This window comes from Aotus nancymaae, unplaced genomic scaffold (assembly GCF_030222135.1).
Source record: "Aotus nancymaae isolate 86718 unplaced genomic scaffold, 86718_ANA_hifiasm-v0.15.2.pri h1tg000008l, whole genome shotgun sequence".
NCBI classification, from domain to species: Eukaryota; Metazoa; Chordata; class Mammalia; order Primates; family Aotidae; genus Aotus; species Aotus nancymaae.
Genome location: NW_026988419.1, coordinates 23192096 through 23310675, shown reverse-complemented (window position 1 = coordinate 23310675; position 118580 = coordinate 23192096). Strand labels below are relative to the sequence as shown.

At 38.0% G+C, this 118580-nt stretch overlaps 1 protein-coding gene across 1 annotated transcript; it reads right to left on the bottom strand.

Annotated features, from left to right (window-relative positions):
- Nucleotides 1–1779: 1779 nt before the first annotated feature.
- Nucleotides 1780–88436, bottom strand: ACADL (acyl-CoA dehydrogenase long chain). The gene is given in 15 exon segments (XM_064372758.1): nucleotides 1780–1873; nucleotides 5805–5891; nucleotides 8476–8603; nucleotides 16683–16787; nucleotides 17909–17918; nucleotides 17920–18008; nucleotides 18637–18804; nucleotides 23171–23237; nucleotides 30628–30792; nucleotides 32246–32270; nucleotides 32273–32382; nucleotides 34920–35075; nucleotides 81605–81679; nucleotides 85998–86064; nucleotides 88259–88436. Coding segments are annotated over 15 exon segments (1524 nt in total).
- Nucleotides 88437–118580: the final 30144 nt, after the last annotated feature.

Genomic DNA, 118580 nt, shown 5'->3' with positions numbered 1-118580 from the left:
GAGGATGTGGAGAAATTAGAACACTTTTACACTGTTGGTGGGAGTGTAAATTAGTTCAGTCATTGTGGAAGACAGTGTGGCAATTCCTCAAGGATCTAGAACCAGAAATACCATTTGACCTAGTAATCCCATGATTATAAATCATTCTCCTATAAAGACACATGCACACATATGTTTATTGCAGCACGATTCACAGTAGCAAAGACTTGGAACCAACCCAAATGCCCATCAATGGTAGACTGGATAAAGAAAATGTGACACACACCATGGAATACTATGCAGCCATAAAAAAGGATGAGTTCATGTCTTTTGCAGGGACATGGATGTAGCTGGAAACCATCGTTTTCAGCAAACAAACACAGGAACAGAAAACCAAACACTGAATGTTCTCACTCATAAGTGGGAGTTGAACAATGAGAACACATGGACACAGGGAGGGAAACATCACACACTGGGGCCTGTGGTGGGGTGGTGACTAGGGGAGGGATAGCTTTAGGAGAAATACCTAATGTAGATGACAGGTTGATTGGTGCAGCAAACCACCATGGCACATGTATACCTAGGTAACAAACTTGCATGTTCTGCACATGTATCCCAGAACTTAAAGTACAATAATAATTAAAAAAAGAATGGTATTAAAATATTTTTTCTTCCTTCTGCTCTCTCCAGTTGTAATGGTTGTATTAAAAAATAATGTTTAATATCAACAATACCAAATAAAATGTTTGTTTCCGAAGTTGAATAAGAATACATTTATTTTCTTTTAAAATCTACTTTAAATTAATTGTTTATTTTTTATAATTACTTTTGTCTCAAATCAAGTGTCATTTCTTCACTTTTCAATTTTAAATGCTTTATTATTTAAATTGCACTTATGCTTGAATTTATCTCTTTTACTTATTTACTTCTTTATTACTGCTTATTTGTTTATTCACTTATTTTTTAGTTATCTTGCCAGTTTTGTTTGTCATCATTGCATTAAGAGCCTGGTTTATAGAAGACATAAAATAATCGTTAATAAATACACTAACTGTTGCAAAATAAAAGCCACTGCTTTGATATCTATAAAATGTACCAGTATCTTGAAATTAAAGAATGATGGACTATTCTGTGTTCTTGGGTGTCAGCAATTGACAGAACCAAGGCATTCCCAGGTCAGGATTAGGCAAATGCTTAGCTGAGTCCTAGGGGTTTCAAGTTAGTAAGGCATGATGGCTTCCTGCTTCAATCAAAGCAATTCTCACTCAGCAGTGTTTCACAGAGGTGTTCTGCATAAGCTTTTGTTTGAAGAAAGAGTTCCATTGCTTAAAAATAGGAGGTTGCAGTACAGTGATAAAGAAACCACTGTTTTGGGGAATTTGGAGCAACAGGTAGCTAAAATGAGATTACATTCTAAGTTATATCTTTCCTTTTAAAAGTTAATGTGCTGTCTTAATAATGATTTTATACTATAATGACATAAAATTATTTCTGCCTTTGTTTGAAGATTTGAACAATTTATGCTTTTTAGAATTTTGGAGATAAATCAAACTGAAAATCTTTTACCTTTGGCTATATAAAAAAACTGTAAGCTAAACCTTATATTGGAAAATGAGAATTCTGGCTTCAAAGATTTCTCCTTCTACTGTGTTAATCTTACATTTATATTTTATTTCCTTCACTATAGAGAGAGCATATAAAAACATATTCAGTGTTTCTTTGCTTTCCAAGTTACATTTTATCTTGAGTAGATTTAAAACCAGATTAGCTGTAATAGGATTCCAAGATGTGGGCAGATGTCTACTTGTCACAGACAATATCTCTTGCAATCAGCTCCTTCATTATTTCATTTGAACCACCATAGATTGGCTGAACTCAGGCATTCACATATGCTCTGGATAAATCGGAAGATGATTTAATAAATAAATAAAAGATACTAGAAACTGTAAATTTTGTCTCACCAGGTAACTATTAATTATACCATCAATTTAATGAAATACAAACAATAAAAGTCCTTCGTAAATTACTTGTTTTTTCAATATAGCATTGATTCTGAATTGGAATAATAGTAAAAAAAATTATTAAGATGTTAATAATCTGTATAGCTTTATTTTAATTTGATTAAAGAGATTATAAATTAGAAATAACAATAAGTATGTTTCATCTGATTTAATTTTGCAAAATTCAGCACATATAACACTCTTAAAAAGTCTGTTTTAGATGAGGAAATGCACAAACTGTCTTAGTTTCTTATATGTTTTCTAAAAAAGTTGAAATCCATTTGTTTTGTAGAAAACAAAAGAAAAAAAAATATATCTTCTAGCACTCCCACCACCACTATCAGGAATATAAACTGATGTTTTAGCAAATATTATTTCCCAGAAAGTTAGCAAGTAACTTGTTTTATGGAAATGGTTAATAGTTAACTTCAGCGATGTGTGGAGTTAAAATACTAAGTGGTTGAGTCCATTGCCATACCCACACCAAAGAAAAGCCCCAATATAATCAAAAGTTCATTTTTGATAGTCATGATAACAACCATGCCATTGTACAGTTGTTTTTATCTTTTCTCATCTCATTTTATCCTCTTAGCTCTGGGATTGGGGAGGGATAAATGTTAATACTGTTTTCCTGGTAAAGGAACTGAAGTACAGAGAAGTTAATACATTTCCTAATTAATGGTTGCTATTTAATTGTCACTAACACATCATTGGCAAACTGGAATGAGGATGTAGGTATCCTGCCTCTTTTTCAATTATCTTTTTTGTATATCACAACACTTTCATTGGCCAAAAGCACTAGTTATTGAACTTTGGACTTTCTTAGTAGACACATTCAAAGGGTTTTTTTTTTTTTTCCTCAAGTATAATCATGGTGTTTTGTTTTGTTTAAATTTGATTTTTTTTTTTTTGAGACAGTGTCTCGATCTGTTGCCGGTGCCAGGCTGGAATGCAGTGGCACGATCTCAGCTCACTGTAACCTTCGCCTCCCAGGTTCAAGCAATTCTCCTGCCTCAGCCTCCTGAGTAGATGGGACTACAGTTGCATGCCACCAAGCCCAGCTAATTTTTGTATTTTTAGTAGAGACAGGGGTTCACCATGTTGGCCAGGATAGTCTCAATCTCTTGACCTTGTGATCTGCCTGCCTCAGCCTCCCAAAGTGCTGGGATTACAGGCTCTCTAAGAACATACCAGATTTGAACTTCTTATTCTCCATATTCATCAGAGTTCCTTACAAAGAAATGGGCACTCAGTAAATGTTTATTGATATGATTTACTGTATTACAAAGGAAATTTAGAATCTCGGTACTTTCTGCTGAAAGCTTTAAAAGTTTGAGACATTTATGTTTTCAAACATTTTTTTCTAAACAGATTTTGCTCTGCTCTACAAAATCTAGCACCTGCATTTTGAGTACTTACCTAGTGTAAGCCTATTTCAGCAATCCCAAGGCGTTTAGGTTTTTTTTTAATGGACTAGACTACTTTTCACATTAAAGAAGTGCCAATGGAGTAGACAAAGACAGAGATTAGTAGACCTTTTATATGTTACTAATTAAATTTAGTCATCAACTAAAATTAACAGTGAAAGGCAGCAGCAGAAATGTTTAACCACACTGCAATGAAGTTCTGCATCTAAGGCTGCTCTTCCTAGCATGGTAGATAAAATCCTCAAATGGCAAAGCTTCAACCTCTCTCCTCAGGCTCGAACCTAATGAGTAAGACTGAAATAAACCCACATGCTAAAGACCAATTATTTAAAAAGACAAAAACAAAAAAAGCAAAATAAAAAAGCAGAGAAAGCACCTCTTTTATCTATGAAACCAAGACTCAGCAATATATATATAAACTAATGTAGTTTAGTCTGCGGGATATAAGAAACACAATTAGAATGATTTTTTTTCTATCAAATCAAAGTCTATACATTACATCCACATATTGCCTAATGTGTCTATGTGACATTTTGTTTTTTGAGACAGAGTCTCACTCTGTCGACCAGGCTGGAGTGCAGTGGGGTGATCTCAGCTTACTGCAACCTCTGCCTCCCGGGTTCAAGAAGTTCTTGTGCCCCCCGAGTCACTGTGCAACCACGCCTGGCTAAATTTTTTGTATTTTTAGTAGAGACAGTGTTTCGCCATGTTGTCCAGGCTGGTCTCGAACTCCTGAGCTCAGGCAATTCACCCGCCTCAGGCTCCCAAAGTGCTGGGATTACAGGCATGAGCCAATGCGCCCGGCCTAAGTGGCTTTTTTGATATTAAGTGATATATAGAAAGAGAAATAGTAGGCTACTTTAAAAATTGATACAATCTTTGAACTAACAAACTGGCCAAGAAAGGTAATTATTGTTTCTTAAAGGGAATATAAGTCTCTTAAACTGAAACCAAATATTTCAAATAAGCCATCAAGCTACAATGTTTGCTTGGTATCAGCTTGAAGGAGTTGACTCTGAGAAAACAGACACCAAGGCTTACGCCACATTCTAATCTTAAACCATTTAGATGGTTGCCTTCTCCCCACCTAATAGGCCTTTTTTAGAATGTGAACTAAACCACACAAACATTGAGCCACTACATAGCTTCTGCTCTTAATGTAATTTTAGTAAAATATTTCTTTTTTTCACTAAGGACTATAAATATATTAAATGTTTTCAATTATACTTACCAAAAAGGTAAATTTGAAATCATTAGGCTGCCAGTTTGAATATGGGTTTCATAATTTTTCCCTTTAGATACTTTACATTAAGATAAAAACCTTAAAACATTTTTAGAAGCCTATAGCATTCTTACTCTCAGATTCAGATCAAATTGAAGTTTTCTGTATAAATAAAAAATGTCCTTGAGAAAATTTTCTAAACCAAAAACATTGCTAAGTAATGAGAAAGATATATTTTCTAGGGTGATGAGGAAAAATGCTATGGGGAGGCTTCTAAGGCAAAAGACTATGCTAAGAGAAAAGGAAATTCTGGAGATTAAGGAGGAAATGTGAGTGAGGACACTGCCTATTTACAAATTAGTACTGCTTCAAACTGATAAGAATATTCATATATAATATGATAAATAAAAAAGATATATTTGATTTCTTTCCATTTGAAGGAAATAAAAAATGTATTTAGAAAAATAAAGATTTTTGATTTATTTTTTAGAGCAAAACAAATAATCAGATATTTAAGATATGTGACAACTTAGATCCTTTGCATATGCCAGTTAATTTTTCTGTACTGCTTTTTTTTTTCTAAAGTAGTATTTGGCCAGACACGGTGGCTCACGCTTGTGATCCCAGCACTTTGGGAGGCCAAGGCAGGCTGAACACTTGAGGCCAGGAGTTGGAGACCAGCCTGGCCAACATGGTGAAACCACACCTCTACTAAAAATACAAAAAAATTAGCATGCACCTGTTAATTCCAGCTACTCTGGAGACTGAGGCACAAGAATTATTTGCACCTGCAAGGCAGAACGTGCAGTGAGCCCAGATCATGCCAGTACACTCCAACCTGGGTGACAGACCGAGGCTGTCTCAGAGTAAAATAAAGAATAAAAAATTTTAAAAGTAGTACTTGTCCTTCTACATTAACGATTCAAATAAAGCCGAGCATCAAGCTTTTGTATACTGGTCTTTTTACTTTCTTTAAGAAAGATAAAATCCCAGTAGTAAGTTGATAAAAAAAAAAAAAAGCTGTTTCCATTTGCTTGAACACATTCTGTCTGTATTCAGCTGAAAAATTCAAAAGATTGCACACCTCCTTTCCCTCTACATTTCATGTACAAAGTAAATAAATTTTCCTTTTTCTTCATATCATAAAGAAGAGTGTGTCAGAACAACCACACTTACTTTGCAATTGGGTACTCCCACATGCATCCCCAACCTCCATGGAGCTGTACACAGTCATAAGCTACACTATTTTGTAAATCAGATGTTCTAAATGACCAAAAAAAAGGCAGAAAGAAATTTCTGAAATGAATTTTAATGAGGTGCTTCAAAACCAGAAAACTAATTATTTACAATTGTTTAAATGTGCACATTTATTAAGCAATTAAAATGGCATATTAGCTAAGCAAAGAAGATGATAAAAATCACATATGAAATAAATTTCAAGAGAATTTTCATATAAGAATACCTTCTTCATCAATTACATTTCTTGCTAGGCTTTTGTTAGGCTAGAAACAAAAGGTAGAAAACATGATTAGGTTTCAAAAGGCTACAAAAAGATACAGTAAAGACTTGAATATGTTCTAATTTATTTGGATTCTCTATATGATCTAAATTACTCAGCCACCTAGTTCTTTTTGCCCTTGTAATATGCCTTTTTTCTCCAATGATGTCACTTTCTACTTGAAGATCACGATTCTGAATTTCAGTATAAAAAAGCAATTTTTTAGGGTTCTGACTTTTCAGAAATAAATTAAAGGCAAAAGTGAAAACCAAGAGGGCAGACTAACAAACTATATGCTATCATATAGAAAACATTAGAAAATTATATAGAGATTAATATTTCTGAAGTGTATGTATGAGTATTACCTATAATGTATGTATACATATATATACATGCAGTGCTTGAGAAAAATTATCTTCTGATTATATCACAATTCTATTATTAAAATTCATGATAGAGATTTTATTCACCTTAACATAAAAATATGTTAGCTCAAAATTCTTTTCTACTTATTTTTCTTTTCTTTATTTCTTTGTTTGTTTGTGTATTTATTATTGTGCCAGGCTGGGTAGCGTGGCACAATCAAAGGTCATTACAGTCTTGAACTTCTTGAGGGCTCAAAGGATCCTCTCACCTCAGCCTCTGGAGTAGGAGTGATTACAGTTGCAAGCTACAGCACCCTGCTACTTATTTTGCAATAGTAGGAAACATAAAGCAAAGATAAGGATAGATATTTTTTTAAATTTAAAATAATTTTAAACTCAAGCTATATGACAGCTGAGGATGTTTCTAAGTCATATATTAACAATAATTTTTTTTTTTTCCGAGATGGAGTCTCACTCTGTCGCTCAGGCTAAAGTGCAGTGGGGCAATCTCAGTTCACTGCAACCTCTGCCTCCTGGGTTCAAGCAATTCTCCTGCCTCAGCCTCCCGAGTAGCTGGGATTACAGGCATGTGCCACCATGCTTCGCTAATTTTTTTGTATTTTTAGTAGGGACGGGGTTTCACTGTATTGGCCAGGCTGGTGTTGAACTCCTGATCTTGTGATCTGCCAGCTTCAGCCTCCCAAAGCGCTAGGATTACAGGCGTGAGCCACCATGCCTGGCCAACAATATAATCATCAATAGACAAGGCTTTGTAGACAATAATATTTGAAATTTGATATTTTTTATTTTTGGCAAGTATTTTAGTGAAATATTTACTGGGCTGTAACTAGTTCCCTCCTGTGCTTCAATGTGAAATACCAGCATGTCTATAAACCTGGGGTTTTCAAATAACAAGGTCAATGGCTATCCAAACCTCTCTTTTTCCAAAAATATGTAAAATTTTTTATACTTTTTTCCACTAGTCAAAGAACTTGTTGTAAATGTAAATATAAAAAGTCTCCCCAAAAGTACAAGTTCCTTGTAATTCCACATTACTTTTCAACCTAGCAATTTTATTATTATGAGATCATTACATAAAGCACAAAATATTCTCCTGTCTTACTTGTAACTGAACTGAACACAAGTTAATGAGTAATGACAGGAATTTTTTTCTAGGTTACTCTTGGGCTAATGATATGTGAGAATTTTGTTTTTGAAAAGAGGAAACCAAATCTACCTCCAAAATCTGATTTAGACTATATATTCTTAAGTCTTAAAATACATAAAAGTATTACATACCAGGGATCTTTTTTCGATCAACTCATCTTTAACACCATTGCTAATAATCTTTAATTCAAATCAAAGTCTTTCTAAACTTAATAGGATTTTTAGTTTCCTTTCACTTATTAGAGCCTGTGAAACTTTGGACAGCCAGTTCTTTGTGAATTTTTTCTTACATCTGGAAAGCACCTTAAATAGAAGAATCCTGTCCAACTTAGTCATTTCACAGATAACAAAAACATTTTCCTGGATGTTTAATTATAGTTATTTAATAAAAGAATTGGGACTCTATCTTAAAGTTCCTAAATTTTACTGTTCTCTTTCAACCTGACTATACTGCCACTCTTCAGATGATTTGAAATTAAACTATGACTTGAATGAATTAATGTTAATATAGATGACTATCCTATCAATACTAGTCTTCATTATCCTACTCTTAATATTTTATTTTCAATAGCAAGTTAAGAATTAGATACTAACTTTGCTTGCCTATTAGGATAAAAAAATTCAACTTGAATATTTTTTAGTAAGTTATACATATGTTTAATGGGGCTTTTCAGCATTTTTTAAAAAGTCGAATTTTACTTTTATTTTTCATTTCACAGGCTTCTTCCTTTAAGACCCTCAAGGCTGAGCTTAAAATTGGCAGAATTCCATATCAGTCTGAGCATACACCACACTCTAATTACTGTAGCATGCATACCAATATTTTGCCATGCAAGCAGTGGAAGAGTCTAAACTTTTCCTTTCATGCAGCTGGAGACAGCTGTCCACAAATGCTCTGGTTACACATATATGTGTGTTTAATTCTGCTAATTTATGTTGCACTGTCTTGAATTTAAAGGAAATAAAAGAAAATTGTGAGCATGGTAGATATATAAACTTTAACCAACTTAGCATATCAGAAATTATACAATAAAAGATCTTTAGGGCAAACAAAAGTGAAATTGTTGTTTTTTTTCCTCCATAAAGAGGGCGTATGTTACCAAATAAGCTTATTTTAAAACCCACTGTATTTAATTGCTAAGGACATTTGTACTAAAAGATGCCAAAATAGTTAAAAATATAAATAATGTCTTGTTTCATATTCTAAAATTTAGACAAGGCAAACTACTTGAAAACAGCATGACTTTAATGTGTGAGCGCCATCTGGTGGTATACTTATTTAGGTACAGCTGTTGAAAACACCTATTATATTTTCCTCCAGAGACTAAATCCTTGAAGATTTTTTTCTCTATTAATTAAATTAAGTATATAGATTTTGCTACTCTGCTTCTAACATTTGGAGGGACAAGGGGGTTCTATATGTGTTCATAAACACATCAAAATATCTATAAGATATTATTTAATATTGCACAGTATTTAATATAGATCTGTAGAATGCAATAGAATAAAATCAGAGTACTAAAGAGATCAAAGTCCAGTACCCTGATCCTCTTTCATCCCTTCACATTATCCCTCCTGATATGGTTTGGCTGTGTCCCCACCCAAATCTCATCTTGAATTGTAGCTCCCACAATCCCCATATGTTGTGGGAGGGACCTGCTGAGAGATAATTGAATCATAGGGACGGGTTTGTCCCACGCTGTTCTTGTGATAGTTGGGATCATGAGATCTGATGGTTTTATAAAGAGCAGTTTCCCTGCACATGCTCTTTTGCCTGCCACCACGTAAGATGTGCTGTTGTTCTTCCTTCACTTTCCATCATGATTATGAGGTCTCCCTAGCCATGTGGAACTGTGAGTCTATGAAAACTCTTTTTCTTTATAAATTACCCAGTCTCAGATATTTCTTCATAGCAGTATGAAAATGGATAAATACACCTCCAATACCTCTCAATAGCTTGTTTAGCAGTCTCTAGCTTGCACTGAATGGTCTGGGATTATCATTGTTAATATAGCTATATACCTGCCTCCTCCTGCTGTCCATGGACAACCCATTAGTACTTTTGGAAATCATTCTATTTAGACCATTCTCAATTGTTCCTGACTGCTCTTGCTTCAGTCAAGCTTTATTTCATTCCCGGCTCTAGCTCTCACACTCTGAACTTGGAGTTTATATCTGTTCTCTTTTTCACTGACTCTTGAGCCTCCCTCAGGAAATTGGCTTGAACTTGAAATACTGGCTTCCCACTTTGGGTAGCCTTCAAGAGTACACCCCATTCTAGTTGATTTCTTAGGTTCAAGGCCCAGATATGGTCAGCTGGCCCTATCTTCTTTGTGAAAATTCAGATAGAAACAGAGTTCTGATCATTCTGCTGTGAAATGAGTGAGAACTAATAGAGAGCATACACATGGAAAGTTACTGACAAAGGTTGTGCAGTGAAACTCAAACTAGAAATTAAATACATCCTACCTACGTACTGTCAAGTCCAAAGCCACAGCTGTGTTCTCAAAGGAGGGTGGTGGCCAGATTCTCAGAAGATGCAGGACCTGCTTTTAATGCTGGCTACAACAATTCTCAGGTTATAAAACTGATTCTTTCAGTGTCATTGTTGTGTTTATCAGCACTAAGCTTCCCACTCCCACCCCACACATTCAAGTTTACTCATAGACAATCTAAAGATGGAACAACAACAACAAAAGAAAATAAATGGGGAAATAATCTATATATCGAAAACAGATGAGTATTCCATGAAAATCCCTGAAGATGGTTTCTAAGTTTAGTCCTAGTTTAGTTCAATGATACTATGTATGACACTTTATTTGGAAAATAAGGGTGGATCTAACAAGTCTCAAGGTATGTTTTTGCCTACAGGATGCCATATTTGAGAATTTGTGCACTGTTTTTACAATATGAAAGAATAAATGTCTCTAAGCCTGATTCTCTCATACAAGAGCTGTTCCTTAGTAAATGCTGGAAACTTCTAGAAGTTGAAGTAAAACTTCAGACCAGAATGGAATGATTTAGAATTCTTGCATCAGTGCATTCAGTGAAGTCCAGAGGTCTGAGAGAATAATGTCTCCAAGAGTACATAATTTACTCTCTGGGGATAAAAAGATTTAAAATGTACATATTCTTGCCATTGGGTTGAGCATTACTAAACAGATTTGGTCTTTGCTTCTCACTGCAGACACTGTATTGTTTTCTGAAATCATCCTCTAATCAATGGCAACTAAAAATTGCAACACACATTATTAGCCAAGTACTCCTTATATTTGTTAATAAATAATACTACAGCTAGCATTAAAAAAATTCTTCTGAAGTTACTAAGTGGGCTGGATGGAGTCTTTTTCAGAGTTGTGAATGACAGAATTCTTAGAATCATAGAATGATGGAACTGGAAAACACCTTGGAGAGATTATCTAGCCCAGTATTCATTTAAACAACAGCATCAGTTATTCTCATATATCATGGTTTAAATAAAAAAAAAATGAGGTTTGCTATTTGACAGTTAGTTAATCCCATGCTCAAGGTCTTAAGAACTGGATATTCCTGTTTTAGACACATGCCAAGAAGAAGTATTATTATTATTTTTCCTCTCTAGTCCTTTCCCGAATACTTTGTGCCCTTAGAATTAAGAACATACCACACAGGAAATGACTAACCAAGAGCTCTCATTAGATTAGAAAAATAAACATTCCATTTTCATTTCATTGCCCACTGAGTGAAGGAAATAGGAAAAGAAAAAATGTCCATCTGCTTTGCACTTCTGGACAGTAATAACAGTATACAGGTGAAGAGTATAGGTTCTGGAATTAGAATATGGGTGTAATTTGGGGCAAGTTAACCTTTCTACACCTCAATTTCCTTAACTGTAAAATAAAAATAATGAAAGTATTATATAGATTTATGAAGAAAAAGAATGAGACAATTCACTTAGCAGTGTCTGGCAGATAGAGAGCAGTCAAGCAATGATAGTCATTATTATTATTTAACATCTGGATTTTACTATTTTATTGTCTATTCCATGGAAAATCATAAGATTGACATAAACTATGGATAGTATAGATTTTAAAAACCCAATAACTATTGCTACATCCATATGGTAGGCTTCTTTCTATTCTAAAAAGAAAATAAATTTTGTGAAATGCATTTCAAATGATCAGAAAGCCCCAATATGTTCAAAATTCAAGGATAACAAAGAGAATGGAAACTGAATAGTTATATAGTTATAAAATTACATGTGGCCAAGTATATTGTAACATTGTAAATAGCTCTTCTATTTCAATTGAATAACTAGAACCAGAGTGTAACCAGTTCTGTAATACAAGGTATAGGTATGTATAGTATATACTCTGAATATACTCCTAGCTTGAAATATGAAAATATTATTCAAATGTGTTTATTTAGATAAAGTAGGAAGATCAGAAGACATATCTCAGAAATCTCAAAACATACACACTTACTTGGAAAACAATATACTACTAGCTACCAATAATGTGACCCGTGGAAGTAGAATGCTACTGCCACCTATGGAAATTTTAGGGAACTACCTTTGAAAGGAGGCAACAATAAAACGACACTTCTTTAAAAAGGAATGATTAAAAATTATTTATTTTTTTGCAATTAAAATACAATAAATACATACTTTAAAAGAATCCTTTTCCCCTATGGGAAAACAATATGGACCACTTTTCTATTTCCTTAATGGTTAAATGTCAAATTACATGGTTTCTGAGCCATTCAGGCAATCTGGGTAAAATTATAGTCATCTTTGTTGTAATCTAGTATGAAGTCCATAAACACAGGAAATGTAAATTTCCAAAGGAATGGAAATATGTCTGTTGGTTCAACTGTTATACCTTCAGCCAAAATAAGGCTAAAGGTATATTTTTGTTTTTGTTTTTGTTTTTGTGGGGAGTGGGGAGTCAGGGTCTTGCTCTGTCACTCATGCTAGAGTGCAATGGTGCAATTGCAGTTCACTGCAACCTCTGCCTCCAGGGCTCAAGCGATCCTCCCACCTCAGCCTTCTGAGTAGCTGGGACTACAGGTGCACACCACCATACTCGGCTAATTTTTGTATTTTTTGTAGAGATGAGGTTTTGCCATGTTGCCCAGTCTGGTCTCAAAATCCTGGGCTCAAGCAATCTGTCTGCCTCAGCCTCCCAAAGTGCTGGGATTATATGTGTGAGCCACCATGCCTGGCCTTGGTATAATTGTTTTAGTGAACATTTTTGATGTGAAAGTGATGGTGGTTGGATTTCAGAAGCACATGATGCTGATTCCATTTTTTGTACAGTTGAGAAAATCAGAGAGATATCAAGTGGTATTACTTCTTTCATGTTACCAGGAGTCTAGTGTGTGTTTCCAGAGTCACACCCATAAAATTACAGTTGAACACATTAACCTTAGGAGGCAATCAATATATATTTGCTCAGTGAAGCAGAAAGGAATAAATCATATATGTTAGTATTTCTCAATGGGAAATTATTGATTTTTTGAGTGAGACAATTAGTTGTAATCCAAATGTGAATTACAGGACATTTAACAACACTGTCCTCAAGGGCACTACACAAGTTATACCTCCAGTCAACTGTGCACACCCAACCCCACCCCATTCCTGACATTTCTAAATGCCTGGGGGAAAGAGCATTCATTGAGAACCACTGATAGGTGTAAATCAGTGATCCATAAATAAAAGGGAATATAAAGTATAACATCTCTGCTCTTAAGGAAATCACAATTTAGGCAAGCCAAGTTATACTGTTTTGTTAAAGGTTTTCTTGATTGAGTGTGTGCCTCATTTTTATAGATTCAGAACATAATCTATAAAATTAGATTGACATAAGAACATAAGATTGACAAATTATAGAGTATAGATTTTTAAAAAACCCAATAACTATTGCTACATCCATATGGTAGGTTTCTATTCTAAAAAGAAAATAAATTTTGTGACATGCATTTCAAATGGTCAGAAAGCCTCAAAATGTTCAAAATCCAAGGATAACAAAGAAAATGGAAACTGAATAGTTACATAGTTATAAAATTACATGTAGTCAAATATACTGTAACATTTAAAGCACTTCTATTTCAATTGAATAGTTTTAGGTTTGTTATGTCAATAAGAAAAGTTAGGATGTAAAGAATTTTTTTCAGGATGGAGAAACTTAATTTGATAACCATACAGGTAGCAAACAGTTTCTAAAATGACACAGAGAAGGTCTAGATCAAGAGCAAGATTAAGAAGATGATGAAAAGGTCTCCCACATTGAAACAAAATGGAGCAAGGCATTATGTAAGGAACATGCAAAATAAGGATAACAGCTAATTTTATTGAGGGCTTACTTTGCCAGGCAATATTTGAAGCGTTTTATGTATATTACCCCATCTAATTGATAGAGATAGGAGACAGCTAAAGGTCCCTGGTGAAAGCCCACCTTCAAGCCTAAACAGCCTAAAGGCTGAAAAACCTGACTACTGGTCCCAGATGAAGCCTGCCCTTTCCTGACTGATTCTTTCTGAATAATGCCCACCTGTGTACTGAGAAGATGGAGTGGAGCCTCAGGAAGTTCACATCTTTGCAGAAGAGAGGAGCCTGGACTCTCCTGTTCCTGTGTGGTGACCTAGGATTCAATCTGTAAGGCGGAATGAAGACCTGCTAGCAGGATTTTCTCTGGCTTTGCTAAGAGTTCCTTTTCCCTTTTCATTCAATAAGCCCTGCCCTACTCACCCTACAATGTGTCTGTGTGCCTAATTCATCCTGGTCATGTGACAAGAACTCAGTTTTTTCTACAACATAATCCTCACAGTAACCCGATGAGGCAGTCTCTGATAATTTGCAAATAGGAAAATATTTTATAAATATGTACAAATGTTACAAATCCTAAAGATTTACAATCGTAAGATTTTATAATTTTGCAAATCAAACACATTTTATAAATTTACAAATAGGAAACTATTTTTGAGAGAGAGAACATAACTTGCCTAGACTACAGAGATCCAAGTAGCTGTGTTAGGACATAAACCACAGTTGAATATAATTTCTATAATGTTGGTCCTGAGAAGCCACCAACCAAGCTGTTTCATTTTGACATTTCCCTTCACAAAACCTTTCAGCCAGTCATTCTACTTAAAATTTTTAAAGTCAAATCCCCACTCCAGGTTTTTTGTTGGTGAGATGTTTTGCCAATTTGATGACTGCATTAAGGAATTATAAACTATTCCTTCATTTAAAAAGAAACTATAGGGTCTACAATTTAATTAGCATATTGAATGACTGTGGTCACCATATACTGAGTTCTTTTGCAAATACCCTTAAGTTCCTGGGAAAACTCCACGCTAGATAAACACAATCATCTGTCTTTTCTGTATGTTTGTACCTGGGAAGCTAAACTCTTATCATAAGACTGATTAATATACAAAAAACAGAAGGTAGTTTAGTTTCTCCTTTTGAAGAAGGTATTTTGTACTTCTCTCACCCTCTCCAACACCTCCATGCCTCTTTCACTCAGCTGTCTTTCAAGGACGAACTTTCCCTATTGTTATTATTTATTTATTTGAGACAGAGTCTCGATCTGTCACCAGGCTGAAGTGCAGTGGCGCAATCTCAGCTCACTGCAATCTCCACCTCCCGTCTTCAAGCGATTCTCCTGCCTCAGCTGGGATTATAGGTGCGCACCACCACACCCAGCTAATCTTTTGTATTTTTAGTAGAGACAGGGTTTCACCAGTGTTGGCCAGGATGGTCTTGATCTACTGACCTCGTGATCCGCCCACCTCTGCCTCCCAAAGTGCTGGAGTTACAGGCGTGAGCCACCACTCCCGGCCTATTTATTTTTAAGTTGGAATCTCGCTACATAGCCCAGGCTGTGGTGCAGGCATGATCTTGGTTCACTGCAACCTTTGCCTCCCGGGTTCAAGTGATTCTCCTGCCTCAGCCTCCTGAGGAGCTGGGAATACAGGCACCCACCATTGTGCCTGGCTAATTTTTATATTTTTAGTAGAGACAGGGTTTTGCTGTGTTGGCCAGGCTGGTCTCAAACTCCTGACCTCAAATGATCTGCTTGCCTTGGCCTCCCAAAGTGCTGAGATTACAGGCATGAGTCACTGTACCTGGTCATGTTATTTAAAGAAATAGAAGTCTTCTATAAATATTTTTTTGTAGTTTTCTACCAACAGAGTGATGTATACATTCTTTGGTCCTTTCTTCCTGTGCAAATGGAGGAATCCCTTTCCTGTATCTTTCCATGGGTCAGCACCCACAGGCTCACCCTTTCTCAAAGACCTTATGCAGTTGATTATCCCCTTCCTATCTACAACCTTTCCCTCTTTATTAAATCCTTTCTCTAGGTATTAAAATATGCACCCACATCCCCATCCTAACAATAACAACAAAAAATTAGTAACTCCCAAATATCTCCCTTGACTCTCAAATCTCCTTACCCTCCCCTCTTCCCTTACTACCCATTCTCTCAACTACCATTCATAGCCAAACTCAGGAAAGAGTTGCCTACCATCAGTATTGTTTTACTTCCTCATTTCTGTCTACTCATTGGGGTCTGTCACCCTCCACCTCTATTAATGGCTCTTACTAAATAATCTCCGTATCATTGTGTTCAATGAGCACTCTTTGCCCTTCATCTTATCTTTCCTTTAAGCAGCATTTGGTCCCACTCTCTACTCCATGAAAACCTCTTTCCTTCCAGCTTCTGTGACAAAGCTCTCCTGATTTGCTTTCTCCTTTCTAACTGTTGATTCATTCTCAGTTATCTTACAGGCTCCTCCTTTTCAGACAATATAAATTCCAAATACAAATTCTACCTTTAAATCTTGTAGTTTTCCTCGAGGACTGTGTCCTAAGACCTCTTTCTGTCTTACTCTCTACTCACTCTCCCTTAGTGATCTCATCCACTTCCACGGTTTCTAATATCACCTTACATGAAAACAACCCAAACTTCTGTTTACCCTAGGCCATTTCAGATGAGTAAATTGATATCATCTAATATTAAACCATAGCGACAAGCTTACCTGTAGGTGGGCAATTGTTTTCCCAAAAGCTTTTCTTTGTTTAACATAGTTCCTGGTTTCTTCAACATGAATTCACTAGCTGAAATTGCATATCAGTAGCCTTTCCTATAACATGAAAATTAGGTTTTAAATATTACTCTAATTATGTAAGTGATTTTCACACAATTTCAATTTTGATAAATCCTATAACTTTTCTTTATAAGAAATTCATAAAGATTAATTTATGCCTTAACTCTTTATAAAAAAGCAGAGATTTATGAGATTCTTTTGACATACCTCTAATCACTCTCTAAAGCAAATCCTTTATTTTTATGAATGACTGCCTTTCTTAACTCTTTTAAAGTTTTTAAGAGATGAGGTCTCACTCTGTTGCCAAAAATGGAGTACAGTTGCACAATCATAGTTCATTACATCCTGGAATTCGTGGGCTCAAGCTATCTTCCCACCTTGGCTTCCCGCGTAGCTGAGACAACAGGCACATAACACCATGCCCATGAATGACTATCTTCATTATATATATGTAATTTATTTAATTTTTTCTTCTCTTTATTCACATATGAGTTAAAAAAATCCCTAGTTGTTGATTTTAATTTATTGATCTCTGCACACTGCATGACTCAATATATGTGTGGAAAAACACATCTTAAAGTACATAAGTTAAAATCTACATATTAATGTAAAAGTAGCCTTAGTCACTTTAATTCCGTTATGCTGGTGATTCTCTGGCAGTCACTAGGTAGGGGTATCCCCTTATGCTGGCATCTGAGGCTCAATAATCACTTGTCAACCATACTCCAAACCATAGCTGTTTAGGGACTGACCCTATGTGGCTAAAACTTTTAGGTCTGAACTTTATACTTTTCCCTTTGAGTCACAGTTATTATTTAAAAACTGGTAAACTGTCAAATATTTTGCATGACATTTCCTTACAAAGAGCTAAAAGTTTTGAACTGTAATTAAAAAGCTAAAATCATTCTAAGAAAGAATCACAGAACTGAAATACCTGTTTTTCCTACCCACTTTATAAACTTCAATTGGATATCACTGGGTTCAGTTATTTACTTATCCAGCCTATAAAACACATACTTTTATTGCAACTTTAATACTCAAAGGATTAGCTATTTCACAAGTTTTACATGTATAAATTTGCATGAATAATATCTAAATAGCATGTTTCTATATTATTCTATTCCAATTCATTATTCAATCAAAAGATGGAATCTTACCTGTGGAAGCGTTCATGAGATAATAGAAGCCTCTGTTCTCTTCTCCAAGTAGGGCACTAGCTGGCAACCATACATCTTCAAAGAATAGTTCTGCAGTATCCTAAAAGACCATACAAAAAATGTAGAGAATTATCTCATTTAAATCTTCCAATAACCCAGTGAATATTGAAGTGAATATTATTTTTCCCAAAAAAGCAAAAAACAATTGGAAGCCAAGCTGGAGTGGTTAATGGACACAACTAGTATGTGGTAAACCAGGAATTTGAACCCACATCCATCTGATTCTAAACCTAGTGGCTTTCCTACTGCAATACACTATCATCCCAGCTCTAATATTGTCCAGTTCTCAATATACTCGGAACTAAAGATTTCTAATACATATTAAGCAAAACATGTATTTTTGGTAATGTATAGAAAAAACATTTTCTGTTTTTAATTCATATTTTTCTTTAATACGTTTTACAAATAGATGGCTTATTACCATGCAGTTGATTTTGTCATTTCTAAAGCAGAGAGTCAAAATACCTTGATTAATTTCTATTGCTGACCATCAGAAAGAGATAAAGTAGCATAAATGGGAATAAATCTCCATTACCACATCAGAAAAGCGTATTTTAGAAATTCAGCATAGGAAGTAAAATTGTGCCACATGTAATCCTCTATATGTCTCCTATCTGATTAACAGTAAACTTAATTAGTATCTGAATATGATTTACATTATCACTCACCTGGGCTTTTAATCCCGTTTTATGTAGCTTTTGTCCCTTAATAAATCCTTTCGTTCCATTTTCCACCAGAAAAAGGCTAATACCATGGGCAGGGGAGTGAGCTTCACGATGATTTGTGATCACAACTACAATCACAAGGTCACTTAACCACCCATTACTGATGAACACCTGCAAAACCCCAAGCACCAATTAATGCATCACGATAATACAAGCCTATGTGCAAGTTATGATTGGGAGAAAGCATATTCAAGAAAACGAAACAGATGACATGCTTGATACCTCTCTCTGTACCCTACCAAATATCTGCAGAGTTGACTGTTCACACATGATGTTATCAAGGATCAGGAAAAAATTACTTAATGCTTCAAAGAATGAAGCCTACAGATTTTATTTTCACTATTAATATTACACATAATAATAACAGAGATTGTTATGTTCTTTAAAAATGAAACTAAATTATTTATTGTGATAATAAATTGTATTTTAGAAGAAAGCGACTGATAAGAAAAGAAAATCTGGCTGGGCCCGGTGGCTCACACTTATAAACCCAGCACTTTAGGAGGCAGAGGCAAGGGGATCATTTGAGTTCAGGAGTTCAAGACCAGCCTCACCAAAATAGCAGAGACAAAAAATGAAAAACTAGCTGGTGTGGTAGTGTGCACCTATAGTCCAAGCTACTCAGAAGGCTGATGCAGGAGGATTGCTTGAGCCCAGGAGTTTGAGGTTGCAGTGAATTATGATTGTGCCACTGCACTCTAACCTGGGTGACAGAGTGAGACCCTGTCTCTAGAAAAGAAAAGAAAAGAAAAACAAAAAGAGAAAATCTGCTATAAATGGCACTATACTATTTATTCTCAGATTTATCAGTTTTTGAAAAGGACTATTTTTTATTTTTATAATTGATATCCTGCTTCCTTCAAAATGGCCTAAATAAGATAATATGATTAAGGAGGGAAATACAACAAGCCAAATGAGAGGGATTCTTAGATGATATTGATTCAGAAAACAAAATATACCCATCTTTCCAGGTTCATCTCAATCACTTTCATGGCTTGAGTCATCCTCTACATGCTGATGACTCCAAATATTTATCTAAGCCACATTTCTTTCTTTCTTTTTTTTTTTTTTAGAGACAGGATTTCTTTCACCCAGGCGGGAGTGCAGTGGTGTGATCATAGCTCACTGCAGCTTCAAACTCCTGGTAAGCCACATTTCTTGATAGGACCTGGACATTTATACCTACTTGCTTCTGGATAATTCCACCTGATGACTCATGGGAAGGACATATTCCTTCCCACCCTTACTCCTATCCAATCCTGATTATCAACCAACTTCCCTATCTCGATGAATGCTTCAATAGATCATGCTATCATCTTGCTTTATATTCAATTCAGCATCTAGTTCTTTCTAATCCATCTTCATACTTTTGAAATCTATTCACTTCCTTTCAAGTCTATTGTAATTACCTTATTTCCAGCCCTCATCCTTTCTTAAGTTCCTACAACTGATCTCTCTATAGCTGTATCATTCATTATGATGTCAGAGAGATCTTTCTAAATGTCATCTGATCATATCACCTTCACACTTAAAAAATTTTGAATAGCTCCTAATAAGCTTCAGGATAAATTCAAAACTCTTAGCAGGAAACAGAAAACTTATCACAAACTGCAACTAGCTTACCCTTCCTTACCTACCTTATTATTTGTCCCACTTCTTCCAATTCCCTGTTCTTCAGTCAGTGCTACTAAATTACTTGCTGTCCGTCACATTTTGTGGTTTTCCTGACCTGTGAGTCTGAAAATCTTGTTTCCGCTGCTTGGGAAAGGACCTTTCCCAACTCTGCTACAATGAATCCTACTCATCCTGGGCAGATTAGACATCAGATTGTCCAAAAAGTCTCAAGTTCTCCAGACTGGGTTAAGTGCTCCTACGACACCTCAAATTTACCATGATTTTAAGATTTATCAAACTGTATTCAAATGATCTGTTTTTATCTCTCTCCCTTTGAAATAGTAGGGGTATAAAATGATGTTAGTTACTCCTATCACCTAAAATGCACAGCACTGACACATACAAATAATGAAAAATGGGCAAATAATGTTAGTGTTGTCTACACAACAGCAAATGAAGATAGTGGTAGCAGCATGGTTATAGGTGACACATTAAAAGATCATCAACATCCCTCCTTACTAGGAACTCCTAGCCATTTCCTACTCATCTATCTATCCTCAGTGCTTAGAATTCTGTTTGGCACAGAGAAGGCCAAAGGATGTTTAAAAAATACATTTTGAAAAAGATGTTCTTCAAAGAAATTCTATACATCTTGGCAAAAATATTTTTTCAACAGTATGGCTCCATTACACCACTTCCTTGCCCAAAAACCTTATAAGTCTACCAAGTTCCTACCTTTCTGTGTAGTTCCTAACATCTAGGTAGCTGCCACAGTTGAAATGCTGTAAGGGTGAATTTTTGTTTGTTTTGAATCACACAGCATCCAGGAATTAGCATCTACTGAATGCTTTTAAAATGGTCTCATACATGGTTTAACCATAGATAGTAAATAAACAATGGAATAGAAAGGAGGCAGTTCATTGGGCAAAAACTATTCACTTTAATATTCTGATCTCAATTTGGTAAAATCAAGTAGGGTTCTCCTGAAGTTCTTCTTGGAAGTAATTAAAGCAAAGAATTAATAAATTCTGAACCATTTCTACAATAGTATGACCCAATGTGAGTGTTAACACCATGGTGGATCCCCCTTTCTAATAGAGTTTTATGAGAATTCTCCTTGCAAGTGGATTTTCTCATCTTATTTCCTAATTATGATATTCAAAAGCTTAAATAGGGCTGAAATTATCCCTAATGAGAGCCAGCATTTTTTGGGGGTGGGAGGATATTAAATGCTCATAAAATAACAGAACCTCATTGCAGACATTATAAAGATAGAATGTAAAGTTCTAAAGAAAAAGGAAAAGATAATTCTCCATAATTACATAATACAAATATCATTGATAGTTTCCTTTCTCAGTTTTTAATTTTAGTGTAGTAAAAAATGTTCTATACTTTCATTCTATAACCTGTTTTTTCACTTAATGTATAATTATTTTCTGTACTGTTAAAAACTTCATGTTGCTAATGTTAATCACTGCACATTCATTCAGATGTACTGTATTTTCTTACCCATTCCTTAACCTTTACTTGTTTTCATTTTTTTGTTATTTCTGAGTTTTTGAAACAGAGTCAGTAGTAGTTTTCCTGGGTGGTTCCCACAGAACACGATAGCTGAGCAGACGAGGCCTGCTTAGAGAGCTAGAGGCATAAGAGAATGTGGCTCCCATTTCACTTCTGACCAAATATCCCACTATCCTTTCAAAAGAAGCCTTCTGTATGCCAGGAGTTAACTGATTATATGTTGGAGCTATCATCTGTTTAAGTATAATTCTTAGGATAAATTATTTAAACAAGTATTTATTAAAGTATATTTGAAGAACACCAGTGATTCAATTTTGTAAATACAGAGATATTAGCCCAAACAAACATATAAAAACTAATTCTTCAACAGACCTTGGCACATATTTTCAGAAAGATTATTTTAGAACTGTAAAGAAAATGAACATCTTTCCTTCACATAACACTCAGTCGACAACAAATATTTACTGAGTATATACCAGATACGATTTTAGGTGGGCAATATCACTTACCCTTGATGATATCAAATGCATTTCCCCTCAGTGATATCAGGGCTCCTGAGCCTATCTGTAACCTTACTAGGAAGGGTTCTCCAATTCTATCAGTGAGTTGGGTGAGTTAGAAGAACTGAATGGTTCTCAAATGGCTCTCAAATTCTATCACTGTATCACTGATAGCTTTCTGTCCTAGAATTTTTTTTATTTTTTTGAGAGGAGGTCTTACTCTGTCTCAACCTCCTTGGCTCAAGCAATTCTCCTACTTCAGCCTCCTAAGTGAGTGGCTGGAACCAAAGGGCACACCACCACGTCCAGCTAATTGTTAAAATTTTAATTTTTGTAGAGACAGGGTCTCACTTTGTTGCCCAGGCTGGTCTCAAACTTCTGGGCTCAAGCAATCCTCTTGCTTCAGCTTTCCAAAGTGCTGGGACTACAGGTGTGAGCCACTGTGCCTGGCCTTCTCCTAGAATCTTTTGAAATTCTTCTTGATCTATATGAGAAAGCTTTTCCCCCAACTTTCATCAAAATAAAGTTTAAGTATTATTAATATTTGTCCCATATTTGAGCAATATGAGCCTCACCTTCTCTTTTTCTGGTTTGATAAGAGCTGCTTGGAAGCGAAAACAACCTTTGCCATATTAGTGAGGGGGTATGCAAAATGAAACATAGAAGCTACCACAGATATTAAGTAATATATGTTGTAAATTTATCATCTCCAAAGCAACTTAGGTAAATTCAATTCCTTCATGAGTCTCTAGATTTAACAGAATCAAGGAGTTGTCTCTGAGACGTTGTTACCCAGGGGATGACTCTAAAAAGAAGGACTATAGAAGTCCCTCTTTACACACCTTGCTTCCATTGAGAATCCAGTCACTTCCTTCCTTTTTAGCATTTGTTTTTACTCCTTGTAAGTCACTGCAATTGAGAGAAAGCATAAAAAATTCATCAAATGATAAAAATTAAATTATGCAAATTCTATAAGTATGTATGTAAACGAGATTATTCAAACTGGCTACACCACTATAAAATTGCTAAATATTAAGAATGTTCACACAATTGCACTGAAAAACCATGCTGATCTATTATATTCTAAAGCAGTTATACAAATGAATATATGATTAAGATTATATAAACTAGCCAGATTTTATAGAGTAGTATAACAAAGCCCAGCTAACATTCAAGACCCAAAATGGGACTCACATAACATTTCAAGGCTCGCTGTATCCCTGAGATTACGTGTCACCGTGTACTTTGCTGCCTTTAAACACATTGGCTCCTTCTCCTGTCTCTACTGATCAAAAATTTAGCTATTAGGCAGGGCACGGTGGCTCATGCCTGTAATCCGGCACTTTGGGAGACTGAGACAGGAGGACTGCTTAAGCGCAGGAGTTTGAGACTAGCCTGGGCAACAAAGCTAGACTCTATCTCCACAAAAAGTTAAAAAATTAGTTGGGTGTGGTGGCACACGCCTGTGGTCTCAGCTACTTGAGAGGCTGAAGTGAGAGGATCACTTGGGCCTGGGAGGTTGAAGCTGCAGTGAGCTGTGATCATGCCACTGCACTCTAGTCTAGGTAACACAGTGAGACCTTGTCTCAAAAAAAAAGGGTATATCTCAAATGCCATTTTTCTAACAAATCTGCTCTAAACGTAGAATAGATTATTTTTCCAAATATAAAAGAAATAAATATTAGTAAATAAAATATTAAGAATACAAACAGCATTCCAAAGGAGAAAAATAATTTAAAAAATAATTTTATCTCCTAGAATGAACATTTTAAAGGTGTATCTTTCCAATATTTTTCTATGCACTTAACCATACATATACAAGCAGTTTTATAAAATTGAAACCATATGATTTTGATCTATTAACAATATCTAATATTTTTCTGTAAGATACTTATTAGCTGCACAGAGCATCATCATGGATTTACCATAATTTAAAAAAAAATCCCCTATTGTTAAAACACTTAAGTCCCAATTTTTATTAACATCCTATAATAAACAGCGCTGTGTATAAATAGTCCACATTACTTGCAAAATTTTTCCAATTCTTCTTCTTTATGTGGTTGATATGGTTTGGCTCTGTGTTCCCACCCAAATCTCATGTTCAATGATAACTTTCAGTGTTGGAGAAGGGGGCCTGCTGGGTAATTGGATCATGAGGATGGACTTACCCAAATCTCATGTTCAGTGATAACTTTCAGTGTTGGAGAAGGGGGCCTGCTGGGTAATTGGATCACGGGGATGGACTTTCTCCCTTGCTGTTCTTGTGATAGTGAGTTACTTACCATGAGATCTGGTTGATCTGGTTGTGTAAAAGTGTGTAGCACATCCCCGTTCTCTCTCTTCCTTCTTCTCCGGCCATGTAGGACATGCCTGCTTCCCATTTGCCTTCTGCCATGATTGTAAGTTTCCTGAGGCCTCCCCAGCCATGCTTCCTATATAGCCTGTGGAACTGTGAGTCACTTAAACCTTTTTCTTTATAAATTACCCAGTTTCAGGTATTTTTAAAATAGCAATGCAAAAACAGATTAAGACAGTGGTGTTTATATTTCATGCTCCTAGACATTTTTTTTTGAGACCTAGTTTCACTCTTATTGCTCAGGCTGGAGTGCAATGGCACAATCTCATTTCACTGCAACTTTTGCCTCCCCAATTCAAGCAATTCTCTTGCCTCAGTCTCTCCGGTAGCTGGGATTACAGGTGTATGCCACCATGCCTGGCTATTTTTTTTTTTTGTATTATTAGTAGAGATGAAGTTTCACCATGTTGGCTAGGCTGGTATTGAACTCCTGACCTCAGGTGATCTGCCCACCTTGGCCTCCCAAAGTGCTGGGATTACAGGCATGAGCCACTGCACCTGGCTGCATTTTTTATTAAACCACTCTCTGTATTAGGCTGAATAATGACTCCAAAGGTATCAGTTCCTATCCTCTGGAGGCTGTGCTACCTTACATGGAAAAAGGGTCCTGCAAGTGTGATTAATTTAAGGATGTAGTGATAAAGAGATTATTATGAATTATCTGGATAAGCCCTAAATTCGATCATGAATGTCCTCATAGGAGAGAGGTAAAAAGAGATTTCATAGAAGAGAAGGCAATGTGACCACAAAGGCAAAGACTGCAATTATTATGCAACAAGGCAAGGAACGTCAACAGCCAACAAGAGATAGAAGAGGAAAGGAGTGGATCCAGGGAGTGTGGCCCTGCTGATACCTTGATTTGGGCCCAATGATACTGATTTTGGACTTCTAGTCTTCAGAACCGTAAGAGAATAAATTCCTGTTGTGTTAAGCCACCAAGTCTGTGACAATCTGACACAGATGCCATAAGGCAACAAATATACTCTCTTAGAGCATTTACATTGAATTTCAATTAGAGTAAAAAGAAATTATTTTTTCCACCTACCACACTTATCTGACTCAAGCTCTTTGAGAACATGATGTGTATCAAGATCATATTTCTATGCTCTGAGCCTAGCATACTGCTTTGTACATAACAGGTGCTCAATAAACATTTGTTAAATTATGTTACTAAAATACCAAGTATACAGAAAAGAAAGCAGGCCTGACACTGCTATCCTTAGAAAGGCCTGTTATAACATTGTCCGTGGCTAGCATCTGAGAATCTGGATTTCAGGAGACTTCCCACCATTCCCAGTACTCATAAGCATGCCTTACTGTCTAAACCGTTTGTGCAAACAATTTGGGTCATGCTCAATACCTGGTTTCCTTCTGGGGATCTCAACTTTTGGTACATGCCAGGGAGAAGTTGCCTATATGACCAACCTCCAATAAAATCCTTGGGCACCAAGTCTCTAATGAGCTACACCTTGGTGCACAACATTTCACACATGTCACAACTTGCTGAAGGAATTAAGAACGTCCTGTATGACCTCACTGGGAGAGAACTCCTAGAAGCTGCTATTGGTTTTTTGGGATTTCACCCATGAGAGTTTCCCTTGGCTAATTTTGCATTGTGTCCTTTACTATAATAAACTGTAGGCATGGGTACAATATATGCTGAGTCTTGTGAGTCCTCCTAGCAAATCATTTGAACCTGGTGGTAGTCTTGGGGACTTCTGACACATGAATTCAAAGCTTATCCATTACATATCTAATCACTTCAAATATCACAGTAAGTTTCAGAAAGAGATTATATAATACAGAACCACATATCTGAAACACAGGTTAAATGGCACAGGTACGTGAACCAATCTGTAGTCTGATTATCATCAAAAGGCCGAATGCAGATTGGGGACATTTTAAAGCTGAATGCTATTGTATTCTTTTTTGTTGTTGTTTTTGAGATGGAGTTTCACTCTGTGGCTGAGGTTGGAGTGTGGTGGCACGATCTCAGTTCACTGCAACCTCCGCCTCCTAGGTTCAAGAGATTCTCCTGCCTCAGCCTCCCAAGTAACTGGGATTACAGATGCATGTCCTACCCACGCCCAGCTAATTTTTGTATTTTTAGTAGAGATAGAGTTTCACTATATTGGCCAGACTGGTCTCAAACTCCTGACCTCAGGTGAACCACCTGCCTTGGCCTCCCAAAGTGTTGGGATTACAGGCGTGAGCCATGGCACCCGGCCTGAATGCTATTGTATTCTAACATCACATTTTTCATCATAAGTACATATAAAGTATCTATAACTGAAGTCTGTACACAGTTTATTAAAACAATTCTTCTAAGGTTGGGCGCTGTGGCTCATGCCTTTAATCCCAGCACTTTGGGAGGCTGAGACGGGCAGATCACCTGAGGTCAGGAATTCAAGACCAACCTGGTCAACATGGAGAAACCCTGACTCAACATGGAGAAACCTGTCTCTACTACAAATACAAAAAATAGCCGGGCTTGGTGGCAGGTGCCTGTAATCCCAGCTACTTGGGGGGTTGAGGCAGGAGAATAGCCTAAACCTGAGAGAGGTTGCAATGAGCCAAGATTACACCATTGCACTCCAGCCTGGGCGACAAGAGTGAGACTCCATCTCAAAAAAAAAGAAAAAAATGCAAAGGAAATAAAGGTAATCACATAGCTCAGTTTGTAAATTTTTCCTAAATTTTTGAATGATATATATGAAATATTAAAAATGAAAAAGTAGGCCGGGCGCGGTGGCTCAAGCCTGTAATCCCAGCACTTTGGGAGGCCGAGGCGGGTGGATCACGAGGTCAAGAGATCGAGACCATCCTGGTCAACATAGTGAAACCCCGTCTCTACTAATACAAAAAATTAGCTGGGCACGGTGGCGCGTGCCTGTAATCCCAGCTATTCAGGAGGCTGAGGCAGGAGAATTGCCTGAACCCAGGAGGCGGAGGTTGCGGTGAGCCGAGATCGCGCCATTGCACTCCAGCCTGGGTATCAAGAGCGAAACTCCGTCTCAAAAAAAAAAAAAAAAAAAAAAAAAAAAAGAAAAAAAAAGAAAAAGTATATCACTTAGTAAAGCCAACAATTTAGACCCTCACAATAATCTTAAGTATCATTATCTCAATTTCACTGATAGAAACATTGAAGCTCAGAGATTTTTACCCAAGATTACACAGCTGGTGTCAGAACACTCTGGCTCTAAAGCGGTCAACAATTTGCTCTATGTTCTTGGTCAAAATACTTCATTTATTATTTTCTGTTTTCTTCTTACATAGAAATCATATCTCTATATCCCATATATCTTATTATAATAGCCACATAATAAAATCAACATGAGGTCAGGCACAGTGGCTCACACCTGTAATTATAGCACTTTGGAAGGCCGAGGCAGTAGGAGTGCTTGAGTCCAGGAGTTTGAGACCAGCCTGGGCAACATAGCAAGACCTCATTTCTATTCTTTAAAAGCTAATAAAATAAAATCAACATGAAACCATTTATAAAATGCTAAGGTAACACAACATACAAAGATACATAATGATGTATAACGAAACCTCCTATGTACATGGAAAGAGAAAGGGCCGTGAAACTCTGGATGTTTTTCAGCAATTGCAACTTTTTTTTTTTCTGGAGGCCAAATCCAAGTAAAAATACAGACAGTGCTCAATTCATCTCTGAGGGCAAGCAAAATGAACCATATTCCATCTTCTATCTTCTTTTTTTCTCACGTGTTTTTCCCTATTTCATGCCAATTTCATGCCATAATTCCTCAATATTCTATTACTCTTGTTCATCTGTGGCTTTTCTATGTTCTTATATTCTCTTACCCACATGGGCTCTTTGCTCATCTCTCTAAATACCTGACTTATTTACTATCCTCTCATGACTTTCAATGACCTTGCAATAACAAAAAAAGAAAGAAAGAAATCTGTTTATTTTCTCCATCTTCATTTTCAGGTTTCCTTCTTAATGATATAGACCTAACAACAGATAAGGCCAGAGAATTTAAACAAAAATCACATGAACCTTTGTTTGCATGTGTAAGTTTAGAGATAAACCAAGATCTCATTTATTCTATTGCCTCTTTGTGAGAGCTAACATGCAATTGCTGGAAGTGGAACATGCTAACCACAGAGCTAATACAACTCAATGTGAATACTGGCAGTCGGCCAGGTAGTTATCTTAGAGAATGAAATTAAAAGCAATTATAAAGGAAGAAGGTTAAATTTCTACTTGTTTAGATCACACTTGTAGGCAACAGAAGTGAACAGAAACCTTTAATTTTTGACAAAATTAAGTATTATTATTGGCCTATAAAGATTTACATCTTAAAAAGACAAATACAATGTAAACATATTACAAGTCATGCTATAGAATATTAAGAGATTTAAAAATAAATAACATGGTCAAAAAAGAAAATCTTATGATAAAAAGGGAGAGCCTGTCTTCCACAAAAACAATTCCTGGATTTTCACTTACCACTTCTTCCGAATCTCTAAGTTCTTCCTTTGCTCTATTTGTTTTGTTGACCCACAAGTTGCAGCTGTCTTTAACATAAATCATTTCCCTTACCAGTTAGCCTCAAACCACTGCCCACTCTCTACATTTCCTTTCACCACTCAGCTCTGAGAAAGATTACTTTGTGTTCTCTGCCTCTGTTTTCTCAACAACCATCTCATTCCCATAAAAAGTAACTTCTGCCCCTCCACCCTACTGAAATCACAAAGGATTATCAGGCCTGCCAGAACCTCTCCTCCATTCTCAACTTCACTGTGGCCTTCACATTACTAACTTCTTTCTCCTTTCCTATGGCCTTTGCAACTGACTTCTCTAATTACTCACGTCTAGATTTCTCTAAAACTCTCAATCCTTCTGTCTCTGTTGCTCCATCTTCTTTTGTTGAGTTCCAAATGAAACATACTATCCAGATTCTCCTCCTTGGTCCCTTTTTTTCATTTTACCACTTGAGGATCAGTTCTCAGGTGCAAGCTCTTTTCCCCCATTCTTATAAAACTGGTTCCTTCTCATTTGTCAAATCTCAGTTTAAATACAACTTTTTTTTTTTTTTTTTTTGAGTCAGAGCTTCACTCTTGTTACCCAGACTGGAGTGCAATGGCGCGATCTCGGCTCACCGCAACCTCCACCTCTTGGGTTCAAGCAATTCTCCTGCCTCAGCCTCCCAAGTAGCTGGGACTACAGGCATGCACCACCATGCCCAACTAATTTTTGTATTTTTAGTAGAGACGGGGTTTCACCTTGTTGACCAGGATGGTCTCGATCTCTTGACAATACAACTACTTTTTATAGGCCTTTGTTAGCATTCATCTAAATTTGTTTTTCCCTATCCCACCAAACACAAACATACCATTAGTCTATAACACAGCACTTCATTTCCTTCACAGTACTTATCATAATTTATAATTACAAATATATATACTTGCTTATTTCTTGCCCTTCTCAATAAGTATAGAGACCACATCTGTTTTGTTCACTATTGTATACCTGGCACATTGAAGACACATACTAAATAATCAGCAAATAACTGAATACATGATCTTATTCATTCCTATTGTATCAACTCTTAGATATGAAAGACTTTTAAAACCTTACTACTCCACCCTTATTTCTACAATTTCAAATACACCTGTTGAACAAACTGCTTGACATTTTTTACATGTGATTCTCACCCTACATCTAAAATTCATTTTGCTGAAAATTCAACTCATACACTACCATTATCTTTGCATAAAACTATGTTACTATCTCAAACATAGCATACATTACAATCTGCTTTATTGTTGTTTTCCTAATTGAGGTCATGAATTATCCCATGTTCATCGTTGCATTCCTCCTAGCACATAGCTCAGTCTATGTATTAACCAAGTACTAAGAAAATGTTAAGGCACTGCTTCCAAGAATCCAAAGCCAGCTAAATATTAACTTACCTTCTAGCTCCAGGCTCTGTCATTGCTATTGCACCAATACATTTGCCTGCAGTCATCTGAGGAATAAAGTGCTTAATCTGTTCTTCTGAGCCATAGTTTGCAATATAGGGCATGGCAATTGCTGAATGAACACCAAAACCTGGGCCTTAACAATTTGAATAAGCTCTTAGAAAGAAAAAAGAAGAAAAATTAAAGCCTAAAATAGCAATTAAAAATGACTATTGTAACAACAGTGTTGTTACAATAACAACACTGTAATTAAAGGGCCTATGAAACTGCTTGGTAGTAGCCTATCTCATCACAAAGCTGTGGCATTACTGAGTATTTTCTTAGTATTTTATTTTTACTAATTTTAAAAGTTCTGATTCTAACACAATAACAGTGCTCACTAGAGTTCAATGAACACTTATTTAATTGAGAGATAAAGTATTTTAAAATATGAATCACCTGCAATTATATTCTTATAACACAGTGGAATAATAACTGTATTCCTCTAATTATCTTTGTCATAAGAATATATTTTAATAAGATGGAGTCATGGTTAAAACAAGTAAACAAAAGAACAAAAATAAAAAATAAAAAACAACAAACAGAATAAAAGAAAAAAGAACAGAAAACAAAACAAAAGACGGAGTCATGCAGTAAATTTTGTACTTTGCTGTTTTCTTTTAAAATTACGGCACATATGCACACAAATAAAAAATTTAAATTTAAAAATAAATTATACGATACAACAAAATTCTATTTTTACATAGATTTTAATCTTAAATAGCTGCAAAATACTACAAGTTGTTTATTTACCATAATTTTCTTATCCATTCTCCCACTTCTGGACATTTAGATTGCTTCAAAATTTGGAGAATTATGACCTAACATGACAATGATTTCTGAACACAGTATCTATTTTTCCTATAAAATTATTTTAAGATAAATTCCCTAAAGTGGCATTCTAGGTAAAGGAGCAGGAACTTTTTTTTTTTTTTTTAATGTTTTTGCCTTTCTAGTCCCCAAAAGATTTATTGTTCCAATTTATAATGCCACCATTAGTGTATGACACTTTCACTGCAATCTTGTCAGCACTGGGTATTAGGACTTTTCATTTTCACTAGCTTTATAGATACTCAAAATGATACCTCCAGATCAGTTTAATTTGCATTTGATTGGTACTGAGGATGAACTTCTCTCACTTAAGAAACCTATTTGCATTTCTTTTTTGATGAATTATTGCTTCAAATTCTTTACCCATTTTTCAACTGCAATCGTTATTTGTTCTTGTATATTAAAATTCCAGTATATTTGATGGAAATATTTTTCTTCTCCACTGTTCTCTTTCAACTATCTTTTCTAAAGGGGAAAAGTAATCATAAGCGTCGACAGAAAAAAAACTTTCTCTTTAATTTTCAATAGCACCTATTTCAGCAACTTAAAGGGATTTTCTTCTCATCCCACATTCAAAAAATCTGCAGGAGTACATGAATGGTATAATCTTTTACATTTTACACTGAATTTTCAATCTTCCAAGAAGATTAAAAAGCATTTTTTTTTTTTTTTTGTCATCTCAGAAAGGTGAGCAGTGTGTTTACAAAACAAGACTCAACCTAAAGGTCTCCATACTTACTGCTCCTCCCAGACAACAGCTTTGGGTACAAATCCCTTCCAATCCCACCATGACGCTCTGCAATATCAACACCAAGCAGTCCTTGTTTTCCAGCTTTTTCCCAAACCTCCCTACTTACTTCTCCAGCTTTCTCCCATCTGTAAATAACAAATATTTTTAAATCAGAGAATTTTTTTTCATATTAGTTAAATGACCACAATTTTGAACTTATGAATGATTTTGTGCAGAAATGCATTCTTAATTTAAGGTAATTATTTACATTAGCCATATGCTTCTATTTGCCTCTGACTCTTATCACTTCTCCTCCTCCTTTTTTCTGTTTTTGTTTTGTTTTGTGTTTATTTGTTTGCTTTTTGTTTTTTTTAAGAGACAGGGCTGTTACCCAGGCTGGTGTGCAATGGCACAATCATAGCTCACTGCAGCCTCAAAATCCTGGGTTCAAGCAATCCTCTCACCTCAGCCTCTTGAGCAGCTGAGACTTCAGGCATGTGCCACAAGGCCAGGCTAATTAAAAAAAAATTTTTTTTTTGTGGAGACGGGGTCTTATTATGATGCCCAGGCTTATCTTAAACTCTTGGCCTCAAGCCGTCCTCAAACCTTAGCCTCCCAAACCACTAGGATTACAAGTATGAGCCATAGTACCCAGCCTTCTCTTCTTTATGTTCGCCATTTCCTTTCCCCATCTTGACTATTTATTGGACTTGAAAATTATACCCACTGATATTCATTGATGTAGTTTTGCTCAGCTGGTACTCTTACATACAAGCTTAGTTACGCTATGTCGTCATGGGAATTTGCCTAACCTGTTATTGTAAAAGGCAATTCTCCTTGGCATATTTCCTTAAAGTGCTGAACTTACGGGACAAGCATACAAAAGCTGACAAAGTAGAGAACCTCATTACAGTTTAAATAGGAACACCAGGAGAGCAGAAGCACCTTGCACCATAGCTCTATATCAAATGAACTTCTGAAAACATTAGACATTTGTGTAAGATAGGCATCCTCAGCTTTTCTTCTTTAAAAATAAGAGTGGCAGGATGAGGAAATAGATGGCTAGATGGAGATAGTGAAAAAATATCTGAAAATTTTTGTATTTTTAAGTGGATTATAATTAATAAGATATGGGGTATTTGAAAATACTGATTGAAGATAGTTATAGACACTACAAAAAATTTAAGAGTTGGATTATTAGGTGTGGTTTGAATATAGTTGTTGCCTACAGTAGCTTTGGAAATATTTTTATTATTGACTTAAAATTTGTCAGCTCCTATTTTATTTCAAAGCCTTCTCAACATTTTTTTTCTGGAACAAAGTTTAAAAGCAGTGAAGAAATAAACAAAAGAGATTCTATTAGAGCAGAGTGTACTATGTCTCTCTTGTCTTTAAGAAGCTAGTTGAGGCCAGATGCACATTCGCTCCTGTAATCTCAGCACTTTGGGAGGCTGAGACAGGAGGATCGCTTGAGCCCAGAAGTTCAAGGCTACAGTGAGCTATGATCAACGCCCCTACACTCCAGCTTGGGCAACAGAATGATACCGTATCTCAAAACCAAAAAACAAAAAACTAAAAAACAGAAATTAGTTGTTTTTCACCAAAGACTAGTCATGGCTTCTGGCTTCTGAGTTTAGCTAACTTTGGTCATTCTTACCAAGAAGGTATTAGTAAAAACTTAATGGAAGTTACTTTTAATTCTATTTAAAAATCATTCTAAACGTCATAAAGTACAAATGTCTCTGACTTAAGACAGTTCGACTTACAATTTTTTTTTACATATGGTGCAAAAGCAATTCATGATCAGTCAAAAACATACTTACTTCAAGTATCCATATAACCATTTTGTTTTTCATTAGAGTATTTAATACATTACATGAATTATTTAGTACTTTATTGCAAAGTAAACATTGAGTTAGATGACTTTGCCTAACTGTAGGCTTATGTAATTGTTTTGAGCACGTAGGCTGGCCTAAACTATGGCATTTAGCAGGGTAGGTGTATAAAACCTCACAAACTTATGATGTTCCTGAACCATTTCTCTCTTCATTTTTACTAATCTTCTAATTTCTGCTTCTAACATAATAACAGTGGTGCTGAGAATGTTTTTGTTTTTATAATAATGTGTTAAAATAATAACAATGCAATTTTGAGTTATGATATTTTCAACTTGTAACCCCATCCTAAATTGAGGAGTATCTGTACTGACACTGAGTGAATTTTGGAAATGAAGTAAAATCTTATTGTAATAGAAATGATAGGTTTTTGGTCAATAAAGTAATAGTAATTAATCAAGAAGTATCCAGAGGTAACCAATTGCTTACCAAGGTTTGTATTATGCTGACTTTTTGAGCTTTTAGTTTAATTAATCATGAAGGAGAAAAAAAAAAGACTGTGAAATTGACTAGTATTTTTTTGCCACTTACCCACGGTTTAAAAAAATACGACTCTTAGGCTAAGTTGCAAATTTTTAAATTTTCTTTTTTGTGTATAGTACATTTTAAAATTCATTTAAAAATCTCTAAGAATCCCGGGATCTTACAATGTTATGGTGAAGAGCAGTAAACATGTTAATAAAGCCCTGAACATAGTATGTTTTTTGTATAGCAATGCATGATATTCTGGGAAATGGTCCTATCATACCCCTAATATTTACTACATTAGAGGAAAATGTGCTACTTACTCTGAGTGATAAGGAATCATTTCTTCTTGAAAAAACTTCCTTACACTTTCCCGGAAAATGTCATGCTCCGAAGAAAAGATTCTTCTAATTCCTGTATCTGTTAACTTTTTAGCAGAAGAAGTTTCTAGACGTTCTTCCTCTCCGGAATGAGAACATCTTAAAAATATATATATGCAGTAAGAAAATTAAGTGAATTGTTACTCTTCAGATCCAAAGTAATGCCACTGAACAACATGGATTTCTTTCACAGAGAAACTGGAGAGGTGAGTAGAAAGAGTTTGAATTTTGACAAACCTGGGTTCAAATTTGAGCACCACCATTTTTGGTAGGATCTACCTAATGTAGGTGGAATTAAGAAGTACCTTATCATTATTCAACTCAGTCTCCACCTCCAAATCCTTAAAGAAGACAGTGCCTAGAACTAACCACAGGTCTGACATGAGGTGAAATGCAGTATTGTCATGTGACATATGGATTAAATTATGTAAAATTCAAATAGTATGATAGGGTAATACTGATACATTTTCATATCATGTACAATGTTTAAAATAATGCAAAGCCTCCAAAATTAGTATTTTAACCAGAATCACACAATTTCGAATTGCAAGTATATAAGATGCAAACTGTGTTGATGTTATTGCCATGTTACAAAGCCAATCTGGATGGAGATAAAAATACCCACCAATCTCTGTAAAGATTTCTATGGAATTATTTAAGACATACTCCCATCCCTCCCATACCAAGCTTAAAATTAGACTGCTCTGTAGTTCCTTTAGTTCAGTGGTCTTCAACTTTTTTTTTTCCCTTGAAGTACCCCTGAAAGAAATTATGAAAATCTATGCATCATTTTGTACATTTTTAAGTTCACGTCTAAAAGACTTATCATATATTCAAATCTTGCCAAAAGATGTTTTTTCTATTATGCATTAAATTCTGATTTAGTGTATTTCTTCCTTAGTTGGGAACTGCCTTTTCTTTTCTAGTCCTTATCCAAAAAAGACCTATTTTGTGTAATTAATTAAAGTAGACGTAAAGGGTTTTTTGGTTGTTGTTTTGAGACAGAGTCTTGCTCTGTCACCCAGGCTCCTCCTCGGTTCAAGCCATTCTCCTGCCTCAGCCTCTGGAGTAGTTGGGATTGCAGGCACCCACCACCACACCCAGCTAATTTTTGTATTTTTAGTAGAGATGGGTTTCACCATGTTGACCAGGTTGGTCTTGTACTCCTGACCTCAAGTGATACACCCATCTTGGCCTCCCAAAAGCCTGGGATTACAGGAATGAGCTACCATGCTCAGCTGCTATTACAACATATTTCTAAGGTCTCCCTAAGTATCATTTTTAGTGGCTTATTTATTCATTTAGTTGACAAATATTTACTGAGTGCCAATTTTGTGCCAGGCACTATTCTGGTAACTTTGGATATGATAATGAACAAAGGACTGAGACGAGGACAAAGATCTTGGCTTTTAAGCTTACATTCTAACAAAGGGAGACTGAATAAACAACAAACAATAAATAAGCAAATTATATAATACCTTAGGATGGGATAAGGACTATGGAAAAAAGAAGAGAAGAGATCAAGAGTATGTGCCTGGGGGGAGACAGAGACAGAGGTTGCTGTATGAAATAGTGTAGTAGGCTGGGCTCGGTGGCTTACACCTGTAATCCCAGCACTTTGGGAGGCTGAGGCATGAGGATTGCTTGAGCTGAGGAGTTTGAAACCAGTCTGGGCAACATAGCAAGCCCCTATCCCAAAGAGAGAAAGAGAGAAAAAGAAAGAGAAAGAGAGAAAAAGAAAGAGAAAGAGAACAAGAGAGAGACACCTGCCTATAAGTGAGAACATGTGGTGTTTGATTTTCTGTTCTTGTGTCAGTTTGCCGAGAATGATGGTTTCCAGATTCATCCATGTCCCTACAAAGGCCATGAGCTCATTGTTTTTTTATGGCTGCATAGTATTCCATGGTGCATATATGCCACATTTTCCCTGTCCAGTCTATCATCGATGGGCATTTGGGTTGGTTCCAGGACTTTGCTATTGTAAACAGTGCCACAGTGAACATTTGTGTGCATGTGTCCTTATAGTAGAACAATTTATAATCCTTTGGGTATATACCCAGTAATGGGATTGTTGGGTCAGATGGGATTTCTATTTCTGGGACCTTGAGGGATCACCACACTTTCTTCCACAATGGTTGAACTAATTTACACTCACACAAACAGTGTAAAATTGTTCCTATTTCTCCACATCCTCTCCAGCATCTCTTGTCTCCAGATTTTTTAATGGTCACCATTCTCATTGGCATGAAATGGTATCTCAGTGTGGTTTTGATTTGCATTTCTCTCATGACCAGTGATGATGAGCATTTTTTCACGTTTGTTGGCCTCATATATGTCTTCTTTTGAAAAGTGTCTATTCATATCCTTTGCCCACTTTTGAATGGCTTTGTTTGTTTTTTTCTTGTAAATCTGTTTTAGTTCTTTGTACATTCTTGATATTAGCCCTTTGTCAGATGGGTAGATTGTAAAAATTTTTTCCCATTCTGTTGGTTGCCGGTTCACTCTAATGATTGTTTCTTTTGCTGTACAGAAGCTCTGGAGTTTAATTAGGTCCTATTTGTCTATTTTGGCTTTTGTTGCCAATGCTTTTGGTGTTTTAGTCATGAAGTCCTTGCCTATGCCTATGTCCTGAATGGTTTTGCCTAGGTTTTCTTCCAGGGTTTTTATGGTGTTAGGTCTTATGTTTAAGTCTTTAATCCATCTGGAGTTAACTTTAGTGTTAGGTGTCAGGAAGGGGTCCAGTTTCTGCTTTCTGCACATGGCTAGCCGGTTTTCCCAACACCATTTATTAAACAGGGAATCCTTTCCCCATTGCTTGTTTTTGTCAGGTTTGTCAAAGATCAGACGGTTGTAGATGTATGGCATTGCCTCCGAGGCCTCTGTTCTGTTCCATTGGTCTATATCTCTGTTTTGGTACCAGTACCATGCTGTTTTGATGACTGTAGCCTTGTAGTATAGTTTGAAGTCAGGTAGCATGATGCCTTCAGCTTTGTTCTTTTTGCTTAGGATCGTCTCGGCTATGCAGGCTCTCTTTTTGGCTCCATATGAAGCTTAGGGTGTTTTTTTCCAGTTCTGTGAAGAAGGTCATTGGTAGCTTGATGGGGATAGTGTTGAATCTATAAATTGCTTTGAGCAATATGGCCATTTCCATGATATTGATTCTTCCAAACCATGAGCATGGAATGTTTCTCCATCTGTTTTTGTCCTCTCTTATTTCCTTGAGCGGTGGTTTGTAGTTCTCTTTGGAGAGGTCCTTTACACCCTTTGTTAGTTGTATTCCTAGTATTTTACTCTCTTTGTAGCAATTGTGAATGGGAGTTCACTCATGATTTGGCTCTCTGTTAGTCTGTTATTGGTGTATAGGAATGCTTGTGATTTCTGCACATTGATTTTGTATACTGAGACTTTGCTAAAGTTTTTATCAGTTTAAGGAGATTTTGGACTGAGATGATAAGTTCTTCTAAATATATAATCATGTCCTCTGCAAATAGAGACAATTTGACTTCCTCCTTTCCTAATTGAATATGTTTTATTTTTTTTTTCCTTGCCTAATTGCTCTGGCTAGAACTTCCAATACTATATTGAATAGGAGTGGAGAGAGAGGGCATCCTTGTCTAGTGCCAGATTTCAAAGGGAATGCTTCCTGTTTTTGCCCATTCAGTATGATATTAGTTGTAGGTTTGTCATAAATAGCTTTTATTATTTTGAGATACGTTCCTTCAATACCTAGTTTATTGAGAGTTTTTAGCATAAAGGGCTGTTGAATTTTGTCAAAGGCCTTTTCTGCATCTATTGAGATAATCATGTGGTTTTTGTCTTTGGTTCTGTTTATGTGGTGAATTACATTTATAGACTTGCATATGTTGAACCAGCCTTGCATCCCTGGGATGAAGCCTACTTGATCAAGATGGATAACCTTTTTGATGTGCTGTTGCAATTGGTTTGCCAGTATTTTATTGAAGATTTTTGCATCTATGTTCATCATGGACATTGGCCTGAAGTTTTCTTTTCTTGTTGAGTCTCTGCCAGGTTTTGGTATCAGGATGATGTTGGTCTCGTAAAATGATTTGGGAAGGATTCCCTCTTTTTGTATTCTTTGGAATAGTTTCAGAAGAAATAGTAGCGGCTCCTCTTTGTATGTCTGGTAGAATTCAGTTGTGAACCCGTCTGGACCTGGACTTTTTTTTTGGTTGGTAGGCTATTAATTGCTGCCTCAACTTCAGCCCTTGTTATTGGTCTGTTCAAGGTTTCAGCTTCTTCCTGGTTTAGGTTTGGGAGGGCGCAAGTGTCCAGGAATTTATCCATTTCTTCCAGGTTTACTGGTTTATGTGCATAGAGTTATTTGTAGTAATCTCTGTTGGTAGTTTGTATTTCTGTGGAATTGGTGTTGATATCCCCTTTATCTTTTTTATATTGCATCTATTTGATTCTTCTCCCTTTTCTCTTTTATTAATCCGCTAGCAGTCTATTTTGTTGATCTTTTCAAAAAACCAGCACCTGTTGATTTATTGAAGGACTTTTTGTGTCTCTATCTCCTTCAGTTCTGCTCTGATCTTAGTTGTTTCTTGTCTTCTTCTAGCTTTTGTGTTTTTTTGATCTAGCTCTTTCAATTTTGGCAATAGGGTGTCAATTTTAGATCTTTCCTTGCTTCTCATGTGGGTATTTACTGCTATATATTTCCCTCTAGACACTGCTTTAAATGTGTCCCAGAGATTCTGGTACATTGTGTCTTCATTCTCATTGGTTTTGAAGAACATCTTTATCTCTGCCTTCATTTCATTGTTTATCCAGTCAACATTCAGGAGCCAGTTATTCAGTTTCCATGAAGTTGTGCATTTCTGAGTTAGTTTCTTTTTTTTTTTTTCGAGACGGAGTTTCGCTCTTGTTACTCAGGCTGGAGTGCAATGGCGCGATCTCGGCTCACCGCAACCTCTGCCTCCTGGGTTCAGGCAATTCTCCTGCCTCAGCCTCCTGAGTAACTGGGATTACAGGCACGTGCCACCATGCCCAGCTAATTTTTTGTATTTTCAGTAGAGACGGGGTTTCACCATGTTGACCAAGATGGTCTCGATCTCTTGACCTCGTGATCCACCCGCCTTGGCCTCCCAAAGTGCTGGGATTACAGGCTTGAGCCACCGCACCCGGCCCTGAGTTAGTTTCTTAATCCTGAGTTCTAATTTGATTGCCCTGTGGTTTGAGAGACTGTTTGTTATGATTTCCATTCTTTTGCATTTGCTGAGGAGTGATTTACTTCCAATTATGTGGTCAGATTTAGACTGGACATGATGTGGTGCTTAGAAGAATGTATATTCTGTGGATTTGGAGTGGAGAATTCTGTAGATGTCTATTAGGCCCACTTGGTCCAGATCTGAGTTTAAGTCCTGGATTTCCTTGTTAATTTTCTGTGTCGTTGATCTGTCTAATATTGACAGTGGAGTGTTAAAGTCTCCCACTATTATTGTGTGGGAGTCTAAGTCTCTTTGTAGGTCATTAAGAATTTGCTCTGTGTATCTGGGTGCTCCTGTGATGGGTGCGCATATATTTAGGATTGTTAGCTCTTCTTGTTGGATTAATCCTTTTACCATTATGTAATGCCCTTCTTTGTCTCTTTTGATCTTTGTTGGTTTAAAGACCATTTTATCAGAGACTAGGATTGCAACTCATGCTTTTTTTGCTCTCCATTGCTTGGTAAATCTTCCTCCATCCCTTTATTTTTCTCCTATGTGTGTCCTTGCATGTGAGATGGGTTTCCTGAATACAGAACAGTGACGGGTCTTGACTTTTTATCCAATTTGCCAGTCTGTGTCTTTTGATTGGAGCATTTAGCCCATTTATATTTAAGGTTAATACTGTTATGTGTGAATTTGATCCTGCCATTTTGATGCTAGCTGGATGTTTTTCCTGTTAGTTGATATATTTTCTTCATTGTATCAATGGTCTTTACCATTTGATATGTTTTTGGAATTGCTGGCACTGCTTGTTCCTTTCCTTGTTTAGTGCTTCTTTCAGGAGCTCTTGTAAGGCAAGCCTCATGGTGATGAAATCTCTCAGTGATTGCTTGTCTGTAACAGATTTTATTTCTCCTTCACTTATGAAGCTTAGTTTGACTGGATATGAAATTCTAGGTTGCAAGCTCTTTTCTTTAAGGATGTTGAATATTGGCCCCCATTCTCTTCTGGCTTGTAGGGTTTCTGCCGAGAGATCTGCTGTGAGTCTGATGGGCTTCCCTTTGTGGGTAACCCAACCTTTCTGGCTGCCCGTAGCATTTTTTTCCTTCATTTCAACCCTGGTGAATCTGATGATTATGTGCTTTGGGGTTGCTCTTCTTAAGGAATATCTTTGTGGTGTTCTCTGTATTTCCTGGACTTGAATGGTGGCCTGCCTTTCTAGGTTGGGGAAGTTCTCCTGGATAACATCCTGAAGAGTGTCTTCCAGCTTAGATTCATTTGCTCCATCACATTCAGGTACATCTATCAAACATAGATTAGGTCTTTTCGCATAAACCCATATTTCTTGGAGGCTTTGTCCATTTCTTTTCACTCTTCTTTCTCTAATTTTGCCTTCTAATTTTATTTCATTGAGTTGATCTTCAGTCTATGATATCCTTTCTTCTACCTGGTTGATTCAGCCATTGAAAATTGTGTATGTTTTGTGAATTTCTCGTGCTATGTTTTTCAGCTCCATCAAGTCATTTATATTCTTCTCTAAGCTGTTTATTCTAGTTAGCATTTCATCTAATCTTTCTTCAAGGTTCTTAGTTTCTTTGCATTGGGTTAGCACATGTTCCTTTTGCTTAGAGAGGTACATTATTATCCACTTTCTGAAGCGTGTTTCTGTCAATTCATCAGACTCATTCTCCATCCAGCTTTGTTTCCTTGCTGGTGAGGAGTTGTGATCCCTTGGAGGAGGAGAGGCATTCTGGTTTTTGTTGTTTTCATCCTTTTTGTGCTGGTTTCTTCCTATCTTCATGGATTTATCAACCTGTGGTTTTTGTAGTTGGTGACTTTCGGATGGGGTCTCTGAGTGGACATCCTTTTTGTTGATGTTGAAGCTATTTCTTTCTATTTGTTAGCTTTCCTTTCAATAGTTAGGCCCCTTTGCTGCAGGACTGCTGGAGGTCCAATCTAGACCCTGCTTGCCTGGGGATCACCCTCAGGGCTGCAGAACAGTAAGGGTTGCTGCCGGTTTCTTCTCCTGTTATCTTCGTCCCAGAAGGGTACCCACCAGATGTTGGCTTGAGCTCTCCTTTATGAGGTGTCTCTTTGGATATATTGGGGTCAGGGAGCTGCTTGAGGAGACAGTCTGTTTCTTCTGGGAGCTCAAGTGCTGTGCTGGGAGCTCCATTGTTCCATGCAGAGCTGCTGGGCAGGTACATTTAAGTCTGCTGCAGTGGAACTCATAACCGCCTCTTTTTCCAGGTGCTCTGTCCTAGGAAGGTCGGGCTTTATTTATAAGTTCCTGATGTGCTGCTGCCTTTTTTCTTAGATGCCTGGCCCAGCACGGAGATAGTCTAGTCACAGTCTGCCAGCAGAGGTGTTGCTGAGCTGCCATGGGCTCTGCCCAGCTGCTGTGTGAACTTCCTTGCGGTAGTGGCAGATGCCCTTCCCCACACCGAACTGGACTTTCCCAGGTCCAGCTGCACTTGCTGTGACACTCTCAATACAGAGCGTTTCAGATTGCTTGTTTTGTGGTTTTGGGACCCCCCAAGCCAGATTACCTGGCTCCCTGTCTCAGCCCCCTCCCTTTCAGTTGAATGGGCAGCTCTGTCTCCCAGGTGTTCCAGGTGCCAGTTGAAGGAGCTACCCAGATTTATTTGAGTTTCTGTGCGCCAACCCATGGCACTGGCTGAAACAGCCATGCTGGAAACTCGTGGTACTTTTTGGCCTGGGAATCTCCTGGTCTGTGGGCAGTGAAAACTCGTTTGGAAATGCAGTGATCACTCACCCTCTGCGTTGTTCTTGCTGGGAACTGCACTCCAGAGCTGGTCCTATTCTGCCATCTTGGATCCTCCCCAAGAGGAAGTTTTAAAAAGAAAGTTTTGGCTAGGCAGGAGGCTCATGCCTGTAACCCCAGCATTTTAGGAGGCTGAGGAAGGAGAATAGTTTGAGGTTCTAAGTTCAAGACCAGCCTGGGTATCATGGGGAGACCCTGTCTTTATAAAGTAAATAAAAAGAAAGTTTTACTTATATTATAAACAATTAGAAGAATTTGAATTTTTTTTTTTTTTTTTTTTTTTTTTTTGAAACGGAGTTTCGCTCTTGTTACCCAGGCTGGAGTGCAATGGCGCGATCTCGGCTCACCGCAACCTCCGCCTCCTGGGTTCAGGCAATTCTCCTGCCTCAGCCTCCTGAGTAGCTGGGATTACAGGCATGTGCCACCGTGCCCAGCTAATTTTTTGTATTTTTAGTAGACACGGGGTTTCACCATGTTGACCAGGATGGTCTCGATCTCTTGACCTCGTGATCCACCCGCCTCGGCCTCCCAAAGTGCTGGGATTACAGGCGTGAGCCACCGCGCCCGGCCAGAATTTGAATATTTTTAGTTGACAGAGGGAGCACAAGCCTGCATCATTCTCGCTAGAATTCGGGACTTGTGGCCTGCCATCCCTACCTCTACCATCTGTAGTCTGTGACCAAACTGAGGCAGGATAGGTAGGAAAGGAAGTAGCCATGTCTCTGAAAGTAGTAGCTATGACAACCGAACCTTCAACACAATAAGCCCCAACATTTGCACTGTAGTAAACTCATTCAAGCAAAACTATCTCTAGTGGAGAATATCCCCTGCAGAGGGTATGAGCATTTTAATTTACCTGTCCTCAGATTGACCCTTTTGCTCATTATAATGGTAAAGTTCACACCCTGGGATGGAGATTTAAGATGCCAATAAGACATGAGCTGTATGAAATCTACTGCACATGTGCACCCAGAGGACCACCCAGAACATGCGTACTAATAACACCTCTTCCCACCCCTTTATGAAAAATCATGTAAGACTCCCACAAAGGGAGTTTCCCTAGTAACAGTCAACCTTGTCTCATCCTCACCAGCAGCCTCCTCTGAATCTTCTTTCAGGGTGCACTGTCTATTCTGCACCTCTCTCAGAGTATTCTTTCTCCTTTACAATAAATTCCACTCTGTGGCATCTCCTTTGCTGCCTGTCTCTTGTTTAAATTCTTTTAAACTACAAAGACAAGAATGGAGGTTTCACAACAGTTGTTAACAAAACTCTTGGTCTTTCAAGGTGATAATTAGCTGATCAAGTAACCTACCAGTGTGGGGGCAATAAGGAACCTGTAAAGGAGAATACAAAACTGTTTTTCTCTCTACTCGTAATCAACACACTCCATTTCAGTGACCAAAATGTGTGGGATCTTTTTTTCCTCCACATAACAGGAAATTTTCCAGTGAATACCAACTTGATGTCCTACAATTCAATTAAATTCAATCCTGATGCCACCTACCTGCAGTAGTGTCAGATTTCACAAGCTAAGGGCTCCATTACACAAGACTACCCCCACTTAACAAGCCAGTGGCAAGTCCCAGATTATGACTCCAGCTTCTGACCAACTAACTGTAAATTGGAGTTCCCACAACCCTTTCTCAATGTGTTCCATAATTTGCCAGGATGGCTCATAGAACTCAGGGAAACACTTTACTATGTTCGCCAGTTTATTATAAAATGATCTATCTCAGGAACAGCCATACGGGAGAGATGCATAAAGAATGGTACTGGGTGGGGGTGGAAGGAGGGGGTGCTGCAAATCTTCCAAGTTAATCAAATCTTGTTTTTATAGAGCTTCATGTCCACCTTTCCTCCTTTCTGGAGATTGGTGGGTGAGGCTGTAAATTCTAACCCTCTAATCCTCTAAGTTCTTGATTTTTCTGACGACTAGCCTCAGCCTGGGCTAGCTAGGGGCCCACCGTAAATCACCTCATTAGCATAAACTCAAGTGTTAGGACGGGGCTCATTATAAATAACTAAAGACATTCCTATCATTCAGGAAATTTCAAAGGTTTTACAAACTCTGTAACAGGAAGCAGGAACGAAGACCAAATATGTTTCTTTTTTTTTTTGAGACGGAGTCTCACCCTGTTGCCCAGGCTGGAGTGCAATGGCGAAATCTCGGCTCACTGCAATCTCCACCTCCCGGGTTCAAGCGATTTTCCTGCCTCAGCCTCCTGAGTAGCTGGGATGACAGGCACGTGCCACCACGCCTGGCTAATTTTTGTATTTTTTTTAGTAGAGACAAGGTTTCGCCATATTGGCCGGGCTCTTTCAGCTCTGCCATTCAGGACGGCCAAGTGCCGACCAGCCCTCTCGGCACCTGTGTTCTTGCCTGGCATCCAGGAAGAGTCAGGTCAGACGGACTGTTTGAAAGGTGATGAATACGGAAGACTTCACTGAACGGTGGGTGGCTCTCAGTGGAAAGGGAAACTGGAAAGTGGCTGGGAAGGTGATTTTTTCCCTGAAGCCCAGCCGTCTTCAGCCGGGCCCCTCTCTGAAGCCACAGGGTCTGAAGTTAGTTGTGTCTATCTGTAGTCTCTGACATTTGTTTCTCTGTTTGCCTCTCAGCCACTTGTATCATTGACATTCAGCCAGTTGTGTTGCTCTGCCAATTGAAGTCTTTTATGGGCATAAGTCAGAGGCCGGGACAGGCCAAAAAGGCAACATTTGGGCAGAAAAACAGAGTCAGTTGTTTTCACTTAGGGCCGCGGTTTCAGGCTTAAGGGTGCAGTTTACCCAGGAGTCCAGCCCTTCTGTATCATTGAGAGTTAGGATTTCTCAATACATGAATTTTCAGGGGGACTGAAACATTGAGTTCATTGCAATAATCCATGTTTTCTACTGATTTAAAATATGACCTCTATCATTTGTATTACCTTATGTATTTAGGTCTATTTGTAGACTTCTCTATCTCACTCATCTGCTTGTCCATTAATTCATTGAACAAATATTTATTGAAAGCCTTATACATGCCTACATGCCAGGCAATCTTCCAGATACTATAGACAGAAACAAACAAAGCACATTTTTCTTTTTTTGAGACAGTTTCAGTCTTTTGCAAAGGCTGGAGTGAAGTGGCGTGATCTCGGCTCACTGCAACCTTGGTCCCCCGGGTTCAAGAAACTCTCCATTGCCTCAGCTGGGATTATAGGCACCCACCACTACACCTGGATAATTTTTGTATTTTTTTAGTAGAGACGGGGTTTCACTATGTTGGCCTGGCTGGTCTCAAACAAAGCACATTTTTTAACCCAGTGGAACTTGTCTACGGAGACAAAAGCAAATAAATATAAATCAGGTGCTTAGAGTGCAGTGGAGATAAGCCTACATCTATTCATACGCTAATTACCAACTGTTTTTATTATTTTGAACATTGATCTTGAATATGAAAGTTGAAAATGGAGGAAAAGACAAGACGAGAGTGAGGAAAAGAATTTTTGGGTGGGGGTTGAGAAGGGGGAGGGTAAATGGGCTCAATCTACCAGATAATATCAGTAAAATCCTGAGCAAGTTGCTCATCTCAGATCTCAGATTTCTCAACTGAGAAGTGAAGATACCTCACAAGATTGTTGTAAGGATAAATGAAATGTTTGTAAAACACCCCACTCATAGTAAACACTATTATCCTTAAAATTTTTTTTACCTGCTTATATTTTAGGTGGCTAAAACCTCATACCCATCAACTACTTCTTTTTCAAGATGGAATTTTCAGAACGCATGGTCTAGGGTTGGAGCTGGAGCTTGGAAATATTGAATGGGTGAGAAAAATTTCATTGTTCTATGAAAGATTGTTGCGAAAATAGCCCACTTCTGCCTGAAGATCCAAGCCTAGGACCTTCCTGGCCCCATGGATTTTGGGATTTGTAAGAGCAAAAGAAGGAAAGAAAACATGAGAGACTTTGGTTCTGGGTACCAGCATGGAGAGAGAATGGTGAGTAAAAAACCTCTCTCGGGAGCTTCTGCTGTGATGCGAGTGTAAGTCCTGCCATTGCAGGGCAAACTTCATAAAAGAGGGCAATTTCAAAGATGAGAAGCCAAAACAGACACTGTGTCTTTCCTGGTTAGGCATGGTTTTGCCAGCTCCCTGGACTCTGCTGGCTGGTTGCGTCAGTTCATGCCACCAAGTGTACCAGATTGAGGGCAAATCCCTCCTCCTCCCAATCCCCACCATTAGGCCTATCTGCAAGATGGAAAATAGCAGCAAGAAATCTCACAGATTTTCTTTGATTACTCAGAGGGAAATAGGAGCTTTCATACTCAGAATGTGATAGGCAGTCAACATTTGCAATGTGGGTTTTCACCCAGCTGCTTCTGGATGAGATAATCACCTTTGCAGCTAAAGAAAATCTTAGCTCATTATCTTCTTGGGGTGATGGTCTAAGGGTTGATAAATAGGCCAGGCTCAGTGGCTCACACCTGTAATCCCAGCACTTTGGGAGGCTGAGGTGGTGGGGGTTGGGTGGGAGGGATCACCTGAGGTCAGGAGTTTGAGACCAGCCTGACCAACATAATAAAACCCTGTCTCTTCTGAAAATACAAAAACTAGCCAGGCGTGGTGGTGGGCACCTGTAATCCTAGCTACTCAGGAGGCTGAGGCAGGAGAATTGCTTGAACCTGGGAGGTGGAGGCTGCAGTGAGCTGAGATCATGCCACAGCACTCTAGCCTGGAGGACAGAGCAAGACTCCATCTCAGGAAAAAAAAAAAAAAAAAGGAAAAAGAGTTAATAAACAATGTCTCATTTTCTCAATTTACAAGTATTTATCATCTGGCATATTTAACAAAATATCTTTGTGATTCATAAAGCAAGGCATAAATTACATTTAAAAGTGCATTCCATTAAGCAAGACCATTAGAAAGACAGAGAAAAAGACATTTTGGACCTTGATCTGTTCCAGTGAAATATCAACTTGCTTTACAGATTGGCTTTCTACCAGTACACTATTGCAAAATTAGAGCTATACTAGAAACATCTTTAGAGTATGATCATTGAATTACAGTGGGGAAAAATAAGGTTCATGCTTCTTTACTATACCTTTGAACTTTCTTACTACTACAGAGGACAATATTCCTAGTCCCTGAGGATAGTGGTGAAAAACTTGTTGTTTTATTAAGTTCATGCCTCATTCTTGTGACTCTAGATTTTCGAAGTTAAATAAGAATACAGTCAAGGGCTGAATTCTGACATCTTCATTCTTTACTTAGCTCTTAAAAGCCAAGATTATTTATGCTGCTTGTTTATACTACTCTTTGATCACAAATAATATACTTAAATTTCTGGCAAGTAAAGACTTTTAATAAAATAGCAGCAAATATTAGCTCTTCATCCAAAATTATTATTTGAGAGTACTATACATGGTCTTTTATATTAGGATTTATGAAAGTAGGAATTACTTTTATTTAATTTAAACAAATGTTTTTCTCAAAGTAATGAGTGTTGTAAAGAGAGCTTATTTGGCCACATACAACCCTGAGATTCTTATCTTTTTGGCAAATAGCACTAACTGTGGAAAAGCTTGAGATTGGTGGGGTTGTCTATTTCCCCACACATTGAATTGATGATAGGTTACAATAAAAATATCAGACCAAATTCTGCCCACTTACATAGGCATGTATTAAACATGTATTTGTAAGCAAGTATACAGCAGTTCACAGAACAAGATAAAAACCCAGCTCTCTGTCCTCTTTAGTGCTGTAATGACTTGAAGGTGGATCAACAATATTCCAGAGGCAAGATTCTGTTCCTCTTATAGTTAGCATTAGAAATCCAATGGGTAGACACTGGATTGTTTGAGGATCAAGCCTGAGGTGCCAAATATGGGATGCATTTCTAAAATTCTTGAGTTTAATCGTATATCTTGAATACTAATTATCCTAGTGAGATCTGATTAATAATTAAGTTATTGAACAAGTCACTAATTTTACCAATGAAAATGTATTTCTGATATTTACTTTTCGAATTAGCAAGGCATCTGGATTTGATATACACATTTGGTGATGGATGAATGGCAAAAATTGAGGCACAGAAATGATAAGTGGTTTCCCTTAAGGTCAGATAGTTAGTGTCTCAGCTTGTTTGTGCATCCCACAGTGAGAAGCCTGTGTTTTTAAAAATATCTCTGAATTAATTGTACTGGTAGGTTCTTTAGAAGCAACTTGACTCCACTGTTTTGAAAGCATAAATAAAAAGAACAGGCTACATTTGAGGTTGTAGAAGAGATAAAAGACAATCTGTTCTGGTGAACAAAATATCCTAGTTAATAGAGATTCACAGCAGAATCCATACTCTAATTTCTCATTTAAAAGAAATTGGACTCTCATAAAATAAGCATGACATGAACCCAGAATTTAACTTACTATTTTCTTATTGTTATTCCAAAAGCATAACATTATATTGAACACTCTGAGATAATTATGGTACTGGGGAGCATAATTAATTCCTATTAATAGAGAAAAAATACTAAGGATTTTTCTAGAAACTTTCCTTTTGAGAACCATTTACCTGCAATAAAAGTGATGTATATGATAAACAGTTGGCTACACAGAACCAAGATGAAATTCAAAATTTAACTTCTTAAAATTCTGAATTCAAAATTAAGTTTTTGATACTTCAGAATCAGCTAGATGATCATCATCAGTTTGTCTCCTTTTAAATTCAATTTTTTTGTCTTCACCAATCTATGCTATATTCAAGCCAAACTTACCATTTCCCTTATTCCTTTTTGCCTAGTCTTCCCCAAGTCTGTTAGTGTTATTATACTACTATTCTGTATGCCACTTAGGCTTGAATTCTTGACCCAATTGCTCTCACTTCTGCATAAAGCCACCAAATGCCAGTGATTCTGCTTGTAACATATTTCAGACATCATTTCCATCCATTCCCACTACCAGAAAGAAACTCTATACTGGTTTTTCTTTTATCTCTACTGACCTTTTATAATAGCATTTATAGTGTGTTGAATTGTGGTCCCCCAAAAATATATCCATGTCTTAACCCTGGTACTTATGAATGTGACCTTATTTTGGAAAAGAATCTCACAGATGAAATTAAGTTAAAGATCTTACCCTGGGTTAACCAGGTGGATTCTAAATCTAATAACAAGTATCTGTATAGGAAGAGAAGAGAAGAAACGCAGAGAAGAAAGCCATGTGAAGATGGTAGCAGACACTGGAGTCTATAAGCCCAAAAGTAATGTGACAGGTCCTCCACCAGGTTCCTTAAGAATGTATGTCCACTGCTTGAACCCTGAAGACTGGGTTGTGAGCCAAGGTCATGATGCTTAGCCAAGGAGCAAGTGTCCTGAGAACACAAACATTCAGGAGAGTATCTGGGGACATAGCAAGAAGAACACTCATCACACTCAGAGGAGAAGAGCCAAGACATTAGCTTAAAAGCAGCTTGGAGATGGGTGGGGTAAGGGGGTGTATGGGGCAAATCTCCAGAGTTGTCCTGCTGCCACCTAGGAATGCCCTGTATGCAAGTCTTAATAAACTCATCTACTCATCAAGCTGAACTTGCCCAAGTCATTCTTTAGTCTTTAGGCTCCTTCCCAGTTTGGGGGGGTGCATTAGTCCAATTTCACACTGCTATAAATAATACCTGAGACTGGGTAATTTATAAAAGAAAGAGGTTTAGTTGACTTACAGTTCTGCATGGCTGGAGAGGCCTTAGGAAACTTACAATCATTGTGTAAGGTGAAGGGGAAGCAGGGCACATCTTACATGGCGGCAGAAGGGAGAGAAGTGAGAGTGCAGGAAAAACTGCCAGTTTAAAAACAGATCTCACAAGAACTCCATCACTATCGCGAGAACAGAATGGGGTAAACCACACCCATGATCCAATCATCTCCCACCGGCTTCCTCCCTAAACATGTGGGGATTACAATTTGAGTAAGATTTGGGTGGAGACTCAAAGCCAAACCATATTGAGTGGTGGGGGACATTATAATTCCAAGTTTTTCTTTCGACACCCAAGCCAAGGAGTGCCTGGGGCCACCAGAAGCTGGAAGAAGCAAAACGTGAAGGAATCATTGCCCTGTTGACATTTTGATTTCAGATTCCTGGCCTCTTAACCTGTGACAGAATAAATTTCTATTGTTTTAAGCCACCTAGTTTATGGTAATTTGTTATGGCAGCCCTGAGAAACTAATACAGCATCTATTTTCACATACCCTGCTTTTCCCCGAAGTCTGTCAATCATAAGTGGCCATTTGTTGCCTTACTAAACAGAGCCTATTTACACTTTTTCTATTAACTGCACCCACTTTTTCCTTGGAGAAGCATTCTCCTCCTACTCTACCAATGGATGTGGTAGACTGCATCAATAGTTCTAGTTCTTTACCCTTTCTGGGCCATACTCTTTAGTATGTACCTTTGGAGTTCCTCCCATAAAGTTGGAATTTATTTCTCCAACATATTTGATTTTCTTTGGCCAATAGAGTTAGGTGAAAGTGAACCAAGGCTTCAAGAAGCTTTACATGTTACTGATTATTCTTTTGTGTTCCTGCCGTGCCATGAGAAGGCAATGAGAAGAACCAGAGCCTTCCTAGCAAAATCCCAGCAGACTTAGGCATGTGAGCAATAAATGCTTATCATTGTAGGCCATTGAACTTCTATGATTTTTTTGTTATGCAGCATTACTGCAACAAAAAGTAACAGATTAATAAGGTTGCTATATTCTTGCAGCTGAAAGTATCTGATCTGCACGCTGTGGTTATTTTAGAGCTGTGCATGTTAATTGTGTCCTCTGAAAATGAACTCAGTTCTGAGGCTGGAAAGAGAATCTCTTTCCCCTGAACTTGATGCAAAGAAAGCAAGAGTGAGCAGATCTAAAATCTAAATGGAGACTTTAGTGGCCAGACCTGGAAGTGGCCTATGTTCTTTTGACCTATGTGCCGTAGACTAACCCATCATGTGATCACACGTGGACTGCCTTGGCTCTATCTAGACTTGAGGGGTCTAAAAAACAGTGTCTTCCTTTGTGTTCAGGAGAAGAAAGAAATGCTTGGTGACCATGTAGCCTTGACCCTGCCATGTCTGTCACCTGTGTCTGGTAACATCCTCTGAATATAATGTGAATTTTTTCACATTATCATCTTAAAAATTTGATTTATAGAGTGAATTTTTAATATGTTTACTTTATTCCCCATCCAGGTTGATTCAGTCAATCAGGCACACGCAGAAGCACGTATTTATTGAGTTTCATAGAAACAAAGATGAATATGACCTGGTTTTTGCCCTCAAGAGCTTGCCATCTTGGGAGAGAAATAGGCGTAGACATTATAAACTGATGTAAAAGACACAGTTGTAGAGGTATTTACAAACTGCTAAGGAAGCACAGATGAAATAGTTTATTGATGGTGGGGATTATGTCTTATTTGTCTGTGTATCCCCACAAGTACAAAGGATGTGCAAGGGGAGTCTTACATGTGCTAAATACTCAAAAATATTTGATGAGGGGATACAAATAGGTAAGTAAGCCATTACGGAGATGACAGATGATTCCTAAGGATTTAGAGATATACAAAGTTAGAGTGTAGAGGAACCTGTACAGATGGAGGTTTTGTTTTTCTTAATTAAATATCAAACAAAAAAATACCAAAAAGATTTGGTGACAGTTTTAGGCATGTACAGAAGGTAAAATGCTGAAAAGTCTTAAAATATATTGGCTAAGTTTCTTTATCTGTAACCTATGTAGCGGTAAATTTGTGACAAGATAAAAACCTATTCACAAAATTGTACTTTTGACAAGTATGACTTTGTATCCAAACTATTTAGTTGCAATGTTTGAGTTAGTAGGGGGATTTAATAACTTGAGAAAATTATAAATAATTGCCAGGATGTAATGCAATGTAGTTTTTGTTTGGAAGTGACCGCCAGTTTACTGCATTCAGGGATTCTACAATTTTATGTATGTCATGCATTTTCTGAAGCTCTACTTTTATTTCTTGCATGAAATTTTGAGTTCCGATCTCTCGTTTACTTACTAAAAGCTTTCATTCAACTATGAGTGAATATTGGAGTCATCTGAGGAACATTTTTTAAATACCTGCTCCCACATCTGATTTTGTGAATCAGTAACTGGAAGGTAGAGCCCTAGTTGAGAACCGCTGGTTTACTGCATTCACCTCTTAAGAATTCTGTCTTCCTGTATCTACTTCCTATTGCTGCTGTAACAAATTGCCACAAATTTAATGTCTTAAAAGAACACTAATTTATTATCTTACAGTTCTGGAGGTCAGGAGTCTGAAATCAGTTCCACTGGGCTAAAATCAAAGTGTTCCTTTTGGATCCTCTAGGGAAGTGTTCATTTCCTTGTCTTTTTCTTTTCTGGAAGTTGCTTGAATTTCTTTGCTCCTGCCCCTTTCTCGACTCTCTCTAACCTCTGTTCTGCCTTTACAGCTACTACTGACTCTGATCCTTTTTCTTATAAGGGCCTTTATGACTACATTGGGCCCACTTGGGATCCAGGATAATCTCCCCATCTCATAATTCTTACTTTGATTATATCTGTAAAGTCTCATTTTATCATGTAAATTAACATATTCATAGGTTCTGGGGATTAAGACATGGATATATTTGGGAAGCCACTATTCAACCTACCACATTTCCCTTATATGTAATTTTTAAAATATGAGGATTAATTTAGATTTGTGAGAAGTAAATGAGAAATGCATGTGAATAAAAGCATTTAGCATAGGGGTTGACATAATCAGTAGCAAAAAAAAAGTTAACTGTTACCCTTTAAAGAAATATTTTCTAGGCCGGGCGCGGTGGCTCACGCCTGTAATCCCAGCACTTTGGGAGGCCAAGGCGGGTGGATCACGAGGTCAAGAGATCGAGACCATCCTGGTCAACATGGTGAAACCCCGTCTCTACTAAAAATACAAAAAATTAGCTGGGCATGGTGGTGCGTGCCTGTAATCCCAGCTACTCAGGAGGCTGAGGCAGGAGAATTGCCTGAACCCAGGAGGCGGAGGTTGCGGTGAGCCGAGGTCGCGCCATTGCACTCCAGCCTGGGTAATAAGAGTGAAACTCTGTCTCAAAAAAAAAAAAAATTTTCTTTAACAGACTTTTGATGAGTGTAGCATTGTCTTGTCTTAACTGTCATACTCATCTTGCAAATGGTATTTGTTGAATACTTACTGAGTAAGTGAATAAATACTGAATGTCTAACTTTCCTTTATATTTCACAATTTCTGTTTTCAAGTCTTCTCAATTAATAAGCCTGTATAAGTCAGGGATTCTACTATTTTATGTATATTATGCATTTTCTGAAGCTCCACTTTTATTATTTTAGATTCGGGGGTACAGATGCAGGTTTGTTATGTGGGTATACTGTGTAATGCTGGGGTTTGGGTTTCTATTGAACTCATAACTCAAATAGTAAACATAATACTCAATAGGTAGTTTTTTAACCCTTTCATACCTCCCTCCTTTTGCCCTTTTGGAGTCTCCAGTATATATTTTTGCCATCTTAATGTTCATAAGTATTCATTGTTTAGTTCCCACTTATAAGTGAGAACATGCAGTATTTGACTTCCTGTTTCTGCATTAATTCACTGAGGAAAATGACCTCCAGCTTCATCCATGTTGCTGCAAAGGACATGATTTTGTTCTTTTTTTTTTGCCTGCATAGTATTCCATGGTGTATACATACCACATTTGCTTTATCCAATTCATCATTGATGGGCACTTAGGTTGATTCCATGACTTTGCTCTTGTGAATTGTGTGAAGCTCCTCTTTATCTATCAGAATGCTGGAGATGTAGAAGTTCCTCAACATGTATTTAATTTAATATAAATTCTCTTTAAAATATAAGTAAAATATAAGGTAATTTTATAAAAATGTCCCAGCAGATACATTATTAATTTTTTTCCAACATCTCTGGTAATGAGGCAGGGGAATAGCAGAGGGAATTAAAGATTAGATAAAGGGCAGAATGAGTAACAGCTGAGAGCAGAAGCAAGGTGAAGGGCCAGGTGAACAAGAAGCAAAATAAGAGGCAGAAGTTAAGCAACCAAAACAAAATTAAGAAAAAGAAAAAAGGAAGCAAGGACCCCATGGCTGTCAAGATCTGGACCAAATCTATAGGAGACTGGTCATAGTGGTAGGAGAAACTATAGGGAAGGGAGAAAGCCTTCTGAAAGGTCAGAAGGCTGGGCATAGCTTCTGGGGAGAATAGCTGAAGGCACCTGTTCTCTAACCTTGAGGCAGAGGACAAGGAGTAGGTACAAGGGAGTATAGGGGAATTTATCTTAAACAGGCTTGTTTACTTACGTTAACCAGGAACTAACCTTTGAACATCTGTGTGCTTGATGTCCCCTGAAAGGAGAACAATAAATATTAGTCTTCTACAGCTTATGTATTGTTTCAGGCTTTTAGCATTGTGCCTGCACTCAGTAAGAGCAAGCAGCTCCAGCTTCTTGGGGAGGCTGCACTTGGCCACTGGAGCCAGCCAGCCCCCTAGCTGCTCTTACACTGCATACCTGTATCTGAGTACTCCTTTCATCTGTCAGTTGGCCAGGGTCTGTGGGACAGACCTGGCACAAACCAGTAAGGGGCAGCTCCTCAGAGATTGGCATGCATATTAGAGAGAAAATGTATCCTTAAAATAACCCTGTGTGATAATCAGTTTATTAAAGCTCATGCATATGGACTGCATATCATGCATATACTTAAAATTATGGGATGGAGGCAACACACCACAAGGACCAAAGTAACTAAGCAATACACTTATCAATCAAAAGGCAGACACTGTCTAAAGATTAGACAGCCTTGGGAAGAGAAGAAAGAAAAACACATAAAAAGACCCAAAGTACACTAAACTTACGCTGATCTCATTTTGCAGAGGTCAGTCCACTTTCCCCTCTTTGAGAGTAGAATATTGTGCTTAATAAACTTTTGCTGCTTGCTTTGCTATTTGTGTGTGTCATATTCAATTCTTTGTTCAGGATACCAAGAACCTGGAACTACACGGCACAGTCCAGTAACAGTAAGACTTAGAGCTTCATGTAGGAAGGGCACTCAGCACATAGCACACAGATGATTTGCAGATAACCAGTGAGGAAGGAGGCTGGCTCATCTCCTTTGGAGATGAGTCTCCAAAGGACTCATTTTCTTAATGATTTTTTCACAATATAGAAATTGATCCTCTGCCTGTAAGACTCTGAATTCTCATTTTTATCAGTACTGAAAGTGGATCTGCTTGCCAATGATAGAATAATATTAACCAAACTTTGTAGAAATGATCTATAAAGTTAGAATGCCAAATTGTTAATTCACAAAGAGAAATAGAATCGTCACAAAAGTAAAATAATTCAACCAGCATGACATGAACATTCTGATTCAACTTTTTTTTTTGTAGGGTCCACCATGCCTGGCTAATAACTGTTAGAGATGGCATTTCAGCATGTTGCCCTGCCTGATCTCAAACTCCTGGGCTCAAGCAATCTGCCCACCTCAGCCTCCCAAAGTGCTGGGTTACAGGCATAAGCCATTGTACCCAGCCCGTATTCTTTTTTAAGGCAGATATTTTGGGAAGTTAAGTTGTTATTGGAAGGCCACCTAATAAATGTGAATTTTGAAAAAGAGCTGGTATACAACTTGAATGTTGAATGGCATCAGTTTCCAATGTCCTTGGTAGGGCTAACCTTACTAAGGGAACCATTATACTGAAAATCCATTGGTCAGGCTGCCTCTTTTCTTTATCCTGATTTGATGGACACTTTTCTTCTACTCTGTGACTTTCATTTCCTGTGCTTTTATTGCTGGTTGACTTTTTCCTTCAATATTTTAAGTAATAAAAGTGAAATTATAAAACAGTAATTTTATAGCAGAAAATCTTACCCCTATAGTCATCATCAAATTATCCCCAACTCTTACAAATAATAATTATGGCTTATATGCATCTTATATCCAAAGAGGAGAGGACACAGTACAGTTGTTAGCTTGTGGGATTCTCCCAAAGCGGAAGTCATGCATGTTTTATCACCAACTATAAACAGTTTTATGCTGCAGGGATAACTCTGCAGACCAAATACATCTAGAGTCTAACAATACAGATTAGGCAATGTTTATATTGTCTATCAGTTCTTAAAGATATCATATTACTAGGGATATTGACAAGAAGTGAGATAGAAAACCATCTTCAAGGCACTAGTAATGCAGATTTTGTTTCTAATACAAAGCCTATATATAATATATATATATATTATATATATATAATATAAATATTTTTTCTAATACAAAGCCTATATACATATAGATTAGAAACAAAATGCATATATATGTATATATATGCTTTGTATTAGAATCAAAATCTGCATTACTAGTGCCTTGTGTATATATATATATATATATATTAGAGACAAGGCCTCCCTATGTTGCCCAGTCTGGTCATGAAATCCTGGGCTCAAGTGATCATCCAAACTTGACCTCCTAAAGTTCTGAGATTATAGGCATGAGCCACCATGCTTGGCCACTAGTAATGATATTTTAATATACCTTTTATAACCTCTAGTTAATATAGCCCAGAGAAGATTCAAATGTTTACCACTATTCTCAGTCCAGAGTAGTCAGGGATATAAGAGAAACATAGATTGGCTTTTTAAAAGACAGTGTTTCACCCAGTTGCCTAAGCTGGTCTAGAACTCCTGGCCTTGAGAAATTCTGCCTCAGACTCTTAAATCACTGGGATTACAAATGTGAGCCACCACTACCAGCAATGGGTAAGCATTCTTGAATGACTGCCTTTTGAGTCACAATCTTCAGTTTGCTAAAGTCAGTCTATAAATGGCAAACAGTGGCCTTGGGAGATAAAGTGGTCAAGATAATCAGTTGGAAATAAATTCCAAACCATTGCAAATGGAAAGGAGATTAGAATAGGTAAGCAATGCCTATTCAAGAATAATATGAATAATTAAATAATTGGCGTTATAATTGCATTGATTCTGGATGGAGCTTGAAAACTGGATGAGGCATGAATGTGTTTCTTTGTAAAAATCCACACTTCCTAGAAATATGTTTCAGAAACAGATTTACTTGACCTTAGTTATTGGATCTTTATAAGTCTGACAGCTTTCAGAACAGAATTTCTCTGGCTTTGTATTTAGAAACAAAATCTGTATTATTTACTTTTACAACTCTTGACTGAGGTCATAACAAGGACCATACAAGGTGGGAGGATGAAACACGAGGCATTTTAAGCCTATGAATACTTTTTGGCCAGGTTATTATTTAAATTCTGACTGTAAGTGAAGAAATACCAAGAAGATGCTAAAATAATTTTGAATTTTTAGTGCATGTAGGCAGAAAGCATTTGTGTGTGTCTGTTTGAGAAAAGGTCCATAATATACATGGATTTACTGCACACAGACTCAACTTTAAAGCACTTTTGCAAGCAATTATTCATTGAGATGGGGATAATGACTTTTTTTAAAGTGCCAATCCCATTGTATTATCTCACCTCTTCTCAGTAAGAAATGCTTAGGATTGATGTAATTTGTAAAATTCTATACATAGCATTAAGGTACCCTTGCCAGCTTTCCCAATCTCCTCTCACTCTGTACAATTCCACTGTATATGTAAGTGGCACTGTCTCCAGGCAACCCAGAGGAACTGTCGGTGACCTGGAGCCCATATATACTGTCACTGGACAACTTCAGTAAGACCACTGATGGCTTCTTGTAGAAAATAGACTTATAGTAAACGCAAGCAATTGCCATGGCTATGGATATAATATAAAAGGATTTTAATAGTTGCTAAATGTGTCCAAGTACGGTGACTCATACCTGTAATCCCAGCACTTTGGGAGGCCAAGGCAGGTGGATCACCTGAGGTCAGGAGTTTGAGACCAGCCTGACCAATATGGAGAAACCTCGTCTCTACTAAAAATACAAAATTATCTTGGTGTGGTGGCACATGCCTGTAATCCCAGCTACTTGGGAGGCTGAAGCAGGAGAATTGCTTGAACCCAGGAGGCGGAGGTTGTGGTGAGCTGAGATTGCACCATTGTACTCCAGCCTGGAAAACAAGAGCAAAACTCCCATCTCAAAACAAAAAAAGTTACTAAATGTATTTGTCTGTTCTGACATTGCTATAAAAATCTACCTGAGGTTGGATAATTTATAAAGAAAAGATGTTTGATTGGCTTGAGTTTCTGCAGGCTATAAAGGTGGCATGGCTGGGAAGGCCTCAGGAAACTTTCAATCGTGGTGGAGGGCAAAGAGAAGGGAAGCATTTCTTACATAACCAAAGAAGGAGGAAGAGAGAGGAAAGGGGGAGATGTTATATACTTTTAAACAACCAGATTTTGTAAGAGCTCACTCACTATCAGGAGAACAGCAAAAGGGAAACCTGCCCCCATAATTCAAGCACCTCCCATCCCACCAGGCCTCTCCTTCAACATTGGAGATTATAATTTTACATGAGATTCGGGTGAGGACACAATCTGAACCAAAACTGTATCATTCCACCCCTGGCCTTTCCCAAATCTCATGTCTTTCTTACATTTCAAAAATTGTGCCTTCCCAACAATCCTCCAGAGTCTTAACTGATTCCAGAATTAACTCAAAATTCCACAGTCCAAAGTCTCAGCTGAGAAAAAGCAAGTCCCATCTGCCTATGAGAATGTAAAATCAAAATTAGTTAGTTACTTCCAAGATACAATGGAGGTACAGGCATTAGGTAAATACATCTGCTCCAAAATGGAGAAATCAGCCTAAACAAATGGGTTATAGGTGCAAGTTTGAAACCCAGCAGGACAGTCATTAAATCTTAAAGCTCCGAAATGATCTCTTTGACTTCATGTCTCACTTCAGGCCACACTGATACAAGGAGTGGGCTCCCAAGGCCTTGGGCAGCTCCACCCCTGTGGCTCTGCAGAACTCAGCTCCCATGGCTGCTCTCAAAGGCTGGCTTTGGGGGCCTGTGGCTTTTCCAGGCACATGGTGCAAGCTGTCAGTGGATCTACCATTCTGGGGTCTGGAGGATGGTGGCCCTTTTCTCACAGCTCCACTAGGCAGTGCCCCAGTGGGGATTATTTATGGGGGCTCCAACCCCATATTTTCCCTCTGCGCTGCCCTAGAAGAGGTTCTTCATAAGGGCTCTGCCCCTGCAGCAGACTTCTGCTTGGATATCCAGGTGTTTTCATAGGGATCTCTGAAATCTAGGCAGAGGCTCTTGATATGGTTTGGTTGTATCGACACTCAAATCTCATCTTGAATTGTAGTCCCCATAATCCCCATGTGTCAAAGGAGGGACCTGGTAGGAGGTTATTGGATCATTGGGATGGGTTCCCCTATGCTGTTCTCTTGATAGTGAGTGAGTTTTCAAGAGATCGGATGGTTTTATTAATGTCTGGCACTTCCTCTGCTTGCACTTCTCTCTCCTGCCACCAAGTGAGAAGGTCCAAGCTTGCTTCCTCTTCACCTTCCAATATGACTGTAAGTTTTCTGAGGCTTCCCCAGCCATGTGGAACTGTGCATCAATTAAACCTCTTTCCTTTTCATTACCCAGCCTCAGGTATGTCTTTATAGCAGTGTGAGAATGAACTAATACAGCTACCAAGCCTCAACTCTCACAGTCTGCACATCTACAGGCTTAACACCATGTGGAAGCTGCCAAGGCTTATGGCTTGCACCCTCTGAAGCAATGGCCCGAGATATGTCTGGAACCCTTTTACACCCAGCTGAAGCTGGAGTAGCTGGGATGCAGGGAGCAGTGTCCTGAGGTTACACAGGGCAGTGGGGCCCTGGGCTTGGCCCAGGAACCCACTGTTTCCTTCTAGGCCTCTGGGTCTGTGATGCAAGTGGCTGCCACCAAGGTCTCTGAATACCTTCAAGTCATTTTTCTCATTGTCTTGGCTATTAATATTTGGCTCTTTTTTACCTATGCAAATTTCTGCAGCCAGCTTGAATTTCTTCCCAGAAAAATGAGGTTTTCTATTCTACCACATGGTCAGCCTGCAAATTTTCTAAAATTGTATGCTCTGCTTCCCTTTTAAATATAAGTTCCAGTTTCAGACATTCTCTTTGCTCATGCACATGACCATATGCTGTTAGAAGCAGTCAGGCTACATCTTGAATACTTTGCTGCTTAGAAATTTCTTCTGCCAGGTATCCTAAATTATCACTCTCAGATTCAATGTTCCACAGATCTCATGGGCAAGGGAAAAATGCCTCTAACCTCTTTACTAATGCATAACAAAAGTGACTTTTGCTCCAGTTCCCAATAACTTCTTCATCTGAGACTTTATAAGTCTGGCCATCTCTTTCCATATTACTATCAGCATTTTGGTCAAAACCATTTAATAATCTCTAGGAAGTTCCAAACTTTCCCTCATCTTCCTGTGTTATCTGGAGCCCTCAAAACTGTTCCAAACTCCACCAGTTACCCAGTTCCATAGTCACTTCCTCATTTTCAGGTATCTTTATAGCAATGCCCTACTTCTCTGATACCAATTTGCTGCATTAGTCTGTTGTCATGTTGCCATAAATAACTACCCAAGACCGGGTTATATATATATATATAAAACCACCCAAGGGTATCTATCTATCTATTTATCTATCTATCTATCTATCCAAGACTGGGAGATATATATATATATATATATATATATATATATATATATATATGTATGTAAATACAGAGAGAGGTTTCATTGACTTATAAATTCACAGGCTGTATAGGAAGCATGGCCAGGGAGGCCTCAGAACATTTACAACCATGGTGGAAGGTGTAGAGGAAGGAGGCGCATCTTACATGACCAGAGAAGAAGAAAGAGAAAGAGAGAGTGCTGTGCACTTTTGAATAACCAGATCTTTTGAGAACTCATTCCCTATCATGAGAACATGAAGGGGGAAATCTGCCCCCATGATCCAATCATCTCTCACCAGTCCTTTCCACAGCATTGGGGATTAAAATTCTACATGACATTTGGGTGGGGACACAAATTTAAACAATATCACCTATATTAGTTATACTGCTTTTGTCAAAAATGTGTTCACAGTAGATGAATGGATTTATTTCTGGGTGCTCTATTCTGTTTCACTAATCTATGTTTCTGATTTTGTGTCAGCACAATACTATTTTGGTTACTAAAACTTTGTAGTATAATTTGAAGTCAAGTAGTGTGATTCTTTTAGTTTTGTTCTTTTTTTGCTTAGGTTAGCTTGGCTATTCTGGGTCTTTTGTGATTCCATATAGATTTTAGGATTGTATTAGGCTGTTTCCATGCTGCCGAGAAGGACATACCCGAGACTGGGCAATTTACAAAAGAAAGAGGTTTAATGTACTTACGGTTCCACGTGATTGGGGAGGTTGCACAATTATAGTGGAAGGCAAGGAGAAGCAAGTCACATCTTACATGAATTACAGCAGGCAAAGAGAGAGCTTGTGCAGGGAAAATCCTGTTTTTAAAACCATTGTATCTTGTGAGACTTATTCACTATCATGAGAACAGCATGGGAAAAACCTACCCCCATGATTCAATTGCCTCCCACCGAATCCTTCCCACAACACATGGGAATTCAAGATGAGATTTGGGTGGGGACACAGCCAAACCATATCAAGAATTTTTTTTCCCATTTCTGTGAAGAATGTTACTGGTGTTTTGATAGGGATTGCTTTATGTAGTATGGACATTTTAACAATATTGTATCTTCCAATCCATGAACATAAAATATCTTTCCTTTTTCTGTGTCCTCTTCAATTTTTGGCATCAGTGTTTCATAGTTTTAATTGTAGAGCTCTTTCACTTCTTTGGTTAAGATAATTCCTAGATATTTTATTTCATTTGTAGCTATTGCAAATGGGATTACTTTCTAGATTCCTTTTTCAGATTGCTTGCTGTTGGCATATAATAAATAATGAGTTTTGTATGTTAATTTTGTATACTGCAACTTTAGTGAATTTATCATTCTAATAGTGTGTGTGTGTGTGTGTGTGTGTGTGTGTGTGTAGAGTTTTTAGGTTTTTCCAAATATAAGATCATGTCATATGCAAACAAGGATAATTTTGACTTCTTCCTTTCCAATATGGATGTCTTTTATTTCTTTCTTTTGCCTGATTGCTCTAGCTAGGACCTCCAGTACTATGTTGAATAAGAGTGGTGACAGGGACATCATTTCCAGATCTTATGGGAAAGGCTTTCAGTTTTTCCCCATTTAGTATAATACTGCCTGTAGGTCTGTTGTATATGGCTTTTACTATGTTGAGGTATGTTCCTTTTATAACCTAGTTTTTAAAGGATTTTTATCATAAAGGGAGATTGAATTTTATCAAATGCTTTTTCAGCATCATTTGAACTAATTATACAATTTTTGTCCTTCGTTCTATTAATATGATGTGTTACATTGATTGAGTTGTATATATTGAACCATCCTTGTTTCCCTGGGATAAATCCCACTTGGTCATGATGAATGATTTATTTAATGTATTGTTGAATTCCATTTGCTAGCATTTTGTTGAGGATTTCTGCATCAATATTCTTTAGTGATACGGACCTGTAGTTTTCTTATTTCATGTGTCTTTGTTTCACTTTGGTATCACATAACACTGACCTCAAAGAATTAGTTTTTATTTTTTATTTTTTTTTTTATTTTTTTATTTTTTTATTTTTTTTTTGAGACGGAGTTTCGCTCTTGATACCCAGGCTGGAGTGCAATGGCGCGATCTCGGCTCACCGCAACCTCCGCCTCCTGGGTTCAGGCAATTCTCCTGCCTCAGCCTCCTGAGTAGCTGGGATTACAGGCACGCGCCACCGTGCCCAGCTAATTTTTTGTATTAGTAGAGACGGGGTTTCACCATGTTGACCAGGATGGTCTCGATCTCTTGACCTCGTGATCCACCCGCCTCGGCCTCCCAAAGTGCTGGGATTACAGGCGTGAGCCACCGCGCCCGGCCAAAGAATTAGTTTTTAAATATTCTCTCCTCTTCTATTTTTCAGAATAGTAAGTAGTAGTATTGGCATTCTCTCTTTTTAAGTGTTTGGTAAAATTTGGCGGCAAAGCTATTGGGTCTCAGGCTTTTCTCTGCTAGAATCCTTTTTATTATGACTTCAATCTCATTATTTGTTATTGGTCTGTTTGAGTTTTGGATTCTTTATGGTTCAATCTTGGTAGATTGTGGGTGTCTAGGAATTTGTAAATTTCTTCTAGGTTTTCCAATTTATTGGCACATAAGTTGCTTATAGTATGACTTGTAATTTCTCCAATTAATCTCTGATTTTTCTTATTTGAATCTTCTCTCTTTTTTTTTTCTTAGTCTGGAAAAGGTTTGTTAATTTTGTTTAATTTTCCAAAAAATTAACTTTTTGTTTCATTGATCTTTTGCATTGTTTTCTTCATTTCAATTTCATTCATCTCTGTTCTGATCTTTATTATTTCTTTTCTTCTACTAATTTTGGGTTTGGTTTGATCTTGCTTTTCTAGTTCTTTAAGATGCATTGTTAGGTTGTTTATTTGAAATTGTTCTTCTTTTATGTTGTAGGTATGTATAGCTATAAACTTTCCTCTTAGAAGTGCTTTTGCCATATTCTATAGGTTTTGATACGTTGTGTTTCCATTATTATTTGTTAAAGTCTTCATTGACTCACTGGTCATTCAGGATAATATTGTTTAATTTTCATGTATATGTAGAGTTTCCAAAATTCCTCTTTTTATTAATTTCTAGTTTTATTCCATTGTGATCAGAGAAGATGCTTGATATATTTTCTTGTTTTATTTTTTAAATAAATAACCAAGCTACTGTGAGCTTGGTTTTTGTTATAGACTTACAGCAATTAGCTATATAAAACATAAGCATTGTTCAGAAAAATTAAAAATATACATATATATAGATAGATGGATTGATCTTCACAACTTATAATTGGGAGTATTATACACAAGAGGCTTTGTTACAAGTTAATTTTATCCTGCTAGTAAATAATTTTCTTTAATTCTGTAGTAAACAGAAAATTTTTATGGTTGGAGTGGATGCAAAAGTGACACATAATAGTTTAGAAGGCAACTAAACTTGTTTTACCAGCTGTTTAGGCATTTGTTTACCCACTTCTTGATTGGAGAGTTTGTCCTTGACCTAAATTTTATCCCTCAAAACAGGCCCTTACAATCTTATGCATCCATCTCTTCTGTGATAATACCTAGGCCTAGAGGAAGGCAGTTTGTATAGTTTTAGCAGCAGAGCATTAGTAGTGAAACAGATCCAGGCCCAGTGTGATACCTGATGAGGGAGATTCATATTTCTGGTCTTCAGAATACCATGATTTTGGTTTCCTTGGAAGTAAAACAAAAAAAGATAAATAACATTTATAGTTTGACAATTATAAGAGTAAATCATATGTCAGAACAGAAAAAGGAACCTATTCCATTCCATTAGGGCACCCTAAAAATATGAAGAAAAATTGTAGTCTGGTACCTTCTAGAGGATTATTGTAGCCAAAAATTAAGGATTTAATCTAGACTCAAAAAGTTAAAACTGAAATCTAGTATTAAGTACTATACTTTACCCTTGAAACAATTTTTTAACTGTCTTTTTTATTAAAGAGAAAATTATAGCAGGGCCAATTAGTGTGCAAGGTAAGTTTCAGGCTTATTATGCCTGCCTGATTGTCTGCATAAAATGCACCAAGAATTTATTGGCCATATAGACTCCTTTTGAGTTGATTTTGCTGAAACTTTACCTAAAAAGAAGCTATGTTGGTTTCAGTCTTGGTAAAATGAATAGTGTCTACAACTGTTTTAAAAAAACTATTTTTGAATTTATGCAGACACTCTATTGTCATAAAATTGCAATCTGAATTTTGGAGGACTCAGAAAGGAAAATTTGCTTACAAAAACATACTTTACCCAAGTAAGTTAAAAGAAAAAGATTTTCTTGACCCTTCTTTAACCAGAGCAGCAGCTTTTAAAACGAAATGTTTGTTTACGTTAGAGATGCCATTTACATACCAAATGGCTCATGAGAGTTATTAGACATTGTAGAATTTAGCAGCTCCTCACAATTAGTCCTAGAAAAGAGGCTCTCTGCTTATTAGGTAGCAAGATTTTGTGTAAACCATTTTCATTTTATCATGGAACTCTTTTGGGAAACAATGTTTCCATTAGCATAGGGGTTGCTTCAATTAATATTTCATAGCAAGGCAGTAAATGTCCCACTAAGGAGAAATTCTCTAGTTCAGTCATTGTCATTGAAAGGTACCCACAGAAAGACACAAATAAACTTTTGAATAAATTTTTACCCCTATCTCTTTCTCTACCTCCTCTTTAAGGCCAACAACTCTCAGATTTGCCCCTTTGGAGCTATTTTCTAGAGTCTGCAAGCATGCTTCTTTTTTTTTTTTTTAATTAATTTTTCTTTTGTATTCTCTGTGTGTTTTCAAATGGCCTGTCTTAAAGCTCACTAATTCTTTCTTCTGCTTTATTAACTCTACTAAAACATTCCAATGCATTCTTCTGTGTGTAAATTGCATTTTTCTGCTTCAAAATTTCTGCTTGATTTTTAAAAAATTATTTCAATCTCTTTGTTAAATTTATCTGATAGAATTCTGAATTCTCTTTCTGTGTTATCTTGAATTTGAGTTTCTTCAACACAGCTATTTTGAATTCTCTGTCTGAAAGATCACATATCCTTGTTTCTCCAGGATTGGTCCCTCATGCCTTATTTGGTTTATTTAATGAGGTCATGGTTTCCTGGATCATCTTGATACTTTTGGATGTTCACCTGTGTCTGGGCATTGAAGAGTTAGATATTTATTGTAGTCTTCATAGTCTGGACTTGTTTGTACTTGTACTTCAAGCTGTATCTGCATTAGGGGGTATCCTAAGCCCAGTAACACTGCGGCTCTTGCAGACTCATAGAGGTACTACTGCCTTGATGGTCTTGGACAAGGTTTAGAAGAATTCCCTGCATTACAAGGCAGAGACTCTTGTTCTCTTCACTTACTTTCTCCCAAATTAATAGAGTCTCTCTCTCTCTCTGTTCTGAGACGCCTGGAGCTAGAGGTGGAGTAACACAAGCACTCCTGTGATCACCACCACTGGACTGCACTGCATCAGCTCTGAAGCCAGCACAGCACTGGGTCTCACCCACAGCCTGTTACAACCACTCCCTGGATACTGCCTATGTTTTCTCAAGGTCCTGGGGCTCTACAATTAGCAGATGGTGAGGCCAGCCAGGCCTATGTTCTTCCCTTCAGGGTGGTAAGTTCCCCAGGTTCCGATTGGGTCCGAGTCTGTCCAAAAGGCAAGAACTAGAGTGAAAAACCTTAGAAGTCTACGTGGTGTTCTATCATACTGCAGCTGAGCTGGCACTCAAATAACAAGACACAGTTCTTCCCACTCTTTCTTCCCCTTTACAGAGGCAGAGGAGCCTCACCCCAAGGTCATTGCCACTACAGGCCCATGAGGAGCACTGCCAAGCTATTACTGATGTTCTAAGGTCCAGAAGCTCTTCAGTCAGCTTACTCACCAAGCCAGTAAGTCTCAGAGACTCATCCAAGGCCTGTGATGTGTTACCTGGTTATCACTGCTGGTAATTCAGGGCCCAAGGGCTCTTCACTTAACAGGTAATGAATCCTGCCAGGACTGGGTTCTTTCTTTAAAGGCAGAGGGTTCTCTGCTGGCCCAGGGTGTGTCTAGAAATCTTGTCTGGGAGCTAGGATCTGGAGAGGGGCCCCCATGACTGACTGGTGCCCTATTCTGCTGTGACTAAGCTGGCATCCAAGATGCAAGGCAAAGTCAGTCCTACTCTTCCCTCTTCTTTCCTCCAGTGGAAGGAAGGGGTCTTTTTTGGAGCTGCAAGTTTTGTAGCCTGGCACTGGGGGAGAGGTAGATCCAGCATTCTCTTGGCTGTCCCAGCTGCTTTCTGAGAAGGTCACATGTGCCCATGGTCCACTGGCTCTGAGCTCAGTTCAGCACCAGCAATTTCCTAGTAGTTGCAGTCCTTCTGGCCTAGACTGCTTATCAAGTTACTTAGATCCCCAGAGCCCTCCAGCCCGAGGTGGTGAGGCTTACAGGATCTGAAATTCTGATCCATATGGCAATTCCTCTCTAGTTAGAGCTAGTTTAAATACTCTCTCCATTGTGGGCATCAGCTGAGATTGGCCTGGTTTAGCTTTCTGCTATAACAGGGCAGCATTGAGTTCAGTGCAGTGTCTCATAATTGCTGTACTCTCCCTCTCCTAAGTGCACAGATTCTCTCTTCACACTGTTTATCTGCTCCTGAGAGCTGTGGGAGGGATGGTGTCGGCAATTCAAGACTGTTTTTCTTACTTCTTCAGTGCTTCTTTGAGTGATATGAAGTCAAAACCAGGTACTATGAGTGTTCACCTAAAGTTTGGTTCTTATGAAGGTGCCTTTTTTGATGTAGATTATTGATAAATTGGTGTCCTTGCAGGAAGAACAAACAATGGAGCCTTCTATTCTGCCACCTTGCCTTTCCTGCCCTTTCAGTTAGTTACAACTGCGTTTTTCATGTGGCCATAGATACAAGATAAAGGATAGTTGCCAGTATGTGGGAACTGGGTCACCTACTTGTGCAACTGATTTGTGCCCTTTGGCCCTGTTCTTGCCCATGTAGGGAAGGAATATTTTTTTCCTTCTACCCTTCTAAGTTCTTAGCTAGGGGCCCTGTAACAAAAGGTAGATTCACATGAGAAAAGGATACACATTTATTTAATATAAGTTTTACATGACACAGGAGTCTTATAAATAAATGACCCCCGAAAACTGTTACACTTGAGTGTCTTTATACTGGGTTTGACAAAGGGTGAAAAGTCATCAAACAATGTGATGGGACAAAGGAGTATAAGCTAAGAGTAGGGTATTAGTTCATTATTGCATTACTATAAAGAAATACTGGAGGCTGGGCGCTATGGCTCACACCTGTAATCCTAGCACTTTGGGAGGCCAAGGCAGGTGGATCACCTGAGGTTGGGAGTTCGAGACCAGCCTGACCAACATGGAGAAAACCCATCTGTACTAAAAAGACAAAATTAGCTGGGCATGGTGGTGCATGCCTGTAATCCCAGATACTTGGGAGGCTGAGGCAGGAGAATCACTTGAACCTGGGAGGCGGAGGTTGCGGTGAGCCAAGATCATGCCATTGCACTCCAATATGGGCAACAAAAGCAAAACTATGTCTCAAAAAAAAAAAAAAAAAAAAAAAGGAGAAAGAAAGAAAGAAAGAAAGAAATACCTGAGACTGGATAATTTATAAAGAAAAGAGGTTTAATTGGCTCACAGTTCTACAGGCTGTATGAGAAACATAGTGTTATCCACTTGGCTTCTGGGAAGACTTCAGGAAACTCACAATTATGTTAGAAGGCAAAGAGGGAGCAGGCATGTCATAGGGTGAAAGCAGGAGCAAGAGAGTGAGGGGGGACGTGCTACACACTTTGAAAGGACCAGATCTTACGGCAACTCATTCACTATCATGAGAACAATACCAAGTGGAATGGTGCTAAACCATTAATGAGAACTTTGTCCGCATGATCCAATCATGTCCCACCACCACCAACATTGAGGATTACATTTCAATATGAGATTTGGGCAGGGACACACATCCAAACTATATCAAGTAGTAAACTCTCGGCTGGGTGGTACAGTATGTGATATGACCAGTGGGTCCCAGGGGGAATCTTAGCAAGTCCTGTTCATTCAGTTTCCCTTTGGTGTACCTCCATCTTTGGAGACGAGAATGCTCTTTTCCTCTGGGTATAGAGAGGGTACCTCTAACAAGAGGGCCTTACTAACTTCTTCAAGGGAAGGTTAGAAAGTCCTTCTTGTACCTGTAACTTATCAAATTCCTTCATCTTAATATATTCAACATGCCAAGGTGCCATATTTTAGGGTATTGTGTTCTGAACCCCATCATTCACATGTACCACTTCTACATTTTGATAATTGCTGCTGTGTTCACCCCAACTTATGAATTGGTAGTCCTACCAGAATTCAGCTAATGATGGGAATTTCTGGTGGCTTGGTCAATTGGTGCCCCATGTTTAGACACTCCATCTCTACCAGGGTCCATTGGCATGCCATAAGCTATTTTCAACTGGTATATAATTCTCTACTATAGATAGCATGACCTTGCTCCAGAACCCCATTGGGCACCAGTGCAATTTTCCACTGGGGCTTACCATAAACTCCACAGGGTGCCTTCTCCCTCAACTGATATCTCTGACAGTATAGAATCTGCTAAGTCACACAGCCTAAGTGGCAAGGCTGCTTGCACCACAACCAGGACCTGCTACAGAGCCTTGTCCTCAAGCCTCTCCCAAGTCAACACGTGGTATATGGATCAAACCAGTATTCCCAGGTATAGAAAGTACTATGTCCAAGGCCTGAAGAGGCCCACTAGGTGTCATGCTTCCTTTTTGGTGGTGGGAAGTGACAGATCAGGTATTGGCCCTTCAGTTTGGAGGGTGTCCTAACGTGCCTCAGACTACTTGACCCCTAAAATCTTGACTAATGTGGCAGGATCCTAAGTTTTTGGAGTTTATCTCCTCCTTCTAGAACATATTACTTTCTATTTCTTACTCATTTGACTGATTAACACATTCGCTTTTGTTTCGTTTTGAGACAGGGTCTTACTCTGTCACCCAGGCTGGAGTACACCAGCAAGATCTCAGCTTACAACCTCTGCCTCCTGGGTTCAAGCAATTCTCATGCCGCAGCCTCCTTAGTAGCTGGGATCAGACAAGTGCACTATCAGGCCTGGCTAATTTTTGCACTTTTTTAGTAGAGCCAGGGTTTTGCCATGTAGGCCAGGCTGCTTTCAAATTCCTGGCCTCATGTGATCTGCCCACTTCAGACTCTAAAGTGCTGGGATTACAGGTGTGAGCCACCGTGCCCAGCTGCGATATCACTTTTATACGAAAATAAACTAATAGGTAGAAGGATCACAGGTTTCTTCAGAGTCTCTTGTGGCAAAGAAGGGAGTTAACCTAGCCTTGAGGTAAGACTGGTACACTGTTTTATGTTCCAAAAGAATGAAAATTGTTGGTAGTCATCTTTCTTGATAGCAATGGACAGTAATACATTTGCCAGATTGATGGCTATCTACCATGTACCTGAGGCCACTGCAATTAGTGCTACTTATGCTCTGAGTTTGTGGTAGTTCACTATATTCTCTAGCATTCATTTGACTTTTATAGGTGCCAGACTGGTGGGACCACCACTTGTACACCTCTTAGTTCTTTAAAGGCAGCATAAATCACTGCCAAATAATGTGATACTATTTGGATTCACTATCTTGACTGGGCATGGTGGCATGGGGGTGGGATAGTTTCAGAGGCTTCTACTTGGTTTTCTTCACTGTTATGGGTTGAATTATGGCCACTCTGTGCCCCATCACCAAAAAAAAAATCCTATGTTGTTGGAAGGGATACTTGATTAGAGTGAGGAACAAAGAAAAATAAAAGAAAAAGAAATGTTGAGCCAGGTGCAGTGGCTCTCACCTATAATCCCAATACTTTGGAAGTTCAAGGCAGGAGGATTGCTTGAGCCCAGGAGTTCGAGACCAGCCTGGGCAACAAAATGAGACCCCCATCTCTACAAAAATAAAAAAATTAGGTAGGTGTGGTGGTGTCAACCTGTGGTCCTAGCAACATGGGAGGCTGAGGGAGCAGGATCCCTTGGGTCCAAGTGATTGCGGCTGTAGTGAATCATCATCTTGCCACTGCATTCCAGCCTGGGTGGCAGAGTGAGACCTCATCTCAACAAAATAACAAACAAACCCCAAGACTTCTTATTTGAAGTCCTAACCTCCCAGTACTTTTCCACTGCTATTTGGAAAGAGTGTTGTTGCAGATGCAATCAGTTAAGAATAGGGTAGACTCATAATCCACTATGACTGGTGTCCTTATAAGAAGGGAAAATTTGGAGACAGACATATATAGAAGGAAGACGATGTGAAGTGACAGGGAAAAAATGGCCAACTACAAGCCAAGGAGGAAGATTTGGAACAGATTCTTCCCTCATATTCCTTAGAAGGAACCAACCCTGTTGACACTGATTTTGGACTTCTGGGCTCCAGAACTGTGAGACAATAAATTTCTCTTGTTTAGCTACTCAGTTTGTGATACTTTGTTACAGTATCCCTAGAAAATTAATACATCCACTATAACAGCTCTTACATCACAGGCCAAGAGACAAATGTGGGAGGTTCTGAAAAATTCCATGTATGGCTGTTTCCATTTTACATTCAGGGAATGACCAATGGGTGTGTCCATGGACCTAGTGGATCCACTGAAGCAAATCTGGGCTAGGACTCCACTTGGTTTCTGGATTCCACATATTACCACACTGTCATGGGTGCCATGATAATACTTTGGGTCTCTAGTATATATGTTAACAGTTCTCAATCATCTAAGTAAATGGCCATAGGTCCTCTTGGCAAGATGAGGGAACCATCATTGTGTCCTTTTGCTGTGGTTTTTCAGGATTGTTTCTCCAGCTTCTAGGTCTGAAAACTAGCTCATGTCTGAAAAATGAGCAAAGGGTCATTGTGACTTTATTTTATAGTAACTGCCCTCAAGCTCCTGACCATCCTGTCTTGATTTGTTTAGATTTTATAGATTGAGCAATACCTTGCTGGCTACCCATCTGTTTTGTTCATGGTTATGCTATGTTCTATTAATTAATTCCATAGATCTCTCTCTTTGCAGGTCAAGTCAGGTTAATCCCTCACCTTTACTGGTTATTAGAATATTTGTGCTCATCTTGCTTCTCATTGGTAAGTGTCCCCATGTGGCCTCTTTTAATCTAGGAGCCTATGATCTCAACTCCTACGAAGGAGCTCAGCTCTGCAATAGCTGTCAACCTGGTCTCTATCTCATTGGGAGATAGAAACCAATGAATTTAATGATGCTGATGCCTCTCTTAGAACTCATTATTTATTATTTTTTGTAGACAGAGTATCCTTCAACATAGCCTGGTCAACATGGTGAAACCTTGTCTCTACTAATAATATAAAAACTAGCTGGGTGTGGTGGTGCGTGCCTGTAATCTCAGCTACTGGGGAAGTTGAGGCAGGAGAATCACTTGAACGCGGGAGGCAGAGGTTGCAGTGAGCCAAGATGGTACCATTGTGCTCCACCTTGGGCAACAGAGCAAAATTCCATCTCAAAAAATAAAAAATAATAAATAAATAAGACAAAAAATGAGTTGGCAGCTGAACTGTTGGTAGAAGGCTTGCATACAGTGTTTTTTGTTTTTATATTTTTAAAATAGACTTTATTTTTTAGAGCAGCTTTAGGTTCAAAGCAAAATTGAGCAGAAAGTACGGGGAATTCCCATATGTTCCCTGTCCTGCTCAGGTATACCTCCTCACTATCAACATCAACGCACCAGAGTGTTACATTTGTTACGATGATGAACCTATATTGACACATCATTATCACCCAAAGTCCATAGTTTACATTAGAGCCAGCTCTTGATGTTTGTACATTCTATGGGTTTTGAAAAATGTGTAATAATATGTATCTACCATTATGGTATTATACCTAACAAAAACAATTAAATAATAGAATTAAAATCCTCCATGCTTTGCCTATTCATCCACTCCTCCTCACTCAACCCTGGCAACCACCGATCTTTTTACTGTCTCTATGGTTTTGCCTTTTCCAGAATGTCATGTAGTTGGACTTATACAGCATGTAGCCTTTTCAGATTGGCTTATTTCACTTAGCAGTTTGTACTTAAAGTCCCTCCATGTCTTTTTCTGGCTTGATGGTCTATTTCTTTTTAGTGCGGAATACTATTCCAGTATTTGGTTGTATCACTCTTTATTTATCCATTCATCTACTAAAGGATATCTTGGTTGCTTACAAGTTTTAGCAATTATGAATAAAGGCTCTATAAACATTCAGGTATAGGTTTTTGTAGGACATAAGTTTTCTTTCTATTCATAGGGGGTAAATACTGAGGAATGTGAATGCTGATCATATGGTAAGAGTATGTTTAGTTTTGTAAGAACCCAGCAAGCTGTCTTCCAGAGTGACCATATCTTTTTACTTTCCCATTAGAAATGAGAGTTCCTGTTGCTCTGCGTTCTTGCCAGCATTTGGTGTTGTCAGAGTTTTGGAGTTTGTTCATTCAAAAACATTCCAGGTGGGTAGGGGTATCTCATTGTTGTTTTAATTTGCATTTCCCTGATAACAAATGTGAAGCATCTTTTCATATGCTTATTTTTCATCTGCATATCTTCTTTTGTGAGGGGTCTGTTAAAGTCTTTGCCCCATTTTTAAATCAGGTTTTAAAATTTGCTTTCTCTTTACTGAGTTTTAAGAGTTATTTGTATATGTTAGATAACAGTTCCTTATCAGATACATTTTTTGCAAATATTTTTCTCAGTCTGTACCTTTTGCAGAGCAGAAGTTTTAAATTCTAATGAAGTCCAGCTTATCAATTGTTTATTTTATGGTTGTGCCTTTGGCATTATATCTAATAAGTCATTGTCATAATCAAGGTTATCTAGCTTTTCTCTTATGTCATCTTCTACCAGTTTCGTTCCTTTCCATTTTCTATTTCTGTCTATGATCTATTTTGAATTTTTGTGAAGGGTGTAAAGTCTGTTTCTAGATTCATTTTTTAAAATGTGGATATGTAGTTGTTGTAATGCCACTGGTTGAGAATCTGCTTCATTGCATTGCCTTTGTTCCTTTGTCAAATATTAGTTGACTATGTTTTTGTGAGTCTGAGTTCTGTATTCTATTTCATTGATCTGTTTGTCTGTTCTTTCACCAATCTCACAGTGTCTTGATTACTGTAGTTTTATAGTAAGTCTTGAAGTCAGGTAGTGTCAGTCTTCTGACTTTGTTCTTCTCCTTCAATACTATGTTGGCTATTCTGGGTCTTTTGCTTTTCCATGTAGATTTTAGAGTCCAAGTAGTTGATATCTGCAAAATAACTTACTGAGAACTTGATTGGGATTGCACTGAACCTATTGACCAAATTGGAAAAACCTGACATTTTGATAATGTCACACAGTCTTCCTATCAATGAACATGGAATATCTCTCCATTTATTTCGTTCTTTGATTAAAAAAAATCAGAGTTTTGTAGTTTTCCTCATATAGATTTTCCACATTTTTTTTTAGATGTATACATATGTGTTTCATTTCTTGGGTGCTAATATAAATGACATTATGTTTTTAATTCCAAATACCACTTATGTATTGCTTGTATGTTGGGAAATAATTAACTATATAGGAAAATAATTTACTTTTCTATGTTAACCTTGTATCCTATAATCTTGCTATAGTCACTTACTAGTTTCAGGACATTTTGCCAATCCTTTGGCTTTTATACATCAACCACATCATCTGTGAACAAAGGCAGCTTTATTTCTTTCTTCCCATTTACATATATTTTATTTTTTTCTTGTCTTATTGCATTAACTAGGACTTCCAATAAATATTTACAAGGACTGGTGAGAAGGGACATCTTTGCCTTCTTCCTGACTTTAGCAAGAAAACTTTCAGTTTATCACAGTAAGTGTAATGTTAGCTGTAGGCTTTTTTTGTAGGTGTTCTTTTTTTTTTTTTTTTTTTTTTTATTGCATTTTAGGTTTTGGGGTACATGTGAATAACATGCAAGGTTGTTGCACAGGTGCACACCTGGCAGTATGATTTGCTGCCTCCCTCCCCTTCACCTATATCTGGCATTTCTCCCCATGCTATCCCTCCCCAACTCCCCACCCCCCCCACTATCCCCCCTCCCCCCCAACAGACCCCCGTGTATAGTGCTCCCCTCCCTGTGTCCATGTGTTCTCCTTGTTCAACACCCGCCTATGAGTGAGAACATGCGGTGTTTGATTTTGTGTTCTTGTGTCAGTTTGCTGAGAATGATGTTTTCCAGGTTCATCCGTGTCCCTACGAAGGATGTGAACTCCTCCTTTTTAATGGCTGCATAATATTCCATGGTGTATATGTGCCACATTTTTCCTGTCCAGTCTATCATCGATGGGCATTTGGGCTGGTTCCAGGTCTTTGCTATTGTAAACTGTGCTGCAATGAACATTCGTGTGCATGTGTCCTTATAGTAGAACGATTTATAATCCTTTGGATATATGCCCAGTAATGGGATTGCTGGGTCAAATGGAATTTCTATTTCTAGGTCCTTGAGGAATCGCCACACTGTTTTCCACAGTGGTTGAACTAATTTACACTCCCACCAACAGTGTAAAAGTGTTCCTATTTCTCCACATCCTCTCCAGCATCTGTTGTCTCCAGATTTTTTAATGATCGCCATTCTAACTGGCGTGAGATGGTATCTCAATGTAGTTTTGATTTGCATTTCTCTAATGACCAGTGATGATGAGCATTTTTTCATATGTTTGTTGGCCTCATGTATGTCTTCTTTTGTAAAGTATCTGTTCATATCCTTCGCCCATTTTTGAATGGGCTTGTTTGTTTTTTTCTTGTAAATCTTTTTTAGTTCATTGTAAATTCTGGATATCAGCCCTTTGTCAGACGGGTAGGCTGCAAAAATTTTTTCCCATTCTGTTGGTTGCCGATTCACTCTATTGACTGTTTCTTTTGCCGTGCAAAAGCTGTGGAGTTTGATTAGGTCCCATTTGTCTATTTTGGCTTTTGTTGCCAATGCTTTTGGTGTTTTGGTCATAAAGTCCTTGCCTACGCCTATGTCCTGAATGGTTTTGCCTAGGTTTCCTTCTAGTGTTTTTATGGTGTTACGTCTTATGTTTAAGTCTTTAATCCATCTGGAGTCAATTTTAGTGTAAGGTGTCAGGAAGGGGTCCAGTTTCTGCTTTCTGCATATGGCTAGCCAGTTTTCCCAACACCACTTATTGAACATGGAATCCTTTCCCCATTGATTGTTTTTTTCAGGTTTGTCAAAGATCAGGTGGTTGTAGATATGTTGTGTCGCCTCTGACGTCTCTGTTCTGTTCCATTGGTCTATATCTCTGTTTTGGTACCAGTACCATGCTGTTTTGATTACTGTAGCCTTGTAGTATAGTTTGAAGTCCGGTAGTGTGATGCCTCCTGCTTTGTTCTTTTTGCTTAGAATTGACTTGGCTATGCGGGCTCTCTTTTGGTTCCATATGAAGTTTAAGGTGGTTTTTTCCAGTTCTGTGAGGAAGGTCATTGGTAGCTTGATGGGGATAGCGTTGAATCTGTAAATTACTTTGGGCAGTATGGCCATTTTCACGATATTAATTCTTCCTAACCATGAACATGGAATGTTTCTCCATCTGTTTGTGTCCTCTCTTATTTCGTTGAGCAGTGATTTGTAGTTCTCCTTGAAGAGGTCCTTTACGTTCCTTGTTAGTTGTATTCCCAGGTATTTTATTCTCTTTGTAGCAATTGTGAATGGCAGTTCGTTCTTGATTTGGCTCTCTTTAAGTCTGTTATTGGTGTATAGGAATGCCTGTGATTTTTGCACATTGATTTTGTATCCTGAGACTTTGCTGAAGTTGCTTATCAGTTTCAGGAGATTTTGGGCTGAGGTGATAGGGTCTTCTAGATATACAATCATGTCGTCTGCAAATAGAGACAATTTGACTTCCTCCTTTCCTAATTGAATACCCTTTATTTCTTTTTCTTGCCTGATTGCTCTGGCTAGAACTTCCAGTACTATATTGAATAGGAGTGGTGAGAGAGGGCATCCTTGTCTAGTGCCAGATTTCAAAGGGAATGCTTCCAGTTTTTGCCCATTCAGTATGATATTGGCTGTCGGTTTGTCATAAATAGCTTTTATTATTTTGAGATACGTTCCATCGATACCTAGTTTATTGAGGGTTTTTAGCATAAAGGGCTGTTGAATTTTGTCAAAGGCCTTCTCTGCATCAATTGAGATAATCATGTGGTTTTTGTCTTTGGTTCTGTTTATGTGGTGAATTACATTTATAGACTTGCGTATATTGAACCAGCCTTGCATCCCCGGGATGAATCCTACTTGATCATGGTGGATAAGCTTTTTGATGTGCTGTTGTAATCGGCTTGCCAGTATTTTATTGAAGATTTTTGCGTCTATGTTCATCATGGATATTGGCCTGTAGTTTTCTTTTCTTGTTGAGTCTCTGCCGGGTTTTGGTATTAGGATGATGTTGGTCTCATAAAATGATTTGGGAAGGATTCCCTCTTTTTGGATTATTTGGAATAGTTTCAGTAGGAATGGTACCAGTTCCTCTTTGTATGTCTGGTAGAATTCGGCTGTGAGACCATCTGGGCCTGGGCTTTTTTTGGGTGGTAGGCTCTTAATTGCTGCCTCGACTTCAGACCTTGTTATTGGTCTATTCAGGGTTTCGACTTCTTCCTGGTTTAGGCATGGGAGGAGACTACTGTCCAGGAATTTATCCATTTCTTCCAGGTTTTCTAATTTATGTGCATAGAGTTGTTTGTAATAATCTCTGATGATGGTTTGAATTTCTGTGGCATCTGTGGTGATATCCCCTTTATCATTTTTTATTGCATCTATTTGGTTATTCTCTCTTTTCTTTTTTATTAGTTTGGCTAGTGGTCTGTCTATTTTGTTGATCTTTTCAAAAAACCAGCTCCTGGATTTATTGATTTTTTGTAGGGTTTTTCGTGTCTCTATCTCCTTCATTTCTGCTTTGATCTTAGTTATTTCTTGTCTTCTGCTAGGTTTTGAGTTTTTTTGATCTTGCTCCTCTAGCTCTTTCAATTTTGATGATAGGGTGTCAATTTTAGTTCTCTCCTTTCTTCTCATGTGGGCACTTATTGCTATATATTTTCCTCTAGAGACTGCTTTAAATGTGTCCCAGAGATTCTGGTATGTGGTGTCTTCATTCTCGTTGGTTTCGAAGAACATCTTTATTTCTGCCTTCATTTCAGTGTTTATCCAGTCAACATTCAGGAGAAAGTTGTTCAATTTCCATGAGGATGTGCGGTTCTGGGTTGGCTTCTGAATTCTGAGTTCTAACTTGATTGCACTGTGGTCTGAGAGACTGTTTGTTATGGTTTCTGTTCTTTTGCATTTGCTGAGGAGTGATTTACTTCCAATTATGTGGTCAATTTTAGAGTAGGTGTGATGTGGTGCTGAGAAGAATGTATATTCTCTGGATTTGGGCTGGAGAGTTCTGTAAATATCTATTAGGTTTGCTTGTTCCAGGTCTGAGTTCAAGTCCTGGATATCCTTATTAATTTTCTGTCTCGTTGATCTGTCTAATATTGACAATGGTGTGTTGAAGTCTCCCACTATTAATGTGTGGGAGTCTATGTCTCTTTGTAAGTCTTTAAGAACTTGCCTTATGTATCTGGGTGCTCCTGTATTAGGTGCATATATATTTAGGATCGTTAGCTCTTCTTGTTGTATTGATCCTTTTACCATTATGTAATGTCCTTCTTTGTCTCTTTTGATCTTTGTTGCTTTAAAGTCTATTTTATCAGAGATGAGAATTGCAACTCCTGCTTTTTTTTGCTCTCCATTTGCTTGGTAAATCTTCCTCCATCCCTTTATTTTGAGCCTTTGTGTATCCTTGCATGTGAGGTGGGTTTCCTGGATACAGCACACTGATGGGTTTTGGCTTTTTATCCAATTTGCCAGTCTGTGTCTTTTGATTGGGGCATTTAGTCCATTTACATTTAGGGTTAATATTGTTATGTGTGAGTTTGGTCCTGTCATTTTGATGCTAGCTGGCTGTTTTGCCCATTGGTTGATGGAGATTCTTCATTGTGTTGCTGCTCTTTACCATTTCGTGCGTTTTTGGAGTGGTTGGTGCTGGTTTTTTTTTTCTATGTGTAGTGTCTCCTTCAGGAGCTCTTGTAAAGCTGGTCTGGTGGTGATGAAATCTGTGAGTACTTGCTTGTTCACAAAGGATTTTATTTTTCCTTCACTTATGAAGCTTAGTTTGGCTGGATATGAAATTCTGGGTTGAAAGTTCTTTTCTTTAAGGATGTTGAATATCGGCCCCCACTCTCTTCTGGCCTGTAGGGTTTCTGCTGAGAGATCTGCTGTGAGTCTGATGGGTTTCCCTTTGTGGGTAACCCGACCTTTCTCTCTGGCTGCCCTTAGTATTTTCTCCTTCATTTCAACCCTGGCGAATCTGATGATTATGTGCCTTGGTGTTGCTCTTCTAGAGGAATATCTTTGTGGTGTTCTCTGTATTTCCTGGACTTGAATATTGGCCTGCCTTGCTAGGTTGGGGAAGTTTTCCTGGATAATATCCTGAAGAGTATTTTCCAGCTTGGATGCATTCTCTTCGTCACATTCAGGTACACCTATCAAACGTAGATTAGGTCTTTTCACGTAGTCCCATATTTCTTGTTGACTCTGTTCATTCCTTTTTACCTTGTTTTCTCTAATCTTCTCTTCTCGTTTTATTTCATTGAGTTGATCTTCAACTTCTGATATCCTTTCTTCTGCTTGGTCAATTCTGCTGTTGAAACTTGTACATGCTTCGCGAAGTTCTCGTGTTGTGTTTTTCAGCTCCATCAATTCATTCATATTCCTCTCTAAGTTGTCCATTCTCGTTAGCATTTCATCAAGTCTTTTTTCAAGGTTCTTAGTTTCTTTGCATTGGGTTAGAACATGTTCTTTTAGCTCACAGAAGTTTCTTATTATCCACTTTCTGAAAGCTGATTCTGTCATTTCATCACACTCATTCTCCGTCCAGTCTTGTTCCCGTGCTGGTGAGGAGTTATGCTGCCTTGTAGGGGGAGAGGTGTTCTGGTTTTGGGTGTTTTCATCCTTTTTGCGCTGGTTTCTTCCCATCTTTGTGGATTTATCCGCCTATTGACTTTGTAGTTGCTGTCTTTCTGATTTTGGTAATTTTAAGTCTGCAGCAGCTGAACTCATAAACCCCCTTTGCTTCTCCCCAGGTGTTCTGGCCCAGGGGTTTAGCACTTTATGTTTTTCAGCTGTGTTGCTACCGTTTTCCCTGCCCACAAGGTGGCAGTCTAGTCACACTCAGCCTGCAGAGGCTTCGCTGAGCTGCTGTGGGCTCCGCCCAGCTTCCGTGTGAGCTTCCCTGCAGTCCTGTGAGTGTAGTTAGAACTGCTTCCGCTATGCTGGCCCGCCCCTGTAGTGACGGAGTCTCTGTAGTGGCGGGTTTTCTTGGTTACGGAAAATTGCCCCGGGAACTGCAGGGTGTTTCCCGATGGAGGACGCCCCTCCCCCACAGAGCTGGACCGTCCCGGGTTCAGCCGTGTTTCCAGAGGGGCCCTCTTTGTCCTGTAATCTCTTGGCTTGCCCCCTTGCCACAGTTCCCCTTGCTGGCCCAGAGGGGACACAGTCTCGTTCACTTTGTTCAAGGAGCCGCTGCTCCCCGCCCCCCGTGCAGGCCGAGCGGCTGCTCCGGTCCAACCAGCGGCGCTGGGAATGCGGGGAGCTTCTCCGCGCAATTAAAATCCGCTGCCCTGTGTGCCGCTGCGTCAGCTGAAGCAGCGGCTCTGAGATTCCTGGCGCTCCCTTGCCCGGGGGTCTCCTGGCTTGGCTCCCTGCTTCAGCTCCCCTTTCTGGCTCAGAGGGAACTCTGTCTCTCTCGCTCTGCGCAAGAAGCCACTGCCTCCCGCTCCAGGGCGTAGGCTGAGCGGCCACTCCGCTCAAACCAGCGGCGCTGGAGACCCGTGGGGCTTTTCCTCCTGTGAGTCTCCTGGTCTGTGGGCAGTAAAAGTCCGTCTGGAAATGCGGCGTCCACTCACCCTCTGCGCCTTCTCTCGGAGCTGCAATCCCGACTTCCTCTTAAGTGGCCATCTTGGATCCGATGTGTAGGTGTTCTTTATCAAGTTAAAAAAATTCTCTTCTACTCTTAAGTTTGCTGAGAGTTCTTATCGTGAATGGGTGTTAGACTGCACGCAGTTTTGATTAGGGAATCACATTTAATAGTACAAAGGAAAACAACTAGAGTAATAATATTATCACCCAAAATGAATGGTGAAAGAGAAAAGTTAGGGGACAGGTAGAAAAAACAGACTAATTTTATCATTGTTCATAGGAGAGACTTAATAGAGGATCAGTGGGTTTAATGTTAAGACCTAATTCTAAAATTTTCACTAGAACAAAAGTATAAAATTTCTTAGGTAACGAAAGAATGATATACAAAAATTGCTTCTACATAGTGAAAAGGTTTAGAAAAAAATGAGAAAAATATCAAAATATGACAAAAGACCAAATATATAAAAAATATTTTCAGATTAGTTGAAGAGCAAAATTAACTCTTTGTGTTGTAGTGAATATATTCTTTGAATGTTCGTGATCTACTGAATTAGAAAAGCTAGGGGTGGGACCCTCCCCCCAATCTGTGTTTTAACCAGCTCTCCAGGTGATTCTGAAGCATACTAATGTTTGAAAGCTACCAGTCTAGAAAACAGCAATGACAACAACGAAAACACCACATGTGCCCACAAAAAGACATCTATAAGTATATTGCAGAATTATTTGTAATTATATACAAATTAGAAGCATCCCATCTTTATTAGTAGGCAAAATATATAAATAAATTCTGTCATAGTCTACAATAACAGAATATTATACTGGAGTTGAAATGGTAATATGGCTAATTCTAAAAAATATAACACTACATTGGCTGGGCATGGTAGCTCACGCCTGTAATCCCAGCACTTTGGGAGGCAGAGGTGGGTGGATCATTTGAGGTCAGGTGTTTAAGATCACCTGTACAACATGGTGAAACCCTCTCTCTACTAAAAATACAAAAATTAGCCAGGTGTGGTAGCAGGTTCCTGTAATCCTAGCTACTGCGTAGACTGAGGCAAGAGAATTGCTTGAACCTGGGAGGCAGAGGTTGCAGTGAGACAAGATCATGCCACTGCATTCCAGCCTGGGTGACAGAGCAAGACCCAGTTTCAAAACAAAAAACAAAAACAAAAAACCAAAGTATAACACTAAGTTAAAAAATCAGGGCACAGACTTCCTATAGTAAGATACTCTTTATATATATTAGTCTGTTCACATGCTGCTAATAAATACATATCTGATACTTGGTAATTTATAAAGGAAAGAGGTTTAATTGACTCAAAATTCCACATGGCTAGGGAGGCCTCACAATTAAGGTGGAAAGCAAAGGAGGAGCAAAGTCACATCTTACATGGTGGCAGGCAAGAGAGTGTGTGCAGGGGAACTGCCCTTTATAAAACCATTATATCTCATGAGGCTTATTCACTATCAGGACAATAGCAAAGAAAAGACCCACTCCCATGATTCAGTTACCTCACACTGGGTCCCTCCCATGACACTTGGGAATTACGGGAACTACAATTCAGAATGAGATGGGTGAGGACACAGCCATACCATATCATCATATAATGTTTAAAAAATAGTATACTGAGTTTATGAATATTTACATTTGACATCAAAGTATAAAATATGCATGTGAATAATAAGAACTAAATCAGAATAGTAGTTACCTCATGATGGGGAGGGCAAGAATGGGATCAGGGGAGAGTTATACAAAATACTTCATTTCTATTTGTAAACTTATATTTGATAAGATTTGTGGTGAGTACTCAGGTGGTTGTTACATTATTGTATGATTTTTGTATGCTTGAAATATTCTATTAAAGAGAGAATAATTTACATACAAAAATGGATTATATGGGGATATCTAGTGGGGTCTAAGGCAAACTGAGAAGCCATGCTCCATCCAAAGAGGACAAAGTCTACTCAGCACCAGTCCATTTGCTCCCATTTAGCAGTGCTCATCCAATTGCAGATCTTTCCATTTTTTAAGGATAATAAAAAATTAGGATTATTATATAAATACCCTAATATTTGAATATTTGTAAGTAATTGAAAAGAAATGCACAATGCAGATTGAACAAAATGGGATTTAGCTAGCTTCAGTTAGTGAGTTACCAGTTTGCTGCTTCCTCTTCTATAGATATGTCAAATCTAAAGGCATTAAAAGTTTAGGATAATTTCATCTGATTTTGTATTTATCTTGTTCTACAGATACATTTGGGTTTATTAAATTGTATCATTGCTATAGTGTTTTAACGAACAACATTCTGCAACTTGTGTGCAACTGACTACAAAGCTTCAATAATGCTGAACATTAAGTTCAAAGGGAACAATAACAGGGCATAAGAGTGGAAGGATGTAGACAAGGGCTGGATGTTGTGTTCTCGTATTACTTCATATGACTGTTTAGAGTCATATATTCTGAAAGAATTAAGTACTTCATATAACTTTAAGGTTATGTAAAGATAAACTCTGGCTGCCATATGTTTGTGGAACATCTGGGTGACTTTGAATAAACATTTTACTGTCCTTAAGGCTCTAGGTTTTACCTATGGAATGAGCCACGTCTTGGCTGTCCTACCACAGGCACTCAGCTTAGTCCCAGATTCATTAATATTTGTTTAATAAATGAATGAACAAGTGAGTAAATTATATATAAATCAAAGAGCTTAGTCCAAAGAAATTCAAAGTTCACATTCTTCGATACATAATGTTACGAAAATATTTCTTCCGTATCTGTACAACCAGATCAACATTATAAAATGCATTTTATAATAAAACCAGAAGGTGGCAATAGAGTAACATAAATCCAAACACTACAGACATTTGATGTAGTTTTATACAGCCTTTGTCCTTCAATATACTTGTATTGACTACTCCAACCCTTTGTCTTCTAATTCCTGTAAATACCTTATGATGCAAGTGGGCTGAAACATACACTTTCCTTAAAAAAATCAATAACGAAAAACCCACATAGTTAGTATAAGCATTCTCTTGCTTTGTGCAAAAGAATATGCAGGAGCCTTTCTCACACAGGTAAGTTCTCATTTTAAGAAGTTTCTGAGAACACAAAAAGAAGACTGTTCAGATAAATTGCCACATCTCAGGTTACTTAAGAGACATGTAATTGCTTTCAGCCATAATTTCTGATGTGTAATATAACATAGTGGTTAAGTGCTTGAGCTTATGCTGGAAGATTTGTTTGTTCGTTTGTTTGTTTGTTTATTTATTTATTTATTTATTTATTTATTTGAGATGGAGTTTTGCTCTTTTTGCCCAGGCTGGAGTGCAATGGCACGATTTTGGCTCACTGCAGACTCCACCTCCTGGGTTCAAGTGATTCTCCTGCCTCAGCCTCCCGAGTGGCTGGGATTACATGCATGTGCCACCACACCTGGGTAGTTTTGTATTTTTAGTAGGGACAGGGTTTCATCATGTTGGTCAGGCTGGTCTTGAACTCTCCTAAGAGTTCAGGAGTTCAGGCGATCTACCTGCCTCGGGTTCCCAAAGTGATCGGATTTCAGGCGTGAGCCACCGCACCCGGGGGTTGCTGAAAGATTTGAGTTTAATTCTGCTTTTTCCATTTACAGTCTCGGTGACTGTGGGCAAGATTTTCTGACACTTAATTTCCTCTTCTGTAAACTAGGAGTAATAATAATAGCTGTTATCTTGTGGTGACATTATTAGAATTAAATAAAATGACACATTTAGCTCAGTGTCTGACAAGTAATAGGAAGCTAAAAAATGTTAGCTATTAGTCTTGCCACTAAATTTGGATAAAAGAAGCTGGTTTTGTATTAATTTTGAAAGAAGGCCAACCAGTGAGTTATTTCAGGATAATTTTTGTTGCTCATTAAGTAAGTAATTGAAGCAAAGTAAAAGAGAAAATTTTCCAGGAGCAGGTTGCAAGTTTGCATTTACTGTGGATGTTAACCAACTACTACGTTTATATAAGTGCTAGGCAGACTGGTGTTTCATTTAGTTTCCCTATCTTTGCCAAAGATTATTATTATCCTTAATACTCTGCATTCAATCTCCCCTAATCAGTTTATCAAGTAAATATAGGCCCACTTCTATTTATTGATGATGTGGTTAGAGATTTAGAGAGCAGGACTATGTGAAGTGATCTTATTTGTGACTGCGATGGTGGTAAAAATATCAATAAACTGAGATCTTTCTATTTCTCGACCTGAGATATCTGATATTCAATAGAAACATGGTTGTTATGCATATGAAGTTTTGCATTTTAATATGCCTAAAATAAAAACTGCATTCAGATTAGTAAAGGGGTTCCAATCTCTAACGAGAGAGAGGGAAATGTCGTTAAGGATAACGTACCTTCGCAGACGTCTGTGAGCTTGTAGAGAAAAACCAGCACCATAATTGACAACTTCTTTTACACCAGCTGAAGCAGAGATGAGAGTCAGTGAAGTATGGTACACAGAATGATCGCATTCAGTCTTAGTAGACGTGACATCACCTGGTCTACTGTCATTTTTTTCTCTTTGGAATCTATACAGTATGAGTAATTGATGCTAAGTATTTGCATTTGAATACTAAAGTTCTACTAAAGTGCAGTTCTCATCTCCAGCTGCATATTAGCAACACCCAAGAGTTTCACAAATGTCAAAGCCAAAGATCTCATTCCAGAGCTCTTAAATCAGAATTTCTGGAGGAAGGAACGTAAATTATTTTTTTTAAATGTTTCCTAGGTGTAGCTTGGGCACAGTGGCTCATGACCGTAATCCCAGAACTTTGGGAAACTGAGATGGGCAGATCACTTGAAGTCAGGAATTTGAGACCAGCCAGCTTGACCAAGATGGCAAAACCCTATCTCTACTTAAAAAAAAAAAAAAAAAGAAAAAAAAAATTAGCCAGCATGGTGGTGCATGGCTTGCCTGTAATCCCATCTACTTGGGAGAATGAGGCATGAGAGTCGCTTGAACTGGAGAGGGAGAGATTGTAGTGAGCCAAGATTCCACCACTGCACTCCAGCCTAGACCACAGAGAGAGACTCCATCTCACACACACACACACACACACACGTTTCCTAGGTGATTTTATTATGCACCCAAAGTTGAGAACAACTGAGCAGAGTATTAGGAGGTTAAATCAGATAATCTTTTTATTATCTCCCTGTCCCATTTTCTCTTGTTTCTTGCAAATACTTTCCATTCTCCTTAGCTTTCCCTTCCACGCCTTTCAGAAGACAACTCCCTACTTTAGTAAATCAAGTTCATCTGATGGAATTGCCTTAGTTTTCCACCGCTGTATTCCCTAATGAGCCTCTACTTTACAGATGCAATTCTCTCTCCTTGTCTCAAAGGCTAAAATGTCTTCACCACCACACTCCCCTACCCAAGGCTTTCCCCTCCACTTTAAACATACTTACCTCTTTCAGGATCATGTTCCTTCAATTATTCTCTTTCATTTTGAGTTTTCACTTCAGGCTCAACAAACTATTGAATGCCTCTTAAGTGCCAGATGCAAGCACACACGGGAGGATGTGATAGTTAAGGAGGAGTCAAGAAAGGGAAACAGAAATATAGACCTAATTAAACTGTGGTATGATTTGGGCAACAAAGGAAATATGTAAAGAACACAGAAGTAGCAAAAGGAAAGATGATTGCCAAATCTTTCTGTACCTAATTCCTTTTATGCTGGAAAAAAAAATTAGTTTTGTAAATCCCAAATGGCAATAACCTTCCTGTGATTCTTAAATTAATTGCCCTTTCTTCCCATTTTTGCATTCATTTCCAAATTTCTTGAAAAATAATTTATATTTCATGCCTTCAGTTTCCCACACATTTCTTAACCTTTTCCCTTCTGAAACCTGTTTGTTCTGCTAATATCTTCTGGCTCACCTTTTTTGAAAATCTCTTCAAATTATCGCTTTCATCTAGAAAAGCAATCTAAATATGGATTTAGTATCTTGAAAGTAGAAACAGTATCTTATTTTTTTTAATCCTCAATGCTAAGTATATTTTTAAAACCTCCAATGTTAGATTGATGCTTTCCATATATTTAGATATTAGATCAGTTCAGTTTAACAATCTCCCAACTTTCAGTCTGTATTTCTAGTGGTCTTCTGATTATCTCTTTATGCTCTCAAAAATATATTTTATCCCAAACTGTTTTTTTATTTTATTCTCCTGAATTAAGCCATTTATCTTTTCAACAACTATTGGCCAAATGGTCATCAGCCACCAGGCACCATGCTAGTCACTAGGAATTTATTGGCAAATAAAGATGATATGGTCCCCTTTTCATGAAGATTACCCTCTAAGGAGGTTCTTAATTTATTATGATATCACTAAATTTTAGATATCTAGGCCTAAAATTTTAAAATAATAGCTGACTTCTTATTCATTCAACAAATCCTTAATATTTTTATCTTCCCAATGGCTCAATACAGTTGAATCACTGTGATATTCTTCCAGTTCTTCTTCAATTTCTTATTTTTCTAAAAATATTCTTACAGCCTCACTTTGAGCTCTCTACTTTTCTTTTCAAATAACTTCAGTGGTTTCATTTTACTTTTCTGCTTAAACACTTTCAATGGGTTCAAAACCCATAGGCTACAACACAGGGTTCTTTACAATCAGGCTCTACCACTTTTGCCTGAAGTCTCTGTGCTGCTCTCTTACATGTATGTTTCCACTCTGACCGTACTAGTCTCCTTGTGTCTCCCTGAGCACACATTTCACATTCCTGTCTCTGGGTCTTTCTTTTGATCTGGTTCTTAAGATAGCCCCCTACGCTCCTTTTCTTATTCATTGGAACCCAAGCCACCCTTATCAGCTCAGCTCAAATTCTTCCTCCATTTTTCACCCTCTTTTCCTCTCACTCTACATAATCTCCTTTACCTGGGAATTGCTATGAGGATTTGTTGTTGCATTGGTTTTTTGTTTGTTTGTTTGTTTTATTCTGAGAGCTTTGTGATAATCTCCTATTGCCTCTCTCTCTGTATGGTAGACTTACGTGACAGCAATCACTTAATTAAGCATACCTGAGAATGACCCGTGTAACAGTCACACCTGAAAGCAATAACTTAACTGAAGCAATAAATCTTGTCACGTGGAAGTTGCTGGCTGGTGGGGAGCAGTTGCTAACTGAAAGGGCTGTGTAAACTGCATGTTTTTCTATAAGCAATGATGGTTCTCCTGTTCAGACTGCTGCCACTGGACTGCCCTGGTATGTGAGTTCTCTCAAATGAAACCCCATGTCTCGTTTGTTGGATCTGGGTCTCTTCTTTGGCCTTTTAAACCTGGTGCCATCCCTGCTGAAGTTAATAGGGGTCCAGCATGACAATCACATTAAATATGCATTATTTTTTCTGGTAGCAATATTATTAATACACAAGACCAATAGTTCCAATTCAAGCTACTTTTTCTATAGGACATGTTATTATTTGCTCATGCTCACCAAGTTATACTACTAGTGTTTCTATGTTCTTTTATGAGAGGAAAGGAACATAATAAGCAACTGAGTAAGAACTTAGTATATGCATTATTTTAATCTTAATGCAATCAGAATTGTATTGTGGGCTTATATTTCATGTTAGTCAATTAATGGTATTTTAGATTACTTATTTCCACTTGAAATTAGTAGATATTAAGAAATCAGTATTACAGTGAAATATTCACCAATAAAAGGGCATGATGTCTGCAACTTACTGCCTTGTATATGTGTATGTTTTGGGGTTGGTTGGGATTCCAAAGAAAAGAGCACTAAATGCCAGCGAGATCAGGCCAAAGCATTTATTAGGGGAAGTTACTTACAGAGTGCTGCAGCAATCCCCATGACAGAGAAAAGAGGTGTTCTAGCTAAGTATGTCTCCAGTGAGGGGGTCAGGGTATGAAGTTTGTTTAAGATTTTAAGGAATTGGGCTCAGGGCAGGGACAGTTTGCTTCAGTGTTTTGGGCAATGTCTTAGATACCTGGGAATATTTAAGGCCCTAGTTTGGGTTGAAGCCTGCTGGGAAAGGCCTGCAGCTGGCTGGGTCACAGAGTGGTCAAGGCACTTCACGATTTTTGGTCAGAATACAGAAAGAAAGTTGAGGGAAAACTGGGGACCCTACAACATGAGAGAGGACAATAGAGCAAATGTGGAAACACTGTACTTGTATCATATAAAAATGGTTGTGAATCTAGTGGAAGGCACATGGAAGTTCTTTGTACTACTTAGCAATTTTCATGTGAGTCAAATTGTTTCATGAAAAACTTGTTTTAAAAATCTGAGGTGTAAATATCTTTTCTTCTACTGTTTGGGTTGAGGTCAATACCGAATAAGTTTCCTTGAGTATCAATCAATACATGTAATTTTAAAGCTTTTAGATGCTCAAAAATTAAAAGAAAGCAAAACTCTTTCCATTAGAAACCTAATTCAAAACAACAAAACATATGTTTTCATTTTTAAAGATAATTAGTATAACTATATTTTGTATCAGAGATATTTCATAAGAATTCTTATTGAGTACCTACTTTGTACAAGGCACTGTTTAAGATGCTGTATACAAAGACTCTCCTCTTACGCAGATTATATTCTGGTGGTGGTGGTAGTGGTGAAGATATCAAACAAATAATGGCATATCTGAAAGTGATAAAGTCTAAAGGGATAAATGAAGCAGAATGAGATGAATAGCTGGTTAGGGCCAATGATAAGGTACATCTGAGGAGAGACTCAGGAAGTGCGGGAGGGAGTTAAGAGGGTAACTTGGAGGATCTGTACAGGCAGGAAAATAACAGGATTAAAGGCCTTGTGTACTCATTGTGTTCAAGAAGCAGCAAGACTAGAGTAGCAAGAAGAGAATGTAAAAGAGGGAGAATAATGGGTGAAATGAGAGATTCCATTTATAATGGGTGTAATGAGAGGTAGATAATGTAAGACCTTGTAGAACATTGTAAGGTGTTTGACTTTTACCCTGAGTGAGCAGGAAATGCACTGAGGGTTTTGAGCAGGGGAGTGAGATAATCTGATTTAATTTTAAAAGGATAATTATGGCTGTGTTTTGGTGAATGGACTATGAGACAGATGATGATAGAAGTAAGAAGATGAATCTAAAGGCTGTTGCTGTAATCCAACTGAGTTATGGTAGCTTGAGAACCAGGGTGCTGGTAGTAGAGGAAGACTGCAGAATGGTCAAAACCTGCACCTATTCTGCAGCTAGAGTTGAAAGATTTGTTAACAAATTGGATGTGGGGAGTAAGAGAACTTGATGAATCAGGAACTATTTCACTAAGGAGAAAAACCTATATGAGGAAGAGGCTTTGGAAGGGCAAATTGGGATTTAATTTTTGGATATCTCCAAAAATATCTCTTTGGATGAGATATTCAAATAACTATGAAATATCCAAAATAGGAAGTTGACCAGACACTATGTTGTATGAGTCTGGAGTTCAGAGAGATAGCTAGGCTACAGAATTAGAGAGTTGTCAGCATATAAATGGTACCTAAAGTCATGAGACTGGTTGAGATTCCCTAGGAAGTGAGTGAAGAGAAAACCAGATAGTTGAAGTCAGGAAAACAAAGAAACGTTCAGAGACAGGAGAACAACCAGGAGAGCATAGAGATCTGAAGACAAAACTTCAAGGAGGAGGGAGTGTTCAGTTTTGTCAAATGTAACTGACAGGTCAATTAAGTTAAGGTCTGAGACTTTAATTAAGAAATGGGAGTACATTGTTGCTTTGATCAGAGCAGTTTTGGTGGAGTGGTGGGCATAAAACCCTAGTAGATTCAAAAAGAGGAATTGAAGACAATAAGTAGAGATGTTTTGAAGGAGTTTTGCTGTAAGGAAAAGCAGAGAATAGGGGTAAGAGACAGAGGGGAAAGTGGAATTAAGGTTTCTTAAAACATGGGAGATACTACAAGTATGTATATTGATGGAAATGATCAAGTAGAGGGAAAATGAACAATTCCTTGGAGGGATGAGGGGGACAAAATTGCAGAAGCTATGTCCTTGACAAAGCAGGAGGAGATGGACAAGTAAACTGGGTGGTCACAGTCAGCTATTCCATAGTAACAGGAGGAAAGGCAGACTATGGGTAGAGATACATGTAGGTGGGTAGAGCGGTGGAGAAAGTTTATGGAGGCTATTCTATCTTCTGTCAGTAAAATAGGAAGCAAGACATTTTCTGTTTCAGAGAAAACAGTTCTCAGGGAAAGGCCATATTTTAGTTAAAGTAAGAAAATGAAATGAACTTAAGAGATTGGGAGTGCACTTTTATTTCTTCTCTTTGCCCTTTTTAACTATTCAGGGCATTTTCCTTTAAGAGATTAACAATTGTTTATTCTGCCATAAACTAATTTAATAATATTGCTGCCCATCATGGCTACATTAACTGGAGATAAAATACTTATAAAATAATCTCTATTTTCCTTCGGAAGCATATTTTTTGGTAATAAGTTTATTAGAATGCTCTTATGAAGTATAATTTAAGATATATTGGACCAATTAATCTAGAAGAATGATGGAAGAATAAGATCTTTCTTTTTGTTCTTAGTCAAATGTTCTGAACATAATTATCTGAACAAAGAAACACTATTAAGACAAAAATAGTAGGAGATCCTACTGAAAGTACTTGCCTCACTTAAAAGTAAATCAGTTTTTCTTTCACACCAAATGAGGATGAATATTTAGAGTTTCATGGATTGACTTTCAAATGAGATATGTGGAAGAATAATGACTTCTTTTAGATTTTAACAACCCAGTTAGATAAACACAACTTGAATGGACCTCAAGCAAATTATTCTGAATGCAAAAAAAGCCAATCATGAATGATTGTTTTTATTAAATTCTCTTTGTTAACATTTAAAATTTTATTGATATATAACATCCATACAGAAATGCATGTGCAAAGTATTCACGTAAAGGTAAATGAATTATGACGTTCTTGAAATAACACAATTATAGAGATAGAGAACAAAGTAATGATGAGAGATTTAGTAGGAAGGGTGTGGCTATAAAATGGTAGCAAGAGGGAGCCTTGGGGTTATGAAATAGTTCTGTATTTTGATTGTGGTGGCAGTTGCACAAAGCTACAAGTGTGATAAAATTTCATAGGACTACAAACATACACACATATACAAATGAGTGTATGTAAACTAGTGACATCTGAATAGGCTCTGTGGATTAATACTGATGTCAAATCCCTGCTTTTGTTATTGTACAATAGTTATGCAAGATGTCCATATTCAGGGAGGTAGGATGAAAGATTTATGGGACTTCCCTGTGTTTTCGTATAACGTGAATTTATAAAAAAATTCAAGAAGTCCCACTAGATATCCTAAAAAATAAAACAAAAATCCCAGAAATCAGCATGTACGTCATTTTAAAATGCCATGGTGAATTGTGAAGGAAAAACAGTATGAAATTTAAAAGTGACTCAAAGAAGCCTCTCATATTTTTATGCTTTGACACAATTGACTGGTTCTCCAATAGAACTTCTGACAGTTAACAGACCAGGAAGTTACTTTTAATACTTTTCACATATTTGTCTTAACCCATTAGCTTTTTTTAAAGCTACATTTTTGACATTATTTCCCTCAGACGTTGGTCCCATAAGTGAAATATGTCTGTGCAGTCAAATTGTTTTTTTTTTTTTTTTTTTTTTTTTTTTTTTTGAGGCAGAGTTTTGCTCTCGTTGGGGTTAACAAGGCTGGAGTGCAATGGCATGATCTTGGCTTAGCACCACCTCCACCTCCCAGGTTCAAGCAATTCTCCTCCCTCAGCCTTCCAAGTAGCTGGGATTACAGGCATGTGTCACCATGCCTGGCCAATTTTGTATTTTTAGTAGAGATGGGATTTCACCATGTTGGTAAGGCTGGTCTCGAACTCCCGACCTCAGGTGATTTGCCCACCTTGGCCTCCCAAAGTGCTGGGATTACAGGCATGATCCTGTAGGTCTGTTGGGCCCCACGGGGTTGTGGGGTGTCCCTTATGCTGTGCTGAAGTGCAGGATCCGAGAAGTAAAGAGACAGGACACTGAAGAATGATCGGAGACAGGACACTGAAGAATGATCGGAGACAGGCGAGGCCCTGGATGCGCAGTAGCGTCTGTATTTGTTAGGTACAGGCAGGGGAAAGGGTCATAAGTGAGGTCATCATCTATAGGCTTTAGTGATAGGGCATACATAATCACGTGAGTCACAAGTGCGTGTTCCATCCCATTATGTCACCTGGAAAGAGAGGTGGGCCATGCGCAGTAGTAGAGGGTCGTGTACAGAAAAGGGGTCCACCCCCATTAGGTCACAGAGGCAAGGAGGTGGGCTGTGTGCAATAGGTGTTGTGTGCAACACTTCTTATCTGGGGGCTGGAGACTTCAAAGGATTTCTAATAGAAGGATACTGTAAGCCAATGCAGTGGGAGCTGACAGACTTGTGCTCTTCTCTTAAGATATTTATGGGAGAATGATTTGAGCTGGCACAGAAGTGAGACAAGACTGACAAGGTGTACAGCCATGGTGACTAGTCACACCAGAGGGCTTCTTTTCCCTCAATTATTTCCAGGATTTCAGGTCTGAGGCCTACTTTCCACAGGAACTGGATGCAAGGTACTACAACTCCTTTATATGGAGGAGAGGCTCTTGCTCCAAGCCTACCATACAGCCTATGCCCTTTCAGGCAGGGACGCCACCACCTGGGTCTTTGGTTGTTGTCCTGGTCTGGCGGTTTTCCCATGTACTCCTTCTGCTTTGTGACTGCTCTAGGCATTCCTCTTACTACAAACTACTATATGGATATAAAAAAGCACTAAAATTCTATAAATCAGCACTAAATGTGTCGGTACAGCTCCAACTACAATACCTGTATGATTATATAGAAAGATTATATGGAACTAAGTATGATTATATATGTAAGCTAGTATAGTAAGCAGTAAGTTACTATATGATTATATGGAAAGATTATATGGGACTAAGTATGATTTTATATATATAAGCTAGATATAAGTAAGCAGTGAGTTATACTTCAGGCACTAATTGTGCCTGGGGTCTGCATAGTTCTCCTTCCTCGGTGCTCATGGGGAGTGTTACCCACATAAGCCACCATGTCCAGCCCAGTCAAATTGTTAATATTTCCTTTTAGAAAATGGTGACGGTGATGTAGTCCATTGTTTTCAGTTTTGCTTTGACTTTTTGAAAGTTCAGAGCTAATATTTAAAAAAATACAAAAAGATTTACACACAAGCAAGAGGAATTACTTTCATACATGAGTAGATAAATGGGATAAAGATTTTTTTTTTTTTTTTTTTTTTTGAGACAGAGTTTCGCTCGTTACCCAGGCTGGAGTGCAATGGCGCGATCTCGGCTCACCGCAACCTCCGCCTCCTGGGTTCAGGCAATTCTCCTGCCTCAGCCTCCTGAGTAGCTGGGATTACAGGCACGCGCCACCGTGCCCAGCTAATTTTTTGTATTAGTAGAGACGGGGTTTCACCATGTTGACCAGGATGGTCTCGATCTCTTGACCTCGTGATCCACCTGCCTCGGCCTCCCAAAGTGCTGGGATTACAGGCTTGAGCCACCGCGCCCGGCCAAAGATTTTTTAAATGTAGATGTAAAAGAGGCCTATTCTGTCACTTAGCCTGTCTGTGGTTCTTCTGTGGCCCTCTCTGTTTTAGTTTTTCAGTAACGAACCCTACTTGACTACCACATCCAATGCACATTTAACTGTAGTCAGATTATTTGTTTCTCAGAGTAGCCTGCTTATGCTCTGCCTTCTTTCAACTACTAAAGCATCTCTGTTCCAGAACAATTTCTATCTCTTTAGTTTCACTAACCACCTATAGTAGATACCAGGAAAGAACCTAGGTTTTCTTAAGGGAATGTAGTGTTCTATCTGCAGGCAAGACTACGTCCCAATAGTTAGATTGCTTCCGTTTATTTAAATTCTTAAAATCATAGGATCCAGAAGGAAATATTTGAAGAGACACAGCCTGCTCAAATTCAACAACCAGTAAGAAATGCGTGCAGAGTTCCACACTCCCTGTCCAGTGCTCCTTCCACTTATATAATGAGGTTGGGGAAGGAGGTATGCATATAAATGATTGATGACATTAGCAAGTTAAATAATAATTTGTAATAAAAGGAATAATTATACTTTGAAATATAAGAGACAGTAAAAGTACTTGAAAATGTGATAAAAGGGAAAAATATATTTTCTATTTGTGTGTTTTTAAAATATCACATTTAAATAGGCATCGTTATATAGAGTTTTTCATTCTAAAAATATTTCTAGGTCTTTGTGGCTAGCAGATCATAATGGTGACTTACATTTTTCCATTGCTTTTATGATTCCTCAGTTCTTTTCATTTGATACTCATAACAATCAGGCAATATAAGTGGAATTGGTTTTGCCATCATTTTGTGGCCTAGAAAATTGGACTGTGGCCAGAGCCAGTGGAAATAATAGGATTAGAACTCACATCTTCTGATGTTATCTTTAGTACTTGTTTGACTAAATAAAAGTCCTTCTGAGGTCTGCAAATGTCCCTTAAAGATCTATGCAGAAACAAACTGTATCTCCATGCTTGCTATGATTGCTCGGTTGAGACCTTACACATCTGAAGGGCAGGACAGTGCAGCCCAAGGTGAATGTGAACCCTGGAGGTATAGTTAATTTACTTCAGTTTATGGAAAAAAGTGTTCCTCAAAATATAAAATATTGCTGCAGAAAAGATTTCCTGAAAAATCATATCAAGCATTCAGACACTGTACAGAACTATTTAATGATAGTAGGAGTCTAGCTTCAGTCTAAGGGATACTATCTACGTTTGATCATATTTGGTGTATTAGGTGAGAGAGCTTTTCAGAAGCACCTTTGCAATGAGGACCCAGGAGGCTTCTGCAAAAATTTGTTGAGGAAAGATGAAGATGTACACAATATATTTGATGAAGTAACAAAGTCCTAGTTCTTAGTTCTTGGTGGTGAATGAACAGAGAGAAGCACCATTCTAAATACAACATGGGGCCTGTCACTTGGTTTGGGTCCTCATTGCAGCCCCACTAAATGAATGTGTGTGCCTCAGCCTGCTGCCACCCCTTGTAGCACTGTTGTGCAAACCAGAAAAAGATGCCCCCTTTGGGCAGATGCAGCCCTAGGAGCACAAGATTCTGGCTCAGCAAGATGATGTATCCTTTGTGGAAAGAAAAAGTCTCCTCATCTTCCAGGGAGATACAGCTTCTCACCAATGGCTTGCCCAGCAGTACATTGACTAACAGCCCCTACTCAACTCTTCATCTGGGCACAAATTGTATATCCTTACACAGTGTCCTGTGCATGGTACAAAATCATACTTTAACTGAAACAAGTTTATTTCAAGCTGTAAATATGGATCATAGCAGCAGCACTGGGTAGAGACCCTTTAATAGAATTTAACATAAGGGTAGAGTGGCATTATCTTTTATTCTAAACAGAAAATCATGTCATTTTGACATCTTAAGAGGTTTCAGTGACTCAATAGGGGTAGGAGATAGTTGTGCCCAATGAACATGGCCAAATGTGGCACATGCACATTGGCAAATTGTGGGTGCCCAACAAATATTCTGGTGACCAATGGATGCCTGTGAAAAATGGCAAGTACCCAGCAGATTTGGTAGTACACGGCAGGTGCCACCAAGCAAAGGCACATGGTGGTTCATACTGGGTGCTCAGTATGATTGGCAGGAAGGATGTGCATGAGTTTCTGGGGATTCTTGGAAACACTTACTGGGAGTAGAGTGAGGGGAGTGAATGTTTTACATAAGAGTGAGCCTGAATATCTTGTCTCAGTAAGTTGGGGGATGGGGAATGAAACATTAGCAAAATTTGGCTTTTTGCTGTTATTGTCAGCCCATCTGTTCCCACAATCTGGGGAAGCCTAGAATAACTCAGGTTATACAAATAAAACATAAGAAATAAGCTGCTTAATGTAGCTCATTCTTCATATTTTAAGGTCAAATATTAAAAGGATTTTGATAAAAAAGTGAAATAAAATGTGATTGGTTTTTGCTACTTTTTTTAAGAGTAGAAAATCATCCTATACCAAATTGTCCTATGATAAATTCTTAATATAAAAAGAAATAATCCTCCATAAATAACTTTAATAAAAGCCAGTTGAACAGGTGCAAATTGACAAGGAGGTGATTAAGGTGGGGGGTCATTGCATAGGTAATATACAAATAATGTGTAGGGAATCCAGGAGCCCCACACTGGGCACTAGAATGTAGGGAGCCAACCCTACATCACCCATGGTTACCCTGAGTTTGGTGGCAACAAAGAAATGAGAAAAAGACAGATTAAGAGAGACGGTGGGACCAGGGGGCCATCACTTATTGCTAGAGGCAGTGAAGGCCCCAAGCTCTGATCATCCATGCTATATATTGATTACAATCACTTTGATCTATAGGGTAGGGGTGGAGTGATGGTGGAGTGAATCAGTGAGCCAGAAGTGAATCAGTGAGCCAGAACTGGTGTGTCATCCTAAGGATTGATAACAGTGGTGGTTTGGGAGTTTCACAAAACAAGAACATGTGGTTATCTTTAGCTTATTATCTACGTACAGCTGATGGAACGTGGACCTTACAAGGAGCCTACAAGTCTGGCTACGTCATAGTGCTATGAAGCGGTTTTACATCCTTGAGCACAATGTTTATGGTAACAGAGCCGAGGTCACCCTGAACTGGAACATGAGGCATGAAGAGGCCTTCCTCCTCAGAGGCCTCCTGCTGCCTTACGCAGTTTATTGTTCCTTGTTTAATGTTACTCATAGCCAATTTATGTAGGCACTCTTTAAGTCCTTTCTCCTTTGTTGTTCTTCCCAACAATAATGGATTTTAGAATTTAACTTGTCAAATTAAATAAAGAAGAAAATGACATTTGGGAGGTAAGAAAATCACTTGGAAAAGATTTTTTTTTTTTTGAGAGAGAGTCTTTTTCTGTCACCTAGGCTGGAGTGCAGTGGTGCAATCTCAGCTCACTGCAGCCTCTGCCTTCTGAGTTTAAGCGATTCTCATGCCTCAGCATCCTGAGTAGGTGGGATTACAGGTGTGTGCCACCACACCTGGCTAACTTTTGTATTTTTAGTAGAGATGAGGTTTCACCATGTTCGCCAGGCTGGTCTCAAACTCCTGACCTCAAGTGGTCCACCTGCCTCCGCCTCCCAAAGTACTGGGATTTCAGGCATGATCCACCATGGCTGGCCAGAAAAGTTCTTTTGATATTTGATTTAATAATTAATTCTGCAGAGGATGGTATGATGCCGTATAAAGGCAGTGGTATAGCTTCACAGCCATCATTGCCTTTTTATTCGAAAGAGGCAAGATAAAAAGGAATTGTATTCCAAAAATAACTTTTTTTGAGTGGGCTGAACTTGAGGGAGTAGAAGCCAAGAAACAGCTTTATTCAGTCTCGCTACTCCCCGTAAGCTTATTTCTGTTGATATCTTCCTTCTTGGTTAAAATCCTCCATCATTTACAGTGAATTTTCCACTCACTCTTACATAATAAAAAAACACTCCTGGGACCACTGCAGTGGCTTGCACCTATAATCCCAGCAATTTTGGGGGCCAAGGTGGGAGGATTGTTTGAGCCCAGGAATTCAAGACTAGCCTGGGCAATATGGCAAGACCCTGTCTCTACAAAAATTAAAAAGTTGGCTGAGTGTGGTGGCATGTGCCTGTGGTTCCAGCTACTGAGGGTTGAGGCAAGATGGTTGCTTGAGCTCAGGAGTTTGAGGTTGCTGTGAGCTATGATCTTGCTGCTGCTTTCCAGCCTGAGCAAGAGACCCTGTCTCTAAAAAACAAACCAAGCAACCCAAACCCATTCTTGTTACTTTCAGTCAAAAGAAAAATTTTATCTTAGTAATTAAAATGTCCAATTCATTGTAATAACTCCAAATCCAGTGCAAAATTCCTCCTTAGCCCCAGCTCACTCCTGGACACCTGTAGTGAGAAATGGGATCAGCCTCTCCTGTCTTCCTTACCCACCTTGGACCTTATTGTTAGCTGCTTTTTCTTAGCCTTGATATCAGGACTGGGGAGTGGGTTGGGGAGAGGATTCAGATAAAAGGAAAACAACTTTCAGTGACTGGTGTGGTGTGGTAGAGCAGTGATTTCCTTCTGGCTGTGGGGAATGCACATTTGATCATTGTGGACAGCCATCTCCTCTGGCTCATCCTACTGAGCTCTCAACCTCGAACTTCCAAGTCTACTTGACACAGGAACTTTTTGAGTCTCAGAGGCCCTCCAGGCAGTGCTCTGGAATGGGATTCAAAGTGGTCCCAGGTGACTCCTTCCACAGGTCCACCTGGCCCAAGGCAAAACTCTGCCCTCTTGCCCTGCCCAGGAGGCAGTACAGTTCCCTCCTATGTACCCTTTTTCTCTTCCTATTGCTGCCTTAGATGCATCTCTAGGCAGAGCCTTTTAAGTCCCTTCAGATGTTTTCAGGAGTCAAGATAGAAGACCTTAGGATCCCCTAATGTCAGGGGCCTGTGCCATGTTCTTTGAGTGGCTTGCTTGCCAATTCTCTGCCAATTCTCTCACTTGGTTTGATATCAGTGGGTTGAAGGGTGCACGTACCCTGATAACTCTCCTCCATTCTCCAACACAGACTCATTTATGTTGGGAGGCTGGGGATTATTGCTGCTGGCTGAACTGTTTCATAATGGCATAGTAAGTCCTGCAGGGGTGTTCTGATACTATGCATCAAGATGTGGGATATTTGCCATGCTGTGCATGAGAAGGGAAGTTTTCTGGAAGTTTCTGTAGTCTCTACTTGTGTTAACAATAGGAGGTCACAATGAAAGTTGATTTGATGAGGATCATGACAGTAAGTTCTCAAGAAAACACTGTTTTGCATTCTGTTAAGAAAGTATCCCAGTTAGTTTCTGGGTGCCTCTCTGAATCAATTTTCTGACCTTTCATACTTTCCTCTGTAGCCAGGCAGTCTAATATTTACAGACTCTAATACCTACACTCCCTTGCCTTTTGGCTTCTGGTTGGATTTTGTCAATAGAAGGCACTTGCAGCAGATCAAAATGTGGGAAGCAAGAGAAGATGGAGCATTCTCTTTTGGGGTCTAAGGTAGTCATGGCTTCCTATTGTTGCCAGTCCCTGGATACTTTATTCTCTTTTGGTGGTTTTTTGTTTTTTAAACTACTTTCTCTTCAATTACTCCTTTTGAGTATCCACCCAAGAACCTATGTATAATATATATTTATTTATAAGACATATATAAATGATATTTTATGCATGTCTTATAAAAATATTTTTTTCAACCAAAAGAGCTACAGTATAAACAATTTAGAACATTTGAGGTGGTTTAGGAGATGAATGTGGGAGCCATCCTGAACTGTCTGGGCATTGCAGCTCTGCTACTTCCCAGCTGTGTAATGCTGAATAAGTTACTTCATCTCCCTGACCTTTGACTTCTTGTTCTGCCCTTTTCCCCGTTCTTACTAGTAGACTTGACTATCTAAAAAAGAAAAAGGAAAAAATTTGCTATTGGAAGTTTCTTGACCTGCAAGCCATACAATGTGATTGGCTTACTTTAGGATAAATGAAAATTAATGGATGAATATGGAGATGCTTGCAGGTCACAGGGAAGGCTGGAGGACCAGGCTTGAAACAGAGAGAATAGTAGTGATTCCCAAAAGAAGATGATCCCTGGAACATTTGTCCCTGATACATTTTTACCTGACTACTGCTCTAGAACGAATGTCCTCTAATAATTTCTTCTGTCTTGGAATCACTTTGAAGAATTCAGACACTAGAAGAAATGGTCCAGTTAGTATTGAGGCCACATGCTTACCTGTGATAGTAAACTTTATGTGTCAACTAGGCTAGACCATAGTAATAGTTGCTTGGTCAAACACTAGTCTAGATGTGGCTGAAGATGGGTTTTGTAAATGTGATTTACATTTATAATCAGTTGCCTTTAAGTGAAGCAGATTAAAGTCCTTAATATGGGTGGGAATTATCCAATCAGTTGAAGGTCTTAAGAGCAAAAATGAGAACCATTGTGGAGGAAGTAATTCTTCCTTTAGACTGCAACATAGAAATTCTGCCTAAGCTTTCAGCCTTTGGACTCAAAACTGTAGCATCAACTTCTGCTCAGATCTCCAGCATCCTAGCTTGCCCTATGCATTTCAGACTTGCTAGTGCCCATAATTCCATGAACCAAGTCTCCCCTCCCTTTCTCTCTTTCTCTCTCCCTCCCTCCCTCCCTCCCTAGATAGATAAATGAATGTGTGTGTATCTATCTATATAGGTATCTAGGTATCTATTTCCCATTGGCTCTTTTTCTCTGGAGAACTCTGACTGCTACATTGTGCTTCACATCTTATCTGGACCACAGGAAAAAAGCTGTAGAGAAGGACCCAAGTCCCCTTTGAAGGCAACTCTACTTACTGTCCCACCAAGAGTGAATGCAAAGGAAAGGGAGGTAATTCTGCGAAGAAAATTAGGATGTGGTTAAGAGGAAGGAACAGATATTGGAAAACCAAAATGTCCCATATCCTCTGTAGACATTATCTCTGCCTTACAAGAATCTGTATCTTAGGTAAAATAGCATATTACTAATCTGGTCGCAAGATAGAATCTCAACAACTATTGCGATGTAACAGAGGCAGAAGGATGTGTTGAAGAGAACCCCTAAGCAAAGTAAGCGTGTATGAGTTCTGATCCTTATCTTGCCTTTAGCAAACTTGAACAAGTCTTTTAATGATACCTGCCTTTAATTTCCTTTCCATCTAAAATTGCAGGTTCTAGAGAGCTTATATATATATCTAGCATTTTTCTATAAATGCATCAACATCCATGAGAATCTCCTTTCTAACATTTGTAAGCAAATCTTTTGGGAAAACTTTTTTAAATTTCTTAAACCACTCAAAACCACAAAACATTCCACGATATCCTGAAACTCAGTTTATCTTGTAATTATTTATGTCTGGGTCTGTTTCCCTATCCATAATGTGAGCTCCTTAAGAATAAGACCATTTCTTACTGACCTTGGGATTCAAAACCTAATGCTTGACATATAAGAGATGTCTCATAAATGTCTGATGGTAGAAGAGGGAAATGGAGAGAGAATGAAAAACAATTCCTACTAATATTTTGACAAATTTTTATCCCCCTATGCTGATTATCTATCAGGAAAGTAAATAAGTTTATTTTAGTAAGTCAGTTCATTCCTGTTGACCAAGATTTATTAATTATTAACTTTGTGTTACATTGTCAACTGTTGTTAACTATGTAATATGTAATATGTGCTCTAAAAAGAGCCATAAACTATTGGGGAAGAACAGAAACTAACACACTACCAATGTACATGCTGGAAAAGCACAGAGGTGTTTTGGGTGTGGGGAAAGGATAGGTTACAGGCATCTTCAAGTAAAAGAGCATGAATAACTTGAATACTGAAGGGTAACTGGATTTCTCCCTACAGAGAGGTGGGAAAAGGGCACACCCAATGGATGAAACAATATGAACAAAGGTAGGCAAGTAAAAGCTGGAATGTTCAGTGCTTCTTATAATGATGATAATGGTGGTCGCTATCTAGTGATAGCCAGGCACTATGCTAACTGCCTCATGTGAATCATCTCAAATATCATAACTCTGTTAGGTAGAAATTTTTGTGATCATTATTAGTCCTATATTACAGCTGAGGAATCTGGAGTTGAGTTTAAGTAACTTGCCCAAGTGCATAGAACTACTAAGAAGTAGAATTTGGATTTGGACCCAGGCAGATACAATAATCCACTTTTAACCACTACGCTATAATGTGGATGTGTTAAAATAGTCTGAGACTTTTATGTGTTATCATTAGGAATAGCATAGGTCTGTGGCCAGCTCCTCTGCATTTTTCACTATCCTAAAAGAACCCATGTGTATTAAATATAAGAAAGTCATTTAGAAATTTCTGGAGACTTCGTAGACAAAGGAGGAAAAATCTATGTATTATATGTCCTATAGCAAATAGCTTCATAATCTCCTTCAGACTGACTCTCTTTGAATGCCCCCCGCCATGCCTGTCACCACTCTCTATTAATCTCTGTCACACTCTAATGATAGAAGTTGTAATAGAACTAATGCAGTTCTATTATGTGAGCCAAATTTGTGTGTCATGCTTATCTTTGTGCTCCACAAAACAAATACCAAAAACAAAACCCTGAAATTAGTTGGATCTACCTTCCTTAGAAGGCAGTTCAGTGACTTTGGGATTGGACTCCATATTACATGCAGCGTACTAAAGCATTTCTTAAAATCATATATACAATACTATTCTCAATATGTTTCTTTATCTTATTAATCAAACATGCTTGGTAGATTAAATGAAAAGGGAGATTGGAAATGGTGAAAAATGCTTTCCTTTGTTGGCTTTGTTTCCTGTCTGGTGGAATATGCGTTGGATTAGAGGAGTCTTCCTGACAGAGACCATCTCCAGTTATAAATTATTTTAATGGTTGTCCTGTTCCAAAATAGCACCATTAAAAGAGAACCACCAAAACATTTGCATTACATAATTAGAGCTTGCAAGGTGAGATAAGTGTCAGTAATTAAAGAAAATTGAGACTTTTTCCTTGGAGAAGGAGCACTTTTATCCTGCTTTTTGAAACATGTTAATCCCATTCCACTTCAAAGGCTTGGGTCCTTGTGATGACATTCTCAGAGAGCACTGCCTGCTGTTCCTCCGGCAAGCTCAGCGCTCCTTTTTTGGCTCTGCCACAGGGAGTCACTAGAGACTAACAGGCATGCCTCCTGTCCTTAGGCAGGCTGTTTTTTATGGCTTTCTAGGTATTTCTGAAGAGATAAATTCTTGTATTTTCCTTTGCAAAATTATTTTATCTCTGCCAATATAGTATCATGTATTTTTAGAATGACAGGCAACCAGGTGACTCCCTAATTGTGGGTAAATCATTTACATGAGTCAAAGTATTAATAGTTTACTCCCAATTTCTTTTATATTAAATTCCAAAGGGGTTTTTGTGAGAGGATTAGCCACAAAAATGTAAGTTCCTTTATTTTATTAATAAAAGTTAAAAGTGAAATCAGATGTTTTATATAATTATATACAGTATGTACATATATACATACACACACACACATGCACACACAGTAGCTAAAGCAAACCTTACAACACAGAGCAGTAAGTTACACGTGGTCATCAGAATAGTAGCTAACACTTGCAGAATAACTACTATATGCCAAATGCAGGCTATTTCACCTAATGCACATACCTGGGTAGGTAGTATTATCCCTGTTTTTACAAAAAAGGAAAGAAATTCAGTGGGATTAAGTGGCCTGCCTATAACTTCTTACCTAAATCTTTTTGGCTTTCTAGTCCATAACCTTCTATCACAACACACTACTCAAAGAGCAGAACAAATGCAATTAACTTTCCTCAGTACTTTAAACAACAGTAAGTGAGCTGTCATTTGTTCAATATTCATTTAATTGAAAATTGTGTATTTCTCTTCATTCCAAAAAGGATGAGGAAACTTAATATAGCATCAAATAAGCCCAATAGTCCACAAAAGAGAAAAGCAAACTAGATGAATTAAGAGGAATAAAGTTACTATAAAGTGGTTGTAAAAGCTGTATTGCAAAGTGACCCAAAGACTTATAATAAAGAGAATCTCCTTGACTTATTATCTCAAGTATTAGATAATACATTCCTAATATTTCACATTTTAAAATTGTGTTCTTTTATTTCATAATTGAATATCCAGTACACCAAAACACTGAGTATGGTATTAGGGCTGATTTAGTGCTTTGTTGTACTTAGTTTTTACCTTTCTCAATTTGTATTGTTTATGGACTATCCACTTCTTATCCATACCATAAACACCTTTAATTTTCAATTTTGAACTTTTTTATAGGATATATACAAAATTCAATATCATACGAAAATAATTTTGGAAAGACTATAGTTGGGCGAATTCACTGCACAAACCCAAATAATTTTGCTGGCCAAAGATAAGCTGTTAATTTATAGGAAGTGACACTGTGAGAGATGAAAACAGTCATTGGACTGGAGGTTTAAAAAGGAGAGTTTAGCATATGAGACGTGGCTAAAGGATGTTACTGAATAGTGTTCAAAAGAGTAAATTGTACAAAAGTTAAACTGCAAAGACTCATACACAGGAATTCATGTTAGAGTCTAGCATAGATCCTAGAGATGAATTGGAAACATCACGGCAAAAAGAAATAATTATTTACAAGGTTTACAATGTCATAAAATTGGAAAGAAATCCATTGTTTAGGACAACTTTTTTCTGGTTCTGAGAGAGATTTTCTTGAAGGGAAAACATGTAATGTAAATTCTTAATTTTTCTTTCTTTAAAAATCAAGAAGTGGTCATTGGGGAAAAATGTCTTTAGTGTGTTCAATTGTTTCCTGTTTTCCACAACCTTGCTAATAAAGTTGGGACAGAAATTCATTAAATGCCAAGATTGATTTCTAAGCCTGTCCAAGATTCTGGGAATAAGCTTGTATTATGTACAGGTTTTTCTTGCTTTGCATTTAAGCTTAGCATAGTACAAGAGAAAACACAAGACTGTGATGGCACAGCAATCCAGAAAAGAATGGAATCAGATTTTAACTTTGGTTATGGTTACATACAGGTATTATGAAGGAGCTTTCATATGCAAGTTTGGTCTCTGAAGTAAAGAAACCCACAATAAAGGAGTTCATTTTATTATTACTTCCTCGGAGGTCTTCATATTTTCTATTATGTTGTAACACTTCTCAATTTTGATCTTTTTCAGTTGGAACAGAAAAACGATAATTTTGTTGGTTTAGAAAACTTCAGCTAATTCCCTTTTTATCTGGGTTTAGCAAAGTCAGAAAATAATGTGCTAGACTCAATCTAAAGCCATGTGAATTTCAAGGGGAATTAAATCTATTTCTGATTTAGTTATACATTACTCATTGAAATATTTGTTGGTGGAAAATTCTTGATGTTCAGAAACCTTATGATCCATTTTATCATCTTTTTTATTTGATCCAGGAAGTTGATTTTCATGAATAGTAAATAAAGTTTACATCCAGAAAGATGAAGCCATGTAGTCCAACAATATGCTTATTATAATTTATACCACCAATATTTCCAAACAGATTTTATATGGCTTACAGTAAAATAATTTTCAATAGGGCAGTTCAAAATAAAAGTAAAAATTGAGATGAAAAGATGTAGAGGAAATAAAAAAATAACTATATGGGGAGAATTATAAAATATATTACATTTCTTCTGAGCTTCCTGATTGTCAATGCAAAAGGCAAACCAAATGATTTTACTTGGAAGCCAACTCTGCTGCTTTGCTTTACCATCATTATGGATAGTGCACACATCACAGTATAAATGCAAAGGCTAAGCCAAGAAATTAATAAACCAGGAACACTCTGTGTGACTATATGTATTAGTCTGTTCCCTAACTGCTATAAAGATACTACCTGAGACTGGGTAATTTATAAATGAAGGAGGTTTAATTGACTTACAGTTCCACATGGCTGGGAAGGCCTCAGAAGAATTATAATCATGGTGAAGGTGAAGGGGGAGCAAGGCACGTCTTACATGGTGGCAGGAAAGAGAGTGCAAGGGTAACTGCCACTTTTAAACCATCAGATCTCGTGAGAACTCCCTCACTATCACGAGAGCAGCATGGAGGAAACTGCTCCCATGATCAAGTCACCTCCCACCAGGTCTCTCCCTGGACACAATGGGAATTACAATTTGAGATTAGATTTGGGTGGGGACACAGAGCCAAACCATGTCACTATAGTTCCCAAAGTAAATGGAAACTCAAGACTTCCTGCAAAGTAACTCCTAACGGAAATACCTTCATTCCTGTATTTTGAAATCATGTGAGAAAATTGCTGTTTTTTTTTTTTTTTCCACTGTGAACAACTAAATGAAAACTAGGTAACTTTGGTAATTGTGTGGATTTTTTTGTTATGTATCTATTTAATTTTTATTTTTTATTAAATATATGTTTAAATTTTAATCTGAGGTTTAAGAACCTAAAATTCCTTGCATTCTTTTGTTTTCGTTGCAAATACTAAAAAACAACCAAAAAAAAAAAAAAAAAAAACACCCTTCAAAAACCCCAGCAATCACTGAATCTTCCTTTGACTTGAGTTCTATTACCATTATTAGTTTTGAAGATTAGACACAACTTTTATTTTGTTTTTGTTAACTGCAAAAGTAATATACCCCAAATTTTAAAAAAGCCAAGGATGCCTACATAAAGAAAACATACAAACAGATGAAAACTTTATAATTTTACCTATTTATAGATAGCCATTAATAATAGCTTGGTATGTCTCTCAACTTTTGGAGTGTGTGGGCATATTTTGGAGTATAAAGTTTCATTGTACTTTATTTGCCAAAAGTAATGAAACTTGAATTTGAGTTTTTGAGGCAAAAATCAACTGCAGAAATGTACTAGTTTTACTAGATTAAATACTGGTAGGTGTTTTGTGTGTGTGTGTGTGTGTGTGTGTGTGTGTGTGTGTGTTTCTAATGATGTTCAGGAGCTACAACTTAATGAATTTGGCAGATACTCTGACCTTATATATTGGTAGGGAAATATGCCAATTATTTGAAGTACTTATCTATACAGAGGAAACAGTTTTTGGACCATGTGAAATAAACTGGGTTAACCTATTTCAATTTTTTTCTCAACTTTCTCTGCTCTTCACTGGTCTTTTTTCCCCTAAGCTGTCCTCTTCTTTTTGCACTCCATAGTCTCTATTTGCTACGTTATATTTTCCTATGGCACTATTCTTATCATTTCCTACATAACTTATTTATTTAATTATCTATTTTCTCACTGACAGAATATAAATTGATGAGGGTTGCTGTTTTTTAATGTTTTATTCATTGATGTGTGTAGATTGAGCAGGAACCAAATGAATAATTTCAAAATGTGCCTAAGTTTAATGTTGTCCTTATAATATTTGACATTACTCTAATAGATTGATTGATGATGAGAATTCCCTAGATTCTCAGGAGCAGCAATTAAATGACATGTGTGCCATTACTTTCCCCACATTTTATGTCAGATATCACAAGATTCACAATTCTTTCAGTTTTAATCAACATGCTTTTCTATTATGTGGGCATGGTCACATAATCCTGGTTAAAATAGTGTTCTACTATTTTAAGTGGTTTCCTCACTTAAGTGAAGAGAGGTCAACTGAAGAGATGATACTTACAAGATGTAAAATCATTCTCTGAATAGAATTTTTTATAAAAATTTCTTTTTTTAAATTCAAAAATGCTGCTTTTTTATTTTTTAAGTTCTGGATCACATATGCAGAACGTGCAGGTTTGTTACACAGGTATACATATGCCATGGTGGTTTCCTTCACCTATCAACCCAAAACTAGGTTTTAAGCCCTGTGTGCATTAGATATTTGTCCTAATACTATCCCCACTTCCCCTCTGCACCCCAACAGGCCCTGGTGTGTGATGGTCCTCTTCCTGTGTCCATGTGTTCTCATTGTTCAACTCCCACTTATGAGTGAGAATTTGTGGTGTTTGATTTTCTGTTCCTGTGTTAGTTTGCTGAGAATGATGTCTTCCAGATTTATCCTAGTCCCTGCAGAAGACATGAACTCATTCTTTTTTATGACTGTGTAGTATTCCATGGTGTATATGTGCCACATTTTCTTTATCCAGTCTATCATTAATAGACAGTTGTGTTGTGTTGGTTCCAAGTCTTTGCTATTATAAATACTGCTGCAGTAAACATAGGTGTGCATGTGTCTTTATAATAGAATGATTTATAATCCATTGGGTATATACCCAGTAATGGAATTGCTGGGTCAAATAGTATTTCTGGTTCTAGATCATTGAGGAATCACCACAGTGTCTTCCACAATGATTGAACTAAATTACACTCCCACCAATAGTGTAAAAGTGTTCCTATTTCTCCTCAGCCTCAACAACATCTGTTGTTTCCTGACTTCTTAACAATCACCATTCTAGCTGGCATGAAATGGTATCTCATTACGGTTTTGATTTGTATTTCTCTAATGACCAATGATGATTAGCTTTTTTTCCATATGTTTGTTGGCTGCATAAATGTCTTCCTTTGAGAAGTGTCTGTTCCTGTCCTTCACCCAATTTTGATAGGTTTGTTTGTATTTTTCTTGTAAATTTGAGTTTCTTGTAGATTCTAAATATTAGACCTATGTCAGATGGGTAGATTGCAAAAATTTTCTCCAATTCCATAGGTTGCTTGTTCAGTCTGATGATAGTTTTTTTGCTGTGCAGAAGCTCTTTAGTTTAATTAAATCCCATTTGTTAATTTTGGCTTAGGTTGCCATTGCTTTTGGTGTTTTAGTCATGAAGTCTTTTCCCATGCCTATATCCTGAACGGTATTGCCTAGGTTTTCTTCTAAGGTTTTATGGTTTGGGGTTTTACATTTAAGTCTTTAATTCATTATGAGTTAATTTTTGTATAAGGTGTAAGAAAAGGGTCCAGCTTCTGTTTTCTGCATGTGGCTAGCCAGTTTTCCCTGCACCATTTATTAAATAGGGGAATCCTTTCCCCATTGCTTGTTTTTTCAGGTTTGACAAAGATCAGATGGTTATAGATATGTGGTGTTATTTCTGAGGTCTCTGTTTTGTTACATTGGTCTAGATCTCTGTTTTGGTACCAGTACCATACTGTTTTAGTTACTGTAGCCTTGTAGCATAGTTTGAAGTCAGGTAGTGTGATGGCTCCAGCTTTGTTCTTTTGGTTAGGATTGTCTTGGCTATACAGGATCTTTTGTGGTTCCATATGATATTTAAAGCAGTTTTTTTTTCTAATTATGCAAAGAAAGTCAATGGTAGCTTGAATCTATAAATTACTTTGGGCAGTATGGCCATTTTCATGATATTGATTCTTCCTATCCATGAACATGGAATTTTTTTCCATTTGTTTGTGTCCTCTCTTCTTTCCTTGAGCAGTGGTTTATAGTTCTCCTTGAAGAGATCCTTCACATCCCTTGTAAGTTGTATTCTTACGTATTTTATTCTGTTTGTAGCAATTGTGAATGGAAGTTCACTCATGGTTTGGCTCTCTGCTTGTCTACTATTGGTATAAAGGAATTCTTGTGATTTTTGCACATTAACTTTGTATCCTGAGACTTTGCTAAAGTTGTTTATCAGCTTAAGGAGTTTTCAGGTTAAAATGATGGGGTTTTCTAAATATACAATCATGTCATCTGCAAACAGAGACAATTTGATTTCCTCTCTTCCTATTGGAATACCCTTTATTTATTTCTCTTGTCTGATTGCCCTGGCCAGAACTACCAATACTATGTTGACTAGGAGTGGTGAGAGAGGGCATCCTTGTCTTGTGCCGGTTTTCAAAGGGAATGCTTCCAGCTTTCGCCCAGTCAGTATGATATTGGCTATCATGGGTTTGCCATAAATAGCTCTTATTATTTTGAGATGGTCCATTAATACCTAGTTTATTGAGTGTTTTTAGCATGAAGGAATGTTGAATTTTATTGAAGGCCTTTTTTTTTTGCATCTATTGAGATAATCATGTGTTTTTTTGTCATTGATTCAAAAATTTATGATTACAATAATAGCGACCTTTTCATTAATGTGGCTGCTACAATATTTCAGACACTTTATATATGTTGTCTCATTTAGCCTCCACAGGAGGATTTTGTAAATATTCTGCTTAATATATGATATGACCAAGTTTACCTATCTAGGATGTGATATAATAGATTAAAACTCAAGTCTATGCTCTTATCCACCACCACACCATTAAACATGATTGGGAAGAGTAATTAAGAAGAAATATCAGAAGTTAAAACTGGGAAAGCTCCCAAAGGGCCTTGTATATATTGAAGAACTTTGGACATTAACTTCTAGGCAGTAGAGTGTTATTAAAGATTTAAACCAGAAGAACAACATAAATAGTTTTAATATTTAGAAAGACTGGACGCAAATGTGAAAACAAGGAGACCAGTTTATAGATTATTTCCGTAGTCTGATGGCAAGATGGTGGAGGTTTAACTATGTGAATGTGAAAATGAAGAAAACCTTCAGGGTAGAATCATCAGGTTTTTGATGATTGAATTGATGTGAAGAGAGGGAGAGGTACATATTGAATATAATTCCCAAGTTCCTGACTTGGGCTACTAGATGGCTGTAGAAAATGAAATGTAAGAGGAGAACAGAGAGCATGTTTTTGGAGACAATAATTACTTTGGTTTTGGATGTGTGGAAACTGAGATGCTCCTGGATATTCAACAGACATGTGTGGCAGGTGGTCAGTTAGCTGAATTTAGTGCTCTGGAGATGGGTCTGGGTAAAGACACAGATGAATGTTGCCAGCATTGAACTACATTTGTAATACACGAGAATAAGAAAGTGGAGAGTGAGAAGAATAGAGGGCAGAGGACAGAATATGTGGAACATCAGAGGAAGAAGAACACATGGAAAGCAGAGAAAGATAAATCAGAGCAATAGAGTCAGAAAATGGTCTTTCCTCAGACGCCAAAGAATAAGAGAGTTTCAAGAGGTCAGACTGAATATTCCAGAGAGGTTGAAAACTCAAAAAGTATCTTTAGACTTGGTCACTAGTATTTTCTAAACAGGTAGTTTCACTGTTTAGGGAAATAAAACATTTAAAAAATCTTTATTTTCCCGTTGCTGAGTTATTGGGACATGAGAAATTGAATATCAATGTAATATTTGTTGAAAGGTAAAATAGTAAAGAAAAGTAGTAGAAACTAGAAAGGCAGTGAATAAGACTCAATGCCTGTCTTCAAGGATCTCCTTTAATTTAATCATATCCATATTAATATTATATATTTATATTCAATATCTAATAAGGGATATAGATAATAAAAAGCTCAGGCAGTGAAAATCTAGGACAATACATGCTATGGTGGGTTAGAACAAAATATTGCAGAAAAACAGAGGAGAGGTATGTAATTTATCCTTGGCTAAAAGACTTCAGAACTTTAGCTATGAAGGCTGAGCAGGAATTAGTCAGATGAAGTTGTGGAAGGAAGAAGTCTAATACTTTTGAAGAGAAAAAGCAGCATTTGAAAATTTCCAGAAATGAGCAAGTATTGAGCATATGGGCAGCTGTCAGGAATTTAGTATGGCTAACATGTATAGTGTGAGAATAGTGGTAAGGAGTAGTGAAAGATGAATCTTGGAGAGTACTAAGAGGTCAATCATTAGAAGATATGCAAAGTGGGTAGAGAGTTCTGGCCCTTATCCTGGGGCCAACAGAGCTCTTAAAGTGATAAAAACAGGAGAGTGGCATCATTAGATTTACATTTTAGAAAGATGACTCTGGTTGAATGATGAGACTAGGTTGGAAATGGAGTTGGGGATGAGGGTAGTAAGATGGGAGTCAAAGTAGGCTGCAAAACAGTAGGCTGCAGTGCTCATCCAGGGAGAGGTTGATGGTTGTATGAACAAAGGCAATGGAAATAAAAAGTAGAGAGTTAGACTGGTTAAAAAGATATTAGGGAGATAGATGATTGATGGTGACGGGGAGGGATGAGGTAGCGGGTAAAGTCAAATATGACACTGAATTAGTTGGAAAAAATTATGAGAGTTCTCTTTTGGATATTTGATTTTAAGATGATTTGAGATGTCAGTGGGTCATGTCCAGGAAGCTGTTGAATATACAGTCTTGAAGCTCATGAGAGAAACTTTACCTTGTATAAGATAAAGATTTGGAGTCAGGAGCATAAAGATGAGAATGTAAGATATGGAGAGATTGAGATTGCCCAGGAAGAATGTATAGTGTGAGAAGAAAAGAGGGCTGAGGACAGAACCATGAGCAGCAAAAGGATTTAAGAGATGAAAAGAGTAAGCAGCAGCAAGAAAGTTAGGGAAAAAAGCAAAACTGTAGCATCCCAGGAGGCCATAAGCCAAAGAACAGTGTGTTTTTAAGGAGAGTGGGTAAATAATACTACATGTTGCAGAGAGATAAAACAAGAAAAAGACTACACAGAACTTGCTAATTCTATAATTGTTTTTGGCTAGGACATTGTTAATTTCTTGTTATTTCTTGCTTAGTTTGAATGAGTAGATTTCTTTGAAGTTTGAACTTGATCTTTGCATGAGTAATACAGAAAGTATATTCAATACTGTGACACATTCATATAAACCCAGAGGATTGTACCATAAAAGAGAAGAAAAATATTCGAGTGCTTGCCACATGCCAAATAATTCAAATTTTAAAATTATTTTTAACTGAAATATAATTATATTTATGGGGGAAAATGTAATAGTTTGATACTTTTACACAATGCATAATGATTACATCAGTAATTAGGATATCCATCACCTCAAATATTTATCATTTCTTTGTGTTGAGAACATTCAAAATCCACTCTTTTAGCTACTTGAAAATATATAATAAATTGTTATGGTCACCCTATGGTACTATAAAAGACAAGAACTTATTACTTCTGTCTAGCTGTATTTCTGTAGTAACTGTTTACCAACCTGTGGTTATTCTTCCACTCCTGTGCTACCCTGCCTCTAGTGACCACTACTTTCTGCTTGTATAAGATCAACTTTTAAAGCTTTCACATATGAGTGAGAAGATGCAGTTTATTTTTCTCTGCCTGGCTTATTTAGCTGAACATGATGTCCTCTAAGCTCATCCATGTTGCTGCGAATGACAGAATTCTGTTCTTTTTTTATGGCTAAAATCCCATTCTGTGTATATACTACATTTTCTTTATCCATTCATTTATTGATGGACACTTAGGTTTATTCCATGTCTTGGCTGTTTTGAATAGTGCTGAGATAAATAGGCAAGTGCAGCTACCCCTTTGATATACTGATTTCCTTTCCTTTGGCTATTGTATTAGTCTGTTCTCATGCTGCTAATAAAGACATACACAAAGCTAGGCAATTTATAAAGAGAAAGAGGTCTAATGGACTCACAGTTCCACATGGGTAGGGAGGCCTCACAATCATTGCAGAAGGAAAAAGAGGAGCAAAGTGACATCTTACATGGTGGCAGGCAAAAGAACATTTGCAGGGGAACTGCCCTTTATAAAACCATCAGATCTCATGAAACTTATTCACTATCATGAGAGCAGCACGAGAAAAACCTGACCCATGATTCAGTTACCTCCCATCAGGTCCCTTCCATGACACATGGGGATTATGGGAGCTACAATTCAAGATGAGATTTGGGTGTGGACACAGCCAAACCATTTAATTCTGCCCCTGACCCCTCCCAAATCTCATGTTCTCACATTTCAAAACTAATCATGCCTTCCCAACAGTCCCTTAAAGACTTAACTTATTTCAGCATTAACTCAAAAGTCCATAGCCCAATGTCTGATGTGAGACAAGGCAAGTTCCTTCTGCCTAGGAGTCTGTAAAGTCAAAAGCAAGTTATTTACTTCCTAGATACAATTCTTTGTGTATGTGCTCCACCAGTGAGTTTCATACTTTTGCATGTTTTCATGATAGTAGTTATCATTTTTTTGCTTTGAGATGTAGGACATTCTTGAGCACTTCTTATAATGCCAGTCTAGTGGTGATGAATTCCTTCATTATTTGCTTGTTTAAGAAAGACTTTATTTCTTCCTCATTTCTGAAGGATAGCTTTCTAGATATAATATTTTTGTTTAGAAATTTTCTTCTTTCAGCACTTTGAATGTATCATCCCATTCTCTCCTGGCCTGTAAAATTTCTATGGAGAAATTTGCTGTTAGTGTAATGGGGATTTCCTTATATGTGGCTCGTTGCTTTTCTCTGGATGTTTTTGGAATTTTCTCTTTGTCTTTTGACAATTTGACTATATTGTGCCACTTCCAAACTTTCTAGAGTAACTTTTATAGGAAAGACTTTCATTTGTAGGTGGGTTTTACTGTGCCAGTTGAGAAGGGTGTTGTGATTGTTTCTGGATAGGTGCAGTGGTATAGTCTCTGTGCAGTTGCTTCAGTTGCATTCAGTATCAGGAATAACTGTGAGTGCCTCAGTGGCCTGGGCTGTAGAGGTTTTGGCAGTGGCAGTGATGGCATGAGTGTTGATGTCATAGGTGTCAAGGATTTTTGGAGACTTCCTATTCTCATTTTCTCACAGTGGGGAGACATAACTGAGGAGATCCATCCTGGTGTCAGGTCTGACACAGCTACAGGCAGGTGTAGTGGCACTGGGTTTTCAGAGTGGCTTTGTGAACGGGGTCCTAGGTTCAGGGTCTTACAAGTCTACTGTAGTACCTGGGTCTTGGAGTGCATGTTTGTACTCTGTGACAGGGTTGAATGTAGGTTGTCCACAGAGCCAGGATCTGTGACTCAAGGACCCCCTAGCAGCTTGGGCCCAGAGGGCCAGGTTGTAGCTATGATTCTACTCCTGGAGGGCAAGACATGGCACTGGCCCAACTCTGGAGAAGAAAGGGTAGTCTGGAGGTTTTTACCTATGGAGCAGTGTATGACTAAAATTCAGGCACCTGAGTCAATAGGTTGGTTCAGAGATGACCCTGGGATGGTTGGGCTTGGCAGTATCTCAGACCCTGTGAAGTCAGATGTAGCAGCAGTAGCAGCAGCAAGTACCCCAGAATGGCAGAGTTTAGTTGTCCTTTGGGCCCCCAGTAGACAAGGACCGCACAGCAATTACTCCACTTCACAGGGAAAGAGGTGTCTCAGCATCTCAGACTCTAGGTGGCCAGCTCCAGAGAAGCAAGGTATTAGAGTTGTTTGGCGTGTAGGGCAGTGTGCCTCGGCCTAGCCACTGCTCTGTTCTCCTGTGATATGGGGCAGTATGTCATCTCAGCCCTAGGATGCACAGATGCTCAGCATGGCCAGGGCACTGATTCCCCAGGGGTGATGTACTGCTTCAGCCCAGGCCTGGGGGTCATGACTGTTCTGGGTGGTTTGAACACTATTTCCCTGGGATGTGAGTGCTACTTCAGCTGAGGTACTAGGGCGCATGTCCACTCTGGTTGGCCACGGCACTGTTTTGTGGGATGCAAGGCATTGCTTCACCCTTGGCACTTGGAAGGCATGACCATTTTGAGTGGTCAAAACATTGTTTTCCCAGGAGACAAGGTACTGCTTCGACTCTGACCAGAGGGAGTGGGGGTAGGAGTAGGTGGAGCAGCTCCACCTCTACATGGCCCCAGTGGGGAAGAATGTAAGAGCTGTGCACAGTTCAGCTTAGGGATGTTGGGCCATTGGACTGTGGTGCCTTGGAAGTGGAGCCATGGCTACTCACCCCTCAAACGAGACACTCCCCAGCTATAGTTCCAGTTCCAAAATGGTGTAGCACAGTAGCTACTTGAGCCACAGAGGACAGAACACAGTATCAGCTTCTTCTCTGAGAGAACACACAACTACGTGGACTCCAGTTGGCTCCCTCAGTAGGGCTTAGTGCCTGTGAGGAGTGCAGGGGACCCCAGTCGTGAGGTGTGCAGGTGTCCAAGGTGTTGATGGGGGATGACTGCTAGGGTTGTCTACTAAGCCATCTTACTTTACATTCTTAATTTATTTTAAGTCATGAAACAACTCTTTTAAATTCCGTTTTGTAAAAGATGACCTTGAAATTGACCACAAGTAATTTCCTGTGGTCATACAGTTCAGAAGTTACAGCAGTAGAATTCATACCTAAGCCTGACCCTGAATTATCCACTCTTTAGGGCATACTTTGAGTCCTCTGAAGAAAATCTAACAGATGAAGGTGGAAAAGTAAACAGAAAAAAAATATGTTTGACACTTGGACTTTTTGCTGAATTATAGTTCAAACCGAACTTCACCAGTTATCATCAAACTCTTACTATGAAGTATAGTTTATGGTATATCATCAAACATAAAACTATGTTTAGAGGTTTTAAAAAAGTATAAAAATATTTTTCCCCAAATACACTTTTACTTATTACTTTAAATTTATATTTTTTATTGTGCCACCAAGCATTATTGATTATTTACTACTATGCTAATAGCATTGTACTTATTCTCATCTTATACAGAATATTATGAGATAAGTCAATTTTTCTCTTTCATACGTTGAAGAAAGACAATAGGAAAGGACAATCTTTTTTGTTTTTTCAAGGATAGTAAGAAAAATCTAATCTTTGTGCTACTAAAATTCTTCTTTGCTACCTACATGATTACTGACTAAGGAGTTTGCTATCATTTTTTAAAAGTTCAAAGAAACTAAGAGTGTTTCTGAGCAATTTCAATATCTGTCCCTGAAAAGTCTGAACTCTATCCCTTCCCAGAAGGTCCACCCCTAAATTTGCAGGCCTTCGGCAAAAGTACAACTAGAGATACACACTATAAATTTAAATATTTGTTATCAATCAAACAAACTGTTAAATAATATATACCTTCATGTCTTCCTTTGACAAATATAGCTTTACAGTAACTTAGATGACCAGGTTAGAACTTCTGGACTCCTTGATCATCTGCCTTAGAATATAGTGGCCTGACCTCCTTCAGTTCCCATCCTTGGCTCCATCCTGCACTGCAGGGGTCTTTTGGCAACTCATCCTTACTTTAAACAAAATAAAACAAAACAAAACAAAAACAGCTGACTTTAGCATGTCTTGATTTTAGGATTGAAAACACTAGTGGCAATCTTCCCTTAGGAGGATGGACCTAGGAAGAATCCCACCCAGGTCCTGGAAGAGAGCTTAGAGCCAGCCATTCGAGCAAGGTAGTCTGGAATCCTGGGAATTTAAATTGTGGTCTAGGAATGGAGCCACCAGCTCTGGATTGGTATGCTCTATTTCTGCATAGATTTGTTGGTATGTGGCTGAAGGAGGGCTGGAGTGGCTCCTTCTAAAATATGAGATCCAGGGCATCAGCCACATTTACCCTTGTTGAAGAGTGTTACTGCTTTTTGGTTTTGTATGGCCATGGTGGAGACAGAGTAGCTCTGGCTAATCACATTGCTGCCAGATGAAGGCCAAAGCAAAGTATAACTAGTATTTCTTCTTATAAATTATTAA